The sequence below is a fragment of the Hyla sarda genome, chromosome 2 (assembly GCF_029499605.1).
Source record: "Hyla sarda isolate aHylSar1 chromosome 2, aHylSar1.hap1, whole genome shotgun sequence".
Taxonomy (NCBI): domain Eukaryota; kingdom Metazoa; phylum Chordata; class Amphibia; order Anura; family Hylidae; genus Hyla; species Hyla sarda.
The window spans coordinates 25,489,196-25,633,374 of NC_079190.1; the positions used below are offsets into that span (position 1 = coordinate 25,489,196).

General features: G+C 45.2%; 1 protein-coding gene and 1 pseudogene across 3 annotated transcripts; one reads left to right on the forward strand and one right to left on the reverse strand.

The window, feature by feature from the left end:
* Positions 1-24,071: 24,071 nt before the first annotated feature.
* Positions 24,072-107,064, reverse strand: RAB38 (RAB38, member RAS oncogene family). 3 transcript variants are annotated; one of them, XM_056561398.1, is made up of 3 exons: positions 106,768-107,064; positions 53,808-54,091; positions 24,072-24,291 (listed from the first exon to the last, which is right to left on the reverse strand). In XM_056561398.1, exons 1-3 carry the CDS (start codon positions 106,967-106,969, stop codon positions 24,139-24,141), a joined length of 639 nt encoding a protein of 212 aa, XP_056417373.1. In that variant the 5' UTR covers positions 106,970-107,064; the 3' UTR covers positions 24,072-24,138. The 3 variants fall into 3 exon arrangements, with proteins under 3 accessions (XP_056417373.1, XP_056417374.1, XP_056417375.1); XM_056561399.1 differs by lacking the exon at positions 106,768-107,064 and adding an exon at positions 104,153-104,279; XM_056561400.1 differs by lacking the exon at positions 106,768-107,064 and adding an exon at positions 56,942-57,268.
* On the forward strand, positions 59,992-60,099 carry LOC130359863 (U2 spliceosomal RNA; annotated as a pseudogene).
* Positions 107,065-144,179: the final 37,115 nt, after the last annotated feature.

Genomic DNA, 144,179 nt, shown 5'->3' on the forward strand with positions numbered 1-144,179 from the left:
GTACAGCATGGCGTCCAAGATGGCAGAGGACGCTATAGAGCCAGCAAGTCCTATTGGGCTTAAGGTGGGCAGCCCTGGTGCTGCGGGACCGCCCCAGGGTGGTGGTGGGCGTGTCCAGGAACCAGGGGCAAGCTATGCTACTGTTTGCTCGGGGAGCGGTTCCCCGGGTGTTGCTGGCACTGCGGGGCACTTCCCTGTGAGGGGGGGGGGAGGGGGGGGGAGTGTCCAGATAAGTGATATGTCTGTGTGCTTGGGGGGCGGTCCCCGAGTGCCGTGGACATAACCGGCACTGCAGGGCACTCCTCTGTGAGGGGGGGGGAGTGTCCAGGCATTGGGAGCGGAAAACGGTCGGTCTGTGGGTGCTGCGGAGCACTCTCCTGTGAGGGGGGAGAGTGTCCGAGCGCCAGTGCCAGCTGCAGAGCCCGTGCAGTCGGGCAGACATGGTGATGGCGTTGTGGGAGGACCTGGGGTGCGCTCGGAGGGGCAGCCCCAGGCTCAGGCAGTAACATCGCCCATGGAGGAGGAGCCATCAGTGTCGATCCCAGCAACAGCTAAGCCAGCAACAAAAGACTCTGTTAAAACCGGCAGTACTATAATTCCCAGCCAGCCCAGGATACGTTAGGCAGGACACGAGTGTAGGATGTGAGGATGTTGGGTGTGGTAGTGTGAATGAGAAGAGTGCATGTGGGAGTGTTAGTGGAGTGAATGATGGTGGGAGTAGTAGTGGTATGAATACAAAGTCTGGTATGGATGATGGGAATTGTGGTGTGGATGTTGTTGGGTGTAGTGGTGTGAATGGTGGTCCTGGGTCTGAGTCTGGGTCTGGTTCGGCTGCCCCCCCCCCCCGGTAGTGACTGCTCCTAAGAGCTATGCTCATGTCGCTGCCGGGGGGTCCCCCTCTCCATCCAACCCCGGGGTCACTTGCAGCAGCGCCTCTTGGAGGCTCTACGTAGTGGCGACAGGTCAATCCAGGTAGAGGGAAGGGGTGAGGTCGACCTGTCTTTCTGGAGAGAGAGGCACGGTTTGGGGGCATTCCGAGAGCAGAATGGGGAGGTGGTCTGGTCCCTCCCGACACCCGGGCAGGACAATAACCGTAGTAACGTGGTCCGTCTGATTTGGAGGGGCAAGGATGTGTGCCCGCCTTGAGCTAAAGTGGTTGAGCTCTTCCTCCAGATGGAATTCAGGGCGAGTGACATCTTTGCCCTGATTCACCCCTAACGCTTTGTCCGAATTTGACATCAGTTTTGTTCGACCGGAGGGTCTCAAACTCTTCTGGTGGAACCATGAAGTGGCGAAGAATGAGCCCGGCTGGCGGGATTTTGCCATAAAGGCTATTTCCCATCAGAACTCAGTCAAGAACGTGACTGTTTTGACTCGTAACGAGTCACTCTCCTGCTATGACATCATGACCTGGCTGGGACGGTATGGGGATGTGATGGACATGCCCAAGAAAAATCTAGATGAGCACGGGATCTGGTCCGGGGCCTGGACGTTTTCCCTCAAACTCAAGCGTTACGGTAGTACAGTTGCCCTCATTCCGTCAGCTGCCTTCCTTGGACTTGACAGGATCCAGATCTTTTACCAGGGGCAGCCTAAGGTAGCCCCACCCATTTTAGTGCAGCCTGTACTGTACAGGTTTGTGCTTTGTGTGGTGGGGTGGGTCATCTGGCCGCATCCTGCAAACAGATCCGGTGCCACCTGTGTTGTGTCCTCGGGCACCCTTTCAGCCGTTGTCCGGGCGCCTTCGCCCGTGCTGCGGCCGCTCCGGCCGGGGAGAGCTGTGAAGTTGCCCCGGCTGGGGAGGGTACGAGCAGGGATGGGGGCATAACAGGGTTAGTGACGAGGAAAAAGGGCCCCGCCAAACTAAGGCGGGAGGAAAATCGTAAGAGGATTAGGGAGCTAGAGAGTGCCCAGGTGACTGGGGTAGCTCCGACCCCTGCTCTTGAAGCTGGCCCTGTAACCACTGAAGCCCTGGGAGAGAACGTGCTGGATGAGGAGATCAGGAGGCTGCGCAGAGAGGAAGGCAATATGCCCAACCCTTCCGATTCCTCCCACTATGAAAGTGTGGATGAGGAGAGTGGGGAAAGGCCAAAAAAGAAAGACAAGGGCAAAAGGAAAGGGAGAAAGAAGAGGTCGGAGCCCTCTGTTAAGCCTTGTACTATGGACCAGGTCCAAAACGGAAGCCTGACTGCCCCCCCTCTGATTGACCTGTCAAACCGGTACCTCGTCCTCGATACCATCTCCTCCCAGTATAAAGTCTGATACGACTAGATTCGCAGCCTTCAATTTTCTCGGCCGTGTTGAAGCCGATATTTTCATTTTACAGGAGACCAGGTTGTCAGATCTAGCCTCTCTGGTGAAAGCCAGAAGAGAGTGGAGGCCCGGGCCCTCCCACTGGTCTCTTGCGGCTGAGCCGTATAGTGGGGTGGCGCTCCGGTTGAATGCAGACAGGTTATTGAGTTAGAAATGGGGAGGTGCCTGATCTTAGATGTCCTCATGAAGGGAAAAGAGCTCCGGCTCATAAACATCTATGCCCCACAAACTAAGCTGGGCCGTAAAAATCTTTTTATGAGGATTAAGCCCTTCCTTTTTACAAGCCGGCAGGTGATCTTTGGAGGGGACTTCAATAATGTCACGAGGACCCAAGATAGGAGAGGCTCCAATGGTCCGCTGGATTGCGATAGTGTGGACCTTAATAATATAGTTAGGGAAGCTCGCCTAGAGGACGCCCACATCCGGAGCCCCTCAGGCCACGCGGTTTTCACCTATCATCGAGGTAGCAGCAGCAGGTCTAGGATAGACAGGTTTTATTTGAAGGAGGAAGCCGTCTCTTCCGCAGTGTCCGTGGTTGAGGTGGAGTTCTCCGATCACTGTATGATTTTGTTTTCCTTGAATGTTTCAGAGACCCCCCGGATGGGTAAAGGTCATTGGAAACTGAATTCGTCCCTCCTGGAGGAAGCGGAGATAAGACAGTCCTTTGAGGATTTTCTTCAGAGTCAGGTACCTTTACTGGGCCTTTGTAGTAGTAAGTCAGAGTGTTGGGAGATATTCAAGAAGCGGGTTGCGGGGTTCTTCTGCCAGCTCTTGAGCCTCAGGTCCCTGAACAGGTATCGCTTGTATCAGGGTCTGAGGAGGAAACTCAAGCTTCTTGTCTCGACTTGAGGTAGCCGTGATGATATCTCCAGAGTGAAATCCTTGCTGATGAGGTGTCAGTACGATAGGCATGCATCTTTGGTTTTTAAGCGCAAAAAAACAAATGCCCAGGTAGGGATCTGAGGGTGGGGTTGTATCTTTTAAACATGAAAAGGATCCCCCAGAAGTTTTGGGACTTGGCCTGGCGCTGCTTTCAGGGGAAGCTAGGAGTAAGGGACAACCTGAAGTACAGGAACTCTGATGACCGGGGGTGTCCCCGAGAAGAGTGTGTGGACACGCTGGAAAGCATGGACCACTTCCTGCTTCATTGTCCCTTTAAGTAGGGGTCTACAACCGGGTGGGCGCTTCCATCGGCTGGAGTCAACTTGCTGGCCTTACCTATCCGGAGTGGGCTTATGGGGCATTCAGGGCCCTCGTTGGCCAAGATCGGGGCACTTTATTTTCAGTCAGCTTAGTGGTTAAGTATCACACGTGGAATGCACAGTGTTTAGTGTCCACCCAACAGAAAGTCCTCTCCGAGGTGGAGGTCTGTAGGAACATCACCGGTGACCTCGGGAAGGTCAGGTCTTTGTAGTATGGCAGTCTTGGTACCAGTAGGGCTTCTCTCCTGTGGAGAGGGTTTTCTTTTCATGTGCCCTAGGTACTAGACCTTTTTGGTAGAGTACTTTATTTTAGTTAGGGACAGGCATACAGGGATAGGGATAGGGTGATAGTAGGGTCAGTTTTAATGAAGGGATAGAATTAGGGAGAATAGTAGGGGGAGTTAGGGAAAGAGTTTAAATTTCTTCAGTGTATGTTGTTTTCAGCTGATATGGTATGAAGGGCTTACAGGCACTGAACTTGGGCCTAAATTGGGTTGTGGTCTTGTATATAAGGTTGTATTTAGTTGGTTGGTTGGAGTGCTAGGTGGGGAGGGTGTATTTGTTGGTGGTGGGGTTTTGTTTCTTAGGGGACCTGACATGGGTCAGTTAAGGACTGGACTTAAGAACTGTACGAACGGTTATGGACTGACCCATGTACAGGAGGGGTGGTGTGGAAGAGGGCACAGTTTTAGTGTAGGATTTATTTTAGGGTTTTTGTATTTAGTTTTGTAAGGCACTTTTATTATATTTGTATGTATACTGTGTTATGTATATTGTTTTATATTATTTGTTGGTATATTGTGTTATGTATTTTGTGTTTTGTATTTTGCTTTATATTATGTAGCATTAGCCATAAGAAAAGGGCAGTCGGACCAGCTGTTATTATGTAGTATTATTATTATATTATGTATGTCGGTGTGTATTTCTATGTACAAAATTATTATTTTTTATTTATTTTTTTTTCCCCCAAGTATGGATGATTTTGAGTTATCGCCAGGTAATTTTTTTTTTTTCATAGTTTGCTTAGGTGTATAGGTATAGTTTGATATATTTTAGAATTCATTAAAGCTGGGCTGGCCGGTCAGGCAGGGTTTTGTTTTATTTTACATTTCTGTTGTACCTGGTTAAGCTTGATTTGTGTTTTCGTTTTTGGAATTGTTTTGTATTTTTATAATAAAAAAGAGTGTCAGCAGAGAGCACTGTGATCAGGCAGAAAGTGTATTATACAGCAGCTGATAAGTACTGGAAGGATTGGGATTTTTTAATAGAAGTAATTTACAAATCTGTTTAACTTTCTGGCACCAGTTGATTTAAAAGAAAATGTTTTCCCGTGGAGTACCCCCTTAATGGGTCGGATGCAAATGTAAACCTCCGTTCTATGTAACTACAAAACGACCAAGGCTGTGGAATTCCTGTCACAACCTTTTAGTAATCATTAGACGGGTGCATTGACCTCTATGACTTTTCCTTTGATGGGTGATGACCTTCCTCTCCAGATTAATGAATAGCTTCAAATAATAGATCTTTTTGATCATAGTGAACACCATGGGGGTATTCATGACAAGTGGAGGAGGTGCACGACTTTTCGCTTCATTAATTCACGTGTTGGAAACTGTGTACCTGCGCCAAATGTATTACAGGGCATGTGCTAAATCTGGTGCTGATTACATTTCTCTGCGACTTTGTTTGCGACTTTTAACCTGCGCGACAAAATGTGCTACTGTTTAAGAATGCTGTCCACAGCCAGTTTCTAAGGCATGTCAGGACTGCTGTAGAATTGTGCCTAAATAAGTGTAGTTGCGCCAAAATATGCGATAAACTGAAAAGTCGCAAATCATAAATTCCTGACCACTGCATGATTGTGTCATGTCCCAGTACAGGTACACGGCCCTGTACTACCTGTAGTCCCTGTCAGGTTGAGTCCCTCAGTGACCTGGGGGCTCCCCTGCAGGGACTCCCCCTGTTGTCTCCACCTGTTGTCTCCCTGTTGTTTTATATGGTGGGTATGTCACTTTAATGCTTAGAGAGGATCCCTATGTTTGGATAGTATAAAGGATCTGTGGGAGGTCTGAAGGACCTGAGTGTAAGTTGTCACATGTTATGTTATGCAGTCACATGATTTGTTGTCCCGTGTTCTCCCAGAGAGCACCAGCTTAACCTATGGTAACCCGCAGCTTGACCAATGGGCTTTAGTCCAGCCCCCCACTATATAAAGGGGCGGCCATTACAATTCACTCTCTTAACATCAGTCTTTGCTGGGACAGCAACCACCAGAGAACTCAGGGCAAGTGATCAGCATCTGGAAGACCCCAAAGCTACAGTCATTCCAGTAAGTCTCAAGTCTATGTCTGCTGTCACTGAAACTAGTCAAGTCCTGCATATAGTCAAGTCTAATTACCAGTCAAGTCAAGTCCAATCTCAAGTCAAGTTAATTACAAGTATATTGGTCCAGCAAGCTGCGAGGTCCTTCTAGGTCCTAGCCACCTCTCTGGGAATTCTGGCCTTGGCTGTGAAGATAATTACACATGTCTTCTATTCAGTAAATCCTCCGTTTGACCATAACTGGTTGTGGACTCTCATTTCACAACTAGCAATTGGGATAGCGGAGAATCCGGGAGTGTGGTGTTCCGGAGCCCGAAAACCACACTGGCGTCACAAACACATATGGGTTAACCCCTTCCCGCTATAGGACGTATGCATACATCCAATCATCCGACACGTTCGCGCAATTGGACGTATGCATACGTCATAGCGATCTCCGGCACTGCCACGGGCAGCGCAGGAGATCAGCGACGGGACCCAGCTGTCAATCACAGCCAGAGTCCCGCCGCAACTGCCGGAGCCAAGATCGCGCCGGTCCCAACAGCATTAACCCCAAAGATGCCGTGATCAATCCTGATCACGGCATCTATAGTGTTGACAGGGGGAGCGCTCTCCCCCTGTTCTCCAATGGCGGCGCTGCGATACAAACACGGGTCGCTGTTGGTTGCTATGGCAGCAGGAGGCTGGATCGCACAGGCTGTAGTGTCTGCAGCTCATCAGGTTATACTGTACTGCAGTACAAATGTATTGCAGCATAGTATAACCTATAAAAAATGAAAAAGTTCTTCAATAAAAGTATGAAGTGTAAAAATAACATAAAAAAATGCCCCTTTCCCAATAAAAGCCCTGTATTATCACCAAAAAAGGTCAAAAACAGAAATCATATACATAAAAGGTATTTCCACGTCCGTAAGGACGTGTACTATAAAACTATAATTTAAATTATCCCGCACGGTGAACGCCGTAAAAAAAAACATTAAAAAAAGTGCAAAATTCGCCAATTTTGTTACAAATAGCGGAATAAAAAAGATCAAAAGGTAGCACAAAAATGATACCAATAAAAAGTACAGCTCATCCCGCAAAAAATAATCCCTTACTCAATGGTGTCGGATGGAAAATAAAAAAGTTACGGCTGTTAGAAAATGAATGGCAGAAAAAGAATTTTGCTCAGAAAAGGAAAAAGAACAAAGAAAGCTATATAAAATGGAAATCGCCATAATTGTACTGACCCACAGAATAAATATAACATCACTTTTACCGCACAGTGTACACCATAAAAATAAAAAAAAATAAAAACGCCTGAAATTTTCCAGTTTTTCACAATATTTTGAAGTTTTTCACAAAAAATGCGTGTCAACAAAAATGCACCATTTATATAAAGTACAATATGTCACGAAAAAAAATCTCAAAATCGCTCTGCTCAGAAAAAGCATTGTAAAGTTATTACCATTTAAAGAGATACATGTCAAATAAAAAAAATAAAAAAGAGCCTGGTCATAGAGGTAAAAATTGGGTCGGTCCTTAAGGGGTTAATACCATCCGACCCCCGGGGGTTAGTAACATCAGATCCCACCACTCTCACCGCCATACACCCGTGGTCCCGCCATACACCCGGTGGGTCACCACAATTGTAACTGACTGACAATTGCGACTTCCATCGTCACTTTGAAAAAAATGTTCTATTTGGTTTTGTCCCAATTATTTGTTTCTAAAAAGCAACTGCACCAAAAACAGAGACAAACTACAGTCAAAATAATGGAGTAAAAGGTTTCATACATAACCCCCCCCCCCATGACCCCCCCCCCTCCCCCACCCAGACCTTTTGAGAAACTGACCATATCAATGATGGCCCCAGTCATTCGACCAGTGTTTCCCAACCAGGGTGCCTCCAGCTGTTGCAAAACTACAACTCCAAGCATGCCCGGACAGCCTTTGGCTGTCCGGACATGCTGGGAGTTGTAGTTTTGCAACAGCTGGAGGTACCCTGGTTGGGAAACACTGCATTGGACAAATGACTAAGGGGGGAGATTTATCAAAACCTGTCCAGAGGAAAAGTTACTGAGTTGCCCATAGCAACCAATCAGATCGCTGCTTTCATTTTGCAGAGGCCTTTTCAAGAATGAAAGAAGCGATCTGATTGGTTGCTATGGGCAACTCTGCAACTTTTCCTCTGGACAGGTTTTGATAAATCTCTCCCTAAATCATTTCTAGAAGGTTTTGACAAGTGAAAGAGAAGCATGCTGCAAAATATTAGAAGGGTTTCCAAATGGTCCCTAAGTATTCAAAGTTTTCTAATTTTCTGCAAAAAAAACTTTTTAGAAAAAAGTGTGGGGGGAGTGCTACTAAAATATAACTTTTAATATAATAATTATTAAAATACACCACTGAAGTGATTGTGAACCAATACCATCTTAAAAACTGATACACAGGATCCACTCTAGGTTACCACCCGTGTGGTGGATTTACCAGTATTCAGAGCGCCACCAATCCGGTGGATTTATATGAATATATACCGTTCTCAGATATATATCGTTCTCTACGCGTTTCTGCCCTAATCTAGAGCGTCATCAGGAGAACTTCATATATATAGAAAGAAAGTCTCAACAATATGGAAAATGTGTGAGATAAGGAGATAACAATGGCGTCACTCAATATATAAACATAGATAAATGCATGTAGCACCCCTGTGCCAAGTGCCACTATACGGGTGTAATTGATCTACATGTGGCACCCCGATACTAGGTGCCACTATGCGGGTGTAATTACAGCGGATCCAAAGGAGATAACAGTCCGTGGTCCGTCTCCCAGTACAGTCCGCTGATGTAACCGCCAATTACAGGATCCCGGAAGGTGCGCAAACCCGCAATGGCGGGGAGCCAGTAACAGTCCGACCGGCTTCTATGCGCTGCCATTTGACATTTTTTTCAGGCCCTGTGGTCATTACTATTAGAGATGAGCGAACTTACAGTAAATTCGATTCGTCACGAACTTCTCGGCTCGGCAGTTGATGACTTTTCCTGCATAAATTAGTTCAGCTTTCAGGTGCTCCCGTGGGCTGGAAAAGGTGGATACAGTCCTAGGAGACTCTTTCCTAGGACTATATCCACCTTTTCCAGCCCACCGGAGCACCTGAAGGCTGAACTAATTTACGCAGGAAAAGTCATCAACTGCCGAGCGGAGAATTTTGTGACGAATCAAATTTGCTGTAAGTTCGCTCATCTCTAATTACCATGGAAGGATTATGTAACAGGGCTCGCATTAGTACAGAAGTGGGAAACCTCCGGCCGGCGGGCTGCATAAGGCCTGAAAGTTCTGCAGCATCATTCAGTGCCGCGACATTCCAGTTGGGAAAATGCTGACAAGACGCGCTAGGACACCATACTAGGATGGGAAATCTCTAGGGGCTTCCGGCCTCTAGTGATGTTGATTGTGGCCATTAAAGGCCAGGAGCATCTCTTACTTTAGGACGCATAAAATGAGTGATGTCACTGCGCATGCCCCGATGGCCCGAGAAGAATCCTGCTTCTAGTGGCTGCAGGAAAAAATCTGCCTGTGGCATAAAAGGAGGAGAAGATGGCAGTGACTGTGTGAGAGCCAAGGTAAGTATGGTGCGTTTTTTTGTTGTTGTTTTAACTTTAGAGGGGTTCTACCTGCAAAAGCAAGCTACCTTCAGAGGGGTCCTTCCTACAATGGGCAAACTACTTTTGGGGGGATCCTACCTACTGCACCCTGTATGTAGGAACCCTCTAAAGGCAATTTTCTTCTGTGTGTAGGACCCACTAAAGGCATTCTGTTTATTTAGGTGGTTTGCCCCCTACCTGTATGTAGTTTGGCTCCTGTAGGTAGTTTTCCACCCCCTAGAGGTAGGACCTCCATGAACGTAGCTTGTCTCTGTAGGTACGACCCCCCTGAAGGTAGTTTGCCCCCTGTATGTAAATCTCCCCCGAAGGTAGATTGCCCCTTGTAGGTAGCCCCTCCCCTTAAATTATCTTGCCCCCTGAAGGTAGCTTTCCACCTGTAGGTAGAATCCCATGTATAGGTATTATTCCCCCAGCAGGTAGGACCCTCCCTGAAGGTACCGTATTTTTCGCCTTATAAGACGCACTTTTTCTTCCCCAAAACTTATACGGCGAATACACCCCTATCGCGGCGGTCCCTGCGGCCATCAACGGCCGGGACCCGCGGCTAATACAGGACATCACCGATCGCGGTGATGCCCTGTATTAACCCTTCAGACGCGGCGATCAAAGCTGACTGCCGCATCTGAAGGGAAAGTGACACTAAACCGGCTGTTCAGTCGGGCTGTTCGGGATCGCCGCGATTTCACCGCGGCGGTCCCGAACAGCCCGACTGAATAGCCGGGTTAGTGCTTACAGGACACCGGGGGGGACCTTACCTGCCTCCTCGGTGTCTTCTCCGTTCAGGGATCCCCTGTATGGCCGGCGCTCTCCTTCCTCGTCATCACGTCGTCGCGTACGTGCGTCGGCGTGCGTAACGACGTGATGGCGGTGACGGAGAGCGAGGATACCCGGCCGGCAGCAGAGACTTTCCGGAGCGACGGGGACACGGCGACAGCGATGGAGCGACATCCAGGGCAGCGGTGACGGGTTCGGAGCGGCGGGGACACGTGAGTATTACCTCCTATGCAGTGGTCTTCAATCTGCAGACCTCCAGATGTTGCAAAACTACAACTCCCAGCATGCCCGGACAGCCAACGGCTGTCCGGGCATGCTGGGAGTTGTAGCTTTGCAACATCTGGAGGTCCGCAGGTTGAAGACCACTATTGGGTTCAAAATCTTTATTTTTTTTTAGATTTTGCACCTATAAATTGGGTGCGTCTTATACACCGGTGCGTCCTATAGGGCGAAAAATACGGTAGCTTGCTCCCGATCAAAGGACCTGCTGTAGCTAGTTTGGCCACCGTATGTAGGAACCCCTGTAGGCAGTTTGTCTATTGTATGTAGGATCTCCCGAAGGTAGTTTGCCCTCCATACAGAAGACCCTCTGTAGGTAGTTTTCCCCTTGTATGTAGGAACCCCTGTAGGTAGATTGTCACTTTAGGTAGGACCCTCCCTGTATTTAGGACCTCCTGAAGGTAAACTACCTACCTAACATCACAACTTCATGAAATTAAACTTGGAGGATGGAGAAAAAGACCTGTTATGAACTTCAGTCTTCTCCTCCCCGGGTATGAACATTACTGAGCTCTGTCATCACTGGTCGGACACATGAGCCCCAAATATCTCTGTATAAATGAGATTTTACCTCACATCTTACGATTACTTTTGCCTCTCATTCCACATGAGAAAAAACTGATTGAACAGTACGGTGACATTTTACAGAGGAATTAGTTTTATTTATTTATTTATTTTTTTTTTTTTGGGGGGGGAGGGGGGGTATTTGTGACTTTGTCCTTCTCCTGTGGTTGTGATGAAAAGGTTTCTTGTTGGTAGGTAGGACAGTTTTAGCACAGTGCAATGTTTTCTAGGAGCCCTCACCCTAATTATTATGTCATAAAATGTTTTAAAGGGGTACTCCACTGGAAAACATTTTTCTTTAAATCAACTTGCGCCAGAGAATTAAACAGATTCGTAAATTACTTACCAGTACTTATCCACCGCTATTTGCTCCACAGGAAGTTCTTTTACATAGACATAGAATGTGTCGGCAGATAAGAACCATTTGGCCCATCTAGTCTGCCCAATAATCTGAATACTACGAATAGTCCCTGGCACTATCTTATATGAAGGATAGCCTTATACCTTTCTCTATCTTATATGAAGGATAGCCTTATGCTTACCCCATGCATGTTTAAACTTCACTGTATTTGCAGCGACCAGCTCTATCTGTATACTGCTGCTGCTATCTCTACAGGATCAGGATATATAGTAGTTATACACCTCCCCTACAGTTCTATCTGCATACTGCTGCTACTATCTCTATGGGAACAGATTAAATAGCAGTTATAAACCTCCCCTCCAGCTCTATCTGTATACTGCTGCTGCTATCTCTATGGGATCAGGATATATAGTAGTTATACACCTCCTCTACAGCTCTATCTGTATACTGCTGCTGCTATCTCTATGGGATCAGGATATATAGTAGTTATACACCTCCTCTACAGGTCTATCTGTATCAGGATATATAGTAATTATAAACCTCCCCTCCAGCTATATCTGTATACTGCTGCTGTTATCTCTATAGGATCAGGATATATAGTAGTTATACACCTCATTTACAGCTCTATCTGTATATTGCTGCTATCTCTATGGGATCAGGATATATAGTAATTATAAACCTCCCCTTCAGCTATATCTGTATACTGCTGCTGTTATCTCTATAGGATCAGGATATATAGTAGTTATACACCTCCTCTACAGCTCTATCTGTATACTGCAGTTGCTATCTCTTTGGGATCAGGATATATAGTAGTTATACACCCCCCCCCCTTAGATCTATCTGTATACTGCTGCTGATATCTCTATGCGGTCAGGATATATAGTAGTTATACATCTCCCCTCCAGCTCTATCTGTATACTGCTGCTGCTGCTATCTCTATGGGATCAGAATATATAGTAGTTATACACCTCCCCTCCAGCTCTATCTGCATACTATATTATTTTTGTTGTACATTTGTAGTGTGGTGTCCCAGTATGGGAGTTGTTACCCCGTACCCTTACTGCCCTGTCAGGCAGTCTCCCTGCAGTGTCCCCAGGGTCCCCCCTGCATATGTTCTATTGTAATTGTATATTATTCCCTATATTATGTATACAAGAATGTTGTATCTTTAAAGGGGTACTCCACTGCCCTGCTTCTGGAGCTCCGCTCCCCAGCGTCCGGAAGTTTATTGTTCCGAACACTGTGTGCGGGCTTCCGTGTTCAGGGCCACCCCTCATGACATCACGCCCGCCCCCTCAACGAAAGTCTATGGGTAGGGTGCGCGACGGCACGAGGGGCGTCCTGGAACACGGAGGCCCGGACACAGCGTTCGGAACAATAAACTTCTGGACGCTGGGGAGCGGAGCTCCGGAAGCAGGGCAGCGGAGTACCCCTTTAAGAAAGGTTAACATGTGATAATCAGTTGTCATGTGAGTTGTCATGTGATTGTTACCCAGGAGGTATCAGTGACCATGTGACTTAAGGGTGACCAATGGGACCCCACCAGAGTCTCCCCCATAAAAGCCCTGGGAGGAGTCTCTTCTCTCTCTTAGTTTCTGAGTCTTTGCTGAGGTGCAGTTGAGCCTAAGAGTCTGGAGTCATAGGAGCCTCAAGTCAAGTCTGCAGCCACAAGCTACAAGTCTACAAGTAACTACAGTCACAGCTTAGTCAGTCTCCAGTCAAGTCAAGTCATCTACTGTCAAGTCAATGTGGCATGCACTAAATTGTTCAAAACCACTAAAAGTCCCAGCAAGCCATTAAGGTCTCTGAAGTCACTGGTCACCTCCGTGGGCCTGGCTTCACTGTATAGACTGTACCATCTGTCACTCAGTAAAGCTACCGGTGTCCGTAACTTAGTGTCGGAGTCATTATTGCCCCAGTGCCTAGTCCAGGATCCAGCGGTATACCTTCAGGTAGTATTGAGGATAAACCACACCCTGGCGTCACGAATACAAGGGGTTAATGCCATCTGCCCCTAGGGCAATTCCAACTGCCCTGCCTTACACCCCATACCACTGTAGTCTCTTTCCCTCTTTCATAGCCAGCACTCCACTCCACCAATTCAGCCCAGGCATTTTTAATTAGCAGGAGACTGCATATGGGATTCCTCCTTAAGGTGCGTTCACACGGAGTAAATCGAGGAACTCACGCCGAAAAAATTTACGTGCGGAAAAAATTATTTTATTTTCACGCAAAATTTGCGTGGAATGGGGTAGAAAGAAGTGAAGGGTTTTTCAGCCATTTCCGCGCAAATTCCATGTGAAAACGATGGCGGGCAGAATTTTTTTTTTACCATTGACTTCTATTGATTTCTGCTAGCGGATTCCGCTTGAAGAATGAACATGCTCTTTCTTCAAGCGGAACGGAATTCAGCGTCGGAATTCCGCTAGCAGAATTTCCGCAGTGTGAATAGGACAACGGAAAAAACATTAAAGTCAATGGGCAGAGGAGATGTGCATTAATATGGAGCGGAGAATTCAAGAGGAATTACTCGAGTAAATTCCTCTTGAATTACTCCGTGTGAACGCGCCCTTACATTCTTCCAGCCCTCTGGCAGAGAGCACATTGTAGGTGTTCACACTGGTGTGGTTCTCTGTGATGCTTTGTCTGTGGGGTGGAGGGGCCCGGAGCCAGGGGCTTGGTCGGGCAGTAGTGGGGCTGCCTGGCCACTGGGTCACTCCCCCTGTGGGCATGGTATCATGGAGGCAGTGGTTGCTGCCCGATGCTACGCCAGTGTTAGGTTAGGGACCCACTCTAAAAAGTGACCTTGCCGTGGCGAGTGGGCTTGTACCTTTTGATCAAAATGTATAATAACAACCTGTTAGTTTTTGATATGCTGAGAAGCAAGTCGATCAAAATACAAATGGTGGATGTGCTGTTGCTATCTCTATGGGATCAGACTGTAGAGTAGTTATTTGCCTCCGCTGAGGCGGTGTTCACACTTTGCATTTTTGCTGTGTTTTTTTTTTATAAAAAAATGTATGTAATTTTTCAAAAATCACAGGGAAATGGCAATATTTTACTGCAGAATTCACAATTCACAATCACAGCAAAAACCTTGGTCATTTTCTAAAAATGCAACAAGTGAATACAGCTTGAAGACTTCAGATCTTAAAGGGGTACTCCACTGCTCTGCGTTTGGAACAAACTACCGCCTGTGAACCGTTGCTGCCTGCCCTGACCATTTGCTCCGTCTGACTTCGCCTTTGCCTCATCCTCTTGTACCTTGCCTTATCTCAGCAGCCAGAGAGGTTGAGTCACTACTGGGAGGAATGACCTGGGGGTTACCTGCCGCAGCAAGTCCATCCCGCTTTGCGGCGGGCTCTGGTGAAAACCAGTAACTCCTTAGACTCCGTTCCCCTGGTACGGCCCACGTCATCACCTCTCTGGCACAGCGGATCCACCACCAGCCTCCGCTACCTGCTACCAGCCCGGATCCTGACAATTGTTCTCTAATAATAACCTATGCTGCACTATATAAAAAAAATAAAATACCGGAGTGCTTCTTTAACCTGTTGGGGATGGAGGGCCTACAGGTAAGCCCTTGTGTACCAATTCTTAAGGACGGAGGGCGTACCTGTATGCCCTCATCAGCAAGGAAGTAGAATGTCCAGTGCATTTGGTGCTATTTCTTGGACTTTATTAAATTTTATAAAAGCATGTACAAGACAGAGGCAAGAATATAATACACATACTGGTAAGTCACATGATTGATGACATCACAATTAAGAACGGGTAACATTAAAAACCTGGAAATACCACTGAAGAAATGCAGCAGAACAAAAAAACGGAATGGAAAATTGCAGCAGAACAAAAAACCGGGATCTAAAATCCACCTACCATGGATACAAAGTGGGGAATGCATAATTCTGTCCCCATATTGATTTGCATAGAGTGTTTGTAGAATTTATAGTTGCATTATTATTATTGTTAGATCCTGCCCCGTTGTTCCATGTGTTCTCCATGTGCACATATATGTCTATGCACACAGAGAGCAAAATGAAACAAAATAGAACATATTAATATGTACAAATAAGATCATGTCTCTGATTAATTCCCTTAGGTTCTCTAGTATCCAGTAGGAAGATCCAGTACGACTCTCTGTTGAATAATCTTCTTTTCAAATCTCCACCTCTAATATTTTTATATACCCTTTCTATGGCATTGATGCACAAAATGAAACATCTCCCTTATGTTTTATCCTAAAATGTCTGGATAACGCTGACACATTAACTTGTTCTATATTACCATCCGAGATGTGCCGACGAATACGTGTTTTAAGGGAGTTGGATGTGCAGCCTACGTATTGGACACAACATTCAGTGCATGACGCCAAGTAGACCACATAGGACGTATTGTAATTAATATAAGTCCTATTGGGGTACACTTTGCCTGTACTATATCATTGAAAAAAGTTACACACTGTCCATGGCCACATTTCCATGTGTCTGGGTAATTCAGCTAAGATTTCTTGGTACTCTTTTCATTCTCTAAAAACAGACTGGGGGATAGAACTGATCCCAAAGAGGGACCCCGTCTGGAGACCACTTTGACATGAGTTTTATCAATGTTTATCAAGGCAGGATCATTTTCCAATACTGGGAGGAATTTATTAATGATGTTTTTTATAGCTGTAAATTGTTTACTATATCCTGTGACGAATACTGGTAGATTTTGATTATTATTTTTGTTTGGGGGGAACCTGACTCTTTCTACTCCCCTTGGCAAGTAAGATATTACGATTGAATGTTTTGCTTCTCTCATATGCATTTGTTGTAATAGCATCACTATACCCTCTTTTTTGTAATCTATTTTTTAGGGAAACAGATTATTTTTCAAAAGTCATCTCATCTGTGCAACTGCGTCTCAGACGGACCCATTCTCCGTAGGGAATGTTATTTACTACATGGTATGGGTGACCTGAGTCCGCATTCAAGATGGCGTTTCCCGCAGTCTCTTTTCTGTAGGGCTGAATGATGACTTTGGAGTTATTTTTATCTGGGCTTGCACACAACTCAATATCCAAAAACGGCAGCTTTTCTTTGGAATTCCCAGAATTCTCCTTCACTACCCCTCCATACCATGGCAAGATCGTCTATATATCTTCCAATGTATTTAATGGAATGAAAAAATGGGTTATCCTGAGTAAAAATAAAAGACTCCTCCCAGTAAATCATAAAAATGTTGGCAAAAGAAGGCGACGGAGATGGGCCGGCCTCAAGCACCGACGACAGACGCTATCAGCTGAGATCGGTGACAACGATGAAGTAATGAAGTAAGTCTTTCCGTTGTTAATCTATCCAGCTATATCATTACATCTGCTCAGGAGACTGTGTTAAATCGGGGACTTAGGTTTGTACCCACATGTAACTTTGATTTGTTTGCAACCATTTTGGACGTAAACAAATGGGCGAGGAATCTTACGGTCCAGGGACATTTCCTGTTATGTGATGATACTCGGGACAGAGATAATTATGAAGATCCTCCAATTTGTACGGACTTTGTTGACCAGTGTAACCTTCTTTCCTTACATACGTTAAATGTAGAGTCTAATGCTACTATAAATGAAGTAAAGAAATGTTGCATACCTAATCCAAGATTCTACCCCTTAATGTCTAGGACACCAGCCCTGGACAAGTTCCAGGAGCTGGTGGAAAAGGAACTGATAATTTTGCATGAAAAAAGCAAAAAACAAAAAAAGTCTGATAATTTGAGTTTGGCAGAGAGACAAGCGATACAAGAGCTTAAAGACAATAAAGAATTGATAGTGAGAAATGAGGACAAGGGGGGGGGGGTGTGCAATTGTCCTCTTGGACGCAGGTCTCTATGCCAAATTGAATATGGATCTGCTTGGGGATATCTCCACTTACCGTAGGTTGGATAATAATCTGACAAAAATGTGTCAAATAGCGTTAAGGAAACTTCTAGATGAAGGCCTAGCTTTGGGAGCTATTGATGAAAAATTAAGAGACTACCTATATGTGGATACCCCTGTCATGCCAGTCTTCCACTCTCTCCCCAAGTTACACAAGGGGGGTTTCCGTCCCCCCTAAGACCTATTGTGGCCGGAATCGACTGGGAGACTGGCTTGACACTTACCTGCAACCTTTGGTAAAAGTAACTCCGATGTATTTGCCAGACACTAGACATGTCCTGCAGGTAATGGACCAGATGACATGGTCCGAGGACTATGCATGGGCTACATGTGACGTTACCGCTCTCTACCCCTGCATGGCAATTGGGTCTCCAAGCACTCTCCCGACATCTTAATGTGCACAGCTCCTACTCCCCTAATCTGAAGGAATTTATTTTAATGGCCACAGAATTTTTGTTATCACATAACTTTTTTATGTTCAATGGTAGTTTTTTCCTTCAGATTAAGGGAGCATCAATGGGGGCGAAATATTCGCCTTCTTTTGCCAACATTTTTATGATTTATTGGGAAGAGTATTTTATTTTTACTCAGGATAACCCATTTTTTCATCCCATTAAATACATTGGAAGATATATAGACGATCTTGCCATGGTATGGAGGGGTAGTGAAGGAGAATTCTGGGATTTTGTTAAATACATCAATGACAATCCCTTAAATCTGAAATTTACGGCAAGTTTTTTTCCAAAGAAAAGCTGCCGTTTTTGGATATTGAGTTGTGTGCAAGCCCAGATAAAAATAACTCCAAAGTCATCATTCAGCCCTACAGAAAAGAGACTGCGGGAAACACCATCTTGAATGCGGACTCAGGTCACCCATACCATGTAGTAAATAACATTCCCTACGGAGAATGGGTCCGTCTGAGACGCAATTGCACAGATGAGATGACTTTTGAAAAATAATTTGTTTCCCTAAAAAATAGATTACAAAAAAGAGGGTATAGTGATGCTATTACAACAAATGGATATGAGAGAAGCAAAAAATTAAATCGTAATATCTTACTTGCCAAGGGGAGTAGAAAGAGTCAGGTTCCCCCCAAACAAAAATAATAATCAAAATCTACCAGTATTTGTCACAGGTTATAGCAAACAATTTACAGCTATAAAAAACATCATTAATAAATTCCTCCCAGTATTGGGAAATGATCCTGCCTTGATGAACATTCATAAAACTCATGTCAAAGTGGTCTCCAGACGGGGTCCCTCTTTGGGATCAGTTCTATACCAAGAAACCAAGAAAACTTAGTACCAAGAAAACTTAGCTGAATTACCCAGGCACATGGAAATGTGGCCATGGACAGTGTGTAACTTTTTTCAATCATATAGTACAGGCAAAGTGTACCCCAATAGGACTTACCGTATTTATCGGGGTATACCACGCACCGGCCTATAACACGCACCCTCATTTTACCAAGGATATTTGGGTAAAAAAAGTTTTTTACCCAAATATCCATGGTAAAATGAGGGTGCGTGTGTGCGCGTGTATACCCCGATACACCCCCAGGAAAGGCAGGGGAGAGAGGCCGTCGCTGCCCGCTTCTCTCCCCCTGCCTTTCCTGGGGTCTAGAGCGCTGCTGCCGACCCTTCTCTCCCCCTGGCTATCGGTGCCGCTGTCGTTCTGTCCCCCTGACTATCGGTACCGGCGCCCCATTGCCGGCGCCGATAGCCAGGGGAGAGAAGCGGCGCCGACAGCCAGGGGGAGAGAAGGGGCAGCGGCACCCATTGCCGACGCCGCTGCCCCGTTGCCTCCCCCCATCCCCGGTGGCATAATTACCTGGGTCGGGTCCGCGCTGCTGCAGGCCTCCGGCGTGCGTCCCCTTCGTCGTTGCTATGCACGGCGCGGCGCACTGACGTCATGCGCCGCGCCGTGCAGCGCATAGCAACGACCAAGGGGACGCACGCCGGAGGCCTGGGTGCCGCTGTCCCTTCTCTCCCCCTGGCTATCGGCGCCGGTACCGATAGTCAGGGGGACAGAACGGGCAGCGGCGCCGATAGCCAGGGGGTGAGAAGGGCCGGCAGCAGGGCTCTAGACCCCAGGGAAGGCCTCTCTCCCCTTGCCTTTCCTGGGGCGGTATCGGCGTATAACACGCACATAGACTTTAGGCTAAAAATTTTAGCCTAAAAAGTGCGTGTTATACGCCGATAAATACGGTATATTAATTACAATACGTCCTATGTGGTCTACTTGGCGTCATGCACTGAATGTTGTGTCCAATACGTAGGCTGCACATCCTACTCCCTTAAACACGTATTCGTAGGCACATCTCGGATGTTAATAAAGAACAAGTTAATGTGTCAGCGTTATCCAGACATTTTAGGATAAAACATAGGGGAGATGTTTCATCTTTGTGCATCAATGCCATAGAAAGACTACCGTATTTTTCGCCGTATAAGATACACTTTTTCTTCCCCAAAACTGGGGGGGAAAAGTTGGTGCGTCTTATACGGCGAATACACCCCTATCGCGGTGGTCCCTGCGGCCATCAACGGCCGGGACCCGCGGCTAATACAGGACATCACCGATCGCGGTGATGCCCTGTATTAACCCTTCAGACGCGGCGATCAAAGCTGACCTGAAGGGAAAGTGACACTAACCCGGCTGTTCAGTCGGGCTGTACGGGATCGCCGCGATTTCACCGTCCCGAACAGCCCGACTGAATAGCCGGGTTAGTGCTTACAGGACACCGGGAGGGACCTTACCTGCCTCCTCAGTGTCTTCTCCGTTCAGGGGATCCCCTGTATGGCCGGCGCTCTCCTTCCTCGTCATCACGTCATCGCGTACGTGCGTCTGCGTGCGTAACGACGTGATGACGGCGACGGAGAACGAGGATACCCGGCCGGCAGCAGAGACGTTCCGGAGCGACGGGGACAGCGATGGAGCGACATCCAGGGCAGCGGTGACGGGTCAGGAGCGGCGGGGACACGTGAGTATTACCTCCTATGCAGTGGTCTTCAATCTGCGGACCTCCAGATGTTGCAAAACTACAACTCCCAGCATGCCCGGACAGCCAACGGCTGTCCGGGCATGCTGGGAGTTGTAGTTTTGCAACATCTGGAGGTCCGCAGGTTGAAGACCACTATTGGGTTCAAAATCTTTATTTATTTTTAGATTTTGCACCTATAAATTGGGTGCGTCTTATACGCCGGTGCATCCTATAGGGCGAAAAATACGGTATATAAAAATATTAGAGGTGGAGATTTGAAAAGAAGATTATTCAACAGAGAGTCGTACTGGATCTTCCTACTGGATACTAGAGAACTAGAGATAAGCGAACTTACAGTAAATTCGATTCGTCACGAACTTCTCGGCTCGGCAGTTGATGACTTTTCCTGCATAAATTAGTTCAGCTTTCCGGTGCTCCGGTGGGCTGGAAAAGGTGGATACAGTCCTAGGAGACTCTTTCCTAGAACTGTATCCACCTTTTCCAGCCCACCGGAGCACCTGAAGGCTGAACTAATTTACGCAGGAAAAGTCATCAACTGCCGAGCCGAGAAGTTCATGACGAATCGAATTTACTGTAAGTTCGCTCATTTCTATAGAGAACCTAAGGGAATTAATCAGAGACATGATCTTATTTGTATATATTAATATGTTCTATTTTGTTGCATTTTGCTCTCTGTCTGCATAGACATATATGTGCACATAAAGAACATATGGAACAACGGGGCAGGATCTAACAATAATAATAATGCAACTATAAATTCTACAAACATTCTATGCAAATCAATATGGGGACAGAATTATGCATTCCCCACTTTGTATCCATGGTAGGTGGATTTTAGATCCCGGTTTTTTGTTCTGCTGCATTTCTCCAGTGGTATTTCCAGGTTTTTAATGTTACCCGTTCTTAATTGTGATGTCATCAATCATGTGACTTACCAGTATGTGTATTTATATGAGAAAGTTTGTCACATTTATTGCCATGACTAAGGATCATACGGATCCGAAACGCGTCGGCGTTCCTGTCTCTGTATTGTACATGCTTTTATAATTTAATAAAGTCCAAGAAATAGCACCAAAAGCGCTGGACATTCTACTTCCTTGCTGTCTTTAAGATTTGGCCAAACACGCCATTGGCCGGTCCGTGCGCAGGTGGGAGATTGGAGCTGTCGCGAGACTTCCCTTGTGTGTGTATGCCCTCATCCCGTTACCGGGGTTTGAAGCGCCCTCAAGAGCTTAGCACACTTCATACCCGGTGGGTCCTGACTGCTATCAGCAGCATGGACCCAGGGCATTAACCCTTAAGACGCCGCGATCAACTTTCCGCCGCGATGTCCCGATCAGCTGAGAGGATGATGGGAGGGCTCTTACCTGCCCCCACGCCGTCCGATCGGTGATCTGCCATGCAGGTTGGAGCAGCAGAGCACCGATAACAATGATCAATGCTATGCTATGGCGTCGCATTGAACAGTATATGCAATCAAAAGATCGCATGTTATTGCCCCCATAAAAAATTAAAAAAATGAAGAAAAAAAGTTTGTAAAAGTTTATTAACCCCTTCCTAATAAAAGTTTGCCCATTTTTGTAAATAAAATAAAAAAATATATATAATAATCATATGTGGTACCGCTGCGTGCGTAAATGTCCGAATTATTAAAATATAAGGATAGTTTAACCGCACATCGATGGCGTACACATAAAGAGATACCAAAGTCCAAAAGTTTGCATTTTTTGGTCACTTCAAATACCATTAACAAATTAATAAATAGCAATCAAAAAGTCCTATCAAAACGAAAAGGGTACCGATAAAAACTACAGACCGCGGCGCAAAATATGTGCCCTCATATAGCCCTGTATGCGGAAAAATAAAAAAAAGTTATAGGGGTCAGAAGATGCCAATTTTAAACATACAAATTTTGGTACATGTAGTTTATAATTTTTTGGGGAGTTGTTAAATAAAATAAAACCTACATAACTTGGGTATCCCTGTAACCATATGGACCTACAGAATAAAGATAAGGTGTCATTTTTACCGAAAAGTGCACTGCATAGAAACGGAAGCCCCCAAAACTTACGATATGTTTTTTTTTATCTTCCCCCCACAAATAACTTTTTTTGTTTTGTTATAAAATATGTGATGTCATTACAAAGTACAATTGGTGATGTGAAAAACAGGCCCTTATATGGGTCTGTAGGTGCAAAATTTAAAGCGTTATGATTTTTAGAAGGGATGAAGGAAAAAACGAGAGTGGAAAAATGAAAATTGGCCTCGTCCTTAAAGGAAAACTATCAGTAAACTCCCCCCGTACTAACCATATCTACTGGCTGGTAGTGCGGGGGATACTGATCAATATGCTGCCTACCATGCCCGGATCATACCCGCCATTCACCCGTTATCTTCATTCTTTCGGATATGCAAATGAGCTGCTAATTGGCACAGGCGGGGTTACAAGGCCCCTTCTGGCACTCTGACGTCAGCGCCGCTCGTTCGCCACACACAGTTCCTGACACGGACAGAGATGTCAGCAGAGAGCAGAGTGGACAAGACAAAAAAAAAAAAAAAGAAAATAATTTCCTCTGCAGCATACAGCTGTTAAAAAGTACTGGAAGGGTAAGATTTTTTTTTATAGAAGTCATTTACAAATCTGTTTAACTTTCTGGCACCATTTGATTAAAAAAAAAAAAAAAAAAAATGTTTTCCACCGGAGTACCTTTTCAATCCCCAAGGGGTTAAAACTAAAGAACATATAAATAAATAAATAATAATAATAATAATAACAATAAAATGTAGGCAGCATTAGGAAATAATTTCTGTGATTATGTATGGCTGAAAACCCATGCCTGCCATATCAGCTAAAACTGGTAAGCACAAGGTATATACACAAGAACCCTTACAATATTCTCTAATAATACCTGAACCTTACATTCATCTCTAATAATAATAATATTATTATTATTAATAATAATAATTTATATCTAATAATAATAATAATATAAATAAATTAATAATAATATTTTTTTTTTATATATATAAATAAATTAATAATAATAATTATTATTATTTTAGTTATATTATTATTATTATATATAAATACATTATTCATATTAATAATAATAATCATCATTATTAATATACATTTATTTATATCTAATAATAATATAAATACATTAATAATTATTATTATTTTTATATATAAATAAATTATTAATAATAATTATTATTATTATTATAATTTCAGGTATATTATTATTATTATTATTATTATATAAATGTATTATTAATATTAATAATAATCATTATTAATATTAAATTATTTATAGCTAATAATAATATAAATAAAATAATAATAATAATTCTTATTATTATTATTATATATAAATAAATTAATAACAATAATCCTCTGACCCCACTTTTGGCATATTTGATCATAACTTTTAAAGAACACTTTCTATTCACAAAGCGCAGTACCTTGTTTTATCCTAGAGATGGCGCTTGAAGAACTTTTTTTATTTTTCATTAGTTGTGTTTGACTCTGTGTCAATCATCAGTTTTATGATCTCTTGTGACTTCTCTTAGTTCCGGGGTGTAAACCTAAAACTCTCTAACCGCGTGGTGTTTGTTGACTTGACAAGTGACAAGACGCAGGTAGGTAGAGTACCTGTTCCCTGGGAGAGATGAGTCAGGGGAGGAATCATTGCCGCCATCGCAACACGGAGATTGGATTTTTATTTAACAAGCGAACCAAAAGCAACACAAAATAATAATACACATTAGAGCTTAAAGCAGGCAGAACAGCTAGCTATTTTGGAGGAATTCATCTGGGGTTTAACAACGTCCGGCTCCACGGACTGCAGTAAGTCGCTCTCGCTGGCGATGATGTGCTTCACCAGACATCGCGAGGCCTCGTCAATGTTTATGTTTTCCTGCGGAAACCAACAAATAAAAAAAAAACAGAAAAAAAAATTAGAAAAAGTTTACAATTTAAATAACTTTTTAAATCAGTGGTCTCAAACTGTGGCCCTCCAGATGTTGCAAAACTTCAACTCCCAGCATGCCCGGACAGCCAACGGCTGTCCGGGCATGCTGGGAGTTGAAGTTTTGCAACATCTGGAAGGATACAGTTTAAGACCACTGGTCCAACAGGACAATCTAGGCCCAGTTTGATTCCCCAAAGGTCCCAAACAACGGCTGTCCAGGCATGCTGGGAGTTGAAGTTTTGCAACATCTGGAGGGCCACAGTTTGAGACCACTGTTCTAAATACTTACATATTTAAATAAATAAATGTTAGACAGTTAAAGGGGAAGTTCACCCATAAAACAGGGATCATTAAAGGGGTACTCCGCCCCTAGACATCTTATCCCCTATCCAAAGGATAGGGGATAAGATGTCAGATCGCCTGTGTCCCGCTGCTGGGGACCCCCGGGGATCGCCGCTGCTGCACCTCACTATCATTGCTGCGCAGAGCGAGATCGCTCTGCACGTAATGACGGGCAATACAGGGGCCGGAGCATCGTTACGTCACGGCTCCGCCCACCTCAATACAAGTCTATGGGAGGGGGCGTGGCGGTCATCACGCCCCCTGCCATAGACTTGCATTAAGGGGACGGGCTGTGATGTCATGAGGGGCGAAGCCATGACGTCACGCTGCTCCGGCCCCGGTATCGCCCGTCATTACGCACAGAGCGAACGCGCTCTGTGCAGTAATGATAGCGGGGTGCTGCAGCGGCGATCCCCGGGGGTCCCCAGCAGCGGGACCCCGGTGATCTGACATCTTCTCCCCTATCCTTTGGATAGGGGATAAGATGCCAGGGGCGGCGTACCCCTTTAAATAGTAATAAAAAACAGTTCCTGACATGGACAGAGGTGTCAGCAGAGAGCACTGTGGTCAGACAGAAAAGAACAACACAACTTCCTCTGGAGCTTTCAGCAGCTGATAAGTACTGGAAGGATTAAGATTTTTGTAATAGAAGTCATTTACAAATCTGTTTAACTTTCTGGCACCAGTTGATAAAAAAAGAATTGTTTTCCACCAGAGTACCTCTTTACGCAAGTTGTCTTGACCATGTCTACATGCAGAAATCATTGAGTTTCTGACATGTGACTGGCTGATTGGCTATTTGTGTAAAAGGGGTACTCCGGTGAAAACCTTTTTTCTTTTAAATCAACTGGTGGCAGAAAGTTAAACATATTTGTAAATTACTTCTATTAATAAAAAATCTTAATCCTTCCAGTACTTATTAGCTGATGAATGCTACAGAGGAAATTCCTTTCTTTTTGGAACACTGATGACATCACGAGCACAGTGCTCTCTGCTGACATCTCTGTCCATTTTAGCAACCGTGCATAGCAGATGTATGCTAAGGGCAGCATGGTGGTTTAGTGGTTAGCACTGCTGCCTTGCAGTGCTGGGGCCTTGGGTTCAAATCCCACTAAGGACAACAATAAATAAAGACTTATTATTATTATTATGACGTCAGCAAAGAAAAGAATTTCCTCTGTAGTATTCAGCAGCTAATAAGTACAGGAAGGATTAAGATTTTTAAATAGAATTCATTTACAAATCTGTTTAACTTTCTGGCACCAGTTGATTTAAAAGAAAAAAGGTATTCACCGAAGTACCCCTTTAAAAAGCGACTGAACGGGTGTACCTAATAAAGTGTCCAGTAGATACATATCACCTTTTACAATATAACTCATAGTACAAACGGAGCAGTTGAAAGACAAATTCAGCTCTGCTACATGTTACGTAAAAGCATAATTCCTGACAACGATGAGTTGGTCACAGCAGGGGGCGCCGCGGCCCGCTTCCCAGATTCCACGGCTCTATAACATATCATTTTCAGAGCTCTGGAAAAAATCAAATCAAAGCGAAGAGCCAGTCAGAAGCCGGCGCTTCCCAGCGGGTTACACGGATAACCGGAGATTAGGAATGTGCGGCCCGAAATAGTTCCAGATCCTGAAACATCACATGGGTTTACGTAGACCTTAGGGCAGGGGATGTCTATGTACCCAATGGGGGGGCGTGGGGGGGCCCCCTTCCGTTCTTATGCAGATGTTCAGTAGTGTTGAGCGCGAATAATAGAAATGCGAATTTTTACAGTAAATATCGGCACGCCGCGATTTTGGGAATGTTTAGAATATAGTGGTTTATATTTGTAATGACAAATGTTTATATCTTATAGTCTATGCCCTAGTCCAGTGATTTCTAACCTCTAGCGTTCCAGCTGATGCAAAACTACAACTCCCAGCATGCCCAGACAGCCTTCGGCTGTCCGGCATGCTGGGAGTTGTAGTTTTGCAAGTGTACCTGATGCTTTAAAAAAAAAAAAAAAAAAAAATTTGACATGTCCTAGAGACATGAAGCTACACATTGTACATTTGTCTTGGTCACGTGGCTCAGAGCAGGAAGAAAACGCACTTAGTGCGTTCTTCTTCTGTCACTTTCTGGCGATTGGTTGGGGTCTGAACACTGAGACTCCGAACGATCAAAAACTTTTGAAATATCACTACAACATATGAAAAGGTTTTTTTTTTTTTTTTTTTTTTTTTTAAAGTGACAGTGCCCACTTAAACTTGTTGCTTCTCAGAATCCATCAGGATCAATGCAGGCTGCATTGCAGGAGATATAGTTCTTGTCCATCAGAGTGCTGTACAGTAGCTGAAGTGCATCTATCTATCTATCTATCTATCTCATATCTATCTATCTCATATCTATCTATCTCATATCTATCTATCTCATATCTATCTATCTCATATCTATCTATCTATCTCATATCTATCTATCTCATATCTATCTATCTATCTATCTATCTATCTATCTCATATCTATCTATTTCATATCTATCTCATATCTATCTATCTCATATCTATCTCATATCTATCTATCTCATATCTATTTATCTCATATCTATCTATCTCATCTATCAATCTATCTCATATCTATTTATCTATCTATCTCATATCTATCTATCTATCTATCTCATATCTATCTATCTATCTATCTCATATCTATCTATCTCATATCTATCTATCTATCTATCGCATATCTATCTATCTCATATCCATCTATCTATCTCATATCTATCTATCTCATATCCATCTATCTATCTCATATCTATCTATCTATCTATCTATCTCATATCTATCTATCTATCTATCTATCTATCTATCTATCTCATATCTATCTATCTATCTCATATTTATCTATCTCATATCTATCTATCTATCTATGTATCTATCTCATATCTATCTATCATCTATCTCATATCTATCTATCTATCTCATATCTATCTATCTAAGAGATAGATAGATAAATAGATAGATAGATATGAGACATATAGATAGATATGAGATAGATAGATATGTATGAGATAGATAGATATGAGATAGATAGATAGATATGTATGAGATAGATAGATATGAGTTAGATAGATGATAGATAGATATGAGATAGATAGATAGATAGATAGATATGAGATAGATAGATATGAGATAGATAGATTAACAGCTGTTTGGGCATGCTGGGAGTTGTAGTTTTACAACATCTGGAGGTCTACAGTTTGGAGACCATTGAGGTATAGGTCTCTGCTATATGGCCCTCAGAGACAGGGGCCAACCCTGGAAAGTACTGTCTTTCTTGCTATTTTGTGGTAAGCCAATGTGCAGGATTCCTTCTACAGAATGACATGGTGGGAGAAATGGAAAAAGAAGGGGTGTGTCCCAGTACCCCTAGTACTCCCTCTACAGGACTGTGATGGTGACAGAAAGGATGATGAGCTGGAGAATGACAAAATCACTCAAATAAATGCTCCCCTCCTTGAAAAAGCTATTGAGCCCTTTGCTGACACTGTTCCTTTAAAGCAGTGTTTCCCAACCAGCGTGCCTCCAGCTGTGGCAAAACTACAACTCCCAGCATGCCCGGACGGCTCTTGGCATGCTGTGAGTTGTAGTTTTGCAACAGCTGGAGGCACCCTGGTTGGGAAACACTGCTTTAAACTGACTGAGGCCTCGGTAGGCAATTACGTGAACACCTGTTATACCAGAAATACATTCCTCACCTCATTTAATTAGCGCCTGGAACAATTGCGCAGTATTTTTTATAGTAATCATTGTTTCCCGTCTCATTCGTCTAAAGAATCCTGCTCCCCGGTAAATAACTGCGCAGTAATTCGCGGCTAAATTTACAGTACTTTGTAATCAAACGCCGGGATGTGAAATCAATAGTCCCATGTTTCATGAATGCTTGGGGCCAATTTATTGGTAAACTATGCGCCGGCTGCTCGTCTTACCGCCAGCATTTAGAAAAAACACCAAAAAGCTGCTCAAAGAAGCGGAGATTAAAGAGAAGCAAATTGTAGTCTAGCTCAGGAATGTAATAGTTGTCGTCAGCGTTTTAAATGGGCACTCTCATTAGAACTAATTTTTGCTATTGCATTCCTTATGGCAAATAAAAAATCTTTCTAATGTACTTGGTTTAAAAAAATTCTATGTTTTATTTGTGTTTAAAAAAAGCTGTCACTAGGTGTCTCCCTACTTGTCCAGAGCACATTTCCCCCCATCTCTTGCACAGACTTTGGACTCCTTCTGGCCTGGTAGAAGTCCAAAATCAAGAAATGCAGTCTGGAGTGCTGAAAGGGATGGGTGCAGCCTTAGCCAATCATAGCTCATCTCACACTGAACTGCTCTGGGCTGTGAGTAGCAGAGTGAGGGAGGAAGTTCTCCCCTGTATGGCTTCAGATGATGTCACACCTGCTGGGGAACGCCCCTTCCCAGTCTGTGAATCTGACTGAGCAGAAAATCCAGAGAAATATCAAAGTAGAAAACTAAAAAATAATAAAAATAAAGGCGGGGGGGGGGGGGGGGTTTATCATGATGGGGGCAGTGAACTGGGGGGATTATAAAATTTAACAAGATCATGAGAGGTACTCTTTAAATCCTCCTCCTTCAGATCTTTGGGTCTTCTGCAGAGCATTGCCTCTTATGAAGGCTGATGGCAGCCACCTCCAGGGGGACTGGAGGGACTGACCTGTGCTGCTGGATCGTTGGAGGTGAGTGACAGCCTCCTGCTGTTGCTTAGCAACAGCTCCCAGCATGCAACAAGGGCATGCTGGGAGCTGTAGTTATGCAACAGCAGGAGGCAGACCACCACAACTCCCAGCATTCCCTTATGGGCATGCTGGGACTTGTAGTTTTGCAACAGCTGAAGGCACATTCTTTCTATGTAAAAGTGTACCTTCAGCTGTTGTGTAACTACAACTCCCAGCTTGCACAATCAGCTAAAGTGCATGCTGGGAGTTGTAGTGGTGCATCTGCTGGTTGCATAACTACAACTCCCAGCATGCCCGTTGGCTGTCGGTGACTGCTGAGAGTTGTAGTTTTGCAACAGCTGAAGGCACACTGAGTTAAGTAGTAAACCAGTGTGTCTCCAGCTGTTGCATAACTACAATCCCCAGCATCCCCAGCCAATGTAGTATGCCTCCGGCTGTTGCATAACTACAAGACCCAGCATGCCCTTCCGCTGTCCGTACATGCTGGGGGTTGTAGCTTTTGCAACAGCTGAAGGCACACTGGTTGCAAAACACTGAGTTTGTTACCAAACTCGGTGTTTCACAACCTGTGTGTCTCCAGCTGTTGCAAAACTACAACTCCCAGCATGCACTGATAGACCGTCCATGCTGGGAGTTGTAGTTTTGCAACAGCTGGATGTTCCCCCCCCCCCCCCCAATGTGAACGTACAGGGTACACTCACATGGGCGGAGGATTACAGTAAGTATCCGGCTGCAAGTTTGAGCTGCGTCAAATTTTCTGCTGCAGCTCAAACTGCCAGCGAGAAACTACTGTGAACCCCCCGCCCGTGCGACTGTACTCTAAAAACACTACACTACACTACCACAAAATAAAATAAAAAGTAAAAAACACTACATATACACATACCCCTACACAGCCCCCCTTCCCTCCCCAATAAAAATGAAAAACGTCTGGTACGCCACTGTTTCCAGAACGAAGCCTCCAGCTGTTGCAAAACAACTACTTCCAGTATTGCCAGATAGCCACTGACTGTCCAGGCATGCTGGGAGTTTTACAACAGCTGGAGGCCCCCTGTTTGGGAATCACTGGCGTAGAATACCCCTATGTCCACCCCTATGCAATCCCTAATTTAGGCCTCAAATGCGCATGGCACTCTCACTTTGGAGCCCTGTCGTATTTCAAGGCAACAGTTTAGGGCCACATATGGGGTATCGCCGTACTCGGGAGAAATTGGGCTTCAAATTTTGTGGGGTATTTTTTGCTATTACCCTTTTTAAAAATGTAAAATTTTTGGGAAAACAAGCATTTTAGGTTAAAAAAAATTTTTTTTTTTTACATATACAAAAGTCATAAAACACCTGTGGGGTATAAAGGTTCACTTAACCCCTTGTTACGTTCCCCGAGGGGTCTAGTTTCCAAAATGGTATGCCATGTGTTTTTTTTTTGCTGTCCTGGCACCATAGGGGCTTCCTAAATGCGGCATGCCCCCAGAGCAAAATTTGCTTTCAAAAAGCCAAACGTGACTCCTTCTCTTCTGAGACCTGTAGTGTGCCAGCAGAGCACTTTTCACCTCCATATGGGGTGTTTTCTGAATCGGGAGAAATTGGGCTTCAAATTTTGGGGGGTGTTTTCTGCTATTACCCTTTTTAAAAATGTAAAAATTTTGGGAAACCAAGCATTTTAGGTAAAAAAAAATAAAAAATGTTCACATATGCAAAAGTCGTGAAACACCTGTAGGGTATTAAGGTTCACATTACCCCTTGTTACGTTCCCCGAGGGGTCTAGTTTCCAAAATGGTATGCCATGTGTTTTTTTTTTTGCTGTTCTGGCACCATAGGGGCTTCCTAAATGCGGCATGCCCCCAGAGCAAAATTTGCTTTCAAAACGCCAAATGTGACTCCTTCTCTTCTGAGACCTGTAGTGCGCCAGCAGAGCACTTTTCACCCCCATATGGGGTGTTTTCTGAATCGGGAGAAATTGGGCTTCAAATTTTGGGGGGTATTTCCTGCTATTACCCTTTTTAAAAATGTTAACATTTTGGGAAACCAAGCATATTAGGTAAAAAATAAAAAAAAATTTTTACATATGCAAAAGTCGTGAAACACCTGTAGGGTATTAAGGTTCACATTACCCCTTGTTACGTTCCCCGAGGGGTCTAGTTTCCAAAATGGTATGCCATGTGTTTTTTTTTTTTGCTGTTCTGGCACCATAGGGGCTTCCTAAATGCGACATGCCCCCAGAGCAAAATTTGCTTTCAAAAAGCCAAATGTGACTCCTTCTCTTCTGAGACCTGTAGTGCGCCAGCAGAGCAATTTTCACCCCCATATGGGGTGTTTTCTGAATCGGGAGAAATTGGGTTTCAAATTTTGGGGGGTATTTTCTACTATTACACTTTTTAAAAATGTAAAATTTTTGGGAAACCAAGCATTTTAGGTAAAAAAAAATATTATTTTTTTTTACATATGCTAAAGTCGTGAAACACCTGTGGGGTATTAAGGTTCACTTTACCCCTTGTTACGTTCCCTGAGGAGTCTAGTTTCCAAAATGGTATGCCATGTGTGTTTTTTTGCTGTTCTGGCACCATAGGGGCTTCCTAAAGGTGACATGCCCCCCAAAAACCATTTGACGCTCCTTCCCTTCTGAGCCCTCTACTGCGCCCGCCGAACAATTAACATAGACATATGAGGTATGTGCTTACTCAAGAGAAATTGGGTTTCAAATACAAGTAAAAATTTTCTCCTTTTTACCCCTTTCAAAAATTCAAAAATTGGGTCTACAAGAAAATGAGAGTGTAAAAAATGAAGATTTTGAATTTTCTCCTTCACTTTGCTGCTATTCCTGTGAAACACCTAAAGGGTTAATACACTTACTGAATGTCATTTTGAATACTTTGGGGGTTGTAGTTTTTATAATGGGGTCTTTTATGGGGCATTTCTAATATGAAGGCCCTTCAAATCCACTTCAAATGTGAACTGGTCCATGAAAAATAGCGAGTTTGAAAATTTTGTGAAAAATGTCAAAATTGCTGCTGAACTTTGAAGCCCTCTGGTGTCTTCCAAAAGTAAAAACTCATAAATTTTATGATGCAAACATAAAGTAGACATATTGTATATGTGAACCCAAAAATGTTTTATTTTGAATATCCATTTTCCTTACAAGCAGAGAGCTTCAAAGTTAGAAAAATGCTACATTTTCATTTTTTTCATCAAATTTGGTGATTTTTCACCAAGAAAGGATGCAAGTTACCATAAAATGTTACCACTAAGTTAAAGTAGAATATGTCACGAAAAAACAATCTCGGAATCAGAATGATAACTAAAAGCATTCCAGAGTTATTAATGTTTAAAGTGACAGTGGTCAGAATTGCAAAAAACGCTCCGGTCCTTAAGGTGAAAAAGGGCTCGGTCCTTAAGGGGTTAAAGGGGTACTCCGGTGAAAAAGTTTTTTTTTTTTTTTAATCAACTAGTGCCAGAAAGTTAAACAGATTTGTAAATTACTTCTATTAAAAAATCTTAATCCTTCCAGTACTTATTAGCTGCTGAATACTACAGAAGAAATTATTTTCTTTTTGGAACACAGAGCTCTCTGCTGACATCACGAGCACAGTGCTCTCTGCTGACATCTCTGTTCATTTTAAGAACTGTCCAGAGTAGGAGAAAATCCCCATGGCAAACATATGCTGCTCTGGACAGTTCCTAAAATGGACAGAGATGTCAGCAGAGAGCACTGTGCTCGTGATTCAGCAGAGAGCTCTGTGTTCCAAAAAGAAAATAATTTCCTCTGTAGTATTCAGCAGCTAATAAGTACTGGAAGGATTAAGATTTTTAATAGAAGTAATTTACAAATCTGTTTATCTTTCTGGCACCAGTTGATTAAAAAAAAAGTTTTGCACTGGAGTACCCCTTTAAAATGGTTGTCCAGCAAAAAAGGATAGGGGATAAGTATCTGATCGTGGGGGGTCCATAATGGGGCGCCGGAGGTGCCCCCAGAGGTAGGACATCTTGAGATCACATACCTATTGCCTATATTCTTCGGATAAGGGATAAGATAATTTTAACTGGACAGCCCCTATAATAGGATAGTGCCCCTTTAATAGTGCTGTGAAGAGGAATATGCCTGACCCCTAAATTCTTCTATTTTATGCTAATTTTGTCCCATTTAAATGTTCAAATCATCCGACTAAGCCTATGGGGGAGATTTATCGAAACCTGTCCAGAGAAAAAGTTGCCCAGTTGCTCATAGCAACCAATCAGATCGCTTCTTTCATTTTTAACAAGGCCTCTGCAAAATGAAAGAAGCGATCTGATTGGTTGCTATGGACAACTGGGCAACTTTTCCTTTGCACAGGTTTTGATAAATCTCCCCCTATGTTACCATTACGTTTCACCCCATACAATTAGGGTCAGGTGCAGAGGTAGCAGTCGCACCAGGGCCTTGATGGCTGACGGAGCCCCATGACACCTCTGCCCCATAAAAAGACACCAGTATTATAAATGGCAAATGGTACACATGGGGCCCTGTTACACATGATAGGACTGGGACCCAAAAGCTACATGTTACACCTCTGATCGGGGTATACGTTGCCAACCTGTCAAAAAAAAGGTTGTTTCCATGGTGTTTGAGGGACAAAATATTTGTGGGGTCTAAGGCAGCCCTTTAGCTTTAAAGGGGTACTCCAGCACTTAGACATCTTATCCCCTATCCAAAGGATGGGGATAAGATGCCGGATCGCGGGGGTACTGCAGCTGGGGACCCCTGTGATCTTGCATGCCGCACCCCATTTAAAATCAGTCCCCGGATCGTGTTCGCTCCGGGTCTGATTACTGTTGATCACGGGGCCGGATAACAACGCTCCGGCCCCGTGATCGACAGTAATCAGACCCGGAGCGAACACGATCCGGGGACTGATTTTAAATGGGGTGCGGCATGCAAGATCACGGCGGTCCCCAGCGGCAGTACCCCCGCGATCCGGCATCTTATCCCCATCCTTTGGATAGGGGATAAGATGTCTAAGCGCCAGAGTACCCCTTTAACTAGGTCTATAAGGCCCAGGCATGGGGCAGCAGCACTTTATTAGGGAGCAGATTATTTAAAAAAAAATTTCGGCAGCGGCCACCAACTTTGGGCTACACTCTTCCCGGAGACAGCCACCTGACAAGCCGAGCATGGCTGCCAGCTGGGCATCATCCAACGTTTAACAATTGGCAGATGATGGCGGAGACTCTCCTCAATGGATGACGCTGAGCTGGCGGCGATGCTCAGCTTGTTACTAAGTCATTGTTTCCCAACCAGTGTGCCTCCAGCTGTTGCAAAACTACAACTCCCAGCATGCCTGGACAGCCAAAGGCTGTCCAGGCATGCTGGGAGTTGTAGTTTTGCAACAGCTGGAGTCACATTGGTTGGGAAACACTGACACATTGGCACCCTCAAACTAGCCCACAAACCCCTCCCCCAAAAGGTAGGACTTAGAAAGAGAAAGGGGCGTCATTTTCAGAGGTGCGGTCTTCAATAGAAGGACCAGGTACATTTTTATTACGGGGGTGGATGAGTTTAGTCAGATCTAGGGCAGCACAGGCCTAAATACTCCACTGTAAGTACCAACATTCCTCCATTCCCCGGACTATGAAGAAAGTCCTGGTCTAGCTAAGGCGCATTTCCTAGCTGAATATTCCTGCAGAATTACACTCGGAATTTACACCGTGTGAACATCGCCTAAGAGGTAAATGCTAGAGTCCCTGGTGGGCTAGGTGCTAAAAGGAGTCACTGCCAAGATTATTGGGGTCTGGTGTACATTGAAAGTGATTCAAGAGACTTAACGAGTTAAAGGGGTACTCCTGTGGAAATTTTTTCAACTGGTGCCAGAAAGTTAAGCAGATCTGTAAATTACTTCTATTAAAACATCTTAATCCTTCCAGTACTTTTTAGGGGCTGTATACTACAGAGGAAGTGCTTTACTTTTTAGATTTTTCTGATGTCATGACCACAGTGCTCTCTGCTGACCTCTGCTGTCCATTTTAGGAACTGTCCAGAGCAGCATATGTTTGCTATGGGGATTTTCTCCTGTTCTGGACAGTTCCTAAAATGGACAGCAGAGGTCAGCAGAGAGCACTGTGGTCATGACATCAGAGAAATCTAAAAAGAAAAGCATTTCCTCTGTAGTATACCGCCCCTAAAAAGTACTGGAAGGATTAAGATTTTTTAATAGAAGTAATTTACAAATCTGTTTAACTTTCTGGCACCAGTCAGTTTTCCACGGGAGTACCCCTTTAATGTCAGTATCCATGGTGGTTTAGGGCAGTAAAGGGTTACTGGCAGTGTGATGTCCCAGTACAGGCCATGGTCCTGTACTACCCTTAGGCCCTGTCCGGTTGAGACCCTCAGTGACCTGGGGGCTCCCCTGCATGGTCTCCCCCTGTTGTTCCCAGAATGTTGTGTATATCACTTTAATGCCTAGACAGTCTCCTAATGTATAGATAGAGCAGAGGACCTGTGGGAGGTCTCAAGGACCTGTGTAAGCTTTCACGTGGTATGTTATGTTGTCACATGAATTGTTGTCACTTGTTCTCCCAGAGAGCACCAGCTTAATCTATGACCTTCAGCTTGACCAATGGGCTTTAGTCCAGCCCCCCACTATATAGAGGGGCAGCCATTACAATTCTCTCTCTTCCTTTACCTCCATTTGACCATAACTGGTTGTGGACTCTCATTTCACTACTAGCAACTGGGATAGTGGAGAATCCTGGCGTGTGGTGTTCCGGAACCCGACTCTGGCTTTGATTGACAGCCGGGTCCTGCCGCTGAACTCCTGAGCTGTCCGCGGCAGTCTTGGAGATCGCTAGGACGTATGCATACCTCCTATAGCAGGAAGGGGTTAAAGGGGTTGTCTGAAGAATTAAAGTGTACCTTTCATATCATAGAAAACAATTTATGCTTCTATTTGTTACTTTTTATTTGTCTAGCTTCTGTATTTGGCTGAGAATCAGCAAGTACAGATCTCAGTGCAAGTCATCAGCATCTGGAAGACCCCAAAGCTACAGTCATTCCAGTAAGTCTCAAGTCTATGTCTGCTGTCACTGAAACTAGTCAAGTCCTGCATATAGTCAAGTCCAATCTTGGGTCCTGGCCACCTCTCTGGCAAATCTGGCCTTAGCTGTGAAGATAATTCCATCGGTCTTATACTCAGTAAATCCTCCGTTTGACCATAGCTGGTTGTGGACTCTCATTTCACTACTAGCAACTGGGATAGCGGAGAATCCGGGCGTATGGTGTTTCGGAACCCGTAAACCACATTGGCGTCACGAACAATAATAGTTAATACCATCTGATCCCACCACTCACACCGCTACACCCGTGGTCCCGCCATACACCCGTGGGCCACCACAGTGGTATCTCTGGTGGTCTAGGGTAATGAAAGTGTTTCATGTAATTATCTCTAGTGTTCCGCCCATGGATCTTTGCTGGAAATGGAACTGGTGTATTAAAGGGGTACTCCGGTGGAAAACTTTTTTTCTTTTCTTTTTTTCTTCAAATTAGCTGGTGCCAGAAAGTTAAACAGATTTGAAAATTACTTCTATTTAATAATCATAATCCTTCCATTACTTATCAGCTGCTGTATGCTCCAGAGGAGGTTGTGTAATTTTTTTTTCTGTTTGACCACAGTGCTCTCTGCTGACACCTCTGCCCATGTCAGGAACTGTCCAGAGCAGGAGCAAATCCCCTCAGCAAGCCTCTCCTGCTCCGGACAGTTTCTGACAGGGACAGAGATGGCAGCAGAGAGCACTGTGATCAGACTGGAAAGAACTACATAACTTCATCTGGAGCATACAACAGCTGACAAGTACAGGAAGGATTAAGAATTTAAATAGAAGTAATTTACAAACCTGTATAATTTTCTAGAACCAGTTGATTTGGAAAAAAAAAAAATAATAATAATGTTTTCCACCGGAGTGAGCTTGTCACTGTCAGAATGAATTGTACTTTAGAAGGCCCAAGCCTGTGTCAGCGCCAGATAATACAAAATCTTCAGTGTCCTCCACGGCCGAACCTTCTCCAGACATCAACTCTCCAGCAAATTATGACCTACAGGTAAGTGCACTCGACACAACATACAGTAAGTGCCACAAAGCTCAGCAAACATTAATCTTATCCAACTCCTAGGAAATAGAAATATCAGGGGCGCTAGTAGCACAAAGATGAGTCATCTGCCCATCTGAAGCCTTTAATGTACTTGTTATTTTTTTTACCTTAAAGGGGTATTCCAGGATTTATTTTTTTTATTTGACTATGCTACAGGGGCTGTGAAGTTAGTGTAGTTCATAATATAGTGTCTGTACCTGTGTGTGACGGTTTTCTCACAATTCTTATGTGATTTTCATCCCACTATTTATTTTTACCAGCATACAAAATGACTGTTGTCTCAGATTTTCCCAGCTTGCAATGTGGTCGAGACCTGACTCATTAGTCAGCTGATGACAGGGAGCCTGTCTGCTTCAATGGTTGGAGAGAGCAATCTGCAAGTAATGCAACAGCTGTAGGCACCCTGATTGAAAACCACAGGTCTGCAGCGCATTTATGTTTCAATGGGTGGGGTGGCTGATGTGTGGGAAGGAGGAAAATGGAATTATGGGATTTGTAGTCAAACAAGAAAACTGAAAACAGGAAATACAAGTTCACAGAAAGCTAGCCACAGTGTTATGGTAATGTCACAGCATAGCCATTTATCCCCAAGACAAGCGCAGACCCTTCCTAAGCCATGTCCATTACTGTCTGCCAGGTACGTACTAAAATAACCTTATGGTGGAGAACCCCTTTAATGACTAGGCTCTTTTTTTATTTTTTTATTTGACATGTATCTTTAAATGGTAATAGCTTTAGAACGCTTTTTCTGAGACTGTTTCTTCATGACATATTGTACCTTATATAAGTGGTGCATTTTTGTTGACACATGCAGCATCTTTTGTGAAAAACTCCAAAATATTGTGAAAAACTGGAAAAAAAAATTTTACATTTTTTTTTTAATGGTGTACACTGTGCGGTAAAAGTGATGTTATATTTATTCTGTGGGTCAGTACGATTATGGCAAATTATTGGTGAATTTTGTGCTTTTTTTGATGTTTTTCTTTTTTTTTACGGCATTCACCGTGCGGGATAATTTACATTATAGTTTTATAGTACACGTCATTACGGACGTGGCAATACCTACTATGTATATGATTTGTGTTTTTTATCTTTTTTGGTGATAAAACAGTTTTTTTTTTGGGAAGGTCGCTAGGACGTGTGCATACGTCCTATAGCAGGAAGGAGTTAAAGGGGTTGTCTGAAGAATGAAAGTGTACCTTTCATATCATAGAAAAAAATTATGTTTCTATTTGTTACTTTTTATGTGTCTAGCTTCTGTATTTGGCTCACAAATCCCTCTGTTCTGCTGCTCACTCATTTTGACATCCACTTCTCAGGAAGGGGCTTGTCCGAGCCAAGCACTGAGCCTGCCCTCACTCACCATGCATTCACTTCCTCCCTGACTCTGCTGTGCTTACCTGAAGCACAGCAGAGTCAGGGAGGAAGTGAATGCATGCAGCACCCGATCCCTGCTGCAAAGCACTTCCTGCTCTCTTCTATATTCCTGATCAGCCAATCATCGGCTGAGTGAAGTCAATGATGTTGCCAGGGATTGGCTGAACAGGCAGGAGGAGAGCAGGAAATGAAGATAAAGATAGGTATAAGGCTATCCTTCATATAAAATAGGGATAGGCATAAGGCTATCCTTCATATAAGATAGAGATAGGCATAAGGCTATCTTTCATATAAGATAGAGATATGCATAAGGCTATCCTTCATATAAGATAGAGATAGGTATAAGGCTATCCTTCATATAAGATAGGGATAAGCATAAGGCTATCCTTCATATAAGATAGAGATAGATATAAGGCTATCCTTCATATAAGATAGGGATAGGTATAAGGCTATCCTTCATATAAGATAGGGATAGGTATAAGGCTATCTTTCATATAAGATAGAGATTGGCATAAGGCTATCCTTCATATAAGATAGAGATAGGCATAAGGCTATCCTTCATATAAGATACAGATAGGCATTAGGCTATCCTTCATATAAGTTTCACCTGTGAGGCCTGTTATATCTATACCAGCAAGGGTGGGGCTTGTAACCTGTCTCCCCCCTCCCATTGTATGTGTGCTGAGTTCACACTGGAGGCGACTGGGGAGCAGTCTGCAAGTTGGACCTTAGGCTGCTGTATATCTGGTTCCTGGTTCTATGCATCTGGCCAGGCAAAAAAGGTTAGTGGTTAGGTCCCGCATCACATGAGAAACCTTGGCGTGGTGTGCGGGCTCAGGTATGTCCTTCATATAAGGATATACTGGCTAATGTCTCATTTTTACATCAGTTTTGAGGATTAGCTAATATCATTGTACATATTTACCATAGGATTGAAACCCCACTTTTGTCCATAGGTGCGGGTCCTCTACCCCATTGTATGAGTGCACAATTGCACTTGGGGTTGAGCACCTGTTATCACCTTGAGACTATGTTGTTTTGGTTATCCTTCATATAAGATAGAGATTGGCATAAGGCTATCCTTCATATAAGATAGGGCCAGGGACTATTCATATATTGGGCAGACTAGATGGGCCGAATGGTTCTTATCTGCCTACACATTCTGTTTCCATGTTTCATTGTTTGTAGTGTTTGTTCTAAAGTATTTTAACTTTTTTTTTAACCTTGCCTAATTTTAGTCTTTTTAATCAAATTTTATACATGAGCAGCATTTACAAAGACCATCTACTTATAAGCCGCACGCCTTGTCCTATGTTATCTATACTCCCCAGTGTATGGTAATGGATTATACCCCATGGAGAATCGACGGATTCTCCACACTTTAAAAGATCCATCTAACAAGGGGACATTTGTTGACATGTTTTTGTTGTCACTTATATATAAGCATAACCTGTCACATGGACCCCCCCCCCCCCCCCCCCATCATTCCCCACTGCGGATCGTTCTTTTCCGGGGCTGTGCCTTTTCATTGACTTTTCCTATTACTGGAGCTGAACTAACTCCTGCTTTAAAGTATGTTTGTTATTACTAAATTAATTCAACCACGGAAACTAAATTCGTAAATTAGGTGGAAAATTTGGGGACAAAGCATTTTGTCTTCGATGAAAGGGGTCGGGTCAAGAGTTTAAGGACTGACGTGTAAAAAAAGTTTCCGCATGTGGTAATGAGGCATGAAATAAAAAAAAGCTCAAACTCTCAGGCCTTAAAGGGGTACTCTACTGGCCAGCGTTCGGAACATTGAGTATTGAATGCTGTGTGCACGCTGCGGGGGTTGGCCACGCCTCCTCGTGACATCATGCCATGCATTGAGAGGCATGGCATGATGTAACGAGGGGGCGTGGCCAACCCCCGCAGCGTGCACACAGCATTCAATACTCAATGTTCCGAACGCTGGCCAGTGGAGTACTCCTTTAATATGGCTTTAGAAATAAGAAAGAAGCAAGGCCTTGTTCCAATAAAATTCAAAAATGTATTTCAAATTCTCTAAAAACAGAGGTCCCCTCAAAAGTCCTTTAGGCCCACAAACATTTTAACGTTTCCCTTTTCTATTCCAATGGTGTAAATGAAAAAACCTGGAATGTTGGTGGACCTTGAGGACTGGGTTAAGGACCATTAGTCTAAAAGCATCAATAGATACACCGACATTCCACCTTCACGGCCTTCAAAAAGTCTTCAGATCCTGTTGGAGCGGTGTCCAGGAGGGGGTCTCGATCCAACATGTTGGAGAGCCAATGTAGCCCTTTCTCTTGGGCCATCTGCCATATCTGCTCCATTTATATTGCTTGGCAGAAGGTGTATGACCAAATGCCACGAGGTTTAGGGGCAACTGATAGACGAGGAGGAGGGGGTTTTGCTACCAAACTGGAGGTGGGGAGCCCCACCCCTCGAAAAACCAATAGAATTGGGGAAATGGTTGTTACGCCGAGCGCTCCGGGTCCCCGCTCCTCCCCGGAGCGCTCGCTTCACTCCCTCCGCTGCAGCGCTCCGGTCACGTCCTCTGACCCGGGGCGCTGCGATCCTGCTGCCAGCCGGGATGCGATTCGCGATGCGGGTAGCGCCCGCTCGCGATGCGCACCCCGGCTCCCCTACCTGACTCGCTCCCCGTCTGTTCTGTCCCGGCGCGCGCGGCCCCGCTCCCTAGGGCGCGCGCGCGCCGGGTCTCTGCGATTTAAAGGGCCACTGCGCCGCTGATTGGCGCAGTGGTTCCAATTAGGGTTTTCACCTGTGCACTTCCCTATATTACCTCACTTCCCTTGCACTCCCTTGCCGGATCTTGTTGCCTTAGTGCCAGTGAAAGCGTTCCTTGTGTGTTCCTTGCCTGTGTTTCCAGACCTTCTGCCGTTGCCCCTGACTACGATCCTTGCTGCCTGCCCCGACCTTCTGCTACGTCCGACCTTGCTTCTGCCTACTCCCTTGTACCGCGCCTATCTTCAGCAGCCAGAGAGGTGAGCCGTTGCTAGTGGATACGACCTGGTCACTACCGCCGCAGCAAGACCATCCCGCTTTGCGGCGGGCTCTGGTGAAAACCAGTAGTGGCTTAGAACCGGTCCACTAGCACGGTCCACGCCAATCCCTCTCTGGCACAGAGGGTCCACTACCTGCCAGCCGGCATCGTGACAGTAGATCCGGCCATGGATCCCGCTGAAGTTCCTCTGCCAGTTGTCGCTGACCTCACCACGGTGGTCGCCCAGCAGTCACAACAGATAGCGCAACAAGGCCAACAGCTGTCTCAACTGACCGTTATGCTACAACAGTTGCTACCACAGCTTCAGCAGTCATCTCCTCCGCCAGCTCCTGCACCTCCTCCGCAGCGAGTGGCCGCTCCTGGGATACGCTTATCCTTGCCGGATAAATTTGATGGGGACTCTAAGTTTTGCCGTGGCTTTCTTTCCCAATGTTCCCTGCATCTGGAGATGATGTCGGACCTGTTTCCCACTGAAAGGTCTAAGGTGGCTTTCGTAGTCAGTCTTCTGTCCGGAAAAGCCCTGTCATGGGCCACACCGCTCTGGGACCGCAATGACCCCGTCACTGCCTCTGTACACTCCTTCTTCTCGGAAATCCGAAGTGTCTTTGAGGAACCTGCCCGAGCCTCTTCTGCTGAGACTGCCCTGTTGAACCTGGTCCAGGGTAATTCTTCCGTTGGCGAGTATGCCGTACAATTCCGTACACTTGCTTCAGAATTGTCCTGGAATAATGAGGCCCTCTGCGCGACCTTCAAAAAAGGCCTATCCAGCAACATTAAAGATGTTCTGGCCGCACGAGAAATTCCTGCTAATCTACATGAACTTATTCACCTAGCCACTCGCATTGACATGCGTTTTTCTGAAAGGCGTCAGGAACTCCGCCAAGATATGGACTCTGTTCGCACGAGGCGTTTCGTCTCCTCGGCTCCTCTCTCCTCTGGTCCCCTGCAATCTGTTCCTGTGCCTCCCGCCGTGGAGGCTATGCAGGTCGACCGGTCTCGCCTGACACCTCAAGAGAGGACACGACGCCGTATGGAGAACCTCTGCCTGTACTGTGCTAGTACCGAACACTTCCTGAGGGAATGTCCTATCCGTCCTCCCCGCCTGGAAAGACGTACGCTGACTCCGCACAAAGGTGAGACAGTCCTTGATGTCTACTCTGCTTCTCCACGTCTTACTGTGCCTGTGCGGATGTCTGCCTCTGCCTTCTCCTTCTCTACAGTGGCCTTCTTGGACTCTGGATCTGCAGGAAATTTTATTTTGGCCTCTCTCGTCAACAGGTTCAACATCCCAGTGACCAGTCTCGCCAGACCCCTCTACATCAATTGTGTAAATAATGAAAGATTGGACTGTACCATACGTTTCCGCACGGAGCCCCTTCTTATGAGCATCGGATCTCATCATGAGAGGATTGAACTTTTGGTCCTCCCCAATTGCACCTCGGAGATTCTCCTTGGACTTCCCTGGCTTCAACTTCATTCCCCAACCCTGGATTGGTCCACTGGGGAGATCAAGAGTTGGGGGTCCTCTTGTTCCAAGAACTGTCTAAAACCGGTTCCCAGTAACCCTTGCCGTAACTCTGTGGTTCCTCCAGTAACCGGTCTCCCTAAGGCCTATATGGACTTCGCGGATGTTTTCTGCAAAAAACAAGCTGAGACTCTACCTCCTCACAGGCCTTATGATTGCCCTATCGACCTCCTCCCGGGTACTACTCCACCCCGGGGCAGAATTTATCCTCTCTCTGCCCCAGAGACTCTTGCCATGTCCGAATACGTCCAGGAGAATCTAAAAAAGGGCTTTATCCGTAAATCCTCCTCTCCTGCCGGAGCCGGATTTTTCTTTGTGTCCAAAAAAGATGGCTCCCTACGTCCTTGCATTGACTACCGCGGTCTTAATAAAATCACGGTTAAGAACCGCTACCCCTTACCCCTCATCTCTGAACTCTTTGATCGCCTCCAAGGTGCCCACATCTTCACTAAATTGGACTTAAGAGGCGCCTATAACCTCATCCGCATCAGAGAGGGGGACGAGTGGAAAACGGCATTTAACACCAGAGATGGACACTTTGAGTATCTGGTCATGCCCTTTGGACTGTGCAATGCCCCTGCCGTCTTCCAAGACTTTGTCAATGAAATTTTTCGTGATCTGTTATACTCCTGTGTTGTGGTATATCTGGACGATATCCTAATTTTTTCTGCCAATCTAGAAGAACACCGCCAGCATGTCCGTATGGTTCTTCAGAGACTTCGTGACAACCAACTCTATGCCAAAATTGAGAAATGTCTGTTTGAATGCCAATCTCTTCCTTTTCTAGGATATTTGGTCTCTGGCCAGGGACTACAGATGGATCCAGACAAACTCTCTGCCGTCTTAAATTGGCCACGCCCCTCCGGACTCCGTGCTATCCAACGCTTTTTGGGGTTCGCCAATTATTACAGGCAATTTATTCCACATTTTTCTACCATTGTGGCTCCTATCGTGGCTTTAACCAAAAAAAATGCTGATCCCAAGTCCTGGCCTCCTCAAGCAGAAGACTCCTTTAAACGACTCAAGTCTGCCTTTTCTTCGGCTCCCGTGCTCTCCAGACCTGACCCTTCCAAACCCTTCCTATTGGAGGTTGATGCCTCCTCAGTAGGAGCTGGAGCTGTTCTTCTACAAAAAAATTCTTCCGGGCATGCTGTCACTTGTGGTTTTTTCTCTAGGACCTTCTCTCCAGCGGAGAGGAACTACTCCATCGGGGATCGAGAGCTTCTAGCCATTAAATTAGCACTTGAGGAATGGAGGCATCTGCTGGAGGGATCAAGATTTCCTGTTATTATCTTCACCGACCACAAGAACCTCTCCTACCTCCAGTCGGCCCAACGGCTGAATCCTCGCCAGGCCCGGTGGTCTCTGTTCTTTGCCCGATTTAATTTTGAGATTCACTTTCGTCCTGCCGATAAGAACATTAGGGCCGATGCTCTCTCTCGTTCCTCGGATGCCTCAGAAGTTGATCTCCCTCCGCAACACATCATTCCACCTGACTGCCTGATCTCCACTTCTCCTGCCTCCATCAGGCAGACTCCTCCAGGAAAGACCTTTGTTTCTCCACGCCAACGCCTCGGAATCCTCAAATGGGGTCACTCCTCCCATCTCGCAGGTCATGCGGGCATCAAGAAATCTGTGCAACTCATCTCCCGCTTCTATTGGTGGCCGACTCTGGAGACGGATGTTGGGGACTTTGTGCGAGCCTGCACTATCTGTGCCCGGGATAAGACTCCTCGCCAGAAGCCCGCTGGTTTTCTTCATCCTCTGCCTGTCCCCGAACAGCCTTGGTCTCTGATTGGTATGGATTTTATTACTGATTTACCCCCTTCCCGTGGCAACACCGTTATTTGGGTGGTCGTTGATCGATTCTCCAAAATGGCACATTTCATCCCTCTTCCTGGTCTTCCTTCTGCGCCTCAGTTGGCTAAACAATTTTTTGTACACATTTTTCGTCTTCACGGGTTGCCTACGCAGATTGTCTCGGATAGAGGGGTCCAATTCGTGTCTAAATTCTGGAGAGCTCTCTGTAAACAACTCAAGATTAAATTAAATTTTTCCTCTGCATATCATCCCCAGTCCAATGGACAAGTAGAAAGAATTAACCAGATCCTGGGTGATTATTTGCGACATTTTGTTTCCTCCCGCCAGGATGACTGGGCAGATCTCCTTCCATGGGCCGAATTCTCGTATAACTTCAGGGTCTCTGAATCTTCCTCCAAATCCCCATTTTTCGTGGTGTACGGCCGTCACCCTCTTCCCCCCCTCCCTACCCCCTTGCCCTCTGGTCTGCCCGCTGTGGATGAAATTTCTCGTGACCTTTCCATTATATGGAGAGAGACCCAAAATTCTCTCTTACAGGCTTCTTCACGCATGAAGAGGTTCGCGGATAAGAAAAGAAGAGCTCCCCCCGTTTTTTCCCCTGGAGACAAGGTATGGCTCTCCGCTAAATATGTCCGCTTCCGTGTCCCTAGCTACAAGTTGGGACCACGCTATCTTGGTCCTTTCAAAATTTTGTGTCAAATTAATCCTGTCTCTTATAAACTTCTTCTTCCTCCTTCTCTTCGTATCCCTAATGCCTTTCACGTCTCTCTTCTCAAACCACTCATCCTCAACCGTTTTTCTCCCAAATCTGTTCCTCCCACTCCTGTTTCCGGCTCCTCGGACGTCTTCTCGGTCAAGGAAATTTTGGCTGCCAAAAAGGTCAGAGGGAAAAATTTTTTTTTAGTAGACTGGGAGGGTTGTGGTCCTGAAGAGAGATCCTGGGAACCTGAGGACAACATCCTTGACAAAAGTCTGCTCCTCAGGTTCTCAGGCTCCAAGAAGAGGGGGAGACCCAAGGGGGGGGGTACTGTTACGCCGAGCGCTCCGGGTCCCCGCTCCTCCCCGGAGCGCTCGCTTCACTCCCTCCGCTGCAGCGCTCCGGTCACGTCCTCTGACCCGGGGCGCTGCGATCCTGCTGCCAGCCGGGATGCGATTCGCGATGCGGGTAGCGCCCGCTCGCGATGCGCACCCCGGCTCCCCTACCTGACTCGCTCCCCGTCTGTTCTGTCCCGGCGCGCGCGGCCCCGCTCCCTAGGGCGCGCGCGCGCCGGGTCTCTGCGATTTAAAGGGCCACTGCGCCGCTGATTGGCGCAGTGGTTCCAATTAGGGTTTTCACCTGTGCACTTCCCTATATTACCTCACTTCCCTTGCACTCCCTTGCCGGATCTTGTTGCCTTAGTGCCAGTGAAAGCGTTCCTTGTGTGTTCCTTGCCTGTGTTTCCAGACCTTCTGCCGTTGCCCCTGACTACGATCCTTGCTGCCTGCCCCGACCTTCTGCTACGTCCGACCTTGCTTCTGCCTACTCCCTTGTACCGCGCCTATCTTCAGCAGCCAGAGAGGTGAGCCGTTGCTAGTGGATACGACCTGGTCACTACCGCCGCAGCAAGACCATCCCGCTTTGCGGCGGGCTCTGGTGAAAACCAGTAGTGGCTTAGAACCGGTCCACTAGCACGGTCCACGCCAATCCCTCTCTGGCACAGAGGGTCCACTACCTGCCAGCCGGCATCGTGACAATGGTACAATGGGGGAGATATATCTAAACCTGTCTAGAGGATATGTTGCTGAGTTGCCCATAGCAACCAATCAGATCGCTTCTTTAATTTTTGAAAAGACCCCTGAAAAATGAAAGAAGCGATTTGATTGGTTGCTATGGGCAACTCAGCTACTTTTCCTCTGGACAGGTTTTGATATTCCCTTTAGAAATTATCCAGCTGCTCAGGGCAGTCATGGCACCCATGTGTCTTGTGGTGGCCCAGTATGGGAAGTGTTGCACTATGTCCCGTTCCACTACAAGTCCCAGCAAGCCCTTAAGGTCTCTGAAGTCACTGGTCACCTCTGGGCTGAACTGTATAGACTTTACCATCTGTCTAACCTCAGTAAAGCTACCGTTGTCCATTACTTGGCATCAAAGTCATTATTGCCCCCGTGCCTAGCCCAGGATCCAGTGGTATACCTTTGGGTGGTATTGAGGCTAAACCACACACTGGCATCACGAATACAAGGGGTTAATGCCATCTGCCCCTAGGGTAATTCCATCTGCCCTTTGCATCACAACCTCTACCACAGTCTCTATTCAGAGACCATGGGGGAGATTCATCAAAACTTGTGCAGAGGAAAAGTTGGCAAGTTGCCCTTCAGATCGCTTCTTCCATTTTTAAAAAGGCCTCTGAAAAATGAAAGCAGCGATCTGATTGGTTGCTATGGGCAACTGGTTGGCTTTTCCTCAGCACGGTTATTGATGAATCTCCCCCTATAGGTGCATCTGGAATGTTGGTGGGCCTTGATGACTGGGTTGGGGACCACTGGTCTAAAAGCATCATTAGATATACCGAAATCCCACTTCTGATCCATTTACTTTGTGCTGAAATAAAAAAAAAAAAAATAGAGTTTTCCCCCATCGTTCTGCACTCAATACCCCATAATGAGAAACTAAAATTAGAATTTTAGAAAGCTTAGCAAATATATTAAAGGAAATCTGTCACCAGTGTCACATGCATTAACCTGTCAGTACTGACAGGTAGTGCCGGTGACACTGATGACAACGGTACTTACCTTGTCCCGTTCCGTGGCAGGGATCTCTGGTAATCTTATCCGGTAGCTTCAGCTCCGGGTACCTGGCTTGGGGCACAGGCGGAGCTTAGTGACGTCACCGCTGCTGTTCTCTAGCAGCCGGACCCAGCAGGGAGCAGCAGCGGTGAGCTCAGCCGCCTGCCCCTAGCTCCCTGCTGCGGTCCCGGCTGCTAGCGACAGCAGCGGCTGACAGTCACTAAGCTCCGCCCTGTGCCCCCAAGTCAGGTACCCGGAGCTGAAGCTAACGGATAAGATTACCGAGATCCCCTGCACAGGAACGGGGACAGGTAAGTACGTTGTCATCAGTGTCACCGGCACTACCTGTCAGTACTGACAGGTTAGTGCAGGTGACACTGGTGACAGATTTTCTTTAAAAGGAAAAAACTTAAAAGGGTACACCGCTGAAAACATCTTATCCCCTATCCAAAGGGGATAGGGGATAAGATGTTTTCAGCGCAGTACCCCTTTAAATTTTGCATGGACAGACATAAGTATTTATATCCTTTCCTATATTCAAAAAAAATGTTCTCTGGCTCCTCCCATTTCTCTTCATCACCTTTTGAGATGTTTCTCCACCTTGGTTGGAGTCACCTGTGGTAAATTCAGCTGCTTGGACAGGATTTGGAAAGACAAATCCCTGTCTATATAAGGTCTCACAGCTGACAATGTACATCAGAGCAAAAAGCCAAGCAATGAGGAGGAAAGAACTGCTTGTAGAGCTCAGAGACAGGATTGTGTGGAGGCCACAGATCTGGAGAAGGGGGCAAAACATTTCTGCTGCACTGACAGTTTCCAAGAGGACAATGGCCTCCAAAAATCTTACAAGGTTGAAGTTTGAAACATAGAGGACTCTTCATAGAGATGGCTGCCCCACCAGCTGTGGCAAAACTACAACTCCCAGCATGCCCGGACAGCCAACGGCTGTAGTTTCCACAATAGTATGCCATGTGTTTTTTTTTTTTGCTGTTCTAGGACAATAGGGGCTTCCGAAATGTGACATGCCCCCAAAAACCATTTCAGGAAAACTCACTCTCCAAAATCCCACTGTCGCTCCTTCCCTTCTGAGCCGTCTATTGCGCCCGCCGAACACTTGACATACACATATGAGGTATTTTCTTACTCGAGAGAAATTGGGTTACACATTTTAGGAAGATTTCTCTCCTTTTACCCCTTGTAAAAATTCAATAACTGGGTCTACAAGAACATGGGAGTGTAAAAAATGAAGATTTAGAATTTTCTCCTTCAATTTGCTGCTATTCCTGTGAAACACCTAAAGGGTTAACAAACCTTTTGAATGTCATTTTGAATACTTTGAGGGGTGCAGTTTTTATAATGGGGTAATTTTTGGGGTATTTCTATTAGGAAGACCCTTCAAATCCACTTCAAACCTGAACTGGTCCCTGAAAAATTTCGATTTTGAAAATTTTGTGAAAAATTTGAAAATTGCTGCTGAACTTTGAAGCCCTCTGATGTCTTCCAAAAGTAAAAACATGTCAACGTTATGATGGAAACCTAAAGTAGACATATTGTATATGTGAATCAATATATAATTTATTTGGAATATTCATTTTCCTTATAAGCAGAGAGCTTTAAAGTTAAAAAAATGCAAAATTTTCAATTTTTTCATCAAATTTTGGAATTTTTCACCAAGAAATTATGCAAGTATCGACAAAAATTTACCACTAACATAAAGTAGAATATGTCATGAAAAAACAATCTCGGAATCAGAATGAAAGGTAAAAGCATCCCAGAGTTATTAATGTTTAAAGTGAAAGTGGTCAGATGTGCAAAAAATGGCCGTGTCCTACAGTGAAAATTGGCTGGGTCCTTAAGGGGTTAAAAGGGTTATCCAGGAAAAAACATTATATATATATATATATATATATATATATATATATATATATATATATATACATATACATATCTCAACTGGCTCCAGAAAGTTAAACAGATTTGTAAATTACTTCTATTAAAAAAATCTTAATCCTTTCATTACTTATTAGCTGCTGAAGTTGAGTTGTTCTTTTCTGACTAAGTGCTCTCTGATGACACGTGTCTCGGGGACTGCCCAGTTTAGAATCAAATCCCCATAGCAAACCTCTTCTACTCTGTGCAGTTCCCAAGACAAGCAGAGATGTCAGCAGAGAGCACTGTTGCCAGACAGAAAGCAACAACTCAACTTCAGCACCTAATAATTATTGAAAGGATTAAGATTTTTTTTTATAGAAGTAATTTACAAATCTGTTTAACTTTCTGGAGTTAGTTGTTATAATTTTTTTTCCTGGAATACCCCTTTAACTTTCTGGCACCAGTTAATTTTAATAAAAAAGTTTTCCACGGAAGTACCCCTTTAACAGTACCATCTCTGGTTCTCTAAGGCAGTATAGGGTTAAAAGGTAACTTGGGCAGTAAAAGGGGTTGATAACATCCTTGTTGTTCTGAAGAGGTTGCTAATATCTTCTCTGCTATTTAGGGAAATAAAGAAGTCAATGGTAACATGAACCAGTCCGGTGGCTTTGGGGGTTAGCATTGCCACACCGGGGCCCTGGGTTCGAATCCAACCAAGGGTAACATTTGCATGAAGTTTATTTGTTCTCCCCGTGTTTGCATGTCCACACTCCAAAAATATAGTGATCAACCAATCTTATGGGATCTGTGATTGGCCCTCCTACCCCATCTGGGCTCCTTTGCTGCTCAAGTAATATGTCCACCCCCAGGCACAGGATGAAGTTCTACCAAGCCTAAGCGTCACGGACCAGCAACAAGATCTGGATATATGTAGACATTACTGCTTATTGTTCTGAAATGTCCTAAAACTCTTCTCCGAGACTGTTACATTGCTCATTCCTGGTTGATTACCATAATAACTCAGCTGATTGGAAATCCTGCTAACTCCACGGCGCCCCCCTACCAGCTGCCAGCACCGGCAGTAGTATATGAAAAAAGAGAATTATTAGAATAGACGTCTCGAAAAGTTAACTTTAGTAAATTGCTATAGAAAAGGCAACATCAAGCACAGGTCTAAGGTGACGTCTTACATTACCCCCCCCCCTCCCCATTAAAGAGGTACTCTAATGGAAAGCATTAATTTTTTTATTAAATCCACTGGTGCCAGAAAGTTAAACAGATTTGTAAATTACTTAATCCTTCCACTACTTATCAGCTGCTGTATAATCCACAGGAAGTTCTTTTCTTTTTACATTTCCTTTCTGTCTGACCACAGTGCTCTCTGCTGCCACCTCTGTCCATGTCAGGAACTGCCCGTAGCAGGAGAGGTTTTCTATGGGGATTTGCTCCTACTCTGGACAGTTCCTGATATGGACAGAGGTGTCAGCAGAGAGCACTGTGGTCAGGTAGAAAGGAAATTAAAAAAGAAAATAACTTCCTGTGGATCATACAGCAGCTAATAAGTACTGGAAGGATTCATATTTTTTAATAGAAGTAATTTACAATTCTGTTTAACTTTCTGGCACCAGTTGATTTAAAAAATATTTTTTTCCAGTGGAGTACCCCTTTAAGGGTATTTGGCTACAAAAATGTGCCCCCGAGTTTTCCACAGCTGCTTCTTACTTCTGCACTATTTCTTTCTTGTCTTGGTTGTTTTTATATAAGTCTAAGAAACCTAATACAAAGTCTACATAGAATAGAGAGGTAGCAGATGATTCCTTGTCTATACCTTCTCGGTTATGGCGGCCAATTTAGCACCTAGGGAGATATTATTTAGTCACTGGGACACTCAAGTGTCATTGAATTGCATAGCCTCTGCTCTTGTGGAACTTTTTTATATTTATAAAGTGACTAATGGTGTTTTCCTGGGCTTTAATATTTATGGCCCATCCTCAGCAGGGTCTAACTCATGGTACTCTTACCCATCAGCTTTATTAAAGGGGTACTCCACTGGAAAAAAAATGTTTTATAATCAACTGATGACAAAAACAGATAAAGTTAAACAGATTTTTAAAGTACTTCTATTAAAAAATCTTAATCCTTCTAGTACTTATAAGCTTCTGTATGCTCCACAGGAAGTTCTTTTCTTTTTGAATTTCCTTTATGTCTGACCACAGTGCCCTCTGCTGACACCTCTGTCCATGTCAGGAACTGTCCAGAGTAGGAGAAAATCCCCATAGCAAACCTCTCCTGCTCTGGACAGTTCCTGATATGGACAGAGGTGTCAGCAGAGAGCACTGTGGTCAGACAGAAAATACATTCAAAAAAGAAAAGAACTTCCTGTGGAGCATAAAAAAGCTTATAAGTACTAGAAGGATTAAGATTTTTAAATAGAAGTAATTTACAAATCTGTTTAACTTTCTGTCATCAGTTGATTTAAAAAAAAAATAAAAACATGTTTTCCAGTGGAGAACCCCTTTAAGGGTCCCACCAACCCCAAGTCACTGTCAAAGTGATTGGTTACCAGGCAAGGTGAAAAGAGGAGAAAAGAGCTGATTGGCAGGGTTGGGTGTTGAACCTCCATTGATATGCATGGCACATGTCTTGCATGAACCCATGGGAACAGAGGTCCTGCACTTTTTCCTCAGCAGGAACACTGTTCCCATAAGCAGGAGTCCTGCAGGACCAGCCCTTATAGGGGTTATCCAGAAAAAAACTTTTTTTTATATATCAACTGGCTCCAGAAAGTTAAACAGATTTGTAAATTACTTCTATTAATTATTTTTAATCCTTTCAGTACTTATGAGCTTCTGAAGTTAAGGTTGTTCTTTTCTGTCTAAGTGCTCTCTGATGACACGTGTCTTGGGAAACGCCCAGTTTAGAAGCAAATCCCCATAGCAAACCTCTTCTAAACTGGGTGTTTCCCGAGACACGTGTCATCCGAGAACACTTAGACAGAAAAGAACAACCTTAACTTCAGAAGCTCATAAGTACTGAAAGGATTAAGATTTTTTTAATAGAAGTAATTTACAAATCTGTTTCACTTTCTGGAGCCAGTTGATATATATAAAAAAGTTTTTTCCTGGAATACCCCTTTAAGTGGATATCTTGGGTGAGTTCCTGCACTTTTCCCCCAGTACTTGACTCCTGGTTATATAGATGGACTGTTTTAGGTGTGTGCCATCAATATTATCTGTCAACTCTTTTTGTGCTGCTTAAACCACAAGTCACCAAGGTGGTTCTCGGTCTTCTCTCCACCAGACCAGCTTTGAATGATAGATCTCCTCCTATTTGAGTATAGGGAGAGGTCAATCTTCAGGAAGACAGGATAGGCAGAAGCCAATGAGGTCCACCTTGATGACCCGTAGTTCAGGCAGCATGAAAGTGATGACAGGTTCCCTTTATTAATCTAATAAACCTTTTTACCCTTGGTACGTCGTGACGTCAGGTCACGTCCCCTCAATGCACGGCCGCCACACCCCCTCCCATAGACTTGCATTGAGGGGGCGTGACCTAATGACACGAGGGGGCATGTTTGACCACTGCAGCGCGCATACAGCATTCAGAACTAAATGTTCCGAACGCTGGCCAGTGGAGTACCCCTTTAATCTTTCTCATGCCTTTGGGGATCTCTCTCCCACTGAAATTCTGATGTGTCAAAGTAAGTCATAAAACGGGCAATGTTGGGCATGACAAAATTCCAGTAAGTATGGCCTAGAAGTCTCCACTCCTGAAGAAGGATCCTCACCCCGAAAGTCTCATGATTGTGCAGAGTCACAGATGGGGGATGTGGCCATTGCCTCTTGTATGACGGAATTACTTTAGAAGCCAAGATTTCTGGGGCACTTACCTTGGCCGAGGTTTCGAACCAGCCGACAAAGCCGTGCTCCTTGCAGAACTGGTCCATTTTGCTGCAGTTGTTTTTGAAGCCATCTTTGTTGCCCTGGTCACATTTGTTGGCTAGAAGTACTGCGGAAACTGGCAAGCCATTAGAGAGAGTCAATTTGGAGTCTAAATCCTCTTTCCACTTTGTTACAGCCTCAAAGGTCGCCGGCCTCGTGACATCAAAGACGATGAACGCTCCGACCGCTTCTCTGTAGTACACCCTGGTCATGTTTCCAAATCGCTCTTGGCCTGAGGATGGATATTGGTGTTAAACATAATAGAGAATGTAGAGAATGTAGTATTAACATCTATCCTGTCATCCTCTGTGCTGCTTTAACATTCTAATGCCGCAACCAGTGTGACAATTGTATCACTTCTCAGCTGAGAGCAGGACTAGCTATGAACAATGTATCAGTCTGGAGTCCAGGCTGTGTACATCACAGAGCATTGTCTAGACTGGATACAATTGTATCTTCTCAGCTGAGAGCAGGACTAGCTATGTACAATGTATCAGTCTGGGGTCCAGGATGTTTAGCTCACAGAGCATTGTCTAGACTGGATACAATTGTATCACTTCTCAGCTGAGAGCAGGACTAGCTATGTACAATGTATCAGTCTGGACTCCAGACTGTTTAGCTCACAGAGCATTGTCTAGACTGGATACAATTGTATCACTTCTCAGCTGAGAGCAGGACTAGCTATGAACAATGTATCAGTCTGGAGTCCAGGCTGTGTACATCACAGAGCATTGTCTAGACTGGATACAATTGTATCTTCTCAGCTGAGAGCAGGACTAGCTATGTACAATGTGTCAGTCTGGAGTCCAGGATGTTTAGCTCACAGAGCATTGCCTAGACTGGATACAATTGTATCACTTCTCAGCTGAGAGCAGGACTAGCTATGTACAATGTATCAGTCTGGGGTCCAGGATGTTTAGCTCACAGAGCATTGTCTAGACTGGATACAATTGTATCACTTCTCAGCTGGGAGCAGGACTAGCTATGTACAATGTATCAGTCTGGAGTCCAGGCTGTTTAGCTCACAGAGCATTGTCTAGACTGGATGCAATTGTATCACTTCTCAGCTAAGAGCAGGACGAGCTATGTACAATGTATCAGTCTGGGGTTCAGGATGTTTAGCTTACAGAGCATTGTCTAGACTGAATACAATTGTATCACTTCTCAGCTGAGAGCAGGACTAGCTATGTACAATGTATCAGTCTGGAGTCCAGGATGTTTAGCTCACAGAGCATTGTCTAGACTGGATACAATTGTATAACTTCTCAGCTGAGAGCAGGACTAGCTATTTACAATGTATCAGTCTGGAGTCCAGGGTGTTTAGCTCACAGAGCATTGTCTAGACTGGATACAATTGTATCTTCTCAGCTGAGAGCAGGACTAGCTATGTACAATGTATCAGTCTGGGGTCCAGGATGTTTAGCTCACAGAGCATTGTCTAGACTGGATACAATTGTATCACTTCTCAGCTGAGAGCAGGACTAGCTATGTACAATGTATCAGTCTGGACTCCAGACTGTTTAGCTCACAGAGCATTGTCTAGACTGGATACAATTGTATCACTCCTCAGCTGAGAGCAGGACTAGCTATTTACAATGTATCAGTCTGGAGTCCAGGGTGTTTAGCTCACAGAGCATTGTCTAGACTGGATACAATTGTATCTTCTCAGCTGAGAGCAGGACTAGCTATGTACAATGTATCAGTCTGGGGTCCAGGATGTTTAGCTCACAGAGCATTGTCTAGACTGGATACAATTGTATCACTTCTCAGCTGAGAGCAGGACTAGCTATGTACAATGTATCAGTCTGGAGTAAGGGATGTTTAGCTCACAGAGCATTGTCTACACTGGATACAATTGTATCACTTCTCATCTGAGAGCAGGACTAGCTATGTACAATGTATCAGTCTGGGGTCCAGGATGTTTAGCTCACAGAGCATTGTCTAGACTGGATACAATTTTATCACTTTTCAGCTGAGAGCAGGACTAGCTATGTACAATATTTCAATCTGGGGTCCAGGCTGTTGAGCTCACAGAGCATTGTCTAGACTTGGAAAAATTGGGTATGTGTAGCTCACTCAGGTATTCTAACCTGAAGTTAACTAGATTGGTCTAAATCCCCAAAAGACCTAATAAAGTAGGAGAGTATATATAAATCATTATATAGGGCCAGTCCTCAAGGCTAGTGAGTGAAAAGAAGCAAAGATAGATAAAGAGAATTTATGAGATGTAAATAAATATATTATAAGAAAAAATAGGGTAGTACAAATATGAAACTACAAATGAGTTAATAATAATAAAAAAAACATTTATTATTAACTCTTTTTTTATTATTAACTCATTTGTAGTTTCCCATTTGTACTACCCTATTTTTTCTTATAATATATTTATTTACATCTCATAAATTCTCTTTATCTATCTTTGCTCCTTTTCACTCACTAGCCTTGAGGACTGGCCCTATATAATGATTTATATATACATTGTCTAGACTTGACATGCCGGAAGCCTGGGCATAATTTTGGGAAAAAAAAAAAAGTCTACTGCCAAATACCCCTTCAAAGGGGTTATCCCATGGTTTAAACGTATCACCTATGCACAGGAATGGTTATGACTACCTCATAGGTGGGGTTCCAAATGGAGGGATCTATCACGAAAATAAGGGTGCCTTGTGCTCAGAATGAATAAGGCTAGGTTTCCACTTGTTTTTTTTTTCTGGCAGTTTTTGGATATCTGCCACTGCAGTTTTTGAGCCAAAGCCAGAACTGTATTCAAAAGGAATAGGACATATAAAGAAAGGACTTACACTTCTCCTCCCTTACAGATCCACTTCTGTCTTTGGCTCAAAAACTGCAGTGGCAAGACTCCAAAAACTGTCAGAAAAAAAACCAAATGGAAACCTAGCCTAAAGAAGAATAACATCAGTGCCAAAGTTAGAAAAGGAGCACAGCACTTGGCACTAATTCAGGAGGCATAGGGATAGGCAGTGTTAAATGGGCGCTGTCAGATTCAAAAACGTTTAATATGATGTACATCTTGGCAAAACATTAACCTTTCTATTAGACTTCATAAAAAAATGCTATTTACTTTTTATAGAAATCATGGCAAATGTGATAAATGTATATACTGTAAACTGAAGACACTGAATCCTATTGTCGTAGAGGAACATGTGCTGGGAAGGACATCAGACTGAGTTTGGGTTTCCATTCATAGACTTTAACTGAAATGTGTCTTGTGACTGCGGCGATCGCGCTTATCAGAGAGTCACGTGATCTTCACCAGAAGATATCTTATCCGCCATCTCCCGTCATGACACATAGTGCAAAGATAATAAGAGTTATAGTTTTTAAGACAATATCTATGCTACTTGTGTTGACTAGCGACTAGTCAGCCTAGAGAGGATCTATCTTTGGGGGAGATTTATCAAAATCTGTGCAAAGGAAAAGTTGCCCAGTTGCCCATAGCAACCAATCAGATCGCTTCTTTCATTTTTAACAAGGCCTCTGCAAAATGAAAGAAGTGATCTGATTGGTTGCTATGGGCAACTGGGCAACTTTTCCTTTGCACAGGTGTTGATATATCTCCCCCAATCTTCTTACAATCTGAGAAGTTGATCATAAGGTGTCAACATGCTTTGACCCCCAGTGTTCACCTATAATTTATATGGATGCCTAATTGCTTGTGTTCAATTTCCCTGCAGCACCCCCGCAGGAAAAAAAAAGTATTGCACACAGTTTGTTGGAACTTATTAGCTGTTTTCTAGTATTCAGAACTCCCTAATAGGAAATTTCAAAATGAATAAGACAATACTTTTAAGCATGCTGGAATTGTAGTTTTGCAACAGCTTGAGGTACACCGTTTGGAGACCACTGGTCTACATTGACCCAAAGCCTTACACATCCCACCTACTACTCTTGAGTGGTCCAGTTTTGGAAACCAATTGGTTAATAGAAGCGGGTCACCTATATTTAAGATCATCATCTCTTGGACAAAGTGAAGAAGGGTAAGGATATGTTCACATGGTCCCACGCAGTACAAGTGCCGATGACGTCACTCATCGGCGCCTGTACTGTGGAGGGGAGAAGACGTGGGCCCCTGCTGCTGAGGAGATCGGTGCGTGGGACATCAGGTGAGCATAATTTTTTTTAAACTCTGCCTATACTTATGGGGAAAGGTGGAGGGGAGGGAAGGGGGGGGGGGGTAACTCTGCCTATACCTATGGGGAAAGGGGGGGCAACTCTGTCTATACCTATGGGGAAAGGGGGGGTTAACTCTGCCTATACCAATGGGGAAAGTGGGGGGGGGGGGTAACTCTGCCTATACCTATGGGGAAAGAGGGGGGTTAACTCTGCCTATACCAATGTGGAAGGGGGGGGGGGTAATCTACCTATACCTATGGGGAAGGGGGGGGGGGGTAACCTTGCTTATACTTATTGGGAAGAGGGGGGGTTACTTTCCCTATACCTATGGGGAAGAGGGGCGGTGGGTAACTCTGCCTATACTTATGGGGAAAGGGGGAGGGGAGGGAAGGGTTAGAACTCTGCCTATACCTGTGGGGAAAGGGTTAACTCTATGGGGGAAAGAGTTAACTCTGCCTATACCAATGGGGAAAGTGGGGGGGGGTAACTCTGCCTATACCTATGGGGAAAGAGGGGGGTTAACTCTGCCTATACCAATGTGGAAAGGGGGGTGGGGTTACTCTGCCTATACCTATGGGGTAGTGGGGGGGGGGTAACCTTGCTTATACTTCTAGGGAAGAGGGGGGGGTTACTCTCCCTATACCTATGGGGAAGAGGGGCGGTGGGTAACTCTGCCTATACTTATAGGGGGAGGGAAGGGGGGAACTCTGCCTATACCTATGGGGAAAGAGGAGGGAAGGGGGAGGTAACTCTGCCTATACCTATGGGGAAAGGGGGAGAGGAGGGAAGCGGGGGAACTCTGCCTATACCTATGGGGAAAGGGGAGGGAAGGGGGAGGTAACTCTGCCTATACCTATGGGGAAAGGGGGAGAGGAGGGAAGCGGGGGAACTCTGCCTATACCTATGGGGAAAGGGGAGGGAAGGGGGAGGTAACTCTGCCTATACCTATGGGGAAACGGGGGGGGGTTACTCTGCCTATACCTATGGGGAAGAGGGGGGGGGGGGTAACTCTGCCTATACCTATGGGGAAAGGGGGGGTTGCCCATACCTATGAGGAAAGGGGGTGGGGTAACTCTGCCTATACCTATGGGGAAAAGGGGGTTTAACTCTGCCTATACCTATGGGGAATGGGGGGGTTAACTTTGCCTATACCTACGGGGAAAAAGGGGGACTCTGCTGCCTATACCTATGGGGAAGGGTGAGGGGCTTACTCTGCTGCCTATACCTTTGGGGAAGGAGGGCTAACTCTGCTGCCTATACCTACAGGGAAGGGGAGGGGTTAACTCTATTGTCTATACCTACAGGGAAGGGGGGGGGGTTAACTCTGCCTATACCTACAGGGAAGGGGGAGTTGACTCTGTTGCCTATGCCTGCAGGGAAGGGGGGGCTACCTAACTTTATACCTGGATGCCTAACTACTTACCTACCTACCAAGCTCTCTAACTACCTACATACCCAGCTACCTAACTATGTACATACCTGGCCTTCATACATGGCTGCCTAACTACCTATCTAGCCCTCTATCTATCTGGCTTCTCACCTACTTACATATCTGGCTTCCCCTACCTACCTAGTAACCTATTTACCTGGCTACCTACCTACCTGCCCTTTTACTGTGCAGGACACCAAGGAGGGCATTATTACAGTTTGTGGGCCTACAGATGGAAAGATTGTGTAGATGAGGGGAGAGCACTGGAAAAGTGCAGAGTCTGACATGTTTGTCCTGCAGATGTTAAGAGATCCATATGGCGATCTTATCCGGATGGAGAAGAAAAGGAAAGAGGACGCCACTGATCAGATAATATGCAATTGTGAGTCCCAAAATGTAACTGTAATCACTTATATGGTATACACATCCTGTGCACAGCTGATATCTACTGCCATATGGTCCTGTATACAATCACTTATACAGATCCTTTATGGTATACTGGTCTGTGTATAGTGGTTTTATTCAGTACAGTATGGCGGTATTATCCAGTTATTGTGTGGTGGTATATATTTACTTCTCGGCCTTTTGGCTAAGATCATGTGTAGTATCTGTTCTTATCAGTTTCATGCCGGTGGGTACTCACGCTGGTGTGGGTCTTGTGATGATGGGTGCTGCATGGAGGTGGCAGGTGTACCAGGGCGTTCCGGGGCTGGTTCTGAGGAATCAGCTCGACGGCTGCCCCGATGTGACCTGTTAACTCTGGGTCTCGCCATGAGGCTGAGAGGGTCTAGAGCCGAGGTACTTTTGTGCCTCAGGGAGTGGTGACCCCGAGGTGCCGAAACTCACTGGGAGTTTTGGCTCACTAAGTTGAAGCACGGGCACGATGATCTCTTCACCTTTGTGGCACTCACCTCTTGATTCCCGACCTTCTGGCTAGGATCAGAGAAATTTTTATAGATCCGGCCGGATGTCCGGGCAGTATATGTGCACACATTCACTTATTTATTTATTTATAGTCTCACTGTGCAACTTTTTGCGTGTTGTGTGACCACAGGATTTGTCAGGATGCTGTAGCCCTTCTGGGTGTCCTCCTAGGGGAGGTGTGTGTGGCCATTAGGTTCAGCACCTCCCTGCAAACACCACGGGTACTCCTGCATGGGTGGGTACCGACCGTTTACGGCTCTGCGGGCAGATACCTTGGCTAATGCCAAGGGGGATTCCGGGAGCATTTATGGTCCCTTAGTAGCTTTGGCGAAAAGGGACATTGAACCTGGAACCTCGCAGGTACCTTTTGGTCCGGAGGCGAAGGGTAAGGTTTGTTGGGGGGCCTCTCTCCTATCGGAGAAGGGCTTGCGATAGACCGCATCCTTTGTGCACTTTTTTTTAGTGTAACACGTTTGCACTTTTTCTTGCACTGTGGGTGATTCGAGAGCACGTTCCTTGGCTCTTAAAAAAAAAAAATGATGAAAATGCTGGGGGAAAATGCCAAAAAACCCCATCAATACTAAAACCCACTATTTTTGAAAAAAAAAAACACCACCAATACTAAAACCCACTATTTTTGAAAAAAAACACCACAAAAATCTTGAGAGCGCAAAATAACACAGCAGTTTTTGTGGCTTTTTTCAGGTCATAAAACTCCCCCCAAAAACTACCTAAGGAGGGTGAATGAGATGTCAATAAACTGTCCAAGAATCACTTGTGTTTGCTGTAGTATCTGCTGTTTGGCAACATGGCGCAAGGGAAGATCACTCCTAGATGCCATGTGCCTTAAAGGGGTACTCCGGTGGAAATTTTTTTTTTTTAATCAACTGGTGCCAGAAAGTTAAACAGATTTGTAAATTTGTGCTTTACAGCTCCGCTCCAAAAGATTTGTAAATTACTTCTATTAAAAAATCTTCATTCTTCCAGTACTTATTAGCAGCTGTGTATTACAGAGAAAGTTCTTTTGTTTTCGGATTTTTTTTTTCTGTCCACAGAGCTCTCTGCTAACACCTCTGTCCATATCAGGAACTGTCCAGGGCAGGATAGGTTTGCTATAGGGATTTGATCCTGTTTTGGACAGTTCCTCATACGGACAGAGGTGTCAGCAGAGAGCACCGTGGACAGTTAGTAGGGACTAGAATGGGAAGATAGTGTAACGTGTTCTGTGGAGTCCCTATGATCATGATGAATAGACATGTGTTCTGTTCTGCGCTGAAGTGTTAAGAAAAGTTTGTACTGTCCCAACAGTGTTCCTGGCCTGTGAGACAACTGGCAATGCCAATATGTGACCACACCGAGCTGGAGAAGCCAAGGTAGATGACTATTTGCTACAGTTGATATGCTGTCCACCTCAGCTTCTCTGACTGTCCATTTGATATAGTGGTATAGGTCATGCCACCGAAAAGCAGATGAGACTTAGGGAATTAGAGTAATGATAATGAGATGCCTCTGCTGACTCTGTCCCAATCACCACAGTAAAGCTGACAAATGGCCAGCAGAAAACAGGAGTTATAATACTGCATTTTGTATGTATAGTATAAACCAATTTATGTTTCCTAATAATGTATTTTTTTTACTTTATGAGAATTTGCTCATTAAGGAGAATCGAGTCCTCTACAAGTTCTGGGTCAGAATTCTGCCTAAACGGCATTTATATTGGACACGGTAAATTATAACCTCTATGAATCAAAAGTCGTAATTATGCGGAAAGTTCCATCAAGCTCATGAGCAGCGGCTGCCTGTAGGGATAATGTGATCATTTCAGTCACTAGGGACTCCCACTGAGAAATTACATGTGCATGATTTGTGATGATATTATTGACTGCTGGCATCTTAAAGGGACATACACCCTCTTTATACCTAAAATTAATTTCTGACTTATTGCCTAGGTGATCAGATGAGAAAGAATGTACTGTTGTAGCCATTGGAATGATGAGTGGCTTATGATAAGGTTCGTAGTCCCTGTATGTGTCATGTAGCTGAGTGGTGTTAAAGGAGTACTTCACTGCCCCAGCGTTCCAAACATTTTGTTCCGAACGCTGGGTGCGGGCTGTGGGGATTGTGACATCACAGCCATGCCCCTTGTGATGTCATGCCCATGCCCCCTCAGTGCAAATCTATGCATTGAGGGGTGTGGTGTGACATCACAAGGGATTGTGGTCGTGACATCACGACCACCACAGCCCGCACCCAGCGTTCGGAACAAAATGTTTGGAATGCTGGGGCAGTGAAGTACTCCTTTAACCCCTTAAGAACCGGGGGTTTTTCCGTTTTTGCATTTTCGTTTTTTGCTCCTTGCCTTTAAAAAATCATAACGCTTTCAATTTTGCACCTAAAAATCCATATGATGGCTTATTTTTTGCGCCACCAATTCTATTTTTTATTGACGTCAGTCATTTTGCCCAAAAATCTACGGTGAAAAGGAAAAAAAATCATTGTGCGACAAAATTGAAAAAAAAAACGCTGTTTTGTAACTTTTGGGGGCTTCCGTTTCTACGTAGTAAATTTTTTGGTAAAATTGACACCTTATCTTTATTCTGTAGGTCCATACGGTTAAAATGATACCCTACTTATATAGGTTTGATTTTGTCGGACTTCTGGAAAAAATAATTACTACATGCAGGAAAATTAATACGTTTAAAATTGTCATCTTCTGACCCCTATAACTTTTTTATTTTTCCGTGTAAGGGGCGGTATGAGGGCTCATTTTTTGCGCCGTGATCTGAAGTTTTTAACGGTACAATTGATAATTTTTAAATGATATAAAAAGTGACCAAAAATGCACTATTTTGGACTTTGGAATTTTTTTGCGCGTACGCCATTGACCGAGCGGTTTAATTAATGATATATATTTATAATTCGGACATTTCCGCACGCGGTGATACCATATATGTTTATTTTTATTTACACTGTGTTTTTTTTTATTGGAAAAGGGGATGATTCAAACTTTTAATAGGGGAGGAGTTAAATGATCTTTAGTCACTTTTTTTTTTCACTTTTTTTTTGCAGTGTTATAGGTCCCATAGGGACCTATAACACTGCACACACTGATCATTGTTATCCCATAGGGACCTATAAGACTGCACACACTGATCATTGTTATCCCATAGGGACCTATAACACTGCACACACTGATCTTTATCATTGATCACTGGTTTCTCATAAGAAACCAGTGATCAACGATTCTGCCGCATGACTGCTCCTACCTGGATCTCAGGCACTGAGCAGTCATTCGGCGATCGGACAGCTCTGAGCGCTCGGCTAATGGGTTAATAGCGCGCGGCGCCGCGATCGGCGCTGCGCGCTATTAGAGGCGGGTCCTGGCTTCACTATGACGCCGGGCCTGCCATGATATGACGCGGGGTTACTGTGTAACCCCGCGTTATATCAGGAGAGCAGGACCAAGGACGTACCGGTACGTCCTTGGTCCTTAAGGGATTAAAGGGGTTGTGCGCTGCCCTGCAGTTTGGAGCTCCGCTCACAGCGTCCGGAAGTTGATTACTCTGAACGCTGTGTGCGGGCTTCCGTGTTCGCGGCCAGCTGGCGTGGCGTCACGCCTGGCCCCTTTCTGACGTCTCGCCCACCCTCTCGTGACGTCACGCCCGCCCCCACTACCAAAGTCTATGGGAAGGGGGCGTGACAGCGGTCGCGCCCCCGTCCGATAGACTTTCATTGAGGGGGCGGGCGAGACATCACGAGGGGGCGGGCGAGACGTCACGAAGGTGCCGGGTGTGACGTCACGCCCGCCGGCCGCGAACACGGAAGGCCGCTTACAGCGTTGGGAGTAATGAACTTCCGGACACTGTGAGCGGAGCTCCGAACTGCAGGGCAGCGCACAACCCCCTTAACCCGATGTTCCTCTTTGAATCATCACCTTTGTTTCTAAATAAAGCTGTTCCCGCACACAAAGCCCACAAATGCTGTACAAGGATTTTCATAGGTGTAATGCAATATAAGGACATGTAAATTGCTTCTATAAAAAATCTTTACCCTTCCAATACTTTTTAGCAGCTGCATTCTACGGAGGAAAATCTCTTATTTTTAAATCTTTTTTGTCTTGTCCACAGTGCTCTCTGCTGACACCTGATGCCCGTATCAGGAACTTCCAGAGCAGGAGAAAATCCCCATTGCAAACCTATGCTGCTCTGGACAGTTCCTGACATGGACAGAGGTGTCAGCAGAGAGCACTGTGGACAAGACAAAAAAGCTATTAAAAAAGTAAAGACTTTTTAATAGAAGTAATTTACAAATCTGTTTAACTTTCTGTCATCCGTTCATTAAAAAAAATGACACTATTCAGAGAAGTCCTTCCTGACTTGGCCTAAAGGCTGGCACTGGTCCAACCAATGTCTATAAGAGATTCAGTGAAAGGCAGAATGGTCCTTGTACAGCTTCTCCTTTCTTGAGAAATACCTCTTTGTGTATTAAACTAAAGACTGTAGACAGAATCCTCACAGCGGGTATGGAACTTGATTTAGGAACAGATAGGAAGCGAGCACAGTCTTCTGTATTATTGCCATGACTAAGGGCTGACCTCTAGCCCGAAATGCGTCGGTGTATGTGTTTTTATGCACCCCGTTATTTTTGGTTTTTTTGCACCATGTTTTAAGGACCTATTAAAAGTCAAGTTTTAACTGTAAGGGCGCGATTACTGGACTACCATTCCTTTCTGGCAATGAACACAGTACTACGTGCATCATCATACGCAGTACATTTCCTGGGCCGGGCAGGACTGCCTCCATCGGAAACAGTGCCAGCAGAGTGCACCCATTTACAGTACCAGTCAATGACAACTATATAGATACATATACATTTTGCTCCCCTAGTGGCAGCAGACTGTGGTATTTGCAGGAGACCCACATATTCTCCACTCTATCAGGGGACTCGCAGACAGTCCAGAGGAGCCGCCTTGTATCTACAGTAGTTGTACAAATTTGAACGCTGAACGCTGGAGCCGGCGCCGGGAGCTCGTAACATCATAGCCCCACCCCCTCATGACATCACGCCCCACCCCCTCAATGCAAGTCTATGGGAGGGGGCGTGACAGCCGTTACGCCCCCTCCCATAGACTTGCATTGAGGGGGGTGGGGCGTGACATCATGAGTGGGCGGGGCTATGACATCACGAGCTCCCGGCGCCGGCTCCAGCGTTCGGAACAGTTTGTTCCAAACTCTGAGCAGCGGAGTACCCCTTTAATGTCATTTATGCCTTTAAAGTTTCATATGGCTTTGCATACTGTATGAACCGTAAGATTAATAGGAAAGATCTTAGATGATATATTCAAAGAATCACACACAGGATGTGCGCTGCTTGTGAAGTGTAAATGAACGCCGACCCGTGTCTGCCCGGTAGTCTGTGAGAACATGGATCCGGGCGAGTACCGTCTTATTACTTTACAAGAGGACAACTGCGAGGGTCACCCCCAGTCCAAGGATCTGAGGTCTGATGGAGATTGCAGGATATCTGAGAATTTAGTGACTTCAAATATGTAAATGAAATGTTCAACTCAGATTAACATTTACCTCACCAGTTCTGTCTTATATTTTTACCTTTTATTACATTGATGCTGGGTTATTCTAATTCTTAGTTGTTTAGTGGGGAACACATTCTATTTGATTTCCAAGGTAAAACCACCTATGTAAACATCATCTTACCCTTAATTTATGGAGAAAATCTATAGAAGTCAAGGTAGTATGTAACATAATGACATCATTTAGCATGCAGTGATTCTACCAGCAGAATAGTGAGTACAGCTGTGCAGTATAATACAGGATATAACTCAGGGTCAGAACAGGATAAGTAATGTAATGTATGTACACAGTGACCTCACCAGCAGAATAGTGAGTACAGCGCTGCAGTATAATACAGGATATAACTCAGGATCAGTACAGGATAAGTAATGTAATGTATGTACACAGTGAGCTCACCAGCAGAATAGTGAGTACAGCTCTGGAGTATAATACAGGATATAACTCAGGATCAGTACAGTATGAGTAATGTAATGTATGTACACAGTGACCCCACCAGCAGAATAGTGAGTGCAGCTCTGGAGTATGATACAGGATATAACTCAGGATCAGTACAGGATAACCAATGTAAGGTATGTACACAGTGACCTCACCAGCAGAATAGTGAGTACAGCTCTGAAGTATAATACAGGATATAACTCAGGATCAGTACAGGATAAGTAATGTAATGTATGTACACAGTGACCTCACCAGCAGAATAGTGAGTACAGCTCTGGAGTATAATACAGGATATAACTCAGGATCAGTGCAGGATAAGTAATGTAATGTATGTACACAGTGACCTCACCAGCAGAATAATGAGTACAGCTCTGGAGTATACTACAGGATATAACTCAGGATCAGTGCAGGATAAGTAATGTAATGTATGTACACAGTGACCTCACCAGCAGAGTAGTGAGTACAGCTCTGGAGTCTGGCCACTAGAGGGAGCATCTTCCTGTGAGTCTGCTGAGTGTGGAGGAAGTCGTTTGCTGGATTGTTTGGTGTGTGTGCGCTCTGAGCTCTGCCGTGTCATCTGTGCCGGACAGCGTTCTTCCTTCCCCAGAGGGAGAGCGTGTGTTCAGGCATGAGTGAGGAGAGGAGAACCCCAACACCTGCCCCCCGAATCAGGTCCGCGGGGGGCAGGGGGAGCCAGCGACCAGGTGTGGAGGGACCAGCGTCAGGAAGTGCATCAGAGGTCTCCGGGTTGAGGCGCTCTGCCAGGAGGTGCAGCGATGCATCTCCAGCCACCCCTGAACCCGTAGAGACAAAGAGCAGCCGCAAGGCTGGCCCTGCAAGTTGTGGGACTACAAGTGCAAGAAGTTCCGGAAGCACAGGTACTGTGACAACAAGGCTTGACAATGTGGACTGTGATACTCCTCCTGGTGCAAAGCTAAATGCCCACGGATGTGTGGAGGAGGATTGGGGGATGCCTAGGGCCCGGGAGTCTGGAGTCCCCCATAACTCTCGTGTGGCAGAACACATCCGTGGATATGAGGAAGCAAGGGGCAGCTTGTATAGGCTCCAGGAGGAGGTACGGGAAGCAAAAGCCCTGATGGAAACTGCGGCGAAACGACAGAAAGCTGAGCTGTCAGCCCGGATTAAACAGCTGAAAAATGAAATAAGGATACTGGAGAAGAAGAGAACTTTTATTTTAGAGAACAGCGGGCCATTTAGGGAAAAACTTTTAAATGAAGACCGCTTTCATACAATGGAGAGAGAGAAGCAGAGACGGCTGAGGGGGCTTCAGCCACGGGTGGAGGAGGAAGGAGACGCTGCGGAGGCCGATAATGTTGAGCCAAATCCACCCGGGGGTCTGCAACATCTGACCCCATACAGTGGGCTCCCTGCAGGGCAAGTGGCGATGTCATCTGGCCGTGGCTCTGGCGGTTCGGGGGATGAGAGCAGCACCAGTCACCAGGGAGGGGCGCTGATGGCCCAGATCCAGCTCCTAGAGTCCCCAGGTCGCCTCCAGGACTTCACGTTTGGGGATGAGTTACCAGAGGAGGCACCTGGGGGAAGGAAAAAGAAGCTAAAGAAGACCAAGCTCCAGGAGCAGGTAACATTTGTATATACCCCCCTCCCTGAGCCCCCCGGACTGGCCGCAGGGTCAGCTCACTGTGTGAACCCCATTTCTCAGCCCAGCCTGAGTTCTGCTGTGGACTCAGTGCAGGAGAGTGGGGAGAGTATGGAGTCTAGTGTGGCGGTGAGCTCCATCGCTGTTTGTAGTAACAGTGGTGGAGCAGACAATGTATCGGCTGTGAGGTCGGACAGTGATATTTGCCCAGCGATGGGCATGGATGGCTCTGGCACATTGGGCTGCTCCCTAACGGGAGGGGGGGGCAGCTTTGTGCCAGAGTCAGCTGCGGGAGCTCCGGTGGCTCTGAGCGTTGGCACTGCTGTTCCTTTGGAGCAGCGGTGTCATCGTGAAAGAGCTGCTGGGGCCAAGATGTCTTCGCCTCCCAGAAAGACTGGACTAAAACCTTTATTTTGTATTGGCGCCGCTTATCCAGAACAGCGGCGCCCAGGAGCAGAAAACTCCAGTACTGATGAGGCGGAGGGTACCAGTAAAAACAGGGCTGGGGCCACTAATAAACAGGCTAGGCAGGCTTCCCGGTCCTTGTATAAAGGACCGGTGACCTGTCCTGTGGTGGTGGCTCCAGCTCTGGTACCCAGTGATGCTGATGGTACACTATCTGCACCAGAACGCACCGGTCCAGCCAGTATGAATGAGGAGGTTAATGTTGGAGTGAATTGTAGCATGGGCTGTAGCACGGGTGGAGGTATGGGGGGCACATCAGCTAAAACAGGCAATAATGGTGTGAGTATGGATTATGTGGAGGGTGGTGGTGAAGGGGCACAGATTAGTGGTGGGGATGTAGGGCCTGGTCCAGTTGCACCCCCAGCGGTGGCAGCACCGGTACGCAGCTATGCAAATGTCACCGCTGGGGGGAGGGGGGCACCTTCCTCGTCTTCTGGCTCTGGGGGGGGCAATTTGCAGCAGCGTCTCCTGGGGGCCTTAAGGAGAGGGGAGAGATCAATCAATGTAGAGGGTAGGGAGGTTGATCTATCCTTTTGGATAGAAAGACATGGTCTTTCAGCCTTCCGAGAGGAAAGAGGGGGGGATACTGTGTGGTCCCTCCCAACAGCCGGGCCAGGTGGTCTCCGAAGGAATGTGGTCCGGCTGAGGTGGAGAGGCAGTGATACATGTCCTCCAAGATCTAAAGTTGTTGAGCTCCTGCTGAAGTTGGGCTTTAAGGCAGCTGACATCTACGCCTTAATACATCCTTATGGTACCCCTGAGTTCGATATCAGCTTTGTTCGGCCAGAGGGGCTTGAGCTCTTCTGGTCAAATTATGAGCTGGTAAAGAATGAGCCCGGCTGGCGAGACTTTGCCATTCAGGCGGTGTCTCGCCAAAACAATGTCAAGAAAGTGACCGTTTTAACCCGTAACGAATCACTTTCTTGTATTGACATCATGACGTGGCTAGGTCGGTATGGAGAGGTGGTGGAGGTCCCAAAAAAGAACAGGGATGAATATGGCATCTGGTCAGGGGCCTGGACGTTTATGGTCAAGCTTAAGCTTTCAGGAAACACCGTTACCCATATACCATCTGCGACCTTCCTCGGAAGGGATCGTATCCAGATCTTCTACCAGGGTCAGCCGAAGCTCTGTCACAGATGTGGTGACCCCACACATTTTAGTGCCAATTGCACTGTGCAGAAGTGCACTCTGTGTGGGGAAATAGGCCATCTCGCTGCATCTTGTGCAGAGATTAGGTGTCACCTGTGTGGTGACTTAGGTCACCCATTCAGTCGCTGCCCTCGTTCCTTTGTCAACGCGGTTGTTGCCCCAGTGGGGGTAAGCCATGAGGTGAACTCTGCTGGGGGGATGGCTGGCGGGGATGAAGGGGTGCAGGGGCCAGGGAAGAAAAGTAAGCAGAAGACGCCTGCCCAACTGAGGCGTCTCAAGCGTCAAAGGGATAGGGAGATTCGGGAGTCACTGGAGCATCAGCCAGCTGAGGTGGCTTCTGATCCTGTCCCTGCGACCAGTGTTACTGCTGAGGCCCTGGGGGATATTGAACTGGATGAGGAGACTGGAAGGATCCACAAAGAGGAGGATACTGTCTCCTCGCTGTCCTCCCATGGTGAGAGCGCGGATGAGGACAGAGGGAGATGGGCAGAAACAAAGCGGGGTACTCGGAGGAATAAGAAAAAGGGAGATTTAAAATCTTCTCCCACCCGCCAGATGCCAAAGGAAGGTACAACTGACCCCCCTCTGATTGGTCTCTCCAACCGGTTCCGAGCCCTCCGCGACATTTCCTCTTCAGAGGAGGAGGCTGGGGGTGAGGTTCCGGATGTTGCGGTGGGGCCCACAGGGGACCCTGAGTCCTCTCTCCCTGGGGAACCTATGTCTTCAGGGGGGGGGACTGGCTCAGAGTCAGGGGACGAGGAAAATGTAAATAAAGGGAAAATGGACACATCCATCTCACTAAAAAGGGGTAAACCATCATCTGATGAGGAGGGTGGTGGGGTGGATGGGAAGGATGGTGGGAAAAAGAAAGCTGTCTAACTCAATCACCCTTGATGGCGGCACCCTCTCCGTTGACTCTGGCATCCATTAATGTTGCCAGCATAAAGTCAGATACGGCTCGATTTGCGGCCTATGATTTTTTTGCCCATATTAATGCTGATATTTTATTGTTGCAAGAGACCAGGCTAACAGATATGTCATCTATCTACAAGGCTAAAAGAGAGTGGAGGAATGGGCCCTCCTACTGGTCTCTTGGGGCCGAGCCGTATAGCGGAGTGGCGGTCCTTTTTACCGCAGCGGTAGAATGCCGACGGGTTATCGAGTTAGAAATGGGGAGGTGCCTGATCTTAGATGTCCTCATGAAGGGACAAGAACTTCGCCTTATTAACATCTACGGCCCACAGTCTAAGTGGGACCGGAAGTGTCTCTTTATGAGGATCAAGCCCTATCTTTTTACAAGTCGGCAGGTGGTCTTTGGAGGGGACTTTAATGCTGTCACGAGGCCCCAAGACAGGGGAGGTGCCAGAGACAAGCTGACTTATGATAGCGTCGCCCTAAATAGCATAGCGAGTGAGGCTCGCCTGGTGGATGTCCACATCCGGCACACCCCAGGCCACGCGGGATTCACCTATCATAGGGGTAGTTGTAGGTCTAGGATAGATAGGTTTTATTTAAAGGAGGAGGCCGTCTCTTCAGCAGTGTCTGTTGTTGAGGTGGAGTTCTCCGATCACTGTTTAATTTTGTTTTCTCTGAATGTTACAGAGACCCCCCGGATGGGCAGAGGCTATTGGAAGCTGAATTCGTCTCTCTTGGAAGAAGCGGAGATAAGACAGTCCTTTGAGGATTTTCTTCAGAGCCAGGTACCATTGCTGGGCCTTTGTAGCAGTAAGTCAGAGTGGTGGGAGATCTTCAAAAAAAGGGTTGCGAGATTCTTCCGCCAGCTCTCAGGCCTCAGAAGCCTAAACAGGTACCGTTTGTACCAGGGCCTGAGGAAGAAACTTGAGCACCTTGTCTCGACTGGAGGTAGTCGTGATGATATCTCCAGAGTGAAATCCTTGCTGATGAGGTGTCAGTACGATAGGCACGCATCTTTGGTTTTTGAGAGGGATTACGGGAAGTACCGCTCGCCCGACCCTTACAGAAACTGCAAGATGTCAGTGAATAGTAAGGTAGTCTCAGGACTGATTGATAGTACGGGATCCTTGAAAAGGTCCAGATCAGGGATCTTGGAGGTCGTCAGATCCTTTTACTCGCACCTCTTGGGAAGGAAGGATCTAGATCGGGATAAGGTGTCAGCTTTCTTGGCTGAAACCATCCCTGAACTAGGAGTAGACCCCTCTCTTGACGTTTTGACAGAGATGATCCGGGAAGAGGAAGTCAGGATGGCTATTGATGGGCTTGCCCTCAAGAAGTCACCCGGTCCAGATGGCTTAACATCTGAGTTCTATAAGACCTTTAAGGACACTTTGGTTCCCCTGTTGACCGAGGTATTTAATGAGTGTCTATCCTCGGGCACTCTGCCAAAGTCAATGAGGAGGTCAGCGCTGATCATCCTGTCAAAGGGTAAAGACCCGTTCCACATTGAGAATTGGCGTCCCATAGCGCTTCTCAATGTGGACCGAAAGATTCTGGCAAAAGTGCTGTTTAACCGGCTGGTGGAGTTTGCACCCCGGCTCCTTTCGGGGGCTCAGCATTGCTCTGTTCCGGGCCGCAGTACATTTAGTGCTGTGCTCAGTGTCCGAGAGGCTGTGGAGCAGGGTAGGGCTGGCCACTGGAAGGGGTACTTGCTGTCCTTGGATCAGGCAAAAGCGTTTGATCGGGTTAACCATGAGTACCTCTGGTCTGTTCTTCTGAGATATGGCCTGCCGGGGGGGTTTGTTGATTGGCTTAAGACCTTGTACGCAGGGGCAGAGAGTTTCCCGCTTGTGAATGGTTGGATTGGCTGCTCTTTTGAGGTTGGGTCTGGTGTCCGTCAGGGTTGTCCTTTGAGCCCGTTGCTGTACGTGTTTGCAATTGATCCTTTCCTTAGGAGGATTGATTGTGGACCGTTGGCGGGGGTGAGAATGGACCTGGCGGTGCCGGATTTGGCTCTGAGGGCGGTAGCGTATGCTGATGATGTCACCGTGTTTGTCTCCTCACAAGAGGAAGGCCAATGGGTGATGTCAGAGGTGGACCGCTACTCGGAGGCATCCGGGTCCAAGATCAACCGGGATAAGTGCGAGAGTCTCTGGCTGGGAGGGGGAGATCCTAATTTTGATCTCCCGGACGCCCTTCCAGAGCCCCAGGAATCTGCAAAAGTTCTCGGCATCGAATTTGGCCAAGGGGATTACCCCAAACAAAACTGGGACAGCAGGCTTAAGATCGCCGCTCAGAAGGTGGATCAGTGGAAGGGTTGGTCTTTGACCCTCCGGGAAAGGGTTAACCTGATCAAAACATTCCTGCTCCCTTTACTGATATACCTGGGCAGTGTATGCATGTTGCCAGAACCTCTTTGGACCCGGGTCTACAGTGTGTTCTTCCAAATGTTATGGGGGAACAGACTGAACCTAGTGAAGAGGGAGGTTACTTACCGTACAAGGAGACTAGGGGGGTTGTGTATGGTCAACCCTGTGGTATTCCTAGTGAATACCTTTCTTAAGACCAATATAGCAAACCTCTGGTCAGAGAGGGCTCCTCCGTGGGTATCCTCCTGTAGGGGATGGTTTTGGCCTTTCTTCCAGGAATGGGAGACAGGAGGGCAAGTGAAGGATCTTCGCACACCACACGGGCATCTCCCGGCTTACGCTACCCCGGTTCTGAAGGTTATTCGTCGGTGGGGTCTGGGGATGGGGGAGATTAGGACTCTGTCGAGGAAATTCCTTGACAAGAGGGTCCTGTCTTCTCATTTCCAGAGGCCATTGGCGCTCAAGGACTGCCCAAGTCGGGATCTGGAGGTGGGTTTAGAGCTTTTGAATTCTATCAGGATCCCCTTGAAGTTTTGGGACTTGACTTGGCGCTGCTTCCATGGGAAACTGTGTGTGAGGGACAATCTGAAGTGCAGGAGCTCTGATGACCGGGGATGTCCCCGCGAAGAGTGTGGAGGCATGCTGGAAAGCATGGAGCATTTTCTGCTTCATTGTCCCTTTAACACAGAGGTTTACACCAGGGTGGGCGCTTCCATTGGTTGGCCTCGGCTGGCCAGTCTCTCCTATGCGGAATGGGCCTATGGGGCATTCAGAAACCTTGGAGGCTGGGACCGGTGCACTTTATTCCTAGTCAGCTCAGTGGTTAGGTACTACACGTGGAACGCACGGTGTTTAGTGTCGACGCAGCGTAAAATCCTCCCTGTGGATGTGGTGGTTAGGAACATTCTCGGTGACCTGGTGAAGGTGCGTTCTCTGGAGTACGAGAGGCTGGGTGCTGGCAGGGCCTCTCGTCTATGGAGGGGCTCTGCCTTTAAAGTGCCTTAGCCTGTTGTCTCCCCCTGGTGGTGGGCTGATGCTGGCACATTAGTCTTTTTGTTTTGAGCAGTTGGTTTATGGTAATATAGGGCTTGCAGGCGCTGAACTTGAGCTTTAGGGGTTTGTTGTTTGGCTTATAGTGTTATATGTATTTGTTATTGTATTTATTGTTGTAGTCTATTTGTATACTTATATATTGTTAGTCTGTGTATATTTTATGTAATGTATATATTGTATATATTGTGTGATGCCACCTGGGGATTGGGTTTAGTTTAGGTTGGGTGGTGGGTTAAAAAGGGGGGAGGGGGTTTGTATGGGACTTTTATATATACAGAAAATCCTGGACTGGTTCATGGACGTCTGGTAACATGTACTGGGGGCATGGGATGCGGGACCAGCTCAGGGCCAAAAAAATAAAAATAAAAAAAAAATAGAAAAATAAAAAAAAAGTGGTGTTATTTTGTTTGTGTTGGTTTTTATTATTTTGTATATATTATTATTGTTGTTGTTGTTATTCTTTTGGTATATTACTGGTATTGGGTTTTTGGTATTGCAACTGGGCCAGGAAAATCACATTTAGTATTAGTGTATATTAGTGTATATAGTTTATTAGTATGGTATGGGTATTATAGGAATCTGTCTTTTGTAAATATTGTATATATTTGTTTGTGTGCAGGAATGAGTGTGGGGTGGACCGGTGTTGTATTTTATGCTATGGTGTTGGTTTTATGATCGTTATATTGATATGTTCTGTCGGATATGATATGTTTTGTAATTTTTTTATTGTTATGTTTGAAATTTTAATAAAAGATCTACAGGATATAACTCAGGATCAGTGCAGGATAAGTAATGTAATGTATGTACACAGTGACCTCACCAGCAGAATAATGAGTACAGCTCTGGAGTATACTACAGGATATAACTCAGGATCAGTGCAGGATAAGTAATGTAATGTATGTACACAGTGACCTCACCAGCAGAGTAGTGAGTACAGCTCTGGAGTCTGGCCACTAGAGGGAGCATCTTCCTGTGAGTCTGCTGAGTGTGGAGGAAGTCGTTTGCTGGATTGTTTGGTGTGTGGGCGCTCTGAGCTCTGCCGTGTCATCTGTGCCGGACAACGTTCTTCCTTCCCCAGAGGGAGAGCGTGTGTTCAGGCATGAGCGAGGAGAGGAGAACCCCAACACCTGCCCCCCGAATCAGGTCCGCGGGGGGCAGGGGGAGCCAGCGACCAGGTGTGGAGGGACCAGCGTCAGGAAGTGCATCAGAGGTCTCCGGGTTGAGGCGCTCTGCCAGGAGGTGCAGCGATGCATCTCCAGCCACCCCTGAACCCGTAGAGACAAAGAGCAGCCGCAAGGCTGGCCCTGCAAGTTGTGGGACTACAAGTGCAAGAAGTTCCGAAAGCACAGGTACTGTGACAACAAGGCCTGACAATGTGGACTGTGATACTCCTCCTGGAGCAAAGCTAAATGCCCACGGATGTGTGGAGGAGGATTGGGGGATGCCTAGGGCCCGGGAGTCTGGAGTCCCCCATAATTCTCGTGTGGCAGAACACATCCGTGGATATGAGGAAGCAAGGGGCAGCTTGTATAGGCTCCAGGAGGAGGTACGGGAAGCAAAAGCCCTGATGGAAACTGCGGCGAAACGACAGAAAGCTGAGCTGTCAGCCCGGATTAAACAGCTGAAAAATGAAATAAGGATACTGGAGATGAAGAGAACTTTTATTTTAGAGAACAGCGGGCCATTTAGGGAAAAACTTTTAAATGAAGACCGCTTTCATACAATGGAGAGAGAGAAGCAGAGACGGCTGAGGGGGCTTCAGCCACGGGTGGAGGAGGAAGGAGACGCTGCGGAGGCTGATAATGTTGAGCCAAATCCACCCGGGGGTCTGCAACATCTGACCCCATACAGTGGGCTCCCTGCAGGGCAAGTGGCGATGTCATCTGGCCGTGGCTCTGGCGGTTCGGGGGATGAGAGCAGCACCAGTCACCAGGGAGGGGCGCTGATGGCCCAGATCCAGCTCCTGGAGTCCCCAGGTCGCCTCCAGGACTTCACGTTTGGGGATGAGTTACCAGAGGAGGCACCTGGGGGAAGGAAAAAGAAGCTAAAGAAGACCAAGCTCCAGGAGCAGGTAACATTTGTATATACCCCCCTCCCTGAGAGTATGGAGTCTAGTGTGGCGGTGAGCTCCATCGCTGTTTGTAGTAACAGTGGTGGAGCAGACAATGTATCGGCTGTGAGGTCGGACAGTGATATTTGCCCAGCGATGGGCATGGATGGCTCTGGCACATTGGGCTGCTCCCTAACGGGAGGGGGGGGGGTGGCTTTGTGCCAGAGTCAGCTGCGGGAGCTCCGATGCCTCTGAGCGTTGGCACTGCTGTTCCTTTGGAGCAGCGGTGTCATTGTGAAAGAGCTGCTGGGGCCAAGATGTCTTCGCCTCCCAGAAAGACTGGACTAAAACCTTTATTTTGTATTGGCGCCGCTTATCCAGAACAGCGGCGCCCAGGAGCAGAAAACTCCAGTACTGATGAGGCGGAGGGTACCAGTAAAAACAGGGCTGGGGCCACTAATAAACAGGCTAGGCAGGCTTCCCGGTCCTTGTATAAAGGACCGGTGACCTGTCCTGTGGTGGTGGCTCCAGCTCTGGTACCCAGTGATGCTGATGGTACACTATCTGCACCAGAGCGCACCGGTCCAGCCAGTATGAATGAGGAGGTTAATGTTGGAGTGAATTGTAGTATGGGCTGTAGCACGGGTGGAGGTATGGGGGGCACATCAGCTAAAACAGGCAATAATGGTGTGAGTATGGATTATGTGGAGGAGGGTGGTGAAGGGGCACAGATTAGTGGTGGGGATGTAGGGCCTGGTCCAGTTGCACCCCCAGCGGTGGCAGCACCGGTACGCAGCTACGCAAATGTCACCGCTGGGGGGAGGGGGGCACCTTCCTCGTCTTCTGGCTCTGGGGGGGGGCAATTTGCAGCAGCGTCTCCTGGGGGCCTTAAGGAGAGGGGAGAGATCAATCAATGTAGAGGGTAGGGAGGTTGGTCTTTCAGCCTTCCGAGAGGAAAGAGTGGGGGATACTGTGTGGTCCCTCCCAATAGCCGGGCCAGGTGGTCTCCGAAGGAATGTGGTCCGGCTGAGGTGGAGAGGCAGTGATACATGTCCTCCAAGATCTAAAGTTGTTGAGCTTCTGCTGAAGTTGGGCTTTAAGGCAGCTGACATCTACGCCTTGATACATCCTTATGGTACCCCTGAGTTCGATATCAGCTTTGTTCGGCCAGAGGGGCTTGAGCTCTTCTGGTCGAATTATGAGCTGGTAAAGAATGAGCCCGGCTGGCGAGACTTTGCTATTCAGGCGGTGTCTCGCCAAAACAATGTCAAGAAAGTGACCGTTTTAACCCGTAACGAATCACTTTCTTGTATTGACATCATGACGTGGCTAGGTCGGTATGGAGAGGTGGTGGAGGTCCCAAAAAAGAACAGGGATGAATATGGCATCTGGTCAGGGGCCTGGACGTTTATGGTCAAGCTTAAGCTTTCAGGAAACACCGTTACCCATATACCATCTGCGACCTTCCTCGGAAGGGATCGTATCCAGATCTTCTACCAGGGTCAGCCGAAGCTCTGTCACAGATGTGGTGACCCCACACATTTTAGTGCCAATTGCACTGTGCAGAAGTGCACTCTGTGTGGGGAAATAGGCCATCTCGCTGCATCTTGTGCAGAGATTGTGCATCTTGCCCCAGTGGGGGTAAGCCATGAGGTGAACTCTGCTGGGGGGATGGCTGGCGGGGATGAAGGGGTGCAGGGGCCAGGGAAGAAAAGTAAGCAGAAGACGCCTGCCCAACTGAGGCGTCTCAAGAAGCGTCAAAGGGATAGGGAGATTCGGGAGTCACAGGAGCATCAGCCAGCTGAGGTGGCTTCTGATCCTGTCCCTGCGACCAGTATTACTGCTGAGGCCCTGGGGGATAGTGAACTGGATGAGGAGACTGGAAGGATCCACAAAGAGGAGGATACTGTCTCCTCGCTGTCCTCCCATGGTGAGAGCGCGGATGAGGACAGAGGGAGATGGGCAGAAACAAAGCGGGGTACTCGGAGGAATAAGAAAAAGGGAGATTTAAAATCTTCTCCCACCCGCCAGATGCCAAAGGAAGGTACAACTGACCCCCCTCTGATTGGTCTCTCCAACTGGTTCCGAGCCCTCCGCGACATTTCCCCTTCGGAGGAGGAGGCTGGGGGTGAGGTTCCGGATGTTGCGGTGGGGCCCACAGGGGACCCTGAGTCCTCTCTCCCTGGGGAACCTATGTCTTCAGGGGGGGGGGACTGGCTCAGAGTCAGGGGACGAGGAAAATGTAAATAAAGGGAAAATGGACACATCCATCTCACTAAAAAGGGGTAAACCATCATCTGATGAGGAGGGTGGTGGGGTGGATGGGAAGGATGGTGGGAAAAAGAAAGCTGTCTAACTCAATCACCCTTGATGGCGGCACCCTCTCCATTGACTCTGGCATCCATTAATGTTGCCAGCATAAAGTCAGATACGGCTCGATTTGCGGACTATGATTTTTTTGCCCATATTAATGCTGATATTTTATTTTTGCAAGAGACCAGGCTAACAGATATGTCATCTATCTACAAGGCTAAAAGAGAGTGGAGGAATGGGCCCTCCTACTGGTCTCTTGGGGCCGAGCCGTATAGCGGAGTGGCGGTCCTTTTAACCGCAGCGGTAGAATGCCGACGGGTTATCGAGTTAGAAATGGGGAGGTGCCTGATCTTAGATGTCCTCATGAAGGGACAAGAACTTCGCCTTATTAACATCTACGGCCCACAGTCTAAGTGGGACCGGAAGTGTCTCTTTATGAGGATCAAGCCCTATCTTTTTACAAGTCGGCAGGTGGTCTTTGGAGGGGACTTTAATGCTGTCACGAGGCCCCAAGACAGGGGAGGTGCCCCAGACAAGCTGACTTATGATAGCGTCGCCCTAAATAGCATAGCGAGTGAGGCTCGCCTGGTGGATGTCCACATCCGGCACACCCCAGGCCACGCGGGATTCACCTATCATAGGGGTAGTTGTAGGTCTAGGATAGATAGGTTTTATTTAAAGGAGGAGGCCGTCTCTTCAGCAGTGTCTGTTGTTGAGGTGGAGTTCTCCGATCACTGTTTAATTTTGTTTTCTCTGAATGTTACAGAGACCCCCCGGATGGGCAGAGGCTATTGGAAGCTGAATTCGTCTCTCTTGGAAGAAGCGGAGATAAGACAGTCCTTTGAGGATTTTCTTCAGAGCCAGGTACCATTGCTGGGCCTTTGTAGCAGTAAGTCAGAGTGGTGGGAGATCTTCAAAAAAAGGGTTGCGAGATTCTTCCGCCAGCTCTCAGGCCTCAGAAGCCTAAACAGGTACCGTTTGTACCAGGGCCTGAGGAAGAAACTTGAGCACCTTGTCTCGACTGGAGGTAGTCGTGATGATATCTCCAGAGTGAAATCCTTGCTGATGAGGTGTCAGTACGATAGGCACGCATCTTTGGTTTTTGAGAGGGATTACGGGAAGTACCGCTCGCCCGACCCTTACAGAAACTGCAAGATGTCAGTGAATAGTAAAATAGTCTCAGGACTGATTGATAGTACGGGATCCTTGAAAAGGTCCAGATCAGGGATCTTGGAGGTCGTCAGATCCTTTTACTCGCACCTCTTGGGAAGGAAGGATCTAGATCGGGATAAGGTATCAGCTTTCTTGGCTGAAACCATCCCTGAACCAGGAGTAGACCCCTCTCTTGACGTTTTGACAGAGATGATCCGGGAAGAGGAAGTCAGGATGGCGATTGATGGACTTGCCCTCAAGAAGTCACCCGGTCCAGATGGCTTAACATCTGAGTTCTATAAGACCTTTAAGGACACTTTGGTTCCCCTGTTGACCGAGGTATTTAATGAGTGTCTATCCTCGGGCACTCTGCCAAAGTCAATGAGGAGGTCAGCGCTGATCATCCTGTCAAAGGGTAAAGACCCGTCCCACATTGAGAATTGGCGTCCCATAGCGCTTCTCAATGTGGACCGAAAGATTCTGGCAAAAGTGCTGTTTAACCGGCTGGTGGAGTTTGCACCCCGGCTCCTTTCGGGGGCTCAGCATTGCTCTGTTCCGGGCCGCAGTACATTTAGTGCTGTGCTCAGTGTCCGAGAGGCTGTGGAGCAGGGTAGGGCTGGCCACTGGAAGGGGTACTTGCTGTCCTTGGATCAGGCAAAAGCGTTTGATCGGGTTAACCATGAATACCTCTGGTCTGTTCTTCTGAGATATGGCCTGCCGGGGGGGTTTGTTGATTGGCTTAAGACCTTGTACGCAGGGGCAGAGAGTTTCCCGCTTGTGAATGGTTGGATTGGCCGCTCTTTTGAGGTTGGGTCTGGCGTCCGTCAGGGTTGTCCTTTGAGCCCGTTGCTGTACGTGTTTGCAATTGATCCTTTCCTTAGGAGGATTGATTGTGGACCGTTGGCGGGGGTGAGAATGGACCTGGCGGTGACGGATTTGGCTCTGAGGGCGGTAGCGTATGCTGATGATGTCACCGTGTTTGTCTCCTCACAAGAGGAAGGCCAATGGGTGATGTCAGAGGTGGACCGCTACTTGGAGGCATCCGGGTCCAAGATCAACCGGGATAAGTGCGAGAGTCTCTGGCTGGGAGGGGGAGATCCTGGTTTTGATCTCCCGGACGCCCTTCCAGAGCCCCAGGAATCTGCAAAAGTTCTCGGCATCGAATTTGGCCAAGGGGATTACCCCAAACAAAACTGGGACAGCAGGCTTAAGATCGCCGCTCAGAAGGTGGATCAGTGGAAGGGTTGGTCTTTGACCCTCGGGGAAAGGGTTAACCTGATCAAAACATTCCTGCTCCCTTTACTGATATATCTGGGCAGTGTATGCATGTTGCCAGAACCTCTTTGGACCCGGGTCTACAGTGTGTTCTTCCAGATGTTATGGGGGAACAGACTGAACCTAGTGAAGAGGGAGGTTACTTACCGTACGAGGAGACTAGGGGGGTTGTGTATGGTCAACCCTGTGGTGTTCCTAGTGAATACCTTTCTTAAGACCAATATAGCAAACCTCTGGTCAGAGAGGGCTCCTCCGTGGGTATCCTCCTGTAGGGGATGGTTTTGGCCTTTCTTCCAGGAATGGGAGACAGGAGGGCAAGTGAAGGATCTTCGCACACCACACGGGCATCTCCCGGCTTACACTACCCCGGTTCTGAAGGTTATTCGTCGGTGGGGTCTGGGGATGTGGGAGATTAGGACTCTGTCGAGGAAATTCCTTGACAAGAGGGTCCTGTCTTCTCATTTCCAGAGGCCATTGGCGCTCAAGGACTGCCCAAGTCGGGATCTGGAGGTGGGTTTAGAGCTTTTGAATTCTATCAGGATCCCCTTGAAGTTTTGGGACTTGACTTGGCGCTGCTTCCACGGGAAACTGTGTGTGAGGGACAATCTGAAGTGCAGGAGCTCTGATGACCGGGGATGTCCCCGCGAAGAGTGTGGAGGCATGCTGGAAAGCATGGAGCATTTTCTGCTTCATTGTCCCTTTAACACAGAGGTTTACACCAGGGTGGGCGCTTCCATTGGTTGGCCTTGGCTGGCCAGTCTCTCCTATGCGGAATGGGCCTATGGGGCATTCAGAAACCTTGGAGGCTGGGACCGGTGCACTTTATTCCTAGTCAGCTCAGTGGTTAGGTACTACACGTGGAACGCACGGTGTTTAGTGTCGACGCAGCGTAAAATCCTCCCTGTGGATGTGGTGGTTAGGAACATTCTCGGTGACCTGGTGAAGGTGCGTTCTCTGGAGTACGAGAGGCTGGGTGCTGGCAGGGCCTCTCGTCTATGGAGGGGCTCTGCCTTTAAAGTGCCTTAGCCTGTTGTCTCCCCCTGGTGGTGGGCTGATGCTGGCACATTAGTCTTTTTGTTTTGAGCAGTTGGTTTATGGTAATATAGGGCTTGCAGGCGCTGAACTTGAGCTTTAGGGGTTTGTTGTTTGGCTTATAGTGTTATATGTATTTGTTATTGTATTTATTGTTGTAGTCTATTTGTATACTTAAGTATTGTATATATTGTTAGTCTGTGTATATTTTATGTAATGTATATATTGTATATATTGTGTGATGCCACCTGGGGTTTGGGTTTAGTTTAGGTTGGGTGGTGGGTTAAAAAGGGGGGAGGGGGTTTGTATGGGACTTTTATATATACAGAAAATCCTGGACTGGTTCATGGACGTCTGGTAACATGTACTGGGGGCATGGGATGCGGGACCAGCTCAGGGCCAAAAAAAAAAAAAAAAAAAAAAAAAAAAAAAAGTGGTGTTATTTTGTTTGTGTTGGTTTTTATTATTTTGTATATATTATTATTGTTGTTGTTGTTATTCTTTTTGGTATATTACTGGTATTGGGTTTTTGGTATTGCAACTGGGCCAGGAAATTCACATTTAGTATTAGTGTATATAGTTTATTAGTATGGTATGGGTATTATGGGTATTATAGGAATATGTCTTTTGTAAATATTGTATATATTTGTTTGTGTGCAGGAATGAGTGTGTGGTGGACCGGTGTTGTATTTTATGCTATGGTGTTGGTTTTATGATCGTTATATTGATATGTTCTGTCGGATATGATATGTTTATGTTTTGTAATTTTTTTATTGTTATGTTTGAAATTTTAATAAAAGATCTACAGGATATAACTCAGGATCAGTAGAGGATAAGTAATGTAATGTATGTACACAGTGACCTCACCAGCAGAATAGTGAGTACAGCTCTGGAGTATAATACAGGATATGAGTAAAGCAGAACTGATGGCTCTCCTCTGCTGAATGCTCACACATGTGTCCGGAGTAGCCGGCAGTGTTCCAGGTCCTCACAATAGTGCAAAGAAAAAGGTTTCCAGCGCAGGATCAATGCAACAGATTCTTTATTACGGATCACATGGAATACACAGATAACACCAACGCATTTCGGGTTAAGCTGTACCGTTCGTCATGCCATGACTAAGGGTCCAGCTTGACCCAAAACGCGTTGGTGTTATCTGTGTATTTCTTCCCTTTGATCCGTAATAAAGAACCTGTTGCATTGATCCTGCGCTGGAAACCTTTTTCTTTATAATACAGGATATAACTCAGGATCAGTACAGGATAAGTAATGTAATGTATGTACACAGTGACCTCACCAGCAGAATAGTGAGTGCAGCTCTGGAGTATAATACAGAATATAACTCAGGATCAGTACAGGATAAGTAATGTAATGTATGTACACAGTGACCTCACCAGCAGAATAGTGAGTACAGCTCTGGAGTATAATACAGGATATAACTCAGGATCAGTACAGGATAAGTAATGTAATGTATGTACACAGTGACCTAATCAGCAGAATAGTGAGTGTAGCTATGGGGTACTGTATAATTTAGGATGTAACCTAGGATCAGTAGATGCCAAATATGTAAAAATGTTTCCTCTTTTTATGTCCGTCACCCTACTGTTTGGATACAATGGGACTTTTAATATAGAATTTTATTTTAATCGTTGTCATCTTAAATAGTAACAATGCAGTTATTTGATAGGGAATTGTGGAGTTAGGGAATTGGCCAACAGGTGAACCAATAGGCTTGTGAGCAGTTAGTCTAGTTAGTTCTAGTACAACTGTATATCAGTCTGTTTACTAGGAAGTTCTAAGAAAAAATTACAGCACTGGACCATTTCCAGAAAATAATAGGGGGTCATGGGAGATGCTTGAAATGTCCTATTAGTTCCACCCAAAATGAATGTGATGTAAAGTAGATAATTATAGACAACTGGATTATTATAACGTGACTCTACATTATAAACCAAGGCCTCTACCACCACAGTGAACAGTCAGGGTCTTCTCCCCTTACAGCTCGAAGCCAAAGTCTCTACCAACAAGTTAGGTCTCTATCCCACAGCTAGAACCCAAAGCCTTTACCACCACAGTCAACAGTTAGAGTTTCCACTCCTATACCTAGGCATCAGGGCCCCTACCACCACAGTCAGCAGCTAGGATCTGTACCACCACAGTCAGCAGCTAGGATCTGTACCACCACAGTCAGCAGCTAGGATCTGTTCCACCACAGTCAGCAGCTAGGATCTGTACCACCACAGTCAGCAGCTAGGATCTGTACCACCACAGTCAGCAGCTAGGACCCCCATCACCAAAGTCAATTACTTAAGCTTCTACAACCACAGGTGGCAGCCAGAGCCTCCACCACCACCACAGCCATGGTCCCTACCAACACAGGTACCAACTGGTATCATCACCACCACAGTCACGTGTCAGGGTTTTTACCATGACAGATAACAACAGGGGCCTTTACCACCACAGTCAAAAGCAAGGGCCTTTGCCACCACTGATAAAAAGTGGAGCCTCTACTGGTAGGAGTCTGAACCTTCACCCCTACAGTTAACAAGCGGGTCTCCCTCCCCTCAGGATACAAATGAATATAATGAAAGGTAGGTGCTTCTGGATAACTGGATTATTATAACAGGACTCAAAAGAACAATATGTTACAATGTGATTTACAATTGTAAATGAAGCCATGACCTCCATCACAATTAGCCGCTAGGGTTTCCCCCAGCATAAGAAGCAGCTGAGGCCTCCACCATCACATTCAACAACCAGGGTTTGCACCACAAAAAGGAACAGTCAAGTCATCCACTGTAACAAACACACCTTTCCCGTTCCACAATCCATCACTGCTTCTGGTCCTCATTCAGTGCAGTTGGCAGCATCTCTCGTCATCCTGACAATGGCACTGAACTTTGCCCTTTTATGATGTGGCCAGCTCAGCCTATCAGGGCCACCAGCCAATCAGTTGTGGTTTTGGCCCTCACATTTTTCTCTACTTGTGACCTGGAAACTGCTTGTGACCGGACCTTACCTTTCTAATTTTCCTTGACGCTACATGCACTTACTCAAGTGTAGGGGCTGTCGCCCAGTTGGGGACCACCATTTAGGGTGGATCGTCCGAGTAGGTAGGAAGTGGGGACAGTGGTTTTGGGATCAGCTCAGATCTGCATTGCTCCCTACCTGACATGACTCCCTACCTATACATATAATAATTCTGAATGGCCAGAGAGAGGAAGGGTAAGTTGCTGCCAGACCAACATGTCCAGCCCTTTTCTTCCCCAGTTGGAAGGCCACTATACACTTCAGATACTTAGCTTGTACCACCTAAACCTTCACCACCATAGGTAGCAGCTGAAGTCTCCACCACCCCAGTGATAATCACTGAGCCCACATAACAGTGACAGCCAAAACGGCCTCATGAAAGACATCCTCAGGGCCTCTGTAGTGGTGATGAATCAGTATATGATCTTCATAGCAGATCTTTCATCTGAATATGTGTCCTATGTATGGGCCACATATTACAGCTATAGATCCATACTCCTATTAACAAAATTGCAAAAAAATTTGCTAAAATTTGGCTAATGGGAAAGATTTTTTTTTATTATGTTTTCATCTATATAGCACCTAAATATTTAGCAGAACTGTACACAGATTTAATTTACATCTATAAATTTTAAATTCAAAATTTTCTAGGAAGAATTTGTAGAGAATTTTTGTCACAACAGATAAGTTGTATCAATGGATTAACAATTGCAGTTTTTTTTTTAAATCTTTTTTTTTACATTTTTCTTGATCCACATTTGGGATGGGGTCAGGAAAGACATTTTCACATCATCTACGCTGCGGAGCTACGATGCATGAAATCCTTTCCATGTGAGATGTGTTGTGTATAGATGTAAGGAATTCAACTTGTTCCCACAAAAAGTGTCTCATCTCTGATTTTGTGAGAACTTCTGGCTTCTGTTATCAAATAAAGAAGACCTTGGGTAGGGATCCAATATGGCAGAACAATAGTCATTCACTACATTTCCTGTACCATTACGTCATCCAGAATATGCCCATTATTCTGCTCTAATTTATATGCATCTAACTGTCATGGTTGTTTATTTTGTGCAATTTTATTAATGTTATTTTATATTTATCTGTATCCACAGCTCTAGTTCTAATTCTTTGGGGATATATATATATATATATATATATATATATATATATATATATAGTTGTGGTTTGTGTACTGCTTATATTATCATTGCTTGACAAGGAAGTTTGTCTGAAACAGGTTGTAAAATTTCAATAAAATTTTTACGTTTGTCTGTTTTTTAGACTTATGTATTTCTGCGGCCTTGTTAATGTCCATTTCATAGGCTCTGGCCCTATACCCTTACCTAGAATGTACCCTTATTTGGGCACTGTGTGGCAGTATTATCGGATAATCATGTAACTGTTATATAGTAGTGTTGTTGTTGTTTGATGTTGTTAGGCACCTTATTGCAGTATTATTTTAGCACTGTGCAGTAATACTGCCTGGTAATCATATACTTGTACAGTAGAGTTGTTTGTTTATTGATTAGCAGTATTATTTGGGCAGTGTATGGCAGTATTATTTAAACACTGTGTGCTGGTATTATGTGATAAACATAGTCATCATAAAAATCATATACTAGAACGGTAGTGCTGTTTGTATATCTGTTAGCAGTATAATTTTGGCACTTTATGGCAGTATTATTTTAGCACCGTGTGGTAATATTGTCTAATAATCATATACTTGGATGATAGTGCTGTTTGCTTATGGATAAGCAGTATTATTTGAGCACAGTGTGGTAGTATTACTTGCTAATTCCATAAATGTTGTATGCTAGTGCAATTTGCTGACACCCCCCAACGTTTCGCCGGCCGTAACCAGCTTTATCAAGGGCACTTACACCTCTGCCCTTGATAAAGCTGGTTACGGACGGAAAAATGTCAGGGGTGGGGGGTGTCAGCACTTGGCGTTTTAATAAGCAGCTTATGGATCAGAACATTATATACCACATATAGTTGGTGTTAGTGGAAACAATTCTTGAAAGTCATGAGGGTGCATCCCAGTAGGGAGCCCATATACCAAATATAAGAGATAAAAATAGGAGGGTAAACTCCATTATAAACTGATCAAATAGCTGTGCTTTTTAGTACACATATTTTTTTTTGCACACATTTGTTACGTTTTTAAATATGATTAAATAAAGAAAAGTTTCATTTGGATAGGGTTCCCTAGTTTGGGAAATTAGTCCCAGGAGGGCGTCAGCCTGAATGGGAATAAGTAATTTGGCAGTATTATTTGAGCATTGTATGGTTGTGTGATTTGGGAACTGTATGACAGTATTATTTTTAGCACTGTGTGGTAGTATTATATGATGATCTTATAACAGTTGTATGCTAGTCCTGTTTGTTTATTGAATGGTGGTATTATTTGAGCACTGTATGTCAGTATTATTTCAGCACTGAATGATAGGATTATTTGATAATATAACAGTTGTAAGTTGGTTCTGTTTGTGTTTTGGTTGGCCGAATTATTTGAGCACTGTATGGCAGTTTAGTTTTAGCACTGGATGATTGCTTTATTTGATAACCATATAACAGCTGTATATTAGTGCTGTTTATTAGTTGGCAGTATTATTTGAGCACTGTATGACAGTATTATTGTCACGATGCCCAGAGCCCGCCGCAAAGCGGGATGGTCTTGCTGCGGCGGTAGTGACCAGGTCGTATCCACTAGCAACGGCTCAACCTCTCTGACTGCTGAAGATAGGCACGGTACAAGGGAGTAGACAAAGGCAAGGTCGGACGTAGCAGAAGGTCGGGGCAGGCAGCAAGGATCGTAGTCAGGGGCAACGGCAGGAGGTCTGGAACACAGGCTAGGAACAAACAAGGGAACGCTTTCACTAGGCACAAGGGCAACAAGATCCGGCGAGGGAGTGCAGGGGAAGTGAGGTATATATAAGGAGTGCACAGGTGAACACACTAATTAGAACCACTGCGCCAATCAGCGGCGCAGTGGCCCTTTAAATCGCAGAGACCCGGCGCGCGCGCGCCCTAGGGAGCGGGGCCGCGCGTGCCGGGACAGGACCGACGGAGAGCGAGTCAGGTACGGGAGCCGGGGTGCCCATCGCGAGCGGGCGCCACCCGCATCGCGAATCGCATCCCGGCTGGAGGCGGTACCGCAGCGCACCCGGTCAGTGGATCTGACCGGGGCGCTGCAGCAACGAGGATGAGGCGAGCGCTCCGGGGAGGAACGGGGACCCGGAGCGCTCGGCGTAACAGTACCCCCCCCCTTGGGTCTCCCCCTCTTCTTGGGTCCAAAGAACCTGAGGATCAAAAACTCAATTCTTTCGTGATGAGGTCCGATGCACATTAGGAGGGGTTCCGTGCGGTAACGCACGGCACAGTCCAATCTTTCATTGTTAACACAATTGATGTAGAGGGGTCTGGCGAGACTGGTCACAGGGATGTTGAACCTGTTGATAAGAGAGGCCAAAAAAAAATTTCCTGCAGATCCGGAATCCAAGAAGGCCTTAGTAGAGAAGGAGAAGGTAGAGGCAGATATCCGCACAGGCACAGTAAGGCGTGGAGAAGCAGAGTTGACATCAAGAACTGTGTCACCTTTGTGCGGAGTCAGCGTACGTCTTTCCAGGCGGGGAGGACGGATAGGACAATCCTTCAGGAAGTGTTCGGTACCGGCATAGTACAGGCAAAGATTCTCCATGCGGCGTCGTGTCCTCTCTTGAGGTGTCAAGCGAGACCGGTCAACTTGCATAGCCTCCACGGCGGGAGGCACAGGAACGGATTGCAGAGGACCAGAGGAGAGAGGAGCCGGGGAGAAAAAACGCCTCGTGCGAACAAAGTCCATATCCTGGTGGAGCTCCAGAAGCCATCCGGAAAAACGCATGTCAATGCGAGTGGCAAGATGAATGAGTTCATGTAGGTTAGCAGGAGTTTCTCGTGCGGCCAGAACATCTTTAATGTTGCTGGATAGGCCTTTTTTAAAGGTCGCGCAGAGAGCCTCACTATTCCAGGACAACTCGGAAGCAAGAGCACGGAACTGAATGGCGTACTCGCCAACGGAAGAAACACCCTGGGCCAGGTTCAGCAGGGCAGTCTCGGCAGAAGAAGCTCGGGCAGGCTCCTCGAAGACACCACGGACCTCAGCGAAGAAGGACTGGACTGTGGCTGTGGCAGGATCATTGCGGTCCCAGAGCGGTGTGGCCCCAGACAAGGCCTTTCCAGAAAGGAGACCACGGCAGAGTCTAGAGTCCTCATCAAATTTGTCCGGCAGGGACAAGCAGGGGTTAGGAGCGGCCGGTTGCTGCGGAGGAGTTGCAGGAGCCGGCGGAGGAGATGGTTGTTGCAGCTGCTGTGTCTGTGACTGAAGTTGCTGTGTCTGCGGCAGCAGCTGCTGTATCTGTGACTGAAGTTGCAGTGTCACGGTGGTCAAGTATGCCAGCTGGTGATTTCGTTGGGTGATCTTTAGGGCTTGCTGGGCGATCACCGTGGAAATGTCGGCAAGACTTGACAGCGGCACCTCAGCGGAATCCATGGCCGGATCTACTGTCACGATGCCGGCTGGCAGGAGGTGGATCCTCTGTGCCAGAGAGGGATTGGCGGGGACCGTGCTAGTGGACCGGTTCTAAGTCACTACTGGTATTCACCAGAGCCCGCCGCAAAGCGGGATGGTCTTGCTGCGGCGGTAGTGACCAGGTCGTATCCACTAGCAACGGCTCAACCTCTCTGACTGCTGAAGATAGGCGCGGTACAAGGGAGTAGACAAAGGCAAGGTCGGACGTAGCAGAAGGTCGGGGCAGGCAGCAAGGATCGTAGTCAGGGGCAACGGCAGGAGGTCTGGAACACAGGCTAGGAACAAACAAGGGAACGCTTTCACTAGGCACAAGGGCAACAAGATCCGGCGAGGGAGTGCAGGGGAAGTGAGGTATATATAAGGAGTGCACAGGTGAACACACTAATTAGAACCACTGCGCCAATCAGCGGCGCAGTGGCCCTTTAAATCGCAGAGACCCGGCGCGCGCGCGCCCTAGGGAGCGGGGCCGCGCGCGCCGGGACAGGACCGACGGAGAGCGAGTCAGGTACGGGAGCCGGGGTGCGCATCGCGAGCGGGCGCCACCCGCATCGCGAATTGCATCCCGGCTGGAGGCGGTACCGCAGCGCACCCGGTCAGTGGATCTGACCGGGGCGCTGCAGCAACGAGGATGAGGCGAGCGCTCCGGGGAGGAACGGGGACCCGGAGCGCTCGGCGTAACAATTATTTAAGCACTGTATGATAGTTTTATTTGATAGCCAGTTGTATGTTAGTGCTGTTTATTAGTTGGCAGTATTATTTGAGCAATATATGACAGTATTATTTAAGCACTGTATGATAGTTTTATTTGATAACCATATAACAGCTGTATGTTAGTGCTATTTATTAGTTGGCAGTATTACATGAGCACTGTATGACAGTATTATTTAAGCACTGTATGATAGATTTATTTGATAACCATATAACAGCTATATTTTAGTGCTGTTTATTAGTTGGCAGTATTATTTGAGCAATATATGACAGTATTGTTTAAGCACTGTATGATTGCTTTATTTGATAACCATATAACAGCTGTATTTTAGTGCTGTTTATTAGTTGGCAGTATTATTTGAGCAATATATGACAGTATTATTTAAGCACTGTATGATTGCTTTATTTGATAACCATATAACAGCTGTATGTTAGTGCTGTTTATTAGTTGCCAGTATTATTTGAGCACTGTATGACAGTATTATTTAAGCACTGTATGATAGCTTTATTTGATAACCATATAACAGCTGTATGTTAGTGCTGTTTATTAGTTGGCAGTATTATTTGAGCACTCTATGACAGTATTATTTAAGCACTGTATGATTGCTTTATTTCATAACTATATAACAGTTGTATGTTAGTGCTGTTTATTAGTTGGCAGTATTATTTGAGCACTGTATGACAGTATTATTTAAGTATCCAAACAAGAATTGAAAGATGGCACTCACCCGAACAGCCTTCTGGTTCCGTAAACTTTATTCAGAATATTATCTTCAGTGCATAAGACAGACACGCAGCGGGGCGCTGCGTGTCTGTCTTATGCACTGAAGATAATATTCTGAATAAAGTTTACGGAACCAGAAGGCTGTTCGGGTGAGTGCCATCTTTCAATTCTTGTTTGAATACTTTGGAATGTGACTATTATATGAGATAGAGCACCACCTTACAGCAACGTAGTGCAGATCCTGCTATTGCAGCTCACTCTTGCACAGTGTGAACAGTACCCTATTAAGAAGAAAGTACCAGACTCAGTATTTTTTTTAAAGGGGTACTCCTCTGGAAAATATTTTTTTTTTCAAATCAACTGATGCCAGAAAGTTAAACAGATTTGTAAATCACTTCTATTAAAACATCTTAATCCTTTCAGTACTTATCAGCTTCTGTATGTTGCATAGGAAGTTCTTTTCTTTTTGAATTTCCTTTCTGTCTGACCGCAAGTGCTCTCTGCTGACACCTCTGTCAATTTTAGGAACTGTCCAGAGTAGGAGCAAATCCCCATAGCAAACCTCTCCTGCTCTGGACAGTTCCTACAATGAACAGAGGTCAGACAGAAAGGAAATTCAAACATATAGCAGCTGATAAGTACTGGAAGGATTAAGATTTTTAAATAGAAGTAATTTACAAATCTGTTTACCTTTCTGGCACCAGTTGATTTAAAAAATAATGTTTTCCAGAGGAGTACCCCTTTTAAGCACTGAATGATAGTATTATTTGATAACCATAACAGTTGTGTGTTAGTGTTGTTTATTTGTTGGCAGTATTATTTGAGCACTGTATGACAGTATTATTTGATAACCATATAACAGCTTTATGTTAGTGATGTCATTGGTTGGCAGTATTATTTGAGCACTGTATGAAAGGTTTATTTGAAAACCATATAACAGTTGTATGTTAGTGTTGTTTATTAGTTGGCAGTATTATTTGAGCACTGTATGACAGTATTATTTGAGCACTGTATGACAGTATTATTTGATAACCATTTAACAGCTGTATGTTAGTGATGTCATTGGTTGGCAGTATTATTTGAGCACTGTATGATAGTATTATTTGATAACCATATAACAGCTTTATGTTAGTGATGTCATTGGTTGGCAGTATTATTTGAGCACTGTATGACAGTTTTTTTTGAAAACCATATAACAGTTGTATGTTAGTGTTGTTTATTAGTTGGCAGTATTATTTGAGCAATATATGACAGTATTATTTAAGCACTGTATGATAGTATTATTTGATAACCATTTAACAGCTGTATGTTAGTGATGTCATTGGTTGGCAGTATTATTTGAGCACTGTATGGCAGCATTATTTGAGCACTGTATGATAGTATTATTTGATAACCATATAACAGCTGTATGTTAGTGATGTCATTGGTTGGCAGTATTATTTGAGCACTGTATGACAGTATTATTTGATAACCATATAACAGCTGTATGTTAGTGATGTCATTAATTGGCAGTATTATTTGAGCACTGTATGACAGTATTATTTGATAACCATATAACAGCTGTATGTTAGTGATGTCATTAATTGGCAGTATTATTTGAGCACTGTATGACAGTATTATTTGATAACCATATAACAGCTGTATGTTAGTGATGTCATTGGTTGGCAGTATTATTTGAGCACTGTATGACAGTATTATTTTATAGCCATATAATAGCTGTATGTTAGTGATGTCATTGGTTCGCCGTATTATTTGAACACTGTTTGGCAGTATGATTTGGACACTGTATGTCAGTATTATCTGATAATCATATAATTTTTGGCACAGCTGTTTGTATATTGGTTGCCAGCATTATTTGGGTACTATATGTCTTTAAGACCACTTTATATATGGTAAAATATTATATATTACGGCCCCAGCTGATCATGACCAACAAAGTGAAGACTAGAAACAAAGGTAGCCCACATCTCCCCTCATCCGCCCTTTACTTATCCTTCCTGGTATTACAACCAGTTTATAATACCCTAATCCTCCTACCCGCTGTAGCAAAACAAATGTGTAACATACTTTTAGCTCTTTGTTTGAACTAATATAATCCCTAAGAAAAATTTCTCAAAGTATGGGAAAGAAAAAAAGGTTAATCTGTGTGAGCGGCGGTCGCCTCCATTCACAAGTTTTCCTTGTAAGGGGATATATCTGCTAATGTTTTAATTGTAGAAGAATTACAGTTTTATATGGATATTTATTTTCTGCTGCCACTGTACAACACAGCGCTATTGTATTTCTGGAGGACGTATTTATACTCGGGATAAGGCGGTACATTTTTATAAATTTTATATTAAAGAGCTATTTCCAGAGGCCCCGAATGTTGCAGTATTAGGCATTGTTCACATCGCCGTCAGAATCCGCTATATGGAGCTCCATCAGCAATTCGGTATATTTTAACAGAGAAAAGAAATAGTGAATACACTATTTTTTCCCCCCCACTAAACTCTGGTAAACTACCGGATCAATGATGGACCCCATTTAAGTCAATAGGATCTGTGGGGAATCAGGACTCCAGAGGAAGTTGTGTAGTTCTGTCCAGTCTGACCACAGTGCTCTCTGCTGACACCTCTGTCCATTTGAGGAACTGTCCAGAGCAGGAGAGGTTTGCTATGGAGTTTTGTTCCTGCTCTGGGCAGTTCCTAAAATGGACAGAGGTGTCAGCCGAGAGCACTGTGGTCAGACTCGAAAGAACTACACAACTTCCTCTGGAGCAATCAGCAGCTGATAAGTACTGGAAGGATTAAGATTTTTGTATAGAGGTAATTTACAAATCTGTTGAACTTTCTGGCACCAAAATTTGTTTTCCAATGGAGTACCCCTTTTAAAGAACCATAAAACATGACTGGGGTTTATAGAAGCAGAAAAACAAAAAATAATAGAGCACTGGATCTGTCACATGATGGACACCAATGTCTTCCAACAGACCCCGCTGTCTTACAATAGGGTTTGTAGGGTTTCGTCCTGCGCTGCTATTGTCCAACCAAATGTGATGGAATCAACATTAGAACCTCCAAAAGCAGAAGTGAACAGAGGTGGTGGGTGGGAGGACACGTTCCATATTTTGAAGACCAGCAGCATAAGGCTCTGCTCACAAGATGAAAATTCTGTGTGGAATTCTGCAAAAGAATTCCACACGGACATTCTGCAGCAGCAGAGTCAAATTGATATCAATAGGATTCTGCTGCGCTGTTCACAGCGCAGAATTTCCGCGACAGATATTTCTTGCACAGAAATTCAAATTCCGGTGTCTGCATTAAAGGACATTGTGATGTCCCAGTACGGGATATGCATTTTACAGTCCTATCAGCTTGAGTCCCTGCACGTCCCCAGCACTCACCTGCACTGTACCCCTATAACCTGTATAATCGTATATTATGTGTATAGGACCTTTGATATGGTCACATGGTTACTAGTTACATGATAATAGTTGTCACATGTTAAAGTCACATGTTTTGTTACCCAGAGAGCACCAGGTGACCAGATGACCCGCAGCTAACCTATGGGCTCCTTGCTCAGCTGCAATCTGCCTATTTTGCTCTTCCATCACTTTCTGCTGAGGTCCGGTCCAAACGTCTCAGGGTCAGTGTCCAGCACATCTGGAGGCCCCAACCTAAATTACAGCCACAAGTCAGTAAGTCAAGTCCTCTCTGTCTGCTGTCACTATCTTCAGTCAAGTCTATTATAGTCAGCGTGTCTGTCCTAAGGTCTGTCCAAGTCACTGCCAGTCCCAGCAAGATGCAAGGTCCCCTGTGTTACTGGTCACCTCTCTGGGATCCTGGCCTAGCTATAAAGACTGTACCATCTGTCTACCTCAGTAAAGCTACCGTTACTGTAACCTGGCCTTGGACTCTTATTTACCCTGCCCAACTAGGACCAGCGGAGCTACCGTTCGGTTGGTTCTCGGTTAAAATCACACCCTGGCGTCACAAACACGAAGGGGTTGACAACACCTGCCCCTGGGCTACAACACCTGCCCCTACACCTCACTTTGCACGCCCATGGCCCACCACAACATCTGCAGCAAAAGACAACTTAACCCCTATCCACAGGATAAGTGTCTAATCGTGCACGGGCCCCCACATTTCAGCTCTATGTGAGCAGCTAATGCGCGTAGCGTCAACCTCTCTGAGGTCGACGGTATGCCCCCTCCCCATACATTTCTATGGGAGAGGCGGGGAGGCACGAACGCTGCCTCCCCGCCTCTCCCATAGAGATATGGACATGGAGGAGGCGTGCAGGCCGCGGCGTCATGCTGCTAAAGGCAACCCTGAAGGCACCTGATCAATGGAGACCCAATAGTTGAGTCTTTGGCGGTGCGTTGGGTGCTTTAGTCTGGTATTTTTGCTAACCGTTTCTTCTGGGAGATTGGACTGTTCCCTTCACGGCGCGTTCTACTTGTTCTCCCAGAATTTCAGCTTTTTTTTTTGATAGTAACAAAGAAAGGGGGTCCGGCACCTCACGGTTTTGACGCTAGCTGCTAATAGGCTTGAAGTCCGTCCATGGGGCAGAGGTAGGTGCGGGAAGCTCAGGAGGCAATTAACCGGTTGATTTCGTGCAAAAGCACTTCGTCCGGGGCCGGACAAAGTGCTTTTGCACGAAATCAACCGGTTAATCGCCTCCGTAGCTTCCCGCCCTTACCTCTGCCCCATGGACAGACTTCAAGCCTATTAGCAGCTGGCGTCAAAACCGTGAGTTGCCGGACCCCCTTTCTTTGTTACTATCATCGTTTCGTTTGCATTGGTTCTGTCCTGGCACCACTGTCACGCAGGACATTTAGAATGTACATGGACTACCACTATAGCCTGCTATTTGTGGGACCTCTATAATAGACATTTTGCTTTTTTTTTATATACCGTTAGGTGCCACTGCCACTATCTTTCTCTACTTTACATAAGTTTATTTATTTTTTTTTGTTTATTCTGCAGGAAGCGGCATCATATGATCGGACAACACATGACCTGCAGCATCTTACACAAGCTCACATTGTGTAAGGAGATGTTATCTCTGGTTACGGTCTAATCTGAACGAATAGGTTGCGCGCGCGTTCCTGTTTTACTACACTGGTGCGCAAATCTGTAGGGTCAATGTAGTGTAACATTGGTGGAATGCTTAGAATATTTACTGCAATGGTAAAGAATCTATAATCTGTGTTTCCCCAACATGGGTGCCTCCAGCCAGGGGCATAGCTATAAAGGTAACTATGCCTCATATAAGAGAGGGACAGGGACTATTGATTGGGCAGACTAGATGGGCCAAATGGTTCTTATCTGCCGACACATTCTATGTTTCTATGTAGCAGTCGCACCGGAGCCCTGATGCCTAAGGGGGCCCTAAAGCACATCTGCCCCATAAGAGACCAGTATTATAATTGGCACATCGGGCCCTGTTGCAGATTGTGCATTGGGACCCAGAAGCTACAAGTGACGCCTCTGCCTCCAGCTGCTGCAAAACTACAGCTCCCAGCATGCCCGGACAGCCGAAGGCTGTCCGGGAATGCTGGGAGTTCTAGTTTCGCAACAGCTGGAGTCACCCTAAAATGTATACATAAGATAGTGATCCCTGTCCTGTGACATAGCCCTTTCCCTCAAACATTTGTACTGTAGTTTATTATCAATACAGATATATAGCGTGGACAAGTTTGTCATTGGCACAAATCATGATATGCTACTTAAAGGGGTACTTTGGTGGAATTTTTTTTAATTTTTTTTTCCAAATCAACTGGTGTCAGAAAGTTCAACAGATGTGTAAATTACTTCTATATAAAAATCCTAAACCTTCAAGAGTGTGCCTGAAGATGTTGGTTGTTCCCAGTCAACTGTGTGTAAAATAGTAACACAGTAGGAGGCAGGACAGGTTTAGGACTGGTGGATGCCCATGGGCAAAATATTCGTGGGTACCTCATACCTGCTCTGAGGTGAGGTGGATATGCTATTTAAGTCTATAGACAATATGGAGAAAGCCGAGATTGTGACTGTCTTCTGCTCTTTCGTGAAAAGCAACTCCGTTTTGGGTCCGCTTCAGTTGAATCGGCAATGGGATTTTTTTTTTTTGCACCAAATAGATTTAGTACAAATTGAGAGTGCCCGGAAAAGTCCTGGACTGTATCCAACTGTATCCAAGATTTGTAACCCTATAGTAGGGTCAAAGTAAGGATTAGGGAGCCTAACCCTACTGACCTTAACTCTACTAACCCTAACCTAACGCTATGTTAGGGGTTGTAGGGTAAAACAAGGATTAGCGACCCTAGTCCTACAGACCCTAACACCAACTTAACCCTACCCTTAAAGGGGTATTCCGGCTTTATACATCCTGATCGCAGGGGTCCCGCCAACGGGGACCGCCGCAATCTCGGTGCAGCCCCTGGCATTCTGTGCCGGGCACTGCCACCTAGTCTGGGGACGTCACGGCCACGCCCCCTCCATTCATGTCTAAGTTGAATAGAGGGGGCGAGGCGTGACATCGCTAGGGAGCGTGGCCATGATGTCCCCCATCTCAGAATACCTGGGGCTGCACCGAGATCGTGGGGGTCCCCAGCGGCGGGACCCCTGCAATCATACATTTTATCCACTATACTTTGCAGATGGCATTAACCTCTTGTGTTCATGATGCCAGGGCGTGGTTTATCCTCAATACCACCCAAAGGTATACCGCTGGATCCTGGGCTAGGCACGGGGGCATTAATGACTCCAACACAAAGCTACGGAACAATGGTAGCTTTACTGAATTAGACAGGTGGTATAGTCTATACAGCTTAGCCAGGCCCTCGGAGGTGACCAGTGACTTCAGAGACATTAGGGCTTGCTGGGACTTGCAGTGGACTGGGACAATTTTGATGCAGGCCACGCTGACTGAAGACAGGTTGACTTTGACTGACTTGACTGAGATTGACTATACCCCTTTTGTTGCTTACCAGGCTCTGACTGGGACCTGGGGGTTGTGGACCTGTAGACTTGTGGCTGCGTGGTTGACTTGAGGCCTCCTCTGGACTCCAGACAGACTCTTAGGACTTGACTGCACTGGACCTCAGCAAAGACTTAACTGGAAATCAAGAGAGCGAGCTAGCTCCTCCCAGGGCTCATATGGGGGAGACTAGGAAGGGTCCCATAGATCACCCTAAGGTCACATGGTCACTGACACCTCACTGGGTTACAATCACATGACACTGGTAAATCACATGTCAACGGTTCTTAAAGACATATCCCTTTTATATACAATACACAGCATAAAGATAAATATACAAGGGGAATAGGTGCAGGGGGCCCAGGGGACACTGCAGGGAGGCTGCCTGACAACTCCTGTACCGGAATACCCCTTTAACCCTTCTTTTGATGGTTAAAATGGAAACCACTATTTTAAGCAATTTGTCCCAAAATGAATAGCAAAAGTTTAAGATTTGAGGAATGCATTTGATTTTTGGAGAAATTCACAACAAATCGATTTTGTCTGAACCAATTCACTCATTTCTAATGCTTGTATTTTTGTTCGTAAAATCTCATGCCCTTGTCTACTACTATAACCTACTGTGGCTTTGTGCAAATCTATACAACCTATACAATCCCTTTTACTACAGTAGGTTTGGATGTGAAGTCAACTTTAAACTAGTAGTGATCCATCAGCCATTGCAGATATTTAAGATGTTGGAATTTGGCCAGAGGAGTAAAACCGTCTGGATTAATATGGCTGAACTATTTTTATCACAGCAGAATAAGAGGCGGTCATGCCAATGATTTCATTCAGTCTGGGGGAAACCTTCAGTACAGTAATTCCCAACACAACCCAGACCCAGGGCACACAATGGGATGGGACCAGGAGGCTTTATAGGGGTATTCCAGCAAAAAAAACTTTATATATATATATATATATATATATATATATATATATATATATATATATATCAACTGGCTCCAAAAAGTTAAAACAGATTTGTAAATTACTTCTATTAAAAAATCTTAATCCTTCCAATAATTATCAGCTGCTGAAGTTGAGTTGTTCTTTTCTGTCTGGCAACACTGCTCTCTGCTGACATCTCTGCTTGTCTCGAGAACTGCACAGAGTAGAAGAGATTTTCTATGGGGATTTGCGTGTCATCAGAGAGCACTTAGACAGAAAAGAACAACTCAACTTCAACAATTCATAAGTACTGAAAGGATTAAGATTTTTTTTTTATAGAAGTAATTTACAAATCTGTTTAACTTTCTGGAGCCAGTTGATATATAACATTTTCTTTTTTCCTGGATAACCCCTTTAACTCTTTCTTATATGACCTATTGAGGCACATAGCTAAAACAGAAGGGTCTTCCTAATTGGTAATGCTAAAGGGGTTTTTTTTTTCTAAAAACAACCCATCCCAAAGGTGAAAGGGGATGTCTTGATGAGATAATCCCTTCAAAAGTCTTACCTAGGTTTATAATAGATCTCAAGGGCTTCTAGCACCAAGATTCACTGGGAATGGCTGCTGGTAGGAGTCTTCAAAAACTGGCTGGTATGATGTCTCTCATATACTGCACACACAAGAGGGGATCCTGCTCCCCTATATCTCTATAGCACATACTCAAAAGGGGGAGACTAGATGCTATGATGACTCCCTAAAACTGCACACACACAAAAAGAGATCCTGTGCCCCTATATCTCTATAACACACCCTCAGAAGCAGAAGACTAGCTGCTATGATGTCTCTCATACACTGCACATACATATGAGGGGCTCCTGCTCCCCTATATCTCTATAGCACACCCTCAGAAGAGAATTCTGCTCCCCTATATCTCTATAGCACACCCTCAGAAGAGAATCCTGCTCCCCTATATCTCTATAGCACACCCTCAGAAGAGAATCCTGCTCCACTATATCTCTATAGCACACCCTTAGAAGAGAATCCTGCTCCACTATATCTCTATAGCACACCCTCAGAAGAGAATCCTGCTCCACTATATCTCTATAGCACACCCTCAGAAGAGAATCCTGCTCCACTATATCTCTATAGCACACCCACAGAAGAGAATCCTGCTCCACTATATCTCTATAGCACACTCTCAGAAGAGAATCCTGCTCTCCTATATCTCTATAGCACACCCTCAGAAGAGAATCCTGCTCCACTATGTCTCTATAGCACACCCTCTGAAGAGAATCCTGCTCCACTATATCTCTATAGCACAACCACAGAAGAGAATCCTGCTCCACTATATCTCTATAGCACAACCACAGAAGAGAATCCTGCTCCACTATATCTCTATAGCACACCCTCAGAAGAGAATCCTGCTCCACTATATCTCTATAGCACACCCTCAGAAGAGAATCCTGCTCCACTATATCTCTATAGCACACCCTCAGAAGAGAATCCTGCTCCACTATATCTCTATAGCACACCCTCAGAAGAGAATCCTGCTCCACTATATCTCTATAGCACAACCACAGAAGCAGGACACTGGCTGCTATGATGTCTCCTATACACTGCACATACAGAAGAGAATCCTGCTCTCCTATATCTCTAAAGCACACCATCAGAAGCAGGAGACTAGCTGCTATGATATCTCTCATATACTGCACATACAGAAGAGAATCCTGCTCTCCTATATCTCTAAAGCACACCATCAGAAGCAGGAGACTAGCTGCTATGATATCTCTCATACACTGCACATACAGAAGAGAGAATCCTTCTCCCCTTTATCTCTACAGCACACCCTCAGAAGCAGAAAACTAGCTGCTATGATGTCTCTCACACTCTGCACGTACAGAAGAGAAGATCCTGCTCCACTATATCTCTATAGCACACCCTCAGAAGAGAATCTTGCTCCCCTATATCTCTATAGCACACCCTCAGAAGAGAATCCTGCTCCACTATATCTCTATAGCACACCCTCAGAACAGAATCCTGCTCCACTATATCTCTATAGCACACCCACAGAAGAGAATCCTGCTCCACTATATCTCTATAGCACACTCTCAGAACAGAATCCTGCTCCACTATATCTCTATAGCACACCAACAGAAGAGAATCCTGCTCCACTATATCTCTATAGCACACCCACAGAAGAGAATCCTGCTCCCCTATATCTCTATAGCACACCCTCAGAAGCAGGAGACTAGCTGTTATGATGTCTCTCACACTCTGCACGTACAGAAGAGAAGATCCTGCTCCACTATATCTCTATAGCACACCCTCAGAATAGAATCCTGCTCCACTATATCTCTATAGCACACCCTCAGAAGAGAATCCTGCTCCACTATATCTCTATAGCACACCCTCAGAAGAGAATCCTGCTCCACTATATCTCTATAGCACACCCTCAGAAGAGAATCCTGCTCCACTATATCTCTATAGCACACCCTCAGAAGAGAATCCTGCTCCACTATATCTCTATAGCACAACCACAGAAGCAGGACACTGGCTGCTATGATGTCTCCTATACACTGCACACACAGAAAAGGAGATCCTGTGCCCCTATATCTCTATAGCACACCCTTAGTAGCAGGAGACTAGCTGCTATGATATCTCTCATACACTGCACATACAGAAGAGAATCCTGCTCTCCTATATCTCTAAAGCACACCATCAGAAGCAGGAGACTAGCTGTTATGATATCGCTCATACACTGCACATACAGAAGAGAGAATCCTGCTCCCCTTTATCTCTATAGAACACCCTCAGAAGCAGCAGCAGCAGCAGCATGGAGGACATTATAGAGCAGTGCTGACCAATGTAACCTGGGGAACCAGCACTGGGGGAGTAATGACACTTACCAGAGCTTTAGCAGCTTCTCTGTGTCCCTCTCCACCTCAGTCTTAACTGCACCCCCCCCCCCCCACCATAACACCCATAGCTTGTAACTTTATAGTCCATCTAATCTCTCAAAATAAAGATCTAACCAGTTTTTCCAAGTGAATAATGAAATCAGAAGGGAGGAAGAAAGGAGCCTGATCAGTGAACCAGACTTTCCTGGTAAGGTGCAGTAAATAGAAAGAGTAGAAAGGAGGCCACGCATGCGAGTTATGTATCCACTGGCTCCTCTTTAGTCAATCTCTGCCTGAATGCATTCTCCATATCCTGTGGTTATGCTTTTTAAGTATGAACACCCCTTCATCGCTTATACTAGTTAATAGATATGTAATATGTTGGGCACCTATGTAGTTATGCCATATGCCCGGTGTTTTGCTGTAAGAGGATGTGGTTAGTTTTCTTCCTCTTCTCTGTTCCCTTATTACTTTACTATACTACACTTTTTTGTGCACCACTACCTGTATACCCATTGTAAGGTTATACACATATATATATATATATATATATATATATGTGTGTGTGTGTATTAGTGCACAACCACATATTGATGTTACCTTTAACAATAATAATAGTAGTAATAACCAGTATAATAATAATGATAATAATATTATTATTATTAATAATAATACCGTAATAATAATAATAATAATAATAATACATATTGATATATATATATCTATACACTATGATGATATATACACTATGTTATCTTTACACCGTAATGATAAGGAGGAGACCTCTGGGAAGTGATCTGTACAGAACAGGAAGTCTCCACTTAGTTTTAGGCTTGGTGGCCAGAATAGGAACAGCAAGAATTCAGGATTATAAAAAAAAAAAAAAAAAAATAGTAAAATGGAAAATTACAAGAAAAAAAAAAAAATCACCAAAAATTCTTTAAAAAATATGGGGAGAGATTTATCAAAACCTGTCCAGAAGAAAAGTTGCTGACTTGCCCATAGCAACCAATCAGATCACTTCTTTCATTTTTCAGAGGTGTTTTCAGAAATGAAAAAAAGCAATCTGATTGGTTGCTATGGGCAACTCAGCAACTTTTCCTCTAGACAGGTTTTGATAAATTTCCCCCATAGTCAGCTTAAAAACTTGATTGAGACTATAGGTCATTTTCTGATGACATAGGGGGAGATTTATCAAAACCTGTCCAGAGGAAAAGCTTCCCAGTTGCCCATAGCAACCAATCAGAACGCTTCTTTCATTTTGCAGAGGCCTTGTTAAAAATGAAAGAAGCAATCTGATTGGTTGCTATGGGAAACTGGCAACTTTTCCTCTGGACAGGTTTTGATAAATCTAACCCATATTCTCTGCTAAGACACTTACTAAAAATAAATAGAAGGGGTAACATAGAAGGACATACTTGACTATGGTTCTGACTATAAACTGACCCACAAAAGGGGTTTATGGAAACCAAAAATAGTCATTGGGGGGGGGGGGGGGGGGACTTGAATGTTTTGATTCACGTCCCTGCCCTGGAACGCCCAGAGGAACATTTTACTGCAAAGAGCACAACACTTTCTGGCAGTGCTGCATTGAGTCTAAACAGAAGAATGGAAAGGACTAGACTTTTTTTTTCATGGGCCCTGGTGCCTCAGGAGCCCAAAGGCCTCTCGGACACATAAAAAGTCACCAGTACTACAAATGGTATATGGTAGGTGGGGGCGCTGTTAAAGATTTTACATTGGGGCCTAGAAGCATCTGAGGAGCCTCATAGCAGTTGCCTTGGCTACCTCAATAGCAGTGTTTCCTAACCAGGGTGCCTCCAGCTGTTGCAAAACTACAACTCCCAGCATGCCAAGACAGCCGAAGGCTGTCTGGGCATGCTGGGAGTTGTAGTTTTTCAACAGCTGGAGGCACACTAGTTGGGAAACTCTGATGTACACCCTTGTCCATTGTAAGCTGGGAGGTCACATGATATCCATGAATCTCAAACATTTCACTTGACTTCTTTTTGGGGGGTGGTTATCCTGTCATTTTAGATAACGCCGCAGCCATTTTATATGCACAATAATATACGCTTTACGTTTTTTTTTTCGCCGAAAAAAAAATAAAAAATATCGACGCCCAGAAGAGAAATCCAGCTCTGCTACATCTAGGGGCTTCGACAAAGCGGACAAAGCAATTAACGCAGATGAAAGACGTTCAGGCGGGGCTGCCTTGAATTTTCTACTCGCCGTGTGACATTCGGCACATCCGTGTTAATATATTTACCGGCAGCGTGTTCTGCAGTAGTCGCACCCAGACCTAGCAGAGCTGAGTTTGTCATTTGGAGCCAGGCACCTAGACATGATGAAGTGCTAAGTAAACGTAAAAACCTGTCCAGAGGAAAAGTTGCTGAGTTGCCCATAGCAACCAATCAGATCACTTCTTTCATTTAAAAAAAAAAATGTGAAAAATGAAAGAAGCGATCTGATTGGTTGCTATGGGCAACTCAGCAACTTTTCCTCTGGACAGGTTTTGATAAATCTCCCCCAATATTCGGGGGCGCTAATGAAGAATCCTGGAGGGGACTTCAAGCACCTACACATCCTATAGAGCCAGGGAGGGGCCGCCATTGTTGTTGTCTTTCTGGTGCCGCCAGCGTTAGCAGTAAATGGATCAAATAATAATTCATGATGGACCCTGAGAGATTCCCTTATGAGTAATTATAGGATAATATAGGTCTTTTTCTGGATAATGATGTGGAGCTAATGACAAATTCATCACTGCTACATCATCAGTACAGAATAATTGGACTGTGCATTACCCCAGTTACACTATATTAATGCCTTGAGGATAGGGGCTCATTAATCCTATTACCTGTGACATATTACGCGCAAGTTAAGGACAGGACACAATTTTACCGCAACAGTGTATAAATATAGACCCATTTACAGCTCCCCTGAAAGCCAAGAGGTTGCTCTAGAGCAGGGGTCTCCGAACTGTGGCCCTCCAGCTGTCGCAAAACTACAACTCCCAGCATGCCTGGACAGCCCTTGGCTCTCTGGGCATGCTGATAGTTGTAGTTTTGCAAAAAATGTGGGGGTACATTGACATTTTACATGCCAGTCTTAAAGGGGTATTCCAGGAAAAAAACTTTTTTATATATATCAACTGGCTCCAGAAAGTTAAACAGATTTGTAAATTATTTCTATTAAAAAATCTTAATCCTTTCAGTACTTATGAGCTTCTGATGTTAAGGTTGTTCTTTTCTGTCTAAGTAATCTCTGATGACACCTGTCTTGGGAAACGCCTAGTTTAGAAGAGGTTTGCTATGGGGATTTGCTTCTAAACTGGGCGGTTCCCGAGACACGTGTCATCAGAGAGCACTTAGACAGAAAAGAACAACTCAACTTCAGAAGCTCATAAGTACTGAAAGGATTAAGATTTTTTAATAGAAGTAATTTACAAATCTGTTTAACTTTCTGGAGCCAGTTGATATATGAAAAAAAGTTTTTTCCTGGATAACCCCTTTAACTTAAAATACATTGGCTTGCAGATCTCATAATGAATTTGGAACATCATTTGACGGCCCATGAGCCATAATCTAGGCCAGTTTAGGGCTGGAGTAAATTTCTGCTATAATCATGACAGTTTTCTGGCATAGTAAATATGTGCAGCTGATGAGGCCACTCCCCTTCCCCCTAAAAGCCCCACCCACTTTTTGGAAAAGTCCTGTGAACAGGTCCTGTGAAAAGGGTCACTTTTTTTTCCGCAAAACAAGCCTTGCGCCAACAAGGTCATTTGAATTTGGTATGCCAGAAAGTTGTACAAGGGTTAATAAATTATTATGGATAGATATGAGATAGATAGATAGATAGATATTTTTATATGGATCGGAGTAGAAGATGACGATATTATATTTTAAATATTACAATAGAAGTAATAATAATACAACATAATAATAATTATCATTATAATGTTGAATAAGTAATAATATAAATATTATGATAAAATCTTTAAAATATGTGGATCGGAGTATTAGGTGACTTGATATTATATATATTATAAATATTCTAACAACAGGAATAAAAATGCAAAGTAATAACAAAAACAGTAATAATAATAGTAATAATCATGATAATTATAAAGTAACACAACTAATAATAAGGAAAAAATATTTAAATCTTAAAAAAATATATATATACATACAGTATATTATGGGAAAAATAGAGAAACAATTACACAATAATAATAATAGTAATCATGATTATTACTATAATAATATAAATAATAATTATAATATATTATCTAAAATTTTATAAAATAAATACTATAAAAATAACACAATTAATAATAATAATAATAATAATAATAATAATAATATTGCATTATGATAACTATAAAAATCTTAGAGATTTTTTTTTATATTTTTTATAAAAACTACTGGGTTGAAAATGTAATCCTGAAAATTTTAGTAGAGGTCGAGTTAGTACTGTTTGAGTAATGACGAAGTGAACCAAGATATCCACGCGTAAGGCAATTATAATAAATTATATAAAAAAATGTTGTTACTTTTTCTCCCCACTTAAAAAAAAAAAGTGGCTTTTTTTTATTATTAGAATTTTTATTTAACTAACACATTTAAATGGGGTTCTCCAGGATTCTTAAAACTTAAAAGTTGGTCACAGATTTGAGATTTTTGGCCCATTTCCAAAACTTTTTTTTTTTTTTTTTGGGCCATTCGATCATTTTTGGCCCATTGCCACCTAAAAATGAATATATACAGCAGATCCAACCTGTGACTCTCCAGAGGTTTCAAAGTAACAACTCCCAGCCTGCGCATGCTGGAATTTGTAGTTTCACAATCCCTGAAGGGCCACAGGTTAGAGATCCCTATTGTACAGATGTTCACGTACGATAGGACACATTGCAGCATTTTCAGAATTCCCGACAACTACTACTTATACTACTACTATTACTACTATACAACCACTACTAATACTACTACACAACTATTGTTACTACTATCACTACTACTAGTACTACCACTTCTACAACTACTACTATTACTGTTACTACTATCACTACTACTAGTACTACCACTTCTACAACTACTACTATTACTGTTAAACAACTACTACTACTACCACTACTACTACTCCTACTACAACAACTACGGCTATTACTACTACTACCACTACTGCTCCACTCACCTGCAATGTCCCATAGCTGTAGACGGACCACAGTGTTGGAGTCCCAGCTGAGAACCTTCAGAGCGAAATCTACCCCAATGGTAGCGCGGTAATGGGGCGAGAAGTTCTGGTGGACATAGCGTTTGATGATACTCGTCTTGCCAACCCCCAGGTCACCAATCACCAAGATCTTGTAGAGATGTTCTGTGTGATGGCTGTGCATCTTGATTCCGAAACTCCCAGAAGACTAATCCCATGCTCTGGAGCAAATTCTTGCCAGGGTCAGGAGGATGGAAAGGGGGAGGGATGAGGGAACAGCTCTGATACAGTACAACAGACACAAGACTGGAGGCAAAAAAATGATCTGCACAGAGGAAGAAAAAGAGTTAAAGTCGAATGTTATCAAGAAAAGTGCAGTGAAATGTAGAGAGATTACACAAGAAGGAAGCTTGCGTGGTTACATTGCACCAAGATAAGTATTAGATCCACATCTCACCGCAGAAAAATATTATTTCCCCCGTTCACTTGCAGATGGGTCACATTATTTACATTAAAATGTTAACGTATCTAAAAAAAAAAAACACTGTTAAAATTAAATTTTAATTAAATTTCAATATTCTTTTGAATCAAGGAGACCCTGATAGACGCTGGGTTATCAATTATTCCAGATAGATATACTGATATATATATATATATATATATATATATATATATATATATATATATATAAATGGATATAGGCAGCACACCAAAATGGGTGAAAAAAGTAAGTGCTTTTATTCCAAGGAAAATTGACTTTTATTCCAAGGAAAATTAATTATTATATATATATATATATGTATATATATGTATATATATATATAGAGAGAGAGAGAGAGAGATAGACCGATATATTTCCCCTTGTACAATTAGGGTTCTATTTTGTTGCCAACACAAATCCTTGGAAGTGGCATTGCAGTTGCCGCTTAAAGGCCATGTTCCCATGGGAGAATGTCCGCACAGATAATCTCCACGCGAACATTGTCCTGTGAGAAAATGCCGGCGCTAGGACCGCTTGGGAATGCACTCATGGTCAGTAAGAACCCCATCGGTTGCACCCTGCCGATCTGATACTTCATTCACTCGGGAGACAAGGGACCTCCGTCGCTGTGATCACTGAGGGCCCCAGTGATTTGGCCCCCATCAATCTGATAATTATCAACTCTATTCACTTTGGAGACAAGGGACCTTTTTACCATGATCAATGGAGGCTCCAGTAGTTTTCCCGCACCAATCAGACACTTATCAACTATCCTGGAGTTGACAAATTGAAATCCATTTAACCTGGAACAGCCCCATAACCACACACAACTTGAACAAGATAAAGATAGTACAGTTTTTTTTTCCGTAACCCAGTCTCAGAGAACCACTTGGTAACCACTTGCACCATTACTATTTGCAGGAGGAGAAATCTCTGGTTACGGTTAGTTACTGGTTCAGCCAACCACAGATGTGTTCCATTGTTTCCTTAAACCCAGCACACACAATATACCTGGGTACTTTCTTGACCTTAGACCAGGCCTTCCGGCATCCAGCTCTCGATACCCATTAATACTGAAGTGGGCAGCTTTGGTTCTTAAATGTCTGATCACGGGGGTTTCACCACTGGGACCCCCTGTGATCCCTCGTATGGGGCCCTGACTTGGCCCCGGCTGAGCTGCTGTGTGTGACATTTTGCACACAGCAGGTCAGCTGGTAGAAACAAGCCCCCTTCATTAATCTCTATGAGAGAGGCAGAGACACACCCTGGTAGGCCCAGGGCTCTCTACTTTGATAGGCCCAGGGCTCTCTACTTTGATAGGCCCAGGGCTCTCTACTTTGATAGGCCCAGGGCTCTCTACTTTGATAGGCCCAAGGCTCTCCACTCTGGTGGGCCCAAGGCTCTTCACTCTGCTAGGCCCTAGGCTCTCCACTCTGCTGGGCCCTAGGCTCTCCACTCTGGGGGTCCAAGGCTCTTCACTCTGCTGGGCCCAAGGATCTCCACTCTGGGCGGTCCAAGGCTCTTCATTCTGCTGGGCCCAAGGATCTCCACTCTGGGGCGCCCAAGGCTCTTCACTCTGCTGGGCCCAAGGCCTTCAACTCTGGGCGGTCCAAGGCTCTTCACTCTGTGGGCCCACTTTGGATCTCCACTTTGGGGCGCCCAAGGCTATTCACTCCACTGGGCCCAGGGATCTACACTCTGGGGTGCCCAAGGCTCTCCACTCCATTGGCAAATCTGTAGTGGACTCCACCTGAGCTTCTCAACATGTTAGACAGTTTTTACAGCAGGTATGGTAAGCTGTCCGTGCCTTCTCTGGTTTAACATTATTATGTAAAAAATATATATATAAATAAACACAAAAAAACACTACATTTTTTAAATTCGGACATGGACATCAACCAGTGGTGGTGAAGCAATGGTCTCCACAGTTCCTATCAGGTCTTAACACACGTAACTGGATGCGTTTTAGGAAAGAAACCTCCTCCATTGTAGATATTCGTGAAGACTCATTTCACAAATGGCGCACGTGTGTATGACGCTAAATGATATAGGAGGCAGATTGTGACAGATCTGGGATTTTGGGATGATGTGTTCCTTATCTAGGTGTTTACTTTTGTCAACATAATTACTGACGGATGCAAATTATTGCAACAATTTTCCGATTATCCTCCCAGGAAAAGATGCTTTTTGCATGATAATGAGACACAAAACACTCATTTACTGCATATATTTAACACCCGACACTGTCCCTTTTGTGCGTTCAGGCAGATTTGGAATTTATGATCCTTTTAAAGTGTTTCATCTCTTGTGTATTTGTTATATCGTGCAGGATGAATGCAGAGAATGGCACGAACATCCAGAGAATTCATAACACTATCCTGAGCTACTGCCTAGACAAGTGTTTCCCGATCAGGGGGCCTCCAGCTGTTGCAAAACTACAACTCTCATACTGGGAGTTGTAGTTTTGCAACAGCTGGAGGCGCTTTGGTTGGGAAACATTAGCCTATACTTAAATTAGAATATAAGAACAGTGTCAATAGGGAAAATCGCCATTGAAGTGGATAGTCACACTACAAGAACTTAATACATATCTGTAGGACTTCCGATACCTTACTCCACAAGCTCCGCTCTGCATCTCCTGGTAAGTGCGTCAGTCCGGCTTGAATGCCACACCCCTCCCACAAGCCACACTCCTTCTATTTTTAGCCCTTTTTTTGTTTCAGCACCGAAAGGCCGAAAACACCATTATCGCCGATACACCTGTGGTGAGCTGGGTGAGGCAATGGTGTTGTAGGGTCTGGTGGTATTAACCCTTGGTTTGTCGTGACGCCAGGGTGAGGTTTACTGAGTATAGAAGGCCCTGCCACCAATCGGCCCAAAAACGTCAGGGAATAAACGGAATGACCACAGAAGAATTTATGAGATAACTGGAACTTTTACTGAACTTCTTATGCAAACAGTCTTTACAGTGTCTCCTGAGGTAACCGGGATGCAGGTTCCTCACAGGCTTTGCTGGGACTAATAGTCTTTAGCTTTAAGCAGGCCACTGTGCTACTAATTGTATGAGTTGAGTTGAATAGTAGTCACAAGGATTTAGGAAACAGAGCTTTATAACTCACGGTTCTAGTGGCTGCTGGTTATTTAGGCTTTGGCCTAGATGAGATGAATTGAGATATGCTGAATTGCGGATTGTGCTTGCTTTATAGTCCAGCAGGAAGAGAGTGCAGGAACCAAGAGAGTGAATTTAGTGACTGCAGCCCCTTATATACTAGGGGGCCTGGACTAATCCCATTGGTTGCAAAACCTGTAGGTCCTGAACCCAGAGAACTCTGGGTACATCACATGACATCATCACATGACCCTGGAAGGTTCGAAATATTTCTACAACCATTATAATATATTACATGACCTAGGTAGGTCTTATACATTTGGATACTATACAGAAATACATTTATATGAGGCGACCAAGGGGCAAGCCCTGCAGGAGAGCCCTGTGGAATGGAGGGACTCTAGCTGAGGGGACTTTAGACATGGACAGGACAAGGTCCTGTACCGGGACACCACACACCCACATCACAGGTCCTTCAACCACAATGTCTTCATCACCACTTAGCCCCATCTTACTCCACAAGCTCTGCCCCTCCGGGTTCATGTGCCGGTTCAGCTTGTAAGCCACGCCCCCTACCACAAGCCATGCCCCCTCCCACAATGCCAAGCCCTCTTCCAATGTTGGCCTACAATCTCTTCATCACAGCTCAGCCCCACCTTAGGACGGGATATTAGGATTGGATATGAGGATGCGATGTTAGGATGGGATATTATGAGATCGGGATATTAGGGTGGGATATGGGGGCAGGATAAGAGGACAGGATATGAGGTCGGATATGAGGACGAAATATAAAGATGAGATATGAGGATGGGATATGAGGATGGTGTGGTGGCCCAGTACGGGAGGTGTTACCCCGTGCTCCTGCTGTCCTGTCAGGCAGCCTCCTTCAGTGTCCCCAAGGCCCCCTGCACTTGTTTCCCCATTGTAAATATGTTTTACCATGTAAAGTGTTATAAAATGTAATGTTGCTTTAAGAGTTATACCATGTGATATATCATGTGATTGTTACCCAGGAGGTATCAGTGACCAGGTGATCCCAAGAGTGACCTATGGGCTCCCTGCTAGTCTCCCCCATATAAGCCCTGGGTGGAGCTTCTCTCTCTTCTGCTGAGGTCCAGTGCAGTCTTGTCTAGTGTGTGTGTCCAGAGTGTTGGAGACCTCAAAGTCCAGTCCTGCAGCCGCCATCAAGTCAAGTAAGATAAAGTCACAGCTTTATGAGTCAAGTCAAGTCAGTCCCTGTCATCTGTCAAGTCAGCATGGTCTGCATTCAATTGTCCAGTCCTACTACAAGTCCCAGCAAGCCCTTAATGTCTCTGCATCACTGGTCACCTCCTTGGGCCCTGGCTGAACTGTATAGACTTTACCATCTGTCTACCCTCAGTAAAGTTACCATTGTCCGTAACTTGGGAGTCTTTATTGCCCCCGTGCCTAGACCAGGATCCAGCGGTATACCTTCGGGTGGTTATAGGCTAAACCATGCCCTGGCATCACGAATACAAGGAGTTAATGCCTTCTGCCCCTAGGGTAACAACATCTGCCCTGCACCACACTCCCCGCGCCACATTGGAATATGAGGTCAGGATATACGGTCAGAATATGAGAAAGGGATATGAGGACAGGATTTGAGGACAGGATAGGAGGATGGAATATGAGGACGGGATATGAGGATGGGATATTGGGCTGATATATGAGGACGGGATATGAGGATGGGATATTGGGCTGAGATATGAGGACGGGATATAAGGTCGGCATATGAGAACAAGATATGAGGATGGGATATGAGGTCGGGATATTGGGCTGAGATATTAGAATGGGAAATTAGGTCGGAATATGAGGACAGGATATCTGAGGTTGGGATATGAGGACAGAATATGAAGACAGATGGGATGTTGGGCTGGGATATAAAGACGTGTTATTAGGATTTGAAGACGGGACATGAGGTCAGGATATGAGGACAAGATAAGAGGTCAAGATATGAGGATAGGATATGAGATCGAGATATAAGGACAGAAGTGTCTTTGCTGCTTTTTCTCTGTGGTGACCCAGTACAGAATCACGTGTTCTTCTGTACTCCTGCCCATCCTGTGTGGCAGATGCTGTTTCAATGTTCATCATGGATCCCCTCTCCTCAGAACTCTCTCTATATATTACAGTATTATGCAAAGCTATGCAATAATGTATTGTATTTTCTATGCATCTGTTGCCTTAAATCAATTGTTGTCAAGGACCTTTGTCACGATGCCGGCTGGCAGGAGGTGGATCCTCTGTGCCAGAGAGGGATTGGCGTGGACCGTGCTAGTGGACCGGTTCTAAGTCACTACTGGTGTTCACCAGAGCCCGCCGCAAAGCGGGATGGTCTTGCTGCGGCGGTAGTAACCAGGTCGTATCCACTAGCAACGGCTCAACCTCTCTGACTGCTGAAGATAGGCGCGGTACAAGGGAGTAGACAAAAGCAAGGTCGGACGTAGCAGTAGGTCGGGGCAGGCAGCAAGGATCGTAGTCAGGGGCAACGGCAGGAGGTCAGGAACACAGGCTAGGAACACACAAGGGAACGCTTTCACTAGGCACAAGGGCAACAAGATCCGGCGAGGGAGTGCAGGGGAAGTGAGGTATACATAGGGAGTGCACAGGTGAAGACACTAATTGGAACCACTGCGCCAATCAGTGGCGCAGTGGCCCTTTAAATCGCAGAGACCCGGCGCGCGCGCGCCCTAGGGAGCGGGGCCGCGCGCGCCGGGACAGGACCGAGGGAGAGCGAGTCAGATACGGAAGCCGGGGTGCGCATCGCGAGCGGGCGCCACCCGCATCGCGAATCGCATCCCGGCTGGAGGCGGTATCGCAGCGCACCCGGTCAGTGGATATGACCGGGGCGCTGCCGTAGCGAGGATGTTGCGAGCGCTCTGGGGAGGAGCGGGGACCCGGAGCGCTCGGCGTAACAGTACCCCCCCCCTTGGGTCTCCCCCTCTTCTTAGAGCCTGAGAACCTGAGGACCAGACTTTTATCTAGGATATTGTCCTCAGGTTCCCAGGATCTCTCTTCAGGACCACAGCCCTCCCAGTCCACTAAATAAAAAGTTTTTCCTCTGACCTTTTTGGAGGCCAGTATCTCCTTTACGGAGAAGATGTCTGAAGAACCGGAGACAGGAGTAGGAGAAATAAGTTTGGGAGAGAAACGGTTGATGATGAGTGGTTTAAGAAGAGAGACATGAAAGGCATTAGGAATACGAAGAGAAGGAGGAAGAAGAAGTTTGTAAGAGACAGGATTAATTTGGCACAAGATTTTGAAAGGACCAAGATAGCGTGGTCCCAATTTGTAGCTGGGAACACGGAAGCGGACATATTTAGCGGAGAGCCATACCTTGTCTCCGGGAGAAAAAATGGGGGGAGCTCTTCTTTTCTTTTCAGCAAACTTCTTCATGCGTGATGAAGCCTGTAAGAGAGAAGTTGTACGAGAATTCGGCCCATGGAAGAAGATCTGCCCAGTCATCCTGGCGGGAGGAAACAAAATGCCGTAAATAATCACCCAGGACCTGGTTAATTCTTTCTACTTGCCCATTGGATTGAGGATGATAAGCAGAAGAAAAGTTTAATTTAATCTTGAGTTGTTTACAGAGAGCCCTCCAGAATTTTGACACGAATTGGACGCCTCTATCCGAGACGATCTGCGTGGGCAACCCGTGAAGACGAAAAATGTGTACAAAAAATTGTTTTGCCAACTGAGGCGCTGAAGGAAGACCAGGAAGAGGAATAAAATGTGCCATCTTGGAAAATCGATCAACGACCACCCAAACAACAGTGTTGCCACGGGATGGGGGTAAGTCTGTAATAAAGTCCATACCAATCAGAGACCAAGGCTGTTCGGGGACAGGCAGAGGATGAAGAAGACCAGCAGGCTTCTGGCGAGGAGTCTTATCCCGGGCACAGACAGTGCAGGCCCGCACAAAATCAACAACATCCGTTTCCAGAGTCGGCCACCAATAGAAACGAGAGATGAGTTGCAACGATTTCTTGATGCCCGCATGGCCTGCGAGATGGGAGGAGTGACCCCATTTGAGGATTCCGAGGCGTTGGCGTGGAGAAACGAAGGTCTTCCCTGGAGGAGTTTGCCTGATGGAGGCTGGAGAAGTGGAGATCAGGCAGTCAGGAGGAATGATGTGTTGCGGAGAGAGCTCTACTTCCGAGGCATCCGAGGAACGAGAGAGAGCATCGGCCCTAATGTTCTTATCGGCAGGGCGAAAGTGAATTTCAAAATTAAACCGGGCAAAGAACAGAGACCACATGGCCTGGCGAGGGTTCAGCCGTTGGGCAGACTGGAGATAGGAGAGATTCTTGTGATCGGTGTAAATAATAACTGGAAATTTTGATCCCTCCAGCAGATGCCTCCATTCCTCAAGTGCTAATTTAATGGCCAGTAGCTCTCGATCCCCGAGGGAGTAGTTCCTCTCCGCCGGAGAGAAGGTCCTAGAAAAAAAACCACAAGTAACAGCATGCCCAGAAGAATTTTTTTTGTAGAAGAACCGCTCCAGCTCCTACTGAGGAGGCATCAACCTCCAATAGGAAGGGTTTAGATGGGTCAGGTCTGGAGAGCACGGGAGCAGAAGAAAAGGCAGACTTGAGCCGTTTAAAGGCGTCTTCCGCTTGAGGAGGCCATGACTTAGGATTGGCATTCTTCTTGGTTAAAGCCACGATAGGAGCCACAATGGTGGAAAAATGTGGAATAAATTGTCTGTAATAATTGGCGAACCCCAAAAAACGTTGGATAGCACGGAGTCCGGAGGGGCATGGCCAATCTAAGACGGCAGAGAGTTTGTCTGGGTCCATTTGTAGTCCCTGGCCAGAGACCAAGTATCCTAGGAAAGGAAGAGATTGACATTCAAACAGACATTTCTCCATTTTGGCATAAAGTTGATTGTCTCGAAGTCTCTGAAGAACCATGCGGACATGCTGGCGGTGTTCTTCTAGGTTGGCAGAAAAAAATCAGAATATCGTCCAGATACACAACAACACAGGAATATAAGAGATCACGAAAAATTTCATTAACAAAGTCTTGGAAGACGGCAGGGGCGTTGCACAGGCCAAAGGGCATGACCAGATACTCAAAGTGTCCATCTCTAGTGTTAAATGCCGTTTTCCATTCGTCCCCCTCCCTGATGCGGATGAGATTATAAGAACCTCTTAAGTCCAGTTTGGTAAAGATGTGGGCACCTTGGAGGCGATCAAAGAGTTCAGAGATAAGAGGTAGAGGGTAGCGGTTCTTTACCGTGATTTTATTAAGTCCGCGGTAGTCAATGCAAGGACGTAGGGAGCCATCTTTTTTGGACACAAAGAAAAATCCAGCTCCGGCAGGAGAGGAGGATTTGCGGATAAACCCCTTTTTTAAATTTTCCTGGATGTACTCAGACATAGCAAGAGTCTTTGGGGCGGACAGAGGATAAATTCTGCCCCGGGGTGGAGTAGTGCCCGGGAGGAGGTCAATAGGACAGTCATAAGGCCTGTGAGGAGGTAGAGTCTCAGCTTGTTTCTTGCAAAATACGTCAGCATAGTCCATATAGGCCTTAGGGAGACCGGTTACAGGGGGAACCACAGGGTCACGGCAGGGAGTACTGGGAACCGGTTTAAGGCAGTCCTTGAAACAAGAGGTACCCCAGCTCTTGATCTCCCCTGTGGACCAATCCAGGGTTGGGGAATGGCGTTGAAGCCACGGTAGTCCATGGAGAATTTCGGAAGTGCAATTGGGGAGGACCAAAAACTCAATTTTTTCATGATGAGGTCCGATGCACATTAGGAGGGGCTCCGTGCGGTAACATATGGTACAGTCCAATCTTTCATTGTTAACACAATTGATGTAGAGGGGTCTGGCGAGACTGGTTACCGGGATGTTGAACCTGTTGATGAGAGAGGCCAAAATAAAGTTTCCTGCAGATCCGGAATCCAAGAAGGCCATAGTAGGGAAGGAGAAGGTAGATGCAGATATCCGCACAGGCACAGTAAGACGTGGAGAAGCAGAGTTGACATCAAGGACTGTCTCACCTTTGCGCGGAGTCAGCGTACGTCTTTCCAGGCGGGGAGGACGGATAGGACAATCCTTCAGGAAGTGTTCGGTACCGGCACAGTACAGGCAGAGATTCTCCATGCGGCGTCGTGTCCTCTCTTGAGGTGTCAGGCGAGACCGGTCAACTTGCATAGCCTCCACGGCGGGAGGCACAGGAACGGATTGCAGAGGACCAGAGGAGAGAGGAGCCGGGGAGAAAAAACGCCTCGTGCGAACAAAGTCCATATCCTGGCGGAGCTCCTGACGCCTTTCGGAAAAACGCATGTCAATGCGAGTGGCAAGATGAATGAGTTCATGTAGATTAGCAGGAATTTCTCGTGCGGCCAGAACATCTTTAATGTTGCTGGATAGGCCTTTTTTAAAGGTCGCGCAGAGGGCCTCATTATTCCAGGATAGTTCAGAAGCAAGAGTACGGAATTGTATGGCGTACTCGCCAACGGAAGAATTACCCTGGACCAGGTTCAGCAGGGCAGTCTCAGCAGAAGAGGCTCGGGCAGGTTCCTCAAAGACACTACGAATTTCCGAGAAGAAGGAGTGTACAGAGGCAGTGACGGGGTCATTGCGGTCCCAGAGCGGTGTGGCCCATGACAGAGCTTTTCCAGACAGAAGGCTGACTACGAAAGCCACCTTAGACCTTTCAGTAGGAAACTGGTCCGACATCATCTCCAAGTGCAGGGAACATTGTGAAAGAAAGCCACGGCAAAACTTAGAGTCCCCATCAAATTTATCCGGCAAGGATAGTCGTAGGCCTGAAGCGGCCACTCGCTGCGGAGGAGGTGCAGGAGCTGGCGGAGGAGATGATTGCTGAAGCTGTGGTAGTAGCTGCTGTAGCATCACGGTCAGTTGAGACAGCTGGTGGCCTTGTTGCGCTATCTGTTGTGACTGCTGGGCGACCACCGTGGTGAGGTCGGCGACAACTGGCAGAGGTACTTCAGCGGGATCCATGGCCGGATCTACTGTCACGATGCCGGCTGGCAGGAGGTGGATCCTCTGTGCCAGAGAGGGATTGGCGTGGACCGTGCTAGTGGACCGGTTCTAAGTCACTACTGGTGTTCACCAGAGCCCGCCGCAAAGCGGGATGGTCTTGCTGCGGCGGTAGTAACCAGGTCGTATCCACTAGCAACGGCTCAACCTCTCTGACTGCTGAAGATAGGCGCGGTACAAGGGAGTAGACAAAAGCAAGGTCGGACGTAGCAGAAGGTCGGGGCAGGCAGCAAGGATCGTAGTCAGGGGCAACGGCAGGAGGTCAGGAACACAGGCTAGGAACACACAAGGGAACGCTTTCACTAGGCACAAGGGCAACAAGATCCGGCGAGGGAGTGCAGGGGAAGTGAGGTATACATAGGGAGTGCACAGGTGAAGACACTAATTGGAACCACTGCGCCAATCAGTGGCGCAGTGGCCCTTTAAATCGCAGAGACCCGGCGCGCGCGCGCCCTAGGGAGCGGGGCCGCGCGCGCTGGGACAGGACCGAGGGAGATCGAGTCAGGTACGGAAGCCGGGGTGCGCATCGCGAGCGGGCGCCACCCGCATCGCGAATCGCATCCCGGCTGGAGGCGGCATCGCAGCGCACCCGGTCAGTGGATCTGACCGGGGCGCTGCCGTAGCGAGGATGTTGCGAGCGCTCCGGGGAGGAGCGGGGACCCGGAGCGCTCGGCGTAACAACCTTGTTGTTAAGGGGAGTATGCAGTGGTGAACAGGTGACTTATTCGGCCAATGGGACCTCTCTAAATTTCTCCCTTATATAGTGAGGTCAGGGGTCAGCTCGCTCTCTTGAACTCTAGCTCTTAAAGGGGTACTCCGGTGGTCAACGTGTTTTTGCGTTTTTGACTTACCCTATTTGTTTTGTTTCATTTCTATTCTTGTTGTTTAGTCTACTCTATTTCAGTTATTTGATGTCTTTTTATCCCCCACTTTGTTTTCCTATCTTTGCTTCTATTTCCTGCTTCTTGCTGTGCTGAAAACTACAAATCCCAGCATGCCTCATGCCTTGCTGGTTTGGGGCGGCTCCTTTTTTTTTTTGTTTGTTTGTTCCGCCCTTTACCCATCCTACTATTTTCCTGGGTCAGCCCCCTTATACACAGCACACTAATATAATCAGCCTTGGTTGGGATACACTGTCATACACACACAAAAGGGACTACAACTCCCAGCATGTGTCATTCAGGAGTCTTCAGTCTGTGCTATAACACCAGCATGCTGCCTCTGTAGTCTCCTGGGGGTTCTAGTTCACCACACCTCTGTAGGGCATACACCAGTGTTTCCCAACCAGGGTGCCTCGGGGTGTTGCAAAACTACAACTCCCAGCATGCCCTGACAGCCTTTGGGCATGCTAGGAGTTGTAGTTTTGCAACAGCTGGAGGCACACTGGTTGGGAAACACTGGTGTAACATGATGTGTATGCTGGATAGGCTAGAACAGTGTTTCCCAACCAGTGTGCCTCCAGCTGTTGCAAATCTACAACTCCCAGCATGCCCAAAGTCTGTCAGGGCATGCTGGGAGTTGTAGTTTTGCAACAGCTGGAGGCACACTGGTTTGTAAACAGTGGCACACACACAACAGGGACTACAACTCCCAGCATGTGTCATTCAGGAGTCCCCCCCTCCCCCTTCACATATAGAGATCATTCCCAGTATGAGATTTATTCCCTGCAGTCCATACATCCCCAGCCCGTGCACCTTCTCATCCTCCCCTTCAGATAACACTTATCTTCTCTGTGAGGTCCTTCTCCTGTGCAGACCTGCGTCCTCAGAATACAGAGCAGGGGGGAGGGGAGGAGCTGTGTACTCAGCTGGATGAGATGAGGGGGCGTGGCTTATTCTTCTCATGCAGACAGAGAGAAAAAAAAAGCTGTGACATCTTGTCCACAATAGACTCAGAACTGTGGACAACAGTAAAAGAAAACCCTCTGAACTACAGAACTTCCTGCCCAACAAACAGGTAAGAAAAACACATACATGCTGCCAAAACATAGAACACATGTATATTGCAAAAAAACTAAACGTACAAAGAAGATGCCATATAGTCAAAAAAATTTACCACCGGAGTACCCCTTTAAAGGGTAGCTCCCACCATCATGATTTTTTTTTTCTGTCCCTGCCTATTGCACTTCTATCCCTAACACCCTCCCTGCCTTTATTTAATTTTTTTTACTATTTTTAAAATGGCATTTAGTCTGCCTGGTACTGTGCTCACTACCAGGCAGACTTCCCCAGCAGGCACCACGTCACTGATGCCTGCTGGGGCCGGCACTTCCGCCCTTAGTTCTCCTAACAGGGTGCCTCCAGCTGTTTCACCACTACAACTCCCAGCATGCCCTGACATCTACTGGCTGTCAGGGCATGCTTGGAGTTGTAGTGGTAAAACAACTGGAGGCACCCAGGACAGGAGTTTCATGGGGGAAGGAGTGAGCCAGGAGCTGATGCGGGAGGGACGGGTGCGGGGGAGACTCTTCCTGCCGCTCAGTAAGTAAACCCAAACAAACCCACCCCCTACCTTGCAGCAGTGCCCCCCATCCCCCCCCCCGCACCTTGCAGCTGCGCCCCCCATCCCCCCCGTACCTTGCAGCAGCGCCCTCCATCCCCCCCGCACCTTGCAGCAGCGCCCCCCATCCCCCCCGCACCTTGCAGCAGCGCCCCCCACCCCCCCCGCACCTTGCAGCAGCTCCCCCCATCCCCCCCGTACCTTGGAGCAGCACTCCCCGCACCTTGCTGGAGCAGCCAACCCCCCCGCGCCGCCCGCACCTTGCAGCAAAGCCGTCGGCGAGTGTGGGAAGCCGATGCGCAGCCCTGGCTGTTACTGCGCCTGCGCAAAATTTCGACTGATGCCCTGCCGGAATCAGTCGGAATTTTGCAGTGACGTCACTCCGCACTGCATTCGGCCCCTAGGAGGGCGCCCCCTAGTGGCCGAATTTCAAATTGCTTTTAAGATGTTTTAAAAGCATTTTTTTTAATAAAAGTATATTAGAGATATGTTGTAGTACTTAAGTACTACAACATATCAAAAATTATTTTCATGACAGTGCCCATTTAAGTCTTTTGCTGTGGTACAGTTTGGTGAGGAGTGAAGTCTGTCTGTGAGGTGGATCTGAAAGGAGTCCTGAGGCCTAGTCCAGCAACCACGCATCTACTACAAGTTAACCCCTACTACCCAGGTGAAAGTCTAAGCCTTGTGGTAAGCCTACAGTCTTGGGGATATTATACAATTCTAGTCAGCAAGTTTAGTCAAGTCCAAGTCTGTAAAGTATAGCGTGGGCTGAATCAGTCATATACAGCACAATTAACTATAAGTCCCAGCAAGCTGATAAGCTTCCCTAAGTTCATCCTGCAGCTCCTTTATGCTGATCTGAGATGTAACGGATTGTACCCTCTTTCCAGCCTCAGTAAAGCAAGCCAGTTAACCGTAACCTTGCGTTGGAGTGATTATTTGCCCCGTGCCTGGCACCGGTGAAGCTGGCCTACCTCGGGTGGTGTATAGGTCAACCATGCCCTGGAGTCACGATAAGGTTAATTACACATTTCTACCACAAGATTTAGGTAGGAAGACCAGTCAACACCGGATACTCTGCTAATCTTCAGCTATATTAGACAACTTCACCAGTCCCATCCTGCAATAAGGTTCCTACCATGTTGCTAAAGTGTTTCATTATATGCTATTCTGTTACTGTGATTGGCTTCAGCTTGATAGGCTGGGTTTAAATATCTGGCAATCCGGCACAATGAACCAAGCCTAAAGGCTCGTTCACATGAGCTGATTTATTTTCAAACTCGCAGCTGATCTCCCACTGGGAGTTTGAAAAGGGGCGGGGTCTATGTGCGCTACCCACAGCAGATTTTTACCAGCGGAATCCCCAATGTTGAAAATCCACCACAAACCCTATTGACGTCAATGGAGTCTGCGGCGGATTTTCAACAGCGGAGATACTGCTTTTTAAAATCTGCTGTGGGTAGCGCACCGAGACCCCGCCCCTTTTCAAACTTGCTGCAGGAGATCTGCTGCGAGTTTGAAAAGAAATCCACTTGGTGTGAACAAGTCCTAAGGGTGTATTGACATGTTCAGTATTTGAAGCTGCAGATTTAAAGCTATATTCCATTATTGTGTTTACATTACCAGAAGAGTGTGACAACATGCTTTATTCCTTGGCTTACAGTGATCTCATCCAGCTTTACTAGACGGCCCCATAAGGGCAATCTACTGTAGAACAGCTGTACGGAGACCGCTGCAAACCGGGAAGTAAAGTGCATAACCCTGCACTAATCTCCACTCATTCTACTGAGACCAGACTGATCAAAACCTCTGATGTGGTGTCTCTGTGACGTGTCAAAAGTTTTATTTTTAATTATAGGGTCACCTAAAGACTTATGGACTGTCCGTTTGGGGGGGGGGGGGGGGGGGGGGGGTTGGTCCCTGTCTGACGGGACCCAAATGTGTCTAGAGGGAAGACTTCATTGGGGTTTCAGATGCCAGACCTGGAGCGATCAGCTGATCGTTTGTTATAGTAAGTAGTCGCCGTGACCAGACATCATCCCCTATAAGTTGAAGTACATCTAATTGACTACAATTCAGCCCTGTGGTGGAGTGAGCAATGCCAGGGGGTAGGTTATCTTGGATTATAAAAATTCGTATAATCCAGGACTGAAGTAAATCCCCGGTTAACAGATTGTCAGGACTTCTAGATATTACAAACTCCTACAATCTAGCAGTGAAATGCATAAAGACTCGATGTCAGATTTCCCAGACTATATATCGGCTGTTATATCAGGTTGAGGAGTGGAGTGCTCCAGACTACACTTGATTTTCTATCTACAGTGAAGGAAAACATTATTTGATCCCCTTTAGTTTGTACGTTTGCCCACTAAAAAGAACACACCATGCTGTAAAGGACTGATATCCTGCAGTGCCTGCAAGGTTCCCCTGCTCAAGTAAGCACTTGTACAGGCCCGTCTGAAGTTTGCCAATGACCATCTGGGCAGGGGACCTTGCAGACGCTGCAGGATTTCAGTCCTTCACGGCGTAATGTGTTATCAATAGTTTTCTGGGTGACTATGGTCCCAGCTGCCTTGAGATCATTGACAAGATTCTCCTGTGTAGTTCTGGACTGATTCCTCACCGTTCTCATGATCAATGAGACTCCACGAGGTGAGATGGAGCCACTGACCGAGGCAGACTAAGAGTTATTTTGTGTTTCTTCCATTTGTGAATAATGGCATCAACTGTTGTAAACGTCTCACCAAGCTGCTTGGCGATGGTCTCGTAGCCCATTCCAGCCTTGTTTAGGTCTACAATCTTGTCCCTGACATCCTTGGATGGCTCTTTGGTCTTGGTGGAGAGTTTGGAATCTATTGCTTCTGTGTACAGATGCCTTTTATACAGGTAATGCGCTGAGATTAGGAGCTCTCCCTTAAAGGGTTACTCCGCCCCTAGACATATTATCCCCGATCGCAGGGGTCCTGCCGCTGGGGACCCCAGCGATCTCGGCTGCAGCACCGCAGACATCCGGTTCACGGAGCAAACTTTGCTATGCCAGATGACTGGCGATGTGGGGGAGAGGCTCGGGACTCCCATAGATTTGCATTGAGGGGGCATCGTCGTGACATCACGAGCGGGGCGCAGCAGTGACGTCAAAATCCTCTTGTCCTGCACCTGATGTTCTAAACGAATGTCCCAGCGGCGGGCCCCCCACGATCAGACATCTTATCCCCAGGGCGTCTTTAATTTTGATTGGACCCCCCCACACACACACACAATTACACAGTCAATCTCAATACCTCATCCCTCACATTAGGTATGCAGCAGTGTTCCCCCACATTGGGTAGACAGCATAGTTCCCTCACATTAGGTATGCAGCAGTGTTCCCCCACATTAGGTATGCAGCAGTGTTCCCCCACATTGGGTAGACAGCATAGTTTCCCCACATGAAGTTAGACAGCATAGTACCTCCCCCCTGCCTGACCGACTGACACACTCTAACAGACATACACTTACAGACACACCCTACAGACAGATACACTTACAGTCACACTCACCTGGCCGTCCGTGGTTTCTTCTTTCCTGCGGCGGCTGGGACTGACGTGTGATGTCGCTGACGTCCTCCTGCGCGGGTCTGCAGAGGCACGTCACTTTCGCGACATCCCCCGTCAGTCCCAGCCGCAGGCTCACTATTTTAAAGGCCGCGGTGCCACTTTAGAAGAGTGAACCGAAGCACAGCGGCAGGGCTGGCCCTGCCTGGACAGGCCGCGGCTAGCTGCTTTAGCGAGGGGCTATAGGGCTAGCTGCTTTGGGCTCCCAGCAATGACAGGGCCCAGGGCAGCTGCCCCTTTTGCCCCTCATTAAAGATGGCCCTGCTTATCCTCTATCCTTTGGATAGGGGATAAGATGTCTAGGGGCAGAGTACCCCTTTAAGTGTGTGCTCCTATTCTCAGCTCCTTACCTGTATAATAGACACCTGGGAGTCAGAAATCTTGCTGATTGACAGGGGATAAATTACTTATTTCACTAGAAAAATGGAAATCTATTCATAACTTATCTGATATGTGTTTTTCTGGATTTTTGTCATTGTTATTCTGTCTCTCACTGTTCAAATAAACCGACCATTAAAATGATTTCTTTGTTAGTGGGCAAATGTACAATATCGGCAGGGGATCAAATACTTTTTCCCTTCACTGTAGGTGTAAATTTCCTCTTTAAACCTCGTACTCATAATCTTGGGCTGGACATTTGGCGCCAAGCACGGCAAGACAGACGAGCGCCACCTGATGACTGACAGGAGGAACTGCACTGTTTTATAGATAACAATTAGATATTGGAATATAATGGATACGTAAGGTCACGCGGGTTTACATACACGTCAGGGGGTTCATAAACTTTAAGACATAATTATGTTCTCGAAGACCCATAAAAGAAAACGAGGCTTGAGCGATGGGCTTTATGTATCAATGCTCTTTTTGTTGCGTAGTCGTTCTTACTATTCCCTTCAGATGTTCACATGACATTCCAGTTTGACCCCATCAGTGTGACGAATCACATGAGCAATGGATGTCAAGGGATTATTCAGGGAAACATCTCATTGGTTTTTCTTTTTTCTTTGGTTCCTTAGGTTTTTCTACGTTTCATTGAATTTTTTTTTACACATTTATGCATATGACCTCCCCAGGCTTTATATACCGTAACCTTCCAAATCTCTAAAATAATGTATTTCTTATGTATAAAAAAAAATGACAGCCCTTGAGGTAAGGATGTTTGCTGAACGGAAAACTTAAGATATATGTATTTATATTTCTGTTAATATAGCGGCAACATATTCTGTAGTGCAGAACGGATAGTGCCTGTCCTTAAAGGGGTACTCCGCTGCCCCAGCGTTCGGAACATTTTGTTCAGAACGCTGGGTGCAGGCGGTGGGGGTCGTGACTTCATGACCATGTCCCCTCAATGCAAGTCTATGGGAGGGGGCGTGGCAGCAGCCACGCCCCCTCCCATAGACTTGCATTGAGGGGGCATGGTCATGACGTCACGACCCTCGCCGCCCGCACCCATGAACTTGCATTAAGGGGGCCTGGTGTGACGGCACGAGGGGCAGGGCTGGGACGGTACGACTCCAGTCGCCTGTACCCATCATTCTAAATGAATGCCGGGTGCTGCACAGAGATCGTTAGGGTCCCAGCGGTGGGACCCCCCCGATCAGACACCTTATCCCCTTTAAAGGAGCATACAGTCTAATTTACTTCTCTCATCCATTGTAGGAACAATTTTATAGAAAACAATGAAGAGTATGGAGAGAATCAAATTTTAAACAATTTTGGGGAAATTAAAGGAAACTATCCAGGTGATTTAAACTGTCCTATCTGAGAGCACAATATGGTAGAGGGAGAGAAGCTGAGCTCGGTGATATATAGGTTTATATAATTCAAAACAGGATGGCTGAGTAAAAAGCAGAGTAAATCAAGACTGGACTCCTAAGTGAGACAGTGAGAGTCCTGCTAACTCCACCCACACACAGTGATTGACAGTCTGTTTCTGTAAACAACACTGAAACACAGAAAACAACTAATCATAAATCCCTGCATTTACTGTCAGACAGAGTATGCTGCCATAATCCATGTCAGAAAAAATGCCCCCATAATCGGTGTCAGAGGAAAATGACCCAAAATCTGTGTCAGTCAGAGAATATCCCCATAATGTCTCAGACAGAGAATGTTCCCATTATCAATATAACGAAGAGAAAGCCCCCGTAAACAGTGTCAAAGAGCAGATATCTTCATTATTACTGTCAGCCAAAGCAGTCCCAATAATTAGTGTTAGAAAAAGAATAGCCACATAAACAGTGTCAAACAGCAGATGCTCCCATAATCAGTATCCCAATAATTAGTGTATGTTAGAAAGAGAATGCCCCCATTTTGGTCTGAAAATGAATCCTTAATCAGAGAGTCCCCCTCCAAACAGTGTGGCCCCATGATGACTTTCAGACAGAGAATGCCCCAATAATTAGCATTTAAAGGGAATGTCCCCATTATTAGTGTCAAACAGAGAACTCCCCCATATTCAGTGTCAGATAGAGAATGCCCCAATAATTATTGCCAGGCAGAGAATGTCCAAATAATTATCGTTAAAAGAGAATGCCCCCATATTCAGTGCCAGATAGAGAATGCCCCCATAATTACTGCCAGGCAGAGAATGTCCAAATAATTATCGTTAAAAGAGAATGCCCCCCCATATTCAGTGTCAGATAGAGAATGCCCCAATAATTATTGCCAGGCAGAGAATGTCCAAATAATTATCGTTAAAAGAGAATGCCCCCCCATATTCAGTGTCAGATAGAGAATGCCCCAATAATTATTGCCAGGCAGAGAATGTCCAAATAATTATCGTTAAAAGAGAATGCCCCCATATTCAGTGTCAGATAGAGAATGCCCCCATAATTACTGCCAGGCAGGGAATGTCCAAATAATTATCGTTAAAAGAGAATACCCCCATATTCAGTGTTAAACAAAGTATGTCCCCTTATTCAGTGTCAGACAGAGAATGCCCCTTTAATTACTGTCAGATTAAAGGTGTACTCCCATGGAAAACTTTTTTTTTTTTTTTTTTTTTTTAAATCAACTAGTGCCAGAAAGTTAAACAGATTTGTAAATCACTTCTATTAAAAAATCTTAATCCTTCCAGTACTTTTTGGGGCTGTATACTAAAGAGAAATCTAAAAAAGAAATGCATTTCCTCTGATGTCATGACCACAGTGCTCTCTGCTGACCTCTGCTGTCCATTTTAGGAACTGTCCAGAGCAGCATATGTTTGCTATGGGGATTTTCTCCTGCTCTGGACAGTTCCTAAAATGGACAGAGATGGCAGCAGAGAGCACTGTGGTCATGACATCAGAGGAATTGCATTTCTTTTTTGGATTTCTCTTTAGTATACAGCTGCTAAAAAGTACTGGAAGGATTAAGATTTTTTAATAGAAGTGATTTACAAATCTGTTTAAAAAGTTTTCCACAGGAATAGCCCTTTAAAGAGAATGTCCCCATTATTATTGTCAAACAGAGAATTCCCCCATATTCAGTGTCAGATAGAGAATGCCCCTATAATTACTGCCAGGCAGAGAATGTCCAAATAATTATTGTTAAAAGAGAATACCCCCATATTCAGTGTCAGTTAGAGAATGCCCCCATATTCAGTGTCAAACAAAGTATGTCCCCGTATTCAGTGTCAGAAAGAGAATGCCCCTTTAATTACTGTCAGATTAAGCACCTATAATTTCTGTGGGAGAATACCCCCCATAAACAGTGTCAGACAGAGAATGCCACCATAAAACAGTGGATACCCCAATGACCACTGTCGGAAAGCACATACCCCACTATAGAATGCTGCACAGTATGTTTTATTAAACAAAAATATTTACAGTCCCACTCCGATCTGTCAGAAAGGGTTTCTTGAGTGGCCCTGATACTGGCACTTATCTAGGTTAGTAGGAATCAGCACCAGTGTTCTCCCACCAGCATGGTTGCCCAGAAGATCTATCCCTTTCCTTCTTCCCCCCCCCCCCCCAGTGATCTGACCATAACCCAAGGAGTGGAACATAGTCGAGTCGCACAGAGTTCACCATCTGCCTGGAGTAAAAAAAATCATTAAAAATAAAACAATTTGAAGCAAAACTTATACAACACCATAATGAATACAGGGGCCGTTCAGACGTCATAACCTCAAAAATGTATATATTAAAGAGCTGCTCCTTGATCTTCATGGTCAGCGTCATATGACCTACGTAGAGTGTCTACTTAGAGTTCATACAGAGAGGTCAGCTGACACAACGTATGTTGTAGTGTAGTGGTCGCCTCTGCTGCACTGGGCTCCTAGGTTCTAATCTGTCCAAGGGCTATATCTGCATGTTGTGGGGTTTTCGTTCACATTCTAAAACCATGTTGATAGGTCATTTCGGGAGCCCCAAAGGGGTGAGGAATGATAACCCTACAGAATATGTTAATGCTATATAAATGAATAATATTAGCCTATTCCTGCCTAATGACGTAAATGTATACAGTCATGGTCGTAAATGTTGGCACCCCTGAATTTTTTTAAGAAAATGAAGTATTTCTCACAGAAAAGGATTGCAGTAACACATGTTTTGCTATACACATGTTTATTCCCTTTGTGTGTATTGGAACTAAACCAAAAAGGGAGGAAAAAAAGCAAATTGGACATAATGTCACCAAACTCCAAAAATGGTCTGGACAAAATTATTGGCACCCTAAATTAATATTTGGTTGCACACCCTTTGGAAAAAATAACTGAAATCAGTGGCTTCCTATAACCATCAATAAGCTTCTTACACCTCTCAGCTGGAATGTTGGACCACTCTTCCTTTGTAAACTGCTTCAGGTCTCTTATAGGAAGGGGCCTTTTCCCAACAGCAATTTTAAGATCTCTCCACAGGTGTTCAATGGGATTTAGATTTGGACTCATTGCTGCCACTTCAGAACTCTCCAGCACTTTGTTGTCATCCATTTCTGGGGGCTTTTAACTTATGTTTGGGGTCATTGTCCTGCTGGAAGACCCAAGATCTCGGACACAAACCCAGCTTTCTGACACTGGGCTGTACAGTGCGACCCAAAATCCATTGGTAATCCTCAGATTTCATGATGCCTTGTACACATTCAAGGCCCCCAGTGCCAGAGGCAGCAAAACATCATTGACCTCCACCATATTTCACTGTAGGTACTGTGAGGGAGATTTATCAAAACCCATCCAGAGGAAAAGTTGCTCAGTTGCCCATAGCAACCATTCAGCTTGCATCTTTCATTTCTAACAAGGCCTCTGCAAAATGAAAGAAGTGAGCTGATTGGTTGCTATGGGCAACTGGGCAACTTTTCCTCTGCATGGGTTTTGATAAATCTCCCCCTGTGTTCTTTTCTTTGTAGGCCTCATTCCATTTTCAGTACACAGTAGAATGATGTGTTTTACCAAAAAGCTCTATCTTGGTCTCATCTGTCCACAAGACGTTTTCCCAGAAGGATTTTGGTTACTCAAGTTCGTTTTGGCAAAATGTAGTCTTGGTTTTTTATATCTCTGTGTCAGCAGTGGGGTCCTCCTGGATCTCCTGCCGTAACGTTTCATTTCATTTAAATGTCAACGGATAGTTCGCCCTGACACTGATGCTCCCTGAGCCTGCAGGACAGCTTGAATATCTTTGGAACTTGTTTGGGGCTGCTTATCCACCATCCAGACTATCCTACGCTGACACCTTTCATCAATTTTTCTCTTCTGTCCACGCCCAGGGAGATTAGCTACAGTGCCATGGGTTGCAAACTTCTTGATAATGTTGCACACTGTGGACAAAGGCAAATTTAGATCTCTGGAGATGGACTTGTAACTTTGAGATTGTTGATATTTTTCCCCAATTTTGGTTCTCAAGTCCTCAGACAGTTCTATTCTCTTTCTGGTGTCCATGCAGACACACAATGCAAAGACTAAGTGAACTCTCCTTTTTATCTGCTTTCACGTGTGATTTTTATATTGCCCACATCTGTTACTTGCCCCAAGTGAGTTTAAAAGAGCATCACATGCTTGAAACAATCTTATTTTCCACAATTTTGAAAGGGTGCCAATAATTTTGTCCAGACCATTTTTGGTGTTTGGTGACATTATGTCCAATTTGCTTTTTTTCCCCCCTTTTTTTGGTTTAGTTCCAATACACACAAAGGGAATCAACATGTGTCTAGCAAAACATGTGTTACTGCAATCCTTTTCTGTGAGAAATAGTTCATTTTCTTGAAAAATTTCAGGGGTGCCAACATTTACGGCCATGACTGTATCTATAAGTTTTGACTGTCTATGAAGCGAGCACAGACTGCTATCAGCAGCAAAGACTCACCACTAAGACGGGCTTCGGCAATCATGCTGAAATGGTGGCCGGAGGGTCCTAACCTGCCTTAATACCATCTAATTGGCGCTCTAAGAATACAGGCGGCCTCAGCAGCCTGAACTAATGGAGTGCCGATAACACTGATTAATGCTGTGCTATGGCAGGCTGTAGTAATGAATGGAGTGCCGATAACACTGATTAATGCTGTGCTGTGGCAGGCTGTAGTAATGGAGTGCCAATAACACTAATTAATGCTGTGCTATGGCAGCCTGTAGCGAGGCAGCACCAATATCACTGATCAATGCTGTGCTGTGGTAGCCTGTAGTAAGGGAGCATCGATATCACTGATTAATGTTCTGCTATGGCAGTCTGTTGTAATGGAGTGCTGATAAAACTGTTTAATGCTGTGCCATGGCAGCCTGTAGCGAGGGCGCACCGATATCACTGATTAATGCTGTGCTATGGCAGCCTGTAGCGAGGGAGCACCGATATCACTGATTAATGCTGTGCTATGGCAGCCTGTAGCGAGGGAGCACCGATACCACTCATTAATGCTGTGCTATGGCAGCCTGTAGCGAGGGAGCACCGATATCACTGATTAATGCTGTGCTATGGCAGCCTGTAGCGAGGGAGCACCGATATCACTGATTAATGCTGTGCTGTGGCAGCCTGTAGTAAGGGAGCACCGATATCACTGATTAATGTTCTGCTATGGCAGTCTGTTGTAATGGAGTGCTGATAAAACTGTTTAATGCTGTGCCATGGCAGCCTGTAGCGAGAGAGCACCGATATCACTGATTAATGCTGTGCTATGGCAGCCTGTAGTGAGGGAGCACCGATATCACTGATTAATGCTGTGCTGTGGCAGCCTGTAGTAAGGGAGCACCGATATCACTGATTAATGTTCTGCTATGGCAGTCTGTTGTAATGGAGTGCTGATAAAACTGTTTAATGCTGTGCCATGGCAGCCTGTAGCGATGGAGCACCGATATCACTGATTAATGTTCTGCTATGGCAGCCTGTAGCGAGGGAGCACCGATATCACTGATTAATGCTGTGCTATGGCAGCCTGTAGCGAGGGAGCACCGATATCACTGATTAATGCTGTGCTGTGGCAGCCTGTAGTAAGGGAGCACTGATATCACTGATTAATGTTCTGCTATGGCAGTCTGTTGTAATGGAGTGCTGATAAAACTGATTAATGCTGTGCCATGGCAGCCTTTAGCGAGGGAGCACCGATATCACTGATTAATGCTGTGCTATGGCAGCCTGTAGCACCGATACCCCTGATTAATGCTGTGCTATGGCAGCCTGTAGCGAGGGAGCACCGATATCACTGATTAATGCTGTGCTATGGCAGCCTGTAGCGAGGGAGCACCAATATCACTGATTAATGCTGTGCTATGGCAGCCTGTAGTAAGGGAGCATCGATATCACTGATTAATGTTCTGCTATGGCAGTCTGTTGTAATGGAGTGCTGATAAAACTGTTTAATGCTGTGCCATGGCAGCCTGTAGTGAGGGAGCACCGATATCACTGATTAATGCTGTGCTATGGCAGCCTGTAGCGAGGGAGCACCGATATCACTGATTAATGCTGTGCTATGGCAGCCTGTAGCGAGGGAGCACCGATACCACTCATTAATGCTGTGCTATGGCAGCCTGTAACGAGGGAGCACCGATATCACTGATTAATGCTGTGCTATGGCAGCCTGTAGCGAGGGAGCACCGATATCACTGATTAATGCTGTGCTGTGGCAGCCTGTAGTAAGGGAGCACCGATATCACTGATTAATGTTCTGCTATGGCAGTCTGTTGTAATGGAGTGCTGATAAAACTGTTTAATGCTGTGCCATGGCAGCCTGTAGCGAGAGAGCACCGATATCACTGATTAATGCTGTGCTATGGCAGCCTGTAGCGAGGGAGCACCGATATCACTGATTAATGCTGTGCTGTGGCAGCCTGTAGTAAGGGAGCACCGATATCACTGATTAATGTTCTGCTATGGCAGTCTGTTGTAATGGAGTGCTGATAAAACTGTTTAATGCTGTGCCATGGCAGCCTGTAGCGATGGAGCACCGATATCACTGATTAATGTTCTGCTATGGCAGCCTGTAGCGAGGGAGCACCGATATCACTGATTAATGTTGTGCTATGGCAGCCTGTAGCGAGGGAGCACCGATATCACTGATTAATGCTGTGCTATGGCAGCCTGTAGCACCGATACCCCTGATTAATGCTGTGCTATGGCAGCCTGTAGCGAGGGAGCACCGATATCACTCATTAATGCTGTGCTATGGCAGCCTGTAGCGAGGGAGCACCAATATCACTGATTAATGCTGTGCTATGGCAGCCTGTAGCGAGGGAGCACCGATATCACTGATTAATGCTGTGCTATGGCAGCCTGTAGCGAGGGAGCACCAATATCACTGATTAATGCTGTGCTATGGCAGCCTGTAGTAAGGGAGCATCGATATCACTGATTAATGTTCTGCTATGGCAGTCTGTTGTAATGGAGTGCTGATAAAACTGTTTAATGCTGTGCCATGGCAGCCTGTAGTGAGGGAGCACCAATATCACTGATTAATGCTGTGCTATGGCAGCCTTTAGCGAGGGAGCACAGATATCACTGATTAATGCTGTGCTGTGGCAGCCTGTAGCGAGGGAGCACCGATATCACTGATTAATGCGGTGCTGTGGCAGCCTTTAGCGAGGGAGCACCGATATCACTGATTAATGCTGTGCTATGGCAGCCTGTAGCGAGGGAGCACAGATATCACTGATTAATGCTGTGCTATGGCAGCCTGTAGCGAGGGAGCACAGATATCACTGATTAATGCTGTGCTATGGCAGCCTGTAGCGAGAGAGCACCGATATCACTGATTAATGCTGTGCTATGGCAGCCTGTAGTAATGGAGCACCGATATCACTGATCAATGGTATGCTATGACATAGCATTGAACAGTGTTTGCAATCAAATAATTACTTGTAGTAATCCTCTGCGGGGACTAAAAGTAGTGAGTAAAATGATGTTGTAATCCATATAAATAAGCCCCCCCCCTCCATATAAGTTTATATCACCCCCCTTTTCTAATTTTTCAAATAAAATAATATAAACAATAATAAACATTAATATATTTGGTATCTCCGCTTGCGGAATTGTCTGAGCTATTTAAATATAATGTCAATAAAACCGCAGGGTCAATGGTGTAAATGTAAAAAAAAAAAAAATGCCAAAGTCTAGAATTAGGCATTTTTGGTCACTTCATATACCAGGAAAAAAATAAAAAGTGATCAAAATGTCTCATCAAAACAAAAGTGGTACCGATAAAAACTACAGATAGACCACCATGGATATGTTATGGATAGCAGAAGTCTTCCTGTTATACCCCCTCCTCCTGTCTATTAGTCTGTTTGAGGCAGTTCCTATGCAGTTGTCTCACTAGAGCAATTGATCAGGCAATTCTGATTGCTCAGGCCTGGATAGTTTGGGGTGGAGTTCCATTTGTCAGCCTTTTAAGGGGTACTCCACCCCTAGACATCTTATGTGATGTCACGGCCACGCCCCCTCCATGCAAGTCTATGAGAGGGGGCGTGGCAGCCGCCACGCCCCCTCCCATAGACTTGCATTGAGGTGGTTCGACGTCACAAGGGGCATGGCCGTGATGTCACGACCCACACCGCCCGCTCCAAGCATTTGGAACAAAATGTTCCGAACGCTGGGGTAGTGGATTACCTCTTTAATGGAGTTCATATTGCAGAATCTTCAGATGGAATTTCTGCTGAAGATCCCGCAGGAGTCGCTAGGACCGGGCGGACTGCATTGCCATCCCCATAGATGGCAATGCATTTCTGAGCTGATCTTTCGTCCGGAGATTACGCAGTGTGAACCCGATCTCAGAGGCAGAAACTGAAACGTGTTCTTTTTTTTTCTAATCTGTTTCTACTTTCTGATTGTAGTTTTTTTATTTTTTTTATTTAATATTTAGTACAATATTATGGGGGCAGCCATCTTGCCTCTAAATGTTTTTAACAACATTTCGATATCTGCTTTACAGCAAGACCCATGGACATGGGCAACAAGAGATTGGCCCAGCCCCTATTTCTCCCTCTCTCCCAAAACAACCAATCATCCTCTGTTGACTCAGGAGGTGTGGCTGGACCTTGTCTCTGAGCTCTAGCACCGCCTCCTGAGTGATGTCACCACCTCTTGCCAGTCCCTGCCTCCTTCATCATCACCTCCGTGTCATATACAGTGACCCCCCGACCTACGATGGCCCCGACATACGATAATTTCAACATGCAATGGCCTCTCAGAGGCAGCATCAACATACGATGCTTTTGTATGTTGGGGCCATCGCATAAACGGCTATCCGGCAGCGCAGACTGCTTCAGCTGCCACCGGATAGCCGCTTACGGTGCCTCGTGTGCTCCGCTGACGATCACTTACCTGTCCTCGGGGCTCCGGCACGTCCTCTTCGGGATCCCCTGCATCGTCGGCGCTCTCCATCGATGTCATCACGTCGCTGCGCATGCCGTCCCGTCATCCAATAGGAGCGGCGTGCGTAACAACATGATGGCGGCGACGGAGCGCGCGGATGCCGGGGAAGCAGAGGCCTTGCCGGACACCCCGGGGACGCGGCGACAGCGTTGGACGGCGACATCCAGGGCAGCGGTGACGGTCCGGAGCGGCAGGGACAGGTGAGTACACCTTCCTCTAACAGTGGTCTACAACCTGCGGACCTCCAGATGTTGCAAAACTACAACACCCAGCATGCCAGGGTAAAAGGAAATCCCCATAGCAAACATATGCTGTTCTGGACAGTTCATAAAATGGACAGAGATGTCAGCAGAGAGCACTGTGCTCGTGATGTCAGCAGACAGTTCTGTGTTTCAAAAAGAAAGTAATTTCCGCTGTAGTATTCAGCAGCTAATAAGTACAGGAAGGATTAAGATTTTTTTAATAGAAGTAATTTACAAATCTGTTTAACTTTCTGGCACCAGTTGATTTAAAAAAAAAAAAAAGTTTTTCACCGGAGTACCCCTTTAAGGTTTAGTATAAGCACACCTGTGGCCCACTCTAATCTTCACTCTAGCAACCGTTGGGCACCTTCAGTTGGTGTACATGAAATAGATGTCCACAAACGGATGTCAAGGTCTTTTTATCGAGATGTGAGTTCAGGGTGCCCTGTTGTGTGACAGGAATTAAGGATTTTAGACTAACACTTACACAGGCTGTAAATTAGTCAGGTCAGTCCAGCTTATAGTCCTGTTGACTGCTCACAGAGGCTTTCCTGCTAGCAGCACTGGATCTTGTTCAGCTTGCTAGCAAATTCATCTCAGCTTCTGCAGCACTTTTTGAACCAAAACTCTGACAGGTTGTTCCTCTCTGAACTCTCTGTTCTCTCTTGCAAACTATGAACCAAGAGGGCCATGAACATATGTCCCAAAACTCCTTCTTCCCCAGCTTTAGTCACTGTTCTGTTAATTTGCTTGTGGGCTAATTCACAACAATAATCCCAGGGGTTACATATACATAAACCTATATATCTTTAATGGGACATTTAGGGAAGGATGAGGTGTGGATACAGCATGCTGCCTTGTGCTGAACAATGCCACAGGCAGAGGAGCAGACAGGGAATGTATACAGCAGGTGCAACAGATATGTTGACAAGAGCAATAGTCTGCTGTGTGATGAAAAGCTCTGCAACAACTCAGGGCAGGGAACTGGTATGATTGTTCTTGTTCTGGGAGGGGAATAAGCAGGATGGTAGGACTGTGATGAAGAGATAAGGGAACGCAATGCATTCTGGAAATTGCATTTTGAGCACTTAACCAACCAGAATGGGAGAGGACTAGAGCCCTACAAAACAAATAATTGTTGGTGGTTTCAGAACTGGAGCAGACAGGTAAGCAGTGGGTCAGACTGGTGATCACATGACCCAGTTATATTAATGAAACAAACGTATGCACTTGTAATGGAATGAAACAGATGATGCTGAAGGACATGGGATGCTGAGTGTCCAATACACTAAACCTGAATTGCTTCTTTAAGGGCTCATTCACCTACAGAATCTCCACGCAGAGATATTTTGGAAGGAGATTCCGTCTGAAGCTGCCGCCAGCAAACAATGCGTTTCAGTGTGGATTATGGGGTCTGGAATTTAAGTGGCAGAATTTGGACTGCAGACCAATGTGATGTCGTGAGGAGGCGTGGCTATGACTTCACGAGCTCCCGCCGCCTGCTCCAGTGTTCGGAACAGTTTGTTTCCAAACGCTGAGCAGCAGAGTACCCCTTTAATGTCAGCCAGAGCACCAAAACACAGTTGCAATAAGCGGGGTCTGGCATAATGCTGTGAAATGGATTCAGACACTTAGCTGACAGGTTGTCAAGTTCGTGACGTCAGAAGTAGGGTTGTAGTTAGTATGTGTGACTGATGATAAGGGTTGTACTGTCCGGAGGCGCGAATGTAACAACCCTGTAGTTAACTGACAGTTCACACTAACCACTACTTCAAATAAAGCATCCCTGGGAATAAATACCTCAAAAGCCAGGATTTATGGATAACAGTTTGTTCCTTACAGATGTGATATAACAGAAGACAGTGATGATGATACACACTGGGAATATGACACTTGATAGACACATTAGATAGAGGTAGCTGGTGGTAGTCACAGTCAAAGTCCTTGAAAAATTTGAAGTATATAGAATTGTTTAACGTCTCCTCCTCAGTAGACTGGTCCTCTATCCCTAGTGTTACGTGCTGAACTCAGAGGCATGTGGCAGTTCTGGCCTGTACTACACTGCACCTACAGGATGAGATTAGACTCTTGAGACTTTACATTTTTTTTTATCCACTTGCTCCAGAAAGTTATACAGATTTGTAAATTACTTATTTTTAAAAATCTTAATCCGTCCAGTACTTATCAGCTGCTGTATGCTCCAGAGGAAGTTCTTTTCTTTTTAAATGTATTTTCTGTCCGACCACAGTGCCAGGAACTGTCCAGAGCAGGATAGGTTTGCTATGGGGATTTGCTCATGCTCTGAACAGTTCCTGACATGGACAGATGTGTCAGCAGAGAGCACTGTGGTCAGACAGAAAATAAATTAAAAAAGAAAAGAACTTCCTCTGTAGTATACAGCAGCTGATAAGTATTGGAAGTATTAAGTTTTTTTAATAGACGTTATTTACAAATCTGTTTAACTTTCTGACACCAGTTGATTAAAAAAAAAAAAATGTGTTTTCCACCGGAGTACCTCTTTAAATAGATTATCCACCATAAGGTGGTTTTAGTACTTACCAACCAGACAGTAATGATCATGCTTAGGAAGGATCTGTGCTTGTCTTGGAGCTAAATGGCTATGTTGTGAATCTACCATAATGCTGCTGCTTTCTTTTTGTGAACTGGCTATTTCCTGTTGGAGTTCGCTCCCTCTAACAAGTCCCAGGTTCCCTTGTTTATAAGTGTGAGGTCACTTTTCTCCCTCCCACACATCAGCCACCCCACCCATAGAGGAAGAGCTGGGACAATTCCCTGCAGCCCTGTAGAAAATGATCTCCCTCCCACCCAGAGGTCACTTCACCCACTGAAGCACAGATACGCTCCCATTTAACTCCTGACTAGTGATGTAATTTCTCGGGTTGCACTGCAACTTGGGAAAAGCCGAGACAACGCTCATTTTGTATGCTGCTAAAAAAGAACATCAGGGCAAAGATCACAAAATTGTGAGATCCGCCATCAAACACAGTTACAGACACTATAATTATAAACGACACTAACTTTACAGCCCCTGCAGCATAGTCAAATAAAAGAAAAAAACAAAAAGAAAAAAAGGGATACCCCTTTAGGAAGCCACTGCCATTAGAGGGGTCCCACTGGTGTTCTTTCCAATTTTAAGACAGGTGGTACATGTCAAAGTAACATCCCCATGATTGATTATTTTTATGATGATTGGACACCTCTCCCTCTAGATCCTTAAGTGTTTTTTTTTTTTATTGCGGTACGTTTAAAAAATTAAAAAGTAACTGTTCTCCCTTTTCTTTTGTATAATGTTCAGTGTAGATGGGCTCATTTCAGGTCAGATGTAGAACACGAGGTCTCCCTCTGCAGGGCCAAAATGTAACAGCTTGGAAGTGAAATAATAACGCTGATCATTCCGGCCGGAGTCACGGAGCAACGATAGCACAAAAGGACTTGATCTGCGGAGGCGACAATCAGCAAGTGACCGATGCCCTTGAGCAAGGTCTACAGACAAGAGCAGCGTCTGGTCAGGGCACAGCGCCATCTCACTTATTGGGACGGGAGGAGCTGAATGATCTCAGGCCTTCCAGTGATTTACCTACGCACCATGGTCATCGCTAGAGATGAGTGAACTTACAGTAAATTCGATTCGTCACGAACGTCTCGGCAGTTGATGACTTTTCCTGCATAAATGAGTTCAGCCTTCAGGTGCTCCGGTGGGCTGGAAAAGGTGGATACAGTCCTGGGAAAGAGTCTCCTAGGACTGTTTCCACCTTTTCCAGCCCACCGGAAAGCTGAACTGATTTATGCAGGAAAAGCCATCAACTGCCGAGAAGTTCGTGACGAATCCAATTTACTGTAAGTTCGCTCATCTCTAGTCATCGCGTGGTTTCGGTTCAGATATTTCACAAGAAAAATTATAGCAGAGTTAAAGGGGTACTCCGCTGCTCAGCGTTTGGAACAAACTGTTCCAAACGCTGGCGCTTGTGACGTCATAGCCCCGCCCCCTCAATGCAAGTCTATGGGAGGGGGCGTGACAAATGTCACGCCCCCTCCCATAGACTTGCATTGAGGTGGCGGGGCTATGACGTCACAAGCTCCCGCCGCCAGTGTTCGGAACAGTTTGTTCCAAACACTGAGCAGCGGAGTACCGCTTTTAAAAAAATAAAAAATATAAGCAGGTCCTTACTACTTTATTAAGCCCATAAGGTCCATGAATTTATTGTCTTACAAGGGCTTTGGGTCGTTTTTATTGATACCGCTTTGGAATACATATGGTATCACATTCGTTTGTTTTTTCGGAGGCATATAAACATAATTCCGCAGTATGTATGTGCAATATATATAAAATTATATTATTCGTGTTATGGATGTGGTGAGACTATAAGCCTATTTTTTATTCTGAAAAAAATGGGGTATGTGCAGCTCACAATATAAATTAATCGAGGCTAAATGGAAAGTATTTACACCAAAAAATACTAGTACAAAATAATATATAAGGAAAAAAAGGGGGGGTACCAAATGCCTCTAGACTAATACCATAAAATGGTACATGATGATGAAATTACAGAAAAACTAATAAATGATGAATCGGACTGTGCTTCACTTTAAATGATGTACAAATTTAATATAAAAAAATACAAATAGGATATAAAATAAATAATACAAATCTAATACAAAAATGCCTCCTACCACAGGGCCCTTGTGGGGAGGTGAGATAATTAAATACAAAGCATATATTAAAAATATTTTTGTAAAAATTATAGCATGTGAATTACGTTCTACCGCTATCTCAATATATTGTAAACCGACATAGTATACTTTGTGCGGTATACTCCGTTCCCATGTGATTTAGAACAGTTCACAAAGTGATATAGTTACCAACTCCTCAGGGTGGTTTTGGCTGGACGTCCGAGAGATAAATATATGAAGACTGTATTCAGCGCTAGCGTGCGCTTACGGTGACGGGCCCGGATGCCACAGGCCAAAAAGGTCACTGGCCACGGAATAATGGCAGGCTCGATGGCAGATGCAATGGAGGCTTTATCCAGCCCTGGCATGCGCTTGCGATGACGGGCCCGGTTGCCGCAGGCCAAGGAGAAGTCACCGATCGCGGAGTGGCTCCGGAGATGTAGATATACTCGGAGATATATGGATCTTGCTCCGGAAACAGGGAAAGGAAAGCCTCGTGGAAGATCTCTCGGCGTCTGGTGGAATGGCGGATGAATTGTAGCCAGGTGTACAATCAGCAGGTGATGGAGTTGTATCGGAGATAGATGATGGCGGTTTGTAGATTGCGGTAGTCATGCAATAGGTATTTCTTTCTCTAGACGCGTTTCAGGGTACTTTATATATGACCCTTTCCTCAGTAGAGATATCTTTAACAGTGAAGCTCAAAGTCCTTTTATACATGTTACCTGTCTAATTGTTACAGGTGTGTTTCTGTTTGAATCCTCCGCAAATAGCGGAGTGGAGTGGGAAAACATGGAGTTGTTTCATCTTAATAAAGCAGTGTTCACATTTAGAATCAGTATATATGCGTTCTTATTTAAATATAGTGTCATATATATTGTAAACATTGGAATGATACATATAACATGCAGTAAAGTGTACAGATAAAATGTATAGTACTGAGATAGAAGACAAAAAGATGATAAAAATAAAAATAAATAAAAACGAAAATAAGAATAAAAATAAAAATAAATATAAAAATAAAACTAAAATAAAATAAAAATAAAAATAAAAATAAATAAAAATAAAAAATAATAATTAAATAGATAAAGAAGGATGAAAAAGAAGAATAAAAAAGGAAATAAAAATAAATATAAGAAAGAATAGAAAATAATAAAATAAAAATAAAAAGATATAAAATAAATGTAAAATAGGTGTATAGATAAAATAAAATGCTATAGATTTACATGGAAATAATTAGTGTAAAAAGAGGTTGAAGGATGGCCAGTCACGCAGAGCAAAAATAGAGTGGGTCCGACCTCTCCATGGGGGCCCCCAAGTTTGAAAGAGGGGGGGCCTCCATGGGGAGAGCGGGACACACTTTACAGAAATCCAAAAAGTTCAAAATTCGAGTTCAGGCCATTCGGCTCTAGAGAATTAAATTCATAAATCTTCTGACTTTCAGCCTTAGACATTTTAACGATGAAGCTGCCTCCTCTCCAATCTTTCTTAATAGTTTGTAAGCCTGTATAGGAAAAAGTGGTAATTTCTTTATTATGAAATTTTGCAAAATGGGCTGATAAAGGGTGTTTTAGGTTTCCATTTTTTATATTTGTTAGATGTTCAGCAATTCTAGTTTTTAATGGTCTTTTTGTTCTCCCAATGTATTGTTTCATACATCCACACTGTATCAAATATAGTACTCCACTTGTGTGGCACGAGATGTGTTCTTTAATGATCCATTTAAAGTCAGTAGTACATGATGAAATTTCTGTAGTTTTTTTAGGGCCCTTCACTTTCATACAGTTGGGGCATATTCCACATCTAAAAAAGCCTTTTGTGTTTAGCCACGTCTCAGACATATTATGAATTTTTATGGGTGGTTTTACACTTGGTGCAATCGTTATCCCCAAATTGGGGGCCTTTTTATAAACAATGGGGGCTCGGTCTGGCAGCAATCCTCCTATATCTTTATCTTGTTTAACTATATGCCAGTGCTTATTGATGATTTGTTCAATTTTTTTATATTCATAATTATAAGGTAAAATTAATTTAATTGAATGTTCAGTGGATATAGTGTCTTTATCTTTTGGTACAAAAAATGTGGTTCTATCTAGAAGTTTAACATGATTAAGGGACTGGGTTAGAAGTGTGTCCGGATAGTTTTTATCCTTGAAAAGAGAAGTCATATCTTCTGCTTCTTCCAAAAAAGTATTGTTCGATGTACAGTTACGGCGAAACTGTCCTTTAGGGATATTTGTAAGCCAACTAGACAGATGGCAGCTTGTATAGTCGATATAACTATTTTTCGTAGTAGGTTTCTTATAAGTATTACAATTTAATCTGGTTTTATCCGGGCTCACTTTAATCTCTAAATCAAGGAAGGTGATGGATTGTGTACTGATGTGTGAAGTAAAATTGAGAAAGTGACTATTAGTGTTTAGATTATTAATAAATAAATCTAAATCTGTGATAGACCCATCCCAAATTAAAATAATATCATCAATGTAGCGTCTCCAGAGCACCAGATTTGCGCCTTCAACCTCTTTTTACACTAATTATTTCCATGTAAATCTATAGCATTTTATTTTATCTATACACCTATTTTACATTTATTTTATATCTTTTTATTTTTATTTTATTATTTTCTATTCTTTCTTATATTTATTTTTATTTCCTTTTTTATTCTTCTTTTTCATCCTTCTTTATCTATTTAATTATTACTTTTTATTTTTTATTTTTATTTATTTTTATTTTTATTTTTATTTTATTTTAGTTTTATTTTTATATTTATTTTTATTTTTATTCTTATTTTCGTTTTTATTTATTTTTATTTTTATTTTTATCATCTTTTTGTCTTCTATCTCAGTACTATACATTTTATCTGTACACTTTACTGCATGTTATATGTATCATTCCAATGTTTACAATATATATGACACTATATTTAAATAAGAACGCATATATACTGATTCTAAATGTGAACACTGCTTTATTAAGATGAAACAACTCCATGTTTTCCCACTCCACTCCGCTATTTGCGGAGGATTCAAACAGAAACACACCTGTAACAATTAGACAGGTAACATGTATAAAAGGACTTTGAGCTTCACTGTTAAAGATATCTCTACTGAGGAAAGGGTCATATATAAAGTACCCTGAAACGCGTCTAGAGAAAGAAATACCTATTGCATGACTACCGCAATCTACAAACCGCCATCATCTATCTCCGATACAACTCCATCACCTGCTGATTGTACACCTGGCTACAATTCATCCGCCATTCCACCAGACGCCGAGAGATCTTCCACGAGGCTTTCCTTTCCCTGTTTCCGGAGCAAGATCCATATATCTCCGAGTATATCTACATCTCCGGAGCCACTCCGCGATCGGTGACTTCTCCTTGGCCTGCGGCAACCGGGCCCGTCATCGCAAGCGCATGCCAGGGCTGGATAAAGCCTCCATTGCATCTGCCATCGAGCCTGCCATTATTCCGTGACCAGTGACCTTTTTGGCCTGTGGCATCCGGGCCCGTCACCGTAAGCGCACGCTAGCGCTGAATACAGTCTTCATATATTTATCTCTCGGACGTCCAGCCAAAACCACCCTGAGGAGTTGGTAACTATATCACTTTGTGAACTGTTCTAAATCACATGGGAACGGAGTATACCGCACAAAGTATACTATGTCGGTTTACAATATATTGAGATAGCGGTAGAACGTAATTCACATGCTATAATTTTTACAAAAATATTTTTAATATATGCTTTGTATTTAATTATCTCACCTCCCCACAAGGGCCCTGTGGTAGGAGGCATTTTTGTATTAGATTTGTATTATTTATTTTATATCCTATTTGTATTTTTTTATATTAAATTTGTACATCATTTAAAGTGAAGCACAGTCCGATTCATCATTTATTAGTTTTTCTGTAATTTCATCATCATGTACCATTTTATGGTATTAGTCTAGAGGCATTTGGTACCCCCCCTTTTTTTCCTTATATATTATTTTTTATTCTGTATAAGAAGGGATATACATGAAAAGGTTTTTATTTTTTCACTTTACTAGTCCCACAAAGAGACCGACAGGGATCACTAGATCGCTGCAGTAATATACTGTATCCTATATGCAAGAAATGACGGGCGTCACTCACCGGTGTAGCAGTAGCCTTTATTATAGATGCAGCATTACAGGGTGCACACATGTACAATACCTTTGGGGACACAGCTAGTCAGTGTTGAGCTGGGTAACAGCTATTACTTCGTAATATACTGTATACTAGTGCAGAGTATTCTGCCTGTCAGCATAACACTGACAAGCAAAGTACCCGGCCATGCTGCACAGTACAGCCACCTACATTCACCCAGAGGTCTAACCTTTAGCTTCTGAGCCCCCATGCAAAATGTGCAACAGGGCCCCATATGCCAATTATACTACTTGTGTCTTATGGGGCAAATGTGCTTTGGGGCCCTGATGAGACTGCTACCTCTGCATCCTTTATAGCTACGCTCCTGCATTGACCCATGGCAAGCCTGGGGGCCTTCACAAGACCCTCAGCTGCCATGGCTAAAGGTCACAAGGACTGGACAGAGCTGTGATGCAGGTGGTAAGATGTAAATTTACTCACATGCCGAGGTCATGATATCACCCCAGGATGTAAAGTGTTAAACTACCTAGAGTGTAGGTTACCAGGCTCTGGGTAGTTCCAGCAGGAGCCCGGTTAACATACTAAGGCTGGATTCACATTACGTTTTCAGCCATACAGGACCGCCTACGGCTGGGGGGGGGGGGGGGGGTAGCTAAAACCTTGCGCTCCCGTATTCCTGCCGTCCGTAAGTAATTCATTTCCATGAGCCGACCAGGGTGAAATGCTGACTCCGGTCGGCTCATTTTTGACACGTATGCGGTTTTCCCACTGGACCTAAAACCGTAGTCTACCACGGTTTTAGGTCCAGTGGAAAACCGCATACAGGGTAAAAATGAGCCGAC

Bases quoted from the DNA above. Each gene is read 5' to 3' on its own strand.
- RAB38 (XM_056561398.1), bottom strand. From the start codon at position 106,969: ATGCACAGCCATCACACAGAACATCTCTACAAGATCTTGGTGATTGGT. The intron at 54,092-106,767 runs GTGAGTGGAGCA...ATCCATCCTCAG, and splicing joins ACAGCTATGGGACATTGCAG to GCCAAGAGCGATTTGGAAAC. The intron at 24,292-53,807 runs GTAAGTGCCCCA...TGGTTTCCGCAG, and splicing joins GGTTCGAAACCTCGGCCAAG to GAAAACATAAACATTGACGA.